This window comes from Salvelinus fontinalis, chromosome 19, assembly GCF_029448725.1.
Source record: "Salvelinus fontinalis isolate EN_2023a chromosome 19, ASM2944872v1, whole genome shotgun sequence".
In the NCBI taxonomy this organism is placed as follows: domain Eukaryota; kingdom Metazoa; phylum Chordata; class Actinopteri; order Salmoniformes; family Salmonidae; genus Salvelinus; species Salvelinus fontinalis.
Window position 1 is genome coordinate 15,147,518 of NC_074683.1, and position 121,896 is coordinate 15,269,413.

The 121,896-nt window shown below is 42.7% G+C and overlaps 1 protein-coding gene across 3 annotated transcripts; it reads right to left on the reverse strand.

Annotated features, from left to right (window-relative positions):
* Nucleotides 1–18,725: 18,725 nt before the first annotated feature.
* LOC129816431 (LIM domain only protein 7-like) lies at nucleotides 18,726–121,591 on the reverse strand. 3 transcript variants are annotated; one of them, XM_055870917.1, is made up of 29 exons: nucleotides 121,256–121,591; nucleotides 98,346–98,416; nucleotides 95,259–95,328; nucleotides 94,231–94,319; nucleotides 74,847–74,963; nucleotides 70,088–70,271; nucleotides 68,648–68,903; nucleotides 61,527–61,559; nucleotides 59,885–59,999; nucleotides 56,362–56,498; nucleotides 53,939–54,965; nucleotides 51,041–51,349; nucleotides 50,048–50,162; nucleotides 44,278–44,439; nucleotides 41,942–42,129; nucleotides 41,614–41,677; nucleotides 41,128–41,187; nucleotides 37,583–37,608; nucleotides 36,848–36,955; nucleotides 30,804–30,896; nucleotides 30,341–30,717; nucleotides 27,783–27,839; nucleotides 25,801–25,856; nucleotides 24,170–24,328; nucleotides 23,683–23,869; nucleotides 22,885–23,235; nucleotides 20,714–20,822; nucleotides 19,780–19,882; nucleotides 18,726–19,548 (listed from the first exon to the last, which is right to left on the reverse strand). In XM_055870917.1, exons 7-29 carry the CDS (start codon nucleotides 68,863–68,865, stop codon nucleotides 19,526–19,528), a joined length of 4,077 nt encoding a protein of 1,358 aa, XP_055726892.1. In that variant the 5' UTR covers nucleotides 68,866–68,903; nucleotides 70,088–70,271; nucleotides 74,847–74,963; nucleotides 94,231–94,319; nucleotides 95,259–95,328; nucleotides 98,346–98,416; nucleotides 121,256–121,591; the 3' UTR covers nucleotides 18,726–19,525. The 3 variants fall into 3 exon arrangements, with proteins under 3 accessions (XP_055726892.1, XP_055726893.1, XP_055726894.1); XM_055870918.1 differs by lacking the exon at nucleotides 24,170–24,328 and having other exon boundaries at nucleotides 121,256–121,590; XM_055870919.1 differs by lacking the exons at nucleotides 61,527–61,559; nucleotides 68,648–68,903; nucleotides 70,088–70,271; ... (3 more) ...; nucleotides 98,346–98,416; nucleotides 121,256–121,591 and adding an exon at nucleotides 61,129–61,231.
* Between the last annotated feature and the right edge of the window lie 305 nt (nucleotides 121,592–121,896).

Consider the following 121,896-nt stretch of genomic DNA (forward strand, 5'->3'; position numbering starts at 1 on the left):
TATGTCTTCCCTGTCAAAAAAAGGTTAAATATAGTCAAATACAAAACTCTCCCTCACCCTCCATTCGGAAAATCAGATTATTACTCTGTCTTCCTGATTCCTGCTTACAAACAACTCAAACATGAAGTACCAATGACGCGCTCAATACAGAAGTAATCCGATGAAGCGGATAATGCTATCCCTTGCGTCTCTATTTATTTAAAAAATATCTTACCAAGTTTTGTTGAACTTCCCATTGAGTGGTGTGAAATGATTTACTTATTTCCTTTCCTTTAGCATTTGTTTTTGCATGGATATTATTTTATTCCTTTACTTGACCATCTTGAGTCCTTGTATTTGGCCTTCCGGGCCCCGGCTCAACAGTGCCATCTGCTGACAGAATAATTGTCTTTAAACCCAAGATTCAGGAGAGACCTGCAGCAAAGGATTGGAGGATTGGAGCACAAAGGATTGAAGGACTTTTAAAACAGAACTGTTGTCTTTTTCATTCTTTGGATTTGTCAAATTGTGACATTTTAGACATTGTTAAAATAAAGATTAGCATCTGAAAATGTTTCTGTAATAGATATATATTTTCCAGTATTATATACTACAGTACCACAGGAGGCTGCTGAGGGGAGGACGGCTCATAATAATGTCTGGAACAGAGCTAATGGAATGGCATCAAACACACGGAAACGATGTGGTTGGTTAATTTGATGCCAATCCACCTATTCCGCCCCAGCCATTACCACAAGCCCGCCCTTCCCAATTAAGGTGCCATCCTGTGTACACAGGTTACAATTACACACATTTTGTTAGAAAATAAGGTGTCGTAATTATATGATGATATTGCTTCCACCTTTTGGTGACAGCTCTGGTTACTGCTATGTAGAACAAATACCTGTCACTTACATGTAGAATATGGAATCATGGTGGCTCTATTCGTGTCCTCTAATTGCAATGTTCGACAATGTTTGGCTTCTGACCTTGACCCTACTGTAGATAGATAGATGGATAGGTGGATAAATCAACTGATTCATTCATGGGTACGTTATTATTCGTATATTCTATGTAATTATGTCATCTAATTAAATGTGCAATACAAAGTATTGAAACCTTGACTGTAAATGTAGGCAGTAGATCGCTTCCACACTTAGATAAACCTTTTTTAAACGACAAGTTCACTTCCATATCCATAAACGCATCTCATGTGCAATTGTACTGTTGAGCAGCTCACATCAGCAGGAGTGAGGTCATTTTCATTTGGAAGGACATTTGCCGTTGATCGCTAAATTAGTGATTATGATCACACAAAAATGATGGGGACACCTATACATATGGCAGCCAAGCACTAGTTATCAGTGTAGCTTATTAGCGTCTAGAAATTAAGTTGAAATCTTGAACTACTGAACTACTGTGAATAGACATTGACCTTAACATGATACGTGATAATGTTACCTTAGCCAGCTAACCCCAAGCACAGGATTGGAGTCCTCCTAAAGGACTTTTTCAAACGGAACTATTATCTATTTAATTTCTTTGTACTGTCAAATTGGGACATTTTAGACATTGTTAAAATAAAGACTATTGTGTAACACCCTTTAGCCTTTGGTGTGTGTTTGGATGGTCTCTGCGGTCTGCTTCTCAATAGTCGTTGCTTAAGTCATCTGGGTTTTACTGTCCATAAACATGCCAAGGACACCAAACACTCCTCCACCTAAATACATATTTGTGTTTGTGCAAATATTTTTTTATATATTTTATTTCCAGTATTATATAGTACTGATGGACAGAGAGCTGAAATTGGTTTTGTTATATCACCAGCACACAGCACCCTCCAAAGGTAGTCATAAAGAGTGGGCCTCCTCCTTAATGCTCAGTAATGCTCAGTACGTCTCTGAAGGCCTTGCACACTAGGTTGTTAGGACCACCTTCATCAGAAAACCTTTTAAATCTGTTTTGTTGGAACTAAGGAATAAGGAATACATCATATGTTGGAACTGTGTTATTTAGAGTAGCTCAGACTTTGCACTTTGTTAGACACACTGGCTTTACTCAGAGCCAGTGGCAGGTCATTCAAGTTTAAAAAAGTAAGGGGCAGCTGCTCTGGGGAATGTCTGATTCTACCTGGATTATGTTGGAGAGGCTTCCATTAAAGAACACCCTCTGTGTTCTGTTAGACAGGTAACTCTTTATCCACATTATAGCAGGGGGGGGGGTGTAAATCCATAACAGATACGTTTCTCCAGCAGCATACTACGATTGATAATGTCAAAAGCTGAACTGGAATCGAACAAAACAGCTCTCACAATCTATTATCAATTTCTCTCAGCCATTCATCAGTCATGCTTAGCACGTGGTGAAAGACTGTTGTTACTTTATTTACTTAAAATAGAATAGTATCTGGTCAAACATCGTTGTTTTCAAAAGTTGGCTAATTGTTGGTAGCTCCGGTCCTGAGGGCACACACTTTTTTTATAAACTTAGATTGAAGAGATGTCAAATAGTAGTGGCAATATTGTCCGCTATTATACTGGGTAATTCTCCATCCAGGTTGTTAGACCCTGGTGGCGTGATAGCCAACAACAATTTTTTCACTTTTTCTTCTCTCACTTTCCCGAATTTCAAAATTATAACACTTGTCTTTCACAATTTGCTCAGTTATACTTGGATGTGTAGTTTCAGCATTTGTTTCTGGCATGTCATGCCTGAATTTGCTAATCTTGCTATTGAAAAATCATTAAAGTAGTTGTCAATGTCAGAGCATGTGATGAATGAGCCATCTGATTCAATTAATGATTGAGCTGAGTTTGCCTTTTTGGCTCATACCTCTCAACCACAACATTTTTCAATTCCTCATCAACCCACGGGAATTTAAACGTTATGACAGTCATTTTCTTAATGGGCGCATGTTTATTAGTAACTTGAGTAAGCAATTTTATAAATGTGTCAGGTGCAGTGTCTGTTTGCTCCTCTTTACACACCACAGACCAGCAAATATTCTTTACATCATCAATATAGGAATCATTACAAAACCTCGTGTAGGACCAGTTATACACAATTTTAGGTCCAGCCTTTGAAACTTTGGTTTCATATATATGGCTACAATATTGTGATCGCTACATCCAATTGTAACGATCTTCGTTGGGAGAAAGAGAGGAGGACCAAAGCGCAGCGTGGTAAGTGTTCATGACGAATTTTAATAGAACAAAACTGAACACTGAAAATACAAAACAATAAAGAGAACGAACTAAACCAAAACAGTTCCATGTGGAACACACAGACACGGAAGACAACCACCCACAAAACACAACAGAAAACAGGCTACCTAAATATGGTTCCCAATTAGAGACAATGACTAACACCTGCCTCTGATTGAGAACCATCTCAGGCCAAACAAAAAACCCAACATAGAAACACAAAACATAGATAACCCACCCAACTCATACACTGACCATACTAAAACAAAGAAAATACAAAAGAACTAAGGTCAGAACGTGACACCAATGGGTTTGGATACTGCTTTAAAGCAGATTTATGCAGCATTAGTAAAGATGTGATCGATACATGTGGATGGTTTGCTTGATAATATCTGCAGCTCCACAAAGAGACGTTCAACATTTGCAATGCTAACAAGGATTCTTCTTTTGCAGGTTATGGTAACATAAGCAAACAGACCCTTAAAATGGAATTCACTATAAAATCAACTCAAACCAACTACACGGGCCAGAATACATACATTATCCAGCAATTCACACATATTATCCAGATACTGACTGTTAGCACTTGGTGGTCTATAGCAGCTTCCAGCAAGAAGTGAACCTGTAGCCATATTACTACAACAGTGTTTGACCTGAGATCGTTTCTAAGCTTTACTGGAATGTGGCTCTGAATATTTATTTTATTTAACCTTTATTTAACTAGGCAAACCAATTAAGAACACATTTTTATTTACAATGATGACCTACACCAGCCAAACACGGATGACGCTGGGCCAATTGTGCGTCGCATTATGGGACTCCCAATCACGGCCGGATGTGATACAGCCTATTCAAACCAGGGACTGTAGTGACACCTCTTGCACTGAGATGCAGTGCCTTAGACCGCTGGGCCACTCGAAGGTCTAAAATATAGATGCAACATCACGCTCATTGGCATTTATATATTTTCTGTAGATGTTATAAAAAATAAAATAAAAATCGAATTAAAAAATACCGGTTGCTTCCCCTTGGTATGGCGTTATTCTCCGGCGCTCGACGTCGCCAGTTGTCTCTTCATTACGCCCACCTGCGCCTCATGACACTCACCTGGACTCCATCACCTTCCTGATTACCTCCTCTATATCTGTCACGCCCCTTGGTTCTTTCCTGAGGCGTTGTTGACTCTGTTTCTGTTTCTATGTTTCATGTCTGCACACTACTTGTGTTTCTTGTTTTGTTCCATGTTAGTTTATTTATTAAATTCACTCCCTGTACTTGCTTCCTGTTTATTAGCGTACACGTTATAGTATAACGCCTCACCAAAGGGAAGCAACCGGTATTTATTTTTTACACTGGTGACTTCGGTTCCAAGTGCCACTGCTGAAGCAACCGGGGATACCTCAGCTGGCTCGACATGTTCTCAAGCCTCGGTTGGCTCGTCAGTCTCCCATGCCTCAGCCGGCTCGTCAGTCTCCCATGCCTCAGCCGGCTCGTCAGTCTCCCATGCCTCAGCCGGCTCGTCAGGTTCCCGCACCTCAGCCGCTGGCCCTCAAGGTTCCCGCGCCTCAGCAGAAACGACCAGCCCGGACTCCATCACCTTCCTGATTACCTCCCCTATACAGTGGGACAAAAAAGTATTTAGTCAGCCACCAATTGTGCAAGTTCTCCCACTTAAAAAGAGGAGAGAGGCCTGTAATTTTCATCATAGGTACACTTCAACCATGACAGACAAAATGAGAAAAAATCTCCAGAAAATTACATTGTAGGATTTTTAATGAATTTATTTGCAGATTATGGTGGAAAATAGTTTATTTTTTTCTCATTTTGTCAGGAAAGATGGTAAATGTGATCTGCATAACATACCAATATCAGTTGACATATCTTTGTATGCCTCCTTGTCTGTATACTGTACCTGCAGACAGACACAAAAGTGAGCAGTTCAGTCATCTGCACGCAATACAGCTATCCTTCAACATATTCTTATAGTCTACATATTCGTACCTCTTTGTTGATTGATATCCATTGAATTGTGTCCATTTTCTGTTTTAGAAAGATTTGCACAAATGTGAAAAGATAGAGGGTATCATCGTAAAACAATGTCAATTTAGATCTGTCCTTTCAAATTCAAATCCAAAAGTTTCAGTTGGGTAGTTAGGGTCCTGCAAGAACCCCCACCAACTAAGGAGGTTCCTCGATGAACCCTACCTCCTAATGGGGTTCTTGGAAGAACCTTTTTGGGGCCATTTTCAGTGTCAAGAACCATAAGGTTCTTTGAAGATCTTTGAGGATCTTAGAAGAACCCTTGTTGAACCCATCATTTTTAGAGTGTACTGCATACCAAGGCATACCACATATATATACTGGAATATGATGCAACTTTTAAATGGGAAAGGGAAAGGGGGATACCTAGTTAGTTGTACAACTGAATGCCTTCAACTGAAATGTGTCTTCCACACCTCTCTGAAATGTATCAGAGAGGTGCGGGGGGTTGCCGTAATCGGCATCCACAAACAGTGGGTTAACTGGCTTGCTCAGGGGCAGAATGAGGAAGGACTGTATGGTATGGGGATCAAAATTCAAAAGTAAAACATTGTTTCCAAGGTCGAATATTAACCAAATGCCAGGTTTGAAGCAAGAGAAAATTTGTTAGCAAGCATCTGTGTTTTAGTACTAGATACCAAGAGTACGGTCTCAAGACCACACATTGAGTGTCTCGGTCTGGTGTTAGTGTTCAGATATATTTTTACTCAGTCTCGAGGTCTCAGACAATGAAGTCAGCTGGGCACATTTACGCTGACTTCGGTTTGCCAGCTGTGCGTGTTTCCTCTGACACATTGATGCCGCTGGCTTCCGGGTTAAACGAGCAGTGGGTCAAGAAGCAGTGCGGCTTGGCGGGGTCGTGTTTCGGCCAGTTATGCCTCTCACGAGTCCGTACAGCAGTTGCAGCGATGGGACAGGACTGTAACTACCAATTGGATATCATGGAATTGGGGAGAAAAAGGAGTGAAAAGTACCAAAAAGAATAAACATAAAGAAATTATATTTTAAAACTCATGTCTCTCCGCTGTATGGTGGCCCCCTAACCAAACCTCGCATTTGACTGAAAAGAGGTCATGTTTTCATGAGCTTGGGTCACAGGAAAACACAGAATTTCTCATTTGGGTCCCAGGCTGAAAAAGTTTGCCAACCCCTGAGCTAAAGAATACATCTGTTCTTCCGCAGTATGAACACGAAATACTGGACATTTTGAACTATTATTATGTTGGCAATTTGACACAATTACAATCATGGGCTTGAATTAGACTTGCATTTTTCTGGTCTCGGTCTTGACTTAGTCTCAAACCACTGTCCCACATCCCGGACTCGGTCTTGACCCACCCACCAGTGTTGCTATTGATTAGATCTTCCTATAAGTGGTCTCAAACACAACGTAGTGTGCATGACATGGAACACTGCTCGTCCAATCAAGCTGCTCGTCCAACCAATCAGACGAGCATTAATATTGAGCAGAAGTTTGAGCAGGGGAACTACAAGGCAGCGTGGCAGGGTATTAAAAACATGTCCGCTGGTAACACAGTCATAAAGGAGGCTTGTGAATCTGGAGGGATTCTGTGACCCAACGAGCTGAATAAGTTCTAAACTCACGCCGAGGGAACCGACGCAGTGGCACTCAAGCAGTGTTTCACGCCATGTGCCACTTTCACCCGTCAAGCAAAATATGTGATAAAACTGCTCAAATCTACACTAATCTTTTTCGATTGTTATCTATACAAGCACATCTTTCACATGCACAAGTTCACCACAAGGGTGTGGTCTTTCAACTCTTCTTTTTATTCTCTACACCAATGACTGTCAGACTCATTGAGTGTCCACAAATCGATATTGCAAACCTTTCATCGAGTTCTGTGCTTCTCCATAAAGGTTCATGTTTCTCTCTAACAAGAACAGGAACTGCCTCCGATTCATTGTGAACACCTGCTCTAATCCCCGGGGAGAAGTCTGACCTCTTTCTTCGAACTGCTTCCAATTGGACACCGCCTGCACTGTCTCAAGTGATCCACCAATAGTCGCAGGGCCTTGATTGGGCCCGAGGACATCCCCTGGTTAATAAGACCATTAACGAATACCTAGGGACTATTCTACAGATAATTTAGAACTGTGGCTACAATGAACTTGTAGTGTCTTAAGTTGTGCTATGCACCTTTAACTGATACTTAATAAGTGCTTATATTTAGTTATACTGTCAGTGTGTGTTTTTCCGGTTTGAAGCACTGTGTCAGTTCAGAACGAATCGCCACCTGGGGATCAACAAGTTATTGCATTGTAAAGCTTCATAGCATATGTCTCTCTGCATTTATATTGCTTATGCAAAAACTCCCTTACCTTAAAAACTTCTTAGGGATAAGGGGCAGTATTCAGAAGTTCGGATGACTGAGGTGCCCAAAGTAAACTGCCTTTTACTCAGGCCCAGAAGCTAGGATATGCATATAATTGGTAGTATTGGATAGAAAAATAAGCTAGAAGTTGTAGTTTTTCAAGGTGGCTCTCATTTTGACTGTAGTCTTGTGGCATGCGTGGATGAAGGAGCACACTTCGTTATTTATCTCCGGTATTGAACACACTATTCTCCATCTTACATTTTATCGTTTATTTACATATTAGGGTACCTGAGGATTGATTAGAAACGTTGTTTGACTTGTTTGGACGAAGTTTATTGGTAACTTTTAGAATTCCTTTGTATGCATTTTGAACGAGAGGAACAGGTGGATTACTGAATCAAGCGCGCCAAATAAACTGACTTTTTGGGGAAATAAAGAAGGACTTTATCGAACAAAATTACCATTTGTTATGTAGCTGGGACCCTTGGGAATGCAAACAGAGGAAGATCTTCAAAGGTAAGTGATTTATTTTATCGCTATTTCTGACTTTTGTGACGCATCTGCTGGTTTGGAAAATGTTTTTAATGCTTTTGTACGCGGGGCGCTGTCCTCAGATAATCGAATGGTATGCTTTCACCGTAAAACCTTTTTGAAATCTGACAAAGCGGCTGGATTATCAAGAAGTGAAGTTTTTAAATGATGTATGACACGTGTATTTTCATGAATGTTTAATATTATGATTTTTGTATTTTGAATTTCGCGCTCTGCAATTTTTTATCAATATTTCATTAAATCACACATGAAAGACACCAAATTAAAGCTACACTTGTTGTGAATCCAGCCAACGTGTCAGATTTCAAAAAGGCTTTACAGTGAAAGCAAACAATGCTGTTATCTGAGGACAGCACCCCAGCAAACAAACAAACATCATATTTCAACCCTCCAGGTGCGACACAAAACGCAGAAATAAAAATATAATTCATGCCTTACCTTTGACGAGCTTCTTCTGTTGGCACTCCAATATGTCCCATAAACATCACAAATGGTCCTTTTGTTCGATTAATTCCATCGATATATATCCAAAATGTCCATTTATTTGGCGCGTTTGATCCAGAAAACCCCCGGTTCCAACTCACGCAACATGACTATAAAAGTTACCTGTAAGCTTTGTCCAAACATTTCAAACTACTTCCTAAAACAACTTTAGGTATTTTTTTACGTAAATAATCGATAAAATTTAAGACGGGATATACTGTGTTCAGTACCGGAGGAAAACAATGTGCAGCAAGCCTCTTCTAACAAAGATTACACTTCCCTCTAGCCTCGTTCTGAACAGTGCTACTTCTTCATTTCTCAAAGGAAAACCCTCAACCAAATTCTAAAGACTGTTGACATCCAGTGGAAGCGATAGGAACTGCAAGAAAGTCGATTAGAAATCTGGATTCCCAATGAAATGAATCTTAGCTTCTGGGCCTGAGTAGCAGGCAGTTTAATTTGAGCACGCTTTTCATCCAAAATTACAAATGCTGCCCCCTATCGTCGAGAAGTTAAAGGGAATACAATTCTTTCACACTAAAGGTTTAACATCACATTACATCATTTCACAAATAGGTTCATATTTACTCATTCATTTTATACAAGAATTAGATGCAAACCCCATAATTGAGAAATAGTTATGTGTGTTTCCTGTCCTCTCTGAGGTCACCAAATGAAACACTCGTCATACCCGTCCCTTAAGTGTCCACGGACCATTCCCACCTTCTCACAAGTGGACATTTTGTATCAAATTCCCATTTAGGGGATTTAGGAGTTCACCATGTGAAATCCTTTGTTCTCTGTATCTCTCTTTCTGCATGGCCAGGGGGAGATAGTCTCCGCCAGGAATTTAAGACCTGAGATAACAGAACCTGGGTATAGGAGAGAGCGAGAGAGAGGAGAAATCCACTAGTTATACCTAAAAAGGGCCATATCATGACAGTCCCCCCTGGTGGTTTGTGTCTTGTGATTATCCTGCAAGTTACAAATCAACATAAAAATAATGACCACGTGATGTCCTGTATGTAGATCATTGTTGCAGTCCCCCTCTGGTGGTTGAACTTGGTAGGCTCTCTGAAAGTGGAGCAGACCACCACAAGGATGGGCAGTGGATGTCCGGTTGGTGATCGCAGTTGCGGTCCCCCTCTAGTGGTTTACCTTGGTAGGTTTCCTGGAAGCTGCAAAGTACAGGGGATGTCCTGGTTGGGGATCGCCGTTGCAGTCCCCCCCCCTCTGGTGATTTACATTGGTAGGCTCTCTGTGGGATGGTGTTCTTCGGCTTGCAAGCCTCCCCCTTTTTCCTCCAAACATAACTATAGACATTATGGCCAAACAGTTCTATTCAGACCAGAGGACATTTCTCCAAAAAGTACGATCTTTGTCCCCATGTGCAGTTTCAAAGCGTAGTCTGGCTTTTTTATGGCGTTTTTGGAGCAGTGGCTTCTTCCTTGCTGAGCAGCCTTTCAGGTTATGTCGATATTGGACTCGTTTTACTGTGGATATAGATACTTTGTATCTGTTTCCTCCAGCATCTTCACAAGGTCCTTTGCTGTTGTTCTGGGATTGATTTGCACTTTTTGCACCAAAGTACGTTCATCTTTAGGAGACAGAACGCATCTCCTTTCTGACGGGTATGACGGCTGCGTGGTCCCATGGTGTTTATACTTGCATACTACTGTTTGTACAGATGAACGTGGTACCTTCAGGCGTTTGGAAATTGCTCCCAAGGATGAACCAGACTTGTGGAGGTCTACAATTGTTTTTCTGAGGTCTTAGCTGATTTCTTTTGAATTTCCCATGAGTCAAGCAACGAGGCACTGAGTTTGAAGGTAGGCCTTGAAAAACATCCACAAGTACACCTCCAATTGACTCAAATGATGTCAATTAGCCTATCAGAAGCTTCTAAAGCCATGACATAATTTTCTGGAATTTTCCAAGCTGTTTAAAGGCACAGTCAACTTAGTGTATGTAAACTTCTGACCAACTAGAATTGTGATACAGTGAATTATAAGTGAAATAATCTGTCTGTAAACAATTGTTGGATAACTTACTTCATGCACACTTTGTGTCATGCACAAAGTAGATGTCCTAACCGACTTGCCAAAACTATAGTTAACATGAAATTTGTGAAGTGGTTGAAAAACTTGTTTTAATGACTCCAATCTAAGTGTATGTAAACTTCCGACTTCAACTGTACATATCGAATTTTGATTGACCAACATCATTTTCAGCGTTTATTCATTTAGTCTCTGCCTAAGGTGGCCTCCTTCCTCTTCTTTGGGGCTGCATTCCAGTCAGCGATGTTTTCTCTCGGTAGCTGTCCATGGTCCTGAAATCAAATCATCTGAGAGTGACAGAGAGAGATAGAGAGAGATAGAGAGAGACAGAGAGAGAGAGATAGAGAGAGAGAGAGAGATAGATAGAGAGATAGAGAGAGATAGAGAGAGACAGAGAGAGATAGAGAGAGATAGAGAGAGACAGAGAGAGTGAGACTAGGATGTAGTCTATTTAAACAAAACAAATACAAGTAAACAGCTGATAGATAATTGAGTAATCTTACAAATTAATGCAAGTGTTTGATCAACGCTTACCTTTTATTCAGACAAGTGGACTCACCTGGCCTTCCTGGCAGCAAAAGCATACACTGCTTCATGGAGGTTGATTTTGTAAGCCAACTCGTGCTCAATTGATATGGTGGCGAGTCCATTGAGTCTCTATTGACTCATAGTAGAGCGCAGGTAGTTTTTGATTGAGTTTGAGCTTGGAGAATGTGCGCTCTCCACTCGCCACTGTCACCAGGAGCGTGAGAAGAACTCTCAGGGCAACAAAGGCATTGGGATACAAGGAGGCCATTTGGTGCTTGGATATGTACTCCAGTGCGTCGAGTGGTTTTGCCTCACTGTCCAGTCTCCTGCTCAAGACTTTGAGCTCATGACACAGATCTTTTGCGTCGACGTCCTTGGAATCCTCGTATGTAACAGGCCCTCTCCAGTGTTGCGCAGTCCCTGGTATGTGCTGCGTTGTCCATGTCCTTGATGGTGCGGATGTTGTACAGGATGCTGAAAACTCTGCTGTGCTCCTCAAGCTGAGTAAAGCACTTGTTGATGAACTGGATAGCAGAATCAAGAATCTGATTAAAGAAATATACAAGGAATTTCTGCTGAGGGTCAGTCACAGGCTCATCCTCTCCCTCGCAGCCAAATAGACTATTTTCTTCCTGGGATGAACAGTGGGCTGCACTGGGAAACAGGGCACAATACCCGTCTCCTCTGCCAACATTTTTGCGCTTGCTAATGCGCCAGCGAAAGCTGCATCGGAGCGGTAGTCTTGGAGGAATACCCTGGTTGAGTTCAATTGAGCTAGTGAAAGGTTAAAACTCAATGCCTGCAAACTATGACAGGTGATGTTCACTTCAAACAAGATTTCATACCAAACTACCACTGTGCACACGAAGCCAAAGTTGTTCATCTTGGCAGCAATGCTGTTTGTCTCCAACCTTGTTTTAGCACCACAGCTGCCTGTGAGCTTGGTGTAGGTGGCGATCGACAACAGGGCATCATATATCTCCCCGGGTTGGTAACGCACGGGTTTCACAGCCCCACCCGGCTCTCCCATCTCGTGGCCCTGAGGGGTTTCATCTTTTACATGATCTTTCAGCACGTCCCAGCAGTGTGTAGATCCGGATAAAAATGTATAAATCTCTTGGATTTAAAAAACTCAGGTGCTAAAAAACTCAAAGAGCAAACCTCCAAGCAACACGATGCTGCATCAGAGAGAACCAGGTTCAGCGAGTGCGCGCTACATGGCACAAAAAGGCCCTCGTATTGATATCCTGCACTCTCTTTTAAACTTCGCTGTGCCTCCCCCCCATATTCGCCCTGTTGGCATATTCACCCTCTCATGTCCATGATGAGCAATGCCATGTTTCTGTAGTTTTGAGATGAGCAACTCAGTCATGCCTGCCCCATTGCGTCAAGCAGTTCACAACTCCAGGAAGTGCTCTCTCGTGAACACTGACCCATCATCCTCGGTTGAAACAAAATGCACCACCACGGTCATCTGCTCTGTTTTGCTCTTGTCTAGTGTGCAGTCCAAAATTATAGAAAAATATTTGCCTGCTTTTAGCTCACTACACACTGTCTGCTGGATCTCTTATGCCAACATATCAATGATTTAATTCTGGATTCTTTTACCGAGGTAGTGTACAAGTGTTTCTTTGGAATGCTGTCAGGTTTTGGCCAGGACTGTTCGGGTTTTTGTCACTAGATGTCCCCATTGCACCTTTTTTGAACCTTTTGTTTTTTCCTTGCTCTTTTATTGTTTGCACCTGTGTGTCGTTCCCTTGTTAGTATTTAAACCCTGTGTCTTCCTCAGTTCTTTGCTCAGTGTTTGTATGTTAGCACCCAGCCCAAGCCTTTTTGTGTGAAACATATAGTTCTCTTATTGGATTTTCCAGAGGTTCTCTGGTTTAGTTCTTGTGTATTTTTGAGTAGTCTTTTGAGGTTTGTTTTTCCCTGCTGTTTCTTTGTATTTTGGAGGATATCCATTTTGTGCCTCTTGGCTTTATTTTGGATGTGGTGGATTTATATTCTTTGCCTGAAGATCTTGTCCTTTTATTAACCTGTTGGGGATGGGGGCGCTGTTTAGACTATTTATGCTAATGTGGCTAATTTTTTAAACGGCTTCCCACAAAATCCTTGATCGTACAATATGCATATTATTATTATTATTGGATAGAAAACAGTCTATAGTTTCTATAGGAGTTGAAATTTTGTCTCTAAGTGGAACAGAGCCCATTCTACAGCAATTTCCCTGACATGGAGTCAGATTTGAGAAACGTTGGCCACTTTTCTGAAGTCATTTAAAAGAGCACTGTCGTTGCTATGACTATACGGACACTTCTTACGTCTTCCCCTGGATGCCTTTACGTGATGACGATTCCAACGGGCTCGATTGCTCGTTCACAGGCCCTACAAATGAAAAAAACCTTTAGCTAGCAAGTCTTTTCTTGCTGCGTAACGCGCGTGGAAGACACCGACCCTCTCCTGTTCCAAGCGTTAGTTTAGCCTGTTATATTTCTCCGGTCATCTTTTCACTCGTTATAGGAGTTACAAACATCACAAAGTAGCGGGAGCAGACGTGACAGAATGCACTCTCCTTACATGCTCCTTCATGATTCCATCAAAGATACCCAGCATTTCCACAAACTTCATAAAGTTCACATTATTTGGCTCGTTCAGCCTGTCGTTGGTCCAACGAAACGCAATGTTCTGGGTGGCCATTACGTATCAGGGCTATGAGCCTGGAGAGTCTCTCTGTCAATAGCCCATTGGGCTTGGGCATCGATAGTTTGCTTGGACACAAACCTGATCTCCAGCTCCATCTACCTCTGGAAACTATCTAGGTGGTCATGTGACTTCTCATTCGAGCTGAGAAGGTGGCACAGACTCTTCCAGGCCCTGGTTCCATCCCTGACCAGCGCAGATTTGCACTCATGTGAAAAAAGTTTGTGGAAAAAACAGAAGGCTGCATCGTTGTGATTGGAATAGACAAGCCATGGTCTCTCAGTTCTTTCCCTATCCGCCATCCTCGTTCACCTTTCTAATCGACCTGGCCGGGGTATCCTGGAATGACATTGACCTCCTCCCGTCAGTAGATGATACCTGGCTATTCTTTAAAAGTGCTTTCCTCACCATCTTAAATTAGCATGCCCCATTCAAAAAAATTAGAACTAGGAATAGATATAGTCCTTGGTTCACTCCAGACCTGTTTGCCCTTGACCAGCACAAAAACATCCTGTGGCGTTCTGCATTAGCATCGAATAGCCCCCGTGATATGCAACTTATCAGGGAAGTTAGGAACAAATATACACAGGCAGTTAGGAAAGCTAAGGCTAGCTTTTTCAAACAGAAATGTACATCCTGTAGTACTAACTCAAAAAAGTTCTGGGACACTGTAAAGTCCATGGAGAGTAAGAGCACCTCCTCCCAGCTGCCCACTGCTCTGAGGCTAGGAAACACTGTCACCACCGATAAATCCACTATAATTGAGAATTTCAATAAGCATTTCTCTACAGCTGGCCATGCTTTCCACCTGGCTACCCCTACCCCGGTCAACTGCCCGGCACCCTCCACAGCAACCCGCCAAAGCCCCCACCATTTCCATTTCCAAATCCAGATAGCTGATGTTCTGAAAGAGCTGCAAAAACTGAACCCCTACAAATCAGCCGGGCTAGACAATCTGGACCCTCTCTTTCTAAAATTATCTGCCGAAATTGTTGCAACCCCTATTACTAGCCTGTTCAACCTCTCTTTCGTATCATCTGAGATTCCCAAAGATTGGAAATATTAAAAGGGGGTGACACTCAAGACCCAAACTGCTACAGACCTACAGTGGGGAGAAGAAGTATTTGATACACTGCCGATTTTGCAGGTTTTCCTACTTACAAAGCATGTAGAGGTCTGTAATTTTTATCATAGGTACACTTCAACTGTGAGATGGAATCTAAAACAAAAATCCAGAAAATCAAATTGTATGATTTTTAAGTAATTAATTTGCATTTTATTGCATGACAAGTATTTTATCACCTACCAACCAGTAAGAATTCCAGCTCTCACAGACCTGTTAGTTTTTCTTTAAGAAGCCCTCCTGTTCTCCACTCATTACCTGTATTAACTGCACCTGTTTGAACTCGTTACCTGTATAAAAGACACCTGTCCACACACTCAATCAAACAGACTCCAACCTCTCCACAATGGCCAAGACCAGAGAGCTGTGTAAGGACATCAGGGATAAAATTGTAGACCTGCACAAGGCTGGGATGGGCTACAGGACAATAGGCAAGCCGCTTGGTGAGAAGGCAACAACTGTTGGCGCAATTGTTAAAGAATTGTCACGTTCCTGACCTATTTATGTTAGTTTGTTATGTGTGTTAGTTGGTCAGGACGTGAGGTTGGGTGGGCATTCTATGTTTTCTGTTTCTGTGTTGGTTTTGGGTTGCCTGGTATGGCTCTTAATTAGAGGCAGGTGTTTGGCGTTCCTCTAATTAAGAGTCATATTTAGGTAGGCGTTGTCACAGTGTTCGTTGTGGGTGATTGTCTTCCGTGTCTGTGTAATTGTTTGCACCATACGGGACTGTTACGGTTTGTTCGGTTTGTGTAGTCTATTGTCCTATTCGTGCGTTCTTCTTGTTTTATGTAAGTTCGTCGTATAGGTCTGTCTACACCGTTTTGTTGTTTTGTTAGTTTATACAAGTTCGTGTCTTTGTTAAATAAATATGTGTTCAAACTTCGCTGCGCCTTGGTTCCCTCAATACTCCTCCTCTTCCGAAGATGAAGAGGAGGAGGAATGCCGTTACAGAATCACCCACCAAATCTCCAGAACCAAGCAGTGGAGTAAACGGAGTAAGGGACAGGAAAAGAAGGAGGAATGGACTTGGGACGATATATTGGACGGGAAAGGTTGCTACACATGGGAGGAGATCCTGGCTGGTAGGGATCGCCTCCAATGGGAACAGCTGGAGGCACTGAGGAGAGCAGAGGCTACCGGAGAGAGGAACCGGAGTTATGAGGGAACGCGTCTTGCACGGAAGCCCAAAAAGCCCGTGAGTAACACCCAAAAATTTCTTGGGGGGGGGATAAGAGGTAGTGGGCCAAGGGCAGGTAGGAGACCTGCGCCCACTTCCCAGGCTTACCGTGGAGAGCGGGAGTACGGGCAGGCGCCGTGTTACGCAGTAGAGCGCACGGTGTCTCCTGTACGAGTGCATAGCCCAGTGCGGGTTATTCCACCTCCCCGCACTGGTAGGGCTAGATTGGGCATTGAGCCAGGTGTCATGAGGCCAGCTCAACGCGTCTGGTCTCCAGTGCGTCTCCTCGGGCCGGCATACATGGCATCTGCCTTACGCATGGTTTCCCCGGTTCGCCTACATAGCCTGGTGCGGGTTATTCCACCTCCCCGCACTGGTCGGGCAACCGGGAGCATTCAACCAGGTAAGGTTGGGCAGGCTCAATGCTCAAGAGAGCCAGTACGCCTCCACGGTCCGGTATTTCCGGCGCCACCTCCCCGCCCCAGCCTAGTACCTACAGTGCCTACACTACGCACTAGGCTACCAGTGCGTCTCCTGAGCCCTGTTCCTCCTCCACGCACTCTCCCTGTAGTGCGTGTATCCAGTTCGGTGCCTCCAGTTCCGGCACCACGCACTAAGCCTCCTGTGCGTATCCAGAGCCCTGTACACACTGTTTCTTCTCCCCCTACTAATCCTAATGTGCTTGTCCTCAGCCCGGTGTCACCAGTGCCGGTACCACGCACCAGGTATAGAGTGGGCTTTGAGAGTACAGTGTGCCCTGTCCCTGCTCCCCGCACTAGTATGAAGGTGCGTGTCCTTAGCCCGGTGCCTCCAGTTCCGGCACCACGCACCAGGTCTACAGTGCGCCTTATCCGGCCAGAGCCATCCGTCTCACCAGCGCCATCTGAGCCATCCGTCTCACCAGCGCCATCTGAGCCATCCGTCTCCCCAGCGCCATCTGAGCCATCCGTCTCCCCAGCGCCGTCTGAGCCATCCGTCTGCAATGAGCCTGCAAAGCCGCCCGTCTGCCATGAGCCTGCAAAGCCGCCCGTCTGCCATGAGCCTACAGAGCCGTCCGCCAGACAGGAGCCGCTAGAGCCGCCCGCCAGACAGGAGCCGCTAGAGCCGCCCGTCAGACAGGATCTGCCAGAGCCGCCAACCAGACAGGATCTGCCAGAGCCGCCAACCAGACAGGATCTGCCAGAGCCGCCAACTAGACAGGATCTGCCAGAGCCGCCAACTAGACAGGATCTGCCAGAGCCGCCAGCCAGCCATGAGCGTCGAGAGCCGTCAGCCTGCCATGAGCGTCGAGAGCCGTCAGCCAGCCATGAGCGTCGAGAGCCGTCAGCCTGCCATGAGCGTCGAGAGCCGTCAGCCTGCCATGAGCGTCCAGAGCCGTCAGCCTGCCATGAGCGTCGAGAGCCGTCAACCTGCCATGAGCGTCGAGAGCCGTCAGCCTGCCATGAGCGTCGAGAGCCGTCAGCCAGCCATGAGCGTCGAGAGCCGTCAGCCTGCCATGAGCGTCCAGATTCGTCAGTCAGCCAGGAGCTGCCCTTCAGCCAGAAATGGCTATATACCCAGAACTGCCCCTCAGTCCAGAGCTGTCTCTCTGTCCGGAGCTGCCTTTCAGTCCGGAGTTGCCCCTCTATTATGATCTCCCTCTCTATCTTGATCTACCTCTTTATTCTTATCTATCCCTCTGTCTTGATTTATTCCTCTGTCCCGGTGCTGTCCCTGTCATGGATGTTACAAGGAGGATTTTGTGGGATATGGGTGGACATTTTTAGGGGTAGATGGAGGTTGGGATTGACTATGGTGGGGTGGGGACCTCGCCCGGAGCCTGAGCCACCACCGTGGTTAGATGCCCACCCAGACCCTCCCCTAGATTTTGTGCTGGTGCGCCCAGAGTTCGCACCTTATGGGGGGGGTTATGTCACGTTCCTGACCTATTTATGTTAGTTTGTTATGTGTGTTAGTTGGTCAGGACGTGAGGTTGGGTGGGCATTCTATGTTTTCTGTTTCTGTGTTGGTTTTGGGTTGCCTGGTATGGCTCTTAATTAGAGGCAGGTGTTTGGCGTTCCTCTAATTAAGAGTCATATTTAGGTAGGCGTTGTCACAGTGTTCGTTGTGGGTGATTGTCTTCCGTGTCTGTGTAATTGTTTGCACCATACGGGACTGTTACGGTTTGTTCGGTTTGTGTAGTCTATTGTCCTATTCGTGCGTTCTTCTTGTTTTATGTAAGTTCGTCGTATAGGTCTGTCTACACCGTTTTGTTGTTTTGTTAGTTTATACAAGTTCGTGTCTTTGTTAAATAAATATGTGTTCAAACTTCGCTGCGCCTTGGTTCCCTCAATACTCCTCTTCTTCCGAAGATGAAGAGGAGGAGGAATGCCGTTACAAAAATGGAATGAGTTGTTTAAATGAGTTGTTTAAAAACATAAAAATAAATTACTTTTTGGATAATCACTCAGCACTAATAGACAGCAAGAGACTGTCATAATTATTATGGTACAAAATAGAATGACAAAATACAGTTACCTGCTATTAAAAAAGACGAAGTCCGAGTCTGGATCACAATTTTTATTTACAAATGTTATTGAACAACATTTGCCTCAATCCCATATATTATATATTTTTTCTCTGGCAAAAATTATCTTAACATCTCAAATGTATAAGATTCACTCTATTAATGAGAAAGAACAACAACTCCCCATTAATTGCTCACTCTCTCTAACCAACCATGCCCGTTTTTTAATATCTTTTGAATCCATTTAAATCTAAATAATCTTCCCACCATCACAAACAAAAAAGGCACAGGTGAAATGGAACCCCAAAGGAGAAGAAAATGCAGGCTTCCCTCAGCCTAGCACGAAACTCTTCCGTTTCTGAAATATGAAGTAATCAGGATCAATAACCTTATGGACAACACCAACATCAATTTCCAGTATTATTTCCAGCTAGGTTTGCAAAATTCCCCAAACCCTCCATCTGGGATTTCTGAAAAACCTGGGAACTTTTGGAAAGTTTTCAGAATTTTCCAACCCTATTTCCAGGTAAAACTCTCAAACCTGCAGGTGCATGCACATCCCTCAAAATGTGTACAAGCAATCGGCAATAATAATAATACTTTGAAAAAAACATGTTAACTTTTTTTTCTCAATCTCACCCTCTCATGGATACAGTAATACGAAATAATAAGATAGTAGTTCATTGAAGAAAAAGGGCTTTTTGCAGAATCATAATATACATTGAATACATCTAAAGTTGTCATCTAGCAAAGTGTTACGGCTTGTTGTCGTGATTGCAGTGTTCATGGGTTGTTGTCAAGAATGGTCTCTTCCTCAATCTGCTGTAGTACAGCGATGTCACATGGAGGTTGGCTGTCCAGCTAGAGGGGAAAGAATATAGAGGTTATAACACAATACCAAATGATACTATTCGATAACACAAACGCAGCATATCACTAAACGACACAACTAAACATAATATAACTGACACAACAGAACACATAGTAACAGGAACCTTGTTACTATTGGCAACACTGGTCAAATATGACTATGGAGTTTTACAATCTTGTTGCCGCACTTTTCAACTGGTACCCAGCTGAAGTCAAACTCACTTTTGAATCGCATGTAGCAGGAGTTACAGTAGAGCTGTCGGTTCCGTATTCTGACCTCAGCGCCGGCCTCTGATCCTCCCAGGTCGCACTTACAGTCAATGCACTGGAAGGTAGGGAGAGAGGGGAACGGTCAATGAGGGCTAGGCCAGATCCCTCACTCTCAGATGGGGAGTTGAGAGGACAGTTGCCCTCTGGAGGAAAGACGAGTTGCACAGACACAGAAGGAGCAGCCAATGGGAGAGCAGTAAGACATATACCCGCGGAGCCACAACCAGATAGACAGAGCCAATGAGAAACACCTGACACTTGACTGACAGCCAGACAGAGAAACCATTGAGATGAGTGAAACTGTGAGTTCAAGCCCAAGCATACATGTAGGGACTTTTGGAAGCTTGTTGTGATGTCAGAAGCCCCCGGATGAATTCATAAAAAATGAAGTGTGTTGGTGTTAGGAAATAGTAAGGTGAAGGATTGATTAGTGTGGTTTAGAACAAATGCAGTCAGATTTCATGACACATTCAGAAAACCATGAAAACAATGTGCCATTTCTGTAGCAATTTATATAGCTTAGGGAATTTGGAAGATAGTGTATTTTTCAATTAACTGAAAAGTTAGTGGAAACATTACTCCAGTCAATATCATTGGAAGTTACGATCCGCTTTGGACTTCTGTTTCCTTGGTTTTTTATGTGCCGTTATACAGGATCGGGCCAGGTTGTGATCCCTTCATGCGTTTTAGGTTAGTAAGACGTTGATCAGGGTCATGGTATCCATATTAGGACAGCCTCATTCTGTTGATCAGGTTAGTAGGACAGCCTCATTCTGTTGATCAGGTTAGTACTGAGATGACAAGGCAGGTTTAGTCTCTGTAATGGATCAATCACGACCTCAGTCTCCAGTTCAGGGAGGTCTGGTCTTGAAATTTGAACTCTCACCTTGAAACAGGTCAAATGATAACAGAGTCCCAGGGACTCGATGATCATGGCGGCTCCCTTGCCCAGCGCTGTCTCACAGAACGTACAGATTTTCTTGCCACTCACTGACCTGAGATTACAGATCACAGAACCATGACTAGACTGGAGAACCCAGAACACACACACAGACTGGATAACCGAGATTACATTTACATTTTAGTCATTTAGCAGACGCTCTTATCCACAGTATCATGTTGTGGGGGTGCTTTGCTGCAGGACGGACTGGTGCGCTTTACAAAATAGATAGCATCATGAGGCAGGAAAATTATGTGGATATATTGAAGCAACATCTCAAGAGTTCAGTCAGGAAGTTAAAGCTTGGTCGCAAATGGACAATGACCCCAAGCACACTTCCAAAGTTGTGGCAAAATGGCTTAAGGACAACAAAGTCAAGGTATTGGATTGGCCCTCACAAAGCCCTGACCTCAATCCTATAGAACATTTGTGGGCAGAACTGAAAAAGCATGTACGGGCAAGGAGGCATACAAACCTGACTCAGTTACACCATCTCTGTCAGGAGGAATGGGCCAAAATTCACCCAACTTATTGTGGGAAGCTTGTGGAAGGCTACCCAAAACATTTGACCCAAGTTAAACAATGTAAAGGCAATGCTACCAAATACCAGTTGAGTGTATGTAAACTTCTGACCCACTGGGAATGTGATGAAAGAAATAAAAGCTGAAATAAATCTGAAATAAATAAATTCTCTCTACTATTATTCTGACATTTCACATTCTTAAAATAAAGTGATGATCCTAACTGACCAAAGACAGGGAATTTTTCTTAGGATTAAATGTCAGGAATTGTGAAAAACTGAGTTTAAATGTATTTGGCTAAGGTGTATGTAAACTTCCAACTTCAACTGTATGTAAATGCAATATTTTATTTTTTATTTTTTGTTAAAACTGTCTAAAAAAACGTTTTTTTGCATTGTCATGATGGGTTATTGTGCATAGGTTGTTAGGGGAAAAAAACTATTTAATAAATCTTAGAATAAGGCTGTAACGTAACAAAATGTGGAAAATGTCAAGGAGTCTGAATACTTTCCGAATGCACTGTATAACATTATATTGGTCACAAAATGTTTTTTATTTTAATTTTAATTGAAAAACTAAGTCTTGAATCAGGTGTTTTGTGTATTAGTTCATAAACAATGTGACATGGAAGCGGTACATCGCACATCTATTCAACTATTTTGTAACCTGTATGGCACAGCTGTAATTTTTTTTGTCCTTAAAAGAAGTTGGCATAACTTTTTATTTATTACAATTTTCTTTAACCAATTTTGGTCTTTAATGCAGGGCCGACAGACAAGTTCCTTACCTTCTCCCCCTTACACTTGCCTCATCTCGTTTTGTGGTAATGCTGTAATCAGTTGGTTGTAATTTTGGATAGAGCAGACATTTGCATATATTTTTTCACGAATAGACATGTACTGTCCTTTCCATGGTAACTTTTTATAAAAATGTATTGTAGTGAGATCATTTATTTATTTCGGGATATGAATACCGAGTATGTCCAGTTCACAGTCAGACCATTTTATTGGTAAACTACACGATAATGTAAAAGTATGTCCAGTTCACAGTCAGACCATTTTATTGGTCAACTACACGATAATGTAAAAGTTGTATTTTTTAGCGATCCAACACGTAATCATTTGGTTGTAATCCAGAGGTTAGAAAAATGATCGAGATCCTCTATGAGGCTGTGCAGGGATCCAAATTGCAGATTTAAAAGAAAACAGGAATTGTCAAGGTGACACCTTTGTTTTTAAGCCCTGGATTTCTAAACCCTTGATATTATTGTTGGATCTGATTTTAACAGCTAACATTTCGATGGCCATAATAAATAGATATGCCGATAGTGGACAACCTTGTTTTACTCCTCCTGACAGTTTAATACTTTCTGAGAAGTAGTCATTATTTACTATTTTACACCTGGACTTACTTTCATAACTTTAAGCCATTGTATAAGAGATTCTCGAAAATTGGTGTTACCCGTTAACCCCAGATCTAGAATCAGACTTTTATTTCCAATATCTGACACTGTATCAGTGATTGATAGCAAATCTACCTACTCAGTTATTTTGGTAAGCAGTATTCTGCCATGTGATTGGACATTGGATGTTTTACCTGCTGCGTTGCTGCGAGGATTGGCGTGACTCGGGTTCGAGGCCAGGAGAAGGAGTGGGGGAGGAAGATGGCGATGGCGAGCATTGGGACCAGGAAGACGGGTTGCTCCCCCCGGCCCCTCTGAGGGAGCTCATGGAGAGGGAGGAGGGCAGGGTGGCTGAGCCGGGACGACCACCAACCCTGCTGCCGCTGTAGCCACCACCGCTGTAGCCACCATCACCGTAGAAGGATGTGGTGTTGAGGCCGGAAAGCTCTGAGTAAGGCCTGCTGTAGTTGGGGATGGACGAGGTTGACCACGATGAGTGCCAAGAAGAGCTGTGCGCAGTGTCCAGGTTGTCCAGAGACTCACCTCTGAAAAGTTGAACACATTAGTGGATGTTAGTGGGTTAGCGTAAGCACCCAAATATCCTGAATAGGACAGGCCAATATGTTTCTTACTTAGCCAACTATTTTGATATTGACTCCTCTGAAAACAGAAAACAGACTGGCATCCAAGGCTCGAGCCCAAAACTTTAAAGTAACTAAAAAAACTTTTACTCCATTTTTTATTGTCGGTTATATGGACACAGTTGGTACAAGTCACAAATCCATGGAAGATGTTTCAGAGTCATGTGGCGCTATCCTAATACGGACAGCGTACCATAGGCCAGCGGAGCCCCAGGAGAGCCCCTGCTAGAGTATACCTTCTGATGGGGCCAGTGAGGCTGGCTTAACCCTATCTATCATTCAACACACACAGTGTACTGTACTGATCCACCACCCCCACACCCCCAGGCCAGCGGAGCCACTGTCGAGCACCTGCTGATGAGGCTGGCAGTGGGGTCCTTGCTGGTGGTAGTGTGCTGGCGGATCCAGCTTTTGTCTGTGGTCAGTTGGGTCTTCTTCTTCATCTCCTGCAGGATCTGCTGCCTCTCTAACTCTGCCTGGGACAGGCTCTGCTGGCCATTCCTCCACGATGCCTCGTCCAGCCCACCGCTGCTAGTCACTGTGGACCAATGAGAGAGGAGAGGGAGTCAGTAAATAAAGATGAGAGCCAATGGGAGAGGAAGGAGTCAGGAGATGAGAGCTTATGATTTATCCATCGGTCAGGAATCAAACAATCAGGAAACAACAATACGACCAGTGATTCATGATCAAGACAGTTTGTAAAATCTGGAAGTGTCTGACTCTGCATGCCAAACTCGATTGATCGGCTGAACTGGGTTGCTTAATTGATTGGGTTCTGCATTGATTAGACAGGAGTGGTCAGGAGCGGTCGAGGAACGGCAAAGTCCGTGAACCACACCTCTTTCTGGTTCTCTGTATCGCATGGCATTCAGGATGTTTCTCCTCTCCAACTCCAGCTCGGACACGGCCTGAAGACTCTGGGCCTTTTTGTCTGCTTTACGTCTCAACTCCTCCTCCAGTAACTTCTGGGCCATGCCCCCCGAGCGGCTGTACCAGCCTGGGCACAGTGTGTTCACACTCACTTACACAGTGGCACAGACACAAACCACTAGCTTGGCTAAAAGTGTCTGGGTACAGCCTCTACAGATACAGATGACACTCACTGACTTCTATTCATAGAGTCGCACTGTTGCCTTTGTGATGAACATTCTACAGTCACTGCAGCCATATTGTAGGTTTGATGAAAACGTGCGATGCCAAATATGGTTCTTCATGTTCAGTGGGGTCTTTCTAACATATCATTAACATTACATCCAAAAAGTCAGATTTCGTAACCTAATACAATAATAAGCACAGAGCTCTGTTGAAAGTGCTTATGCCGCTTTCTCGCAGCGATTTTAAATGTCGTGGTGGTTGTCTGCAATGTTGTTTCCGCTGGTTGCAAAAAGCCAAATTAACACAAACTGAATACATTTAAAAAGCTTTGAAAATGAAAAGCTTGCGGTACGCTCAGTGGCGCAATCTTTGGAAAACAACAGGAATTTCACATTAAGCGTCCCCAGAACTATCTATATTACCTCTCTGGTTTTAAGACCTTCCGGATTCGATAAGAAAGATGACTAGTTAAAAGGTGAGCCTGTCAGTTAGCCTTAATTCTTGCACAGCATCCTGCCTAGCTGACACAATGCTATTTTCCAAAATATTAACAATTCTTTCCCCTCTGGCCTCCTTTAAATCACACTAATTTTGGCCATCCTACAAGGGTAAAAATTCCAATAACTTTTGAATGGATTATGATAGAGACATGAGGTTTGGACCATTGGTTTTCTGAGAGGAGTATCTGCACAATTATATTATTTACCAATTGTTCAAAAGATCTGTTTTTGATTGGACACCGTACATATTGGTGACCGACTGATGACTGATGCCCAGTCATTCTGAATGGAGGCTAATGACTGTTTCATCTAAATTATACTATAGTGGCATGGAAATATGATATTGCTAAAGTAGGCAAATAATTAGTAGGACAACTTTATTTTCTAATTTACTTTAGAGAGATGGCAATGTTGCCATTTGCTAGAACAGTTTTCAAAAATGCAGTGCTGTCCCCTCAATCTAAGCTAGCTAAAGTTATACTGCACCTAAAGTCAATCTGGTGATATAAAAAGAATGACAAGACGTTCCTACTAATTATTTTCCTCCTTTTGAAATGGCATTGTGTTTCCATAATGCACTTTAGATGAAATCTTCATCAGCACCCATTGAGAATGTTCAAGAGAACGAACGTTCAACACAATGAAAAAGTGCAACCCATGAATTGCCAAACGCACGCTAGTGCCACGGCAGGCGCACACACACACACACACACGACACCAGCTTCCCTTGCTAATGTGAGCAGCTAAATAATGTGTGGTTCAACTTCCACCGAAGGTGATCCATGCCTCCTGTCAATAAGGATGAATGAATATTGATGAAGACATAGATGAGGACATAAATAATAATACATTATTCTAATTAATCCCCACTGACTTTTAGTCTCTGGTTTCTCCACGTCGTCTAGCTCTGGAGCAGATTTGGACTTTGCCCTGCAAGACACAAAAAACACATCATTTGCAAATGATCAGTAATATTAATTATCTCTCAAATCAATGTACACTGGAAAACAGATTAATTTGTACAGATTAAATGGTACCCTATTCCCTACATACTGTAGTGCACTACATTTGACAGGGTCCATATGGCTCTGGTCAAAAGTAATGCACTATATTGGGAATAGGGTGCCATTTAAGACACGGCCCAGGTTAATGGGGACATGGTTAAGTATTGACTCTTAGAATATACTGTATTAGTTATAGGCTGACGCATGCCTTGTACTTGCTAGTAAGGGAACGCTCAACATTTTCAGAACTGGGACCCAGAGAAAAATGTGGGAAGGCCATGTTTTTTCAATTTTAGTCAGTCGGAGGGTTTAGTATTTATTTATTTTTGTCCAGGGGAGGGTGAAGTAATTTATAATCGATTACATTTCAATATTGGTCAATGTTGCCCTTCATCCCTGATTTTTTGCTGAACGCGCAATATCAGGTGCGCCTGTGGTCTCAATCAAATGATCCATAGCATACATGGGGCGGCAGGTAGCCTAGTGGTTAGAGAGTTGGGCCAGTAACCGAAAGGTTGCTAGATCGAATCCCTGAGCTGACAAAGTAAAAATCTGTCATTCTGCCCCTGAAAAAGGCAGTTAACCCACTGTTCCTAGGCTGTCATTGTAAATAAGAATTTGTTCTTAACTGACTTGCCTAGTTAAATAAAGGTTAAAAAAATTAATACTATAGGCTATAAGCCTGGACTATAAGAAATACATGCTCGAGAAGCACAGCGCAAAGTTACATTTTTAAGAAAATGTACTTCCTGCCCGAGTTTTTGCACTGCTGGTGTAAATAAAATGAGGCTACACTGCATGCACACTGTAGTGGATCGGCTATCCCAAACATGAGCTCTGGCTGGCCTGCTCTGGCTGATGTAAAACATGTTGTGCTGTGTAGCCTACGGTGGCACTTCAGGAGTAACAATCAATCGGAGATGGACAGCACACGTGTGCTGAAAGTAGGCTGAACTCCAGAAGGCCAAATTTAATTTAAACAATTTTCATTTTAATTTAACTAACAACAATAGGGCTTTGTGTTGGAGCCTATTAAGAAACAGGGAGGGAGGCCTACCTGTTTAACAGATGAAATGATAGGCTACTATACATGATTTGTCACCCAATTCCTTCTTGGTCGACTCATAACATCTCTGCGCATTACTAGTGGCGAGGTAGGCTAAATATGATAGGCTAAAGATGCCTAATAGGCCTAATTAAAAGGATGGTGATAAAGGAACCGAACTATGCTGGGTAGAGCATTCCCAGAGCTCATGCTTGAGCGGCACCAGAGTGAAATTGGAGATGGAAATTGGAGATGAATGAGATGGAGTGGGAAATGGGAGCCAACTTTTTTTGGAGTGTTGACCCACTGCGCCAAATGAAGCACGTGGGACGCCCCAATCCACTCAGCTCACATGCTCTGGTGTTGCACCAAAAAAATATTATGCTCGTCTCCAGTCATGTAAAATGACGTAGAATTGCACGAAATGTGTTCATAAAAGGCTAGATTTTATGGAAACAGTTAAGTTTAGTGGAATACCCACAGTCATACTGTGTGTTTGTCTGTTTGCGACGGAGGAAAAGCCATGGCCATTCTAATGCATGCACACATGCACAATAGGCCTGGGTTTCAAACACTTGAAAAATCCTATCAAAAACTTGATCTGCGCAGGTTTGAGCTTGACTGGCTTTAATACACCATTGGAACAGTCCAAAATCTGCAGACCCCGCCTATTTCCCATCTGGCTCTCAAGGCAGACTGAAGCAAACGCTCAAAGTATTTGAAAGGTTTTTCGAATATTCTCACCCTGGTCTGACTCACACACACACAACGGATGTCTAGGCTGGACCTTGGCATACACACACTGACCTGTCTGCCATTGATATCTCAGGCTGGACCTTGGCATAGCCACGGGAGTCCCTCACCCTGCCATCCAGCAGAGAAAGGGTTACGGGGTTACAGCAGTAGCAGAGAGAATATAGATACGGGATAGGGGATACAGACAGAAACGGAGAGAGGGGGTACAGAGACAGACAGACATGGACAGACGGACAAAGAGAGAGAACAAAACACAGGAAGACCATTAGTGGGAGTTTGAGGTTACTACTCAATGTAAAGTAGACAATAGTGCAGGCAAAAAAATGCAATGATGCAATGATAATGTTTACAATAAGACTTTGAAGATTAAAGCACAGATTTTACACACACAAATCTCAAAGCATTAAAAGCACTTTAAGATAATTGCTGTAATGACAAAAGTCAAGATCGACGGGCTAGAATAAAAAATATACACTATATATACAAAAGTATGTGGACACACCATCAAATTAGTACATTAAATTGGTCATGTAGTGTATAATAAATGTAAATAAAACCTTGGCTCTATAAGATGGTAACTAGCATAAGGCAGGCACTAGATCCTCAAACATTTGAAACTATGATTTACAAACAAAGAAGCCATTGAACAGAATCAAGTAAAAAAAATATATTTTGCAGTTGCTATAGTATACGGTATTGTTGATATCTTTGCCTTCATTTTTCTTATTTTTCTCTTTTTCTTTATTTTCTAATCCTTACATTTAGTTTAAAACTGTACATGTAAGACGATGGAAATGGTATTTTGTTTCTTTTGATATTTTTTATTTATTTATTTATTAGTGTACTTGCTTCAGCAAGACCACTGCTGTTATCTGGCATACTTCTCTTTATTAGTGTGCTTGCTGAAAGTACTTAACTCAGCTTGAACTCTAGATTTGCCAATTTCTCCTTCTTCCACTACCATAAAAATATATATACTGAACAAAAATAAAATGCAACATGTAAAGTGAGCTGAACAATTTGTTTACATTCCTGTTAGTGAGCATTTCTCCTTTGCTAAATTAATCCATCCACCTGACAGGTGTGGCATATCGATAAGCTGATTAAACAGCATGATCATTACACAAGTGCACCTTGTGCTGGGGACAACACCCCTCTAAAATGTGCAGTTTTGCTACACAACACAATGCCACAGATGTCTCAAATATTGAGGGAGCATGCACTTGGCATGCTGACCACACAAACTGTCAGAAACCGTCTCAGGGAAACTCATCTGGGTGTCTGTCGTACTCAGGGTCTTGACCTGACTGCAGTTTGCCGTTGTAACTGACTTCAGTGAGAAAAAGCTCACCTTCGACGGCCAATGGCACGCTGGAGAAGTGTGTTCTTCACAGATGAATCTCAGTTTCAACTGTACCGGGCAGATGGCAGACAGCGTGTATGGCGTCGTGTGGGTCAGCGGTTTGCTGATGTCATTGTTGTTGTGAACAGTGCCCTATAGTGTCGGTGGGTTTATGGTATGGGCATAAGTTAAGCACAAGTTAAGCACAACGAATACAATTGCATTTTATTGATGGCAATTTGAATGCACAGAGATACTGTGACATGATCCTGAGGCCCATTGTCGTGCCATTCATCCGCCGCCATTACCTCATGTTTCAGCATGATAATGCACGGCCCAATGTTGCAAAGATCGGTACTGAAAATTGGAAGCTGAAAATGGCCCAATTCTTCCATGGCCTGCATACTCAACAGACACGTACCCATTGAGCATGTTTGGATCGACAGCGTGTTCCAGTTCCCACCAATATCCAGCAACTTCACACAGCCATTGAAGAAGACTGGGACAACATTCCACAGGCCACAATCAACAGCCTGATTAACTCTATGCGAAGGAGCTGTGTCACGCTGCATGATGGTGGTCACACCAGAGACTGACTGGTTTTCTGATCCACGCCACCTACTTCATTATTTTTTTTAAGGTATTTGTGACCAACAGATGCATATCTGTATTCCCAGTCATGTAAAATCCATAGATTAGGGCCTAATTAATTTCTTTCAACTAACAGATTTTCTTATATGAACTGTAAGATCTTTGAAATGATTGTATGTTGCGTTTATATTTTTGTTCACTGTGTATTTGGACTGCACGCAAATATTCTTCAAGAAATTAACTGGGTGGGATGGGAAGGAGGAATTATGGAAAAGAAAAAATACGATATTATTGCAATTCTCTATCACTGTAAACATCTAAACAAAAAAATCTGGGTGAAAATAAAAATAATTCCTGTTATGTATACAGAAGATCAAAATAAAAATGCATTGAAATGGAAGGTGGACCATCATCTAAAAGTTGCTTTGTTTATCTACATAATCAATTTCAAATACTTTAGGATAATTTGGGCATGATGTACAATATAGGTCCCATGACATGCATTGGATTTGTGCCATAAATGCTAAAACGTTAGCATTTGAAAGCAGTGCCAGGGAAACTAAACCAAAGCATAGATTGATGTGATACCTTGTCTATAGACTGCTTAAGGAAACCAATATGTAATTTTGTAATTTGGGTGAAATTTCCCTTTGAAGAAAATATTATTATTATTAACCATTGCTTCTGTTCCTGCATTCTGGCATTCTCCATGTGTTGTTGATTAGCAGCCTCTTGGTGCCTCCTCTCCTCCTCCCTCTCTTCCTCCTTCCTCCTTTGCCATCTCAGCTCCTCCTCTTTCCTCTGTCTCCTCTCCTCCTCCTTTTGCTTCTCCCTCTTCCTCTCCTTCTGAAGATGCAGTAGATCTCGCTCCTCCGTTCTCATCCTCTCCTCCTGGCATCGCTGCTCTTCCTCCATTCTCCTCTTCTCTTCCTCCTGTCTTCGCTGTGCCTCCTCCTCTTCCCTCCTCCTCCTCCTCTCTTCCTCCTGGTCCTCCCAGGGCGGGATGGGCTGGCGGAGAGGGCAGAGTAGGCTGATACTCTTGCTGCTCGGCTCCTGAGGAATAGACAGTAAAGGGATAAAGCCAAAGTCAGAGTTTGTGCCTCAGTTTACTACCAGAAAATGATGTTTTGGTTCCTCACTTCTTGGTGGTGTCTGCCCCCGTCAGTCACAGCATCCTGCTGGGCCCGACGCCACTCCTCATCCAGTTTCTCCTGGTCACGACTGTATTTTTCCTGTTTACAAACACACACACACAGTTTCTCTGGAGCTTTGGTCACCCGCCCCCTGTACTTACTGACAACAACTTTTAATCACAATCAAACAACAGGTAGGCCTGATCACACACAGAGATGAGACAGCTTACAGGGAGGTGGTCAGAGACCTGGCAGTGTGGTGCCAGGACAACAACCTCTCTCTCAACATCAGTAAGACCAAGGGGCTTGTCGTAGACTACAGGAAGCAGGAAGAATAGAGCAGGGTCGAGAGCTTCAAGTTCCTTGTTGTCCACATCAGTAAGGACTTAACATGGTCCACACACACCCACACAGTTGTGAAGAGGACACGAAAGCGCCTCTTCCCCGTCAGGAGGTTGAAAAGATTGGGCATGGGCCGCAGATCTTCAAAAAGTTATACAGCTGCACCATTGAGAGAATGGCTGAATCACCACTTGGTATGGCAACTGCACCGCCCTCGACCGCAAAGTGCTACAGAGGGTGGTGCGGGCGGCCCATGCCATCCAGGACAGCCAAGCTCCATGCCATCCAGGACCTCTATACCATGCAGAAGGCCTGAAAAATTGCCAAAGACTTCAGCCACCCAAGCCATAGACTGTTCTCTCTGCCTCCGTCCGGCAAATGATACCGGAGCATTGGTTCTCGAACAAACAGGCTCCGAGACAGCTTCTACACCCAAACCATAAGACTGCTAAATAGTTAATCAAATGGTTATCCGGACTATCTGCAATGACCCTATCTTGCACGGACTCTATGCACACTCACAAGACTCTACCCACACACACTCTCACGCAAACCCCAACACACACACACACACACACACACACACACACACACACACAGTGTATAAAACATTAGGAACACCTTCCTAATATTGAGTTGCACCCCATTCTACCCTTAGAACGGGGCATGGACTCTACAAGGTGTCGAAAGCATTCCACAGGGATGCTGGCCTATGTTGACTCTAATGATTCCCACAGTTGTGTCAAGTTGGTTGGATGTCCTTTGGGTGTTGGACCATTCTTGATACACACGGGAAACGGTTGAGCGTGAAAAACCCAGCAGCATTGCAGTTCTTGACGCATTCAAACCGGTGTGCCTGCCACCTACAGTGGTTTTTCCTTTAAAAGCTTTGAGCTCATGCCGCGACCGTTAGTGGTAGATGGTGGCATTCTGTCATTGCACCACACTATCACAAGGGGGAGTCACAACGCTGATCTATCGTTAGTCTAAACTGTGGCACAAATTGACTATCTTTTTGTAAATTATTGGAGGTGTTTTTAGTCCGAGAGTCTCTCTTCACTGTCACTAGAGTCCTGCATCAGGCAACAACAACACAAATGTTGGCGGTGGCCCTGGAGTCGAGAGACCCGGGTAAATACAAAAGGGGGAATTACACTTGACATGTGGACTGATGATTTCGAAAAATAGGCACGGTTGGCTTTTTGTTTCTCTTCCTCTAAAAACAGAAATAAATCATTCTAAATAACAAACTGGATTTATTTACCAGTGTGAAAGATTTATAGTCCCTCGATATAAAGTGAGTTCTTCTTTGCTGTTGTGAAGAAGTCTTTAATAAAGAAATGTTTAATCTGCTCATGTGTGATCAATTATTTTTGACATTGTGGTTTCAATGAATAATGTAAACAAAATAAATCAAATAAATCCTATTCATAATGAATAGGATTTATTTGTTGCAAGCTTCATTATAATTTTTTTACTTACTATATTACGTATTGGATCACAAAAAATATAACTTTTACATTACCGTGTAGTTTACCAATAAAATGAACTGACAGGGATGTGGACATACTCGGTATACATATCCCGAAAGAAAGAAATGATCTCACTCCAACAATTTTTAATAGAAAGTTCGTAAAAAATAGTTATGATCTTGCTACCTGTCCATTTGTGGAAAAATCACCCTGAATAACTCTTTAGTCAAATCAAAGTTGACCTATTTGCTTATGTTTTTGCCTACACCTACTGATTCTGTGATTACCAAACATCATATAACCGCAAAATATTGGATAAAGCACTTACAGAAATCTGGCTGTTTTTTTAAATTTTGCTATTGGAGTGACTAAATGTCTTACAATTGAATTTGAATTAACTGAATGATGAGTATGAAGAAGAAGAGAGTGATTGAATTTAAAACAATAGTGTAAGAATTGCTCTTCCTCTGTCTCGCACACACAAAAACAAAAAAAAACTTTTCCCCCACGTTGTCAGAAGAAGCTATAACTGGACAATGTAACATGCATATAGACGCATATACGGTATTTGTTCATCAACATCTTTATGCGTTTTGTTGATAAAATGATAAAAAAAATACAAAATGCAGATGTTTATTTCAACTACATCATTTAAGGCAGACCAGCAGAAAGAGAAACATTCTCTGGAGGGCAGAGATACAGGCCACAGATCCAGAGCCACGCGGCATTGGCGCAAGGCGGAGAATGACGCGTTGAAGAGGGTGAAGAACGAAATGGAGTCAATCAATCCATGCCAGGCACACCTGTGAGCTCTGAAACTCCACCTCCGGCGGGCAGAGGCAACAAATGTGACGGGTTAGTCAGGTCATCGGTTCACCCTGACATCTCCATTCCTCTTCTGACAACGGAACTTGACAAACTGCTCACCAGGCACAGCAAGGGCCGTCTGGACCGGTCTGCTGTTCTGCTAATCCAAGCACGTGTAACCGAAGAGAGATACCATGAGTGGACACAGAATACCAACTGGGATGGATCCAGAGGCAAATGTGGCTTACCAGTGAATCTCTGAGTGTTTATCGTGAATACTGTCTCAGAGGTTTCTGTCCATGACTGATACAACCCGAAAAAGCATTAAAGACAGAGTTAATGAGTACTTGAGGTCACCGAGAAAGTCTGGATATGGCCTGCTCTCCCTTATGTAAGGAATTAGGCACTTTACTATGTTTACAGTTAACATCTCATTGTCCTGTTGTTTTTAGTCAGACTGCACAGTAGCCTAATAAACATATGCAATTTAAAATAGTTATTTTATCGAATTCAATAGTATATATAATATATAATACCACTGTAAAGGCTGTGTTTTTATTTTTAGTTCTCCTCTAGGGTTTTGCCTGTGCTTAAGCTCCATTCAGTTATTTTTTATCCTGTTAAACTCCCCAGTTCTTAATGATTACAAGCATACACATAACACGATGCAGCCACCACTATGGTTAAACATATGACGAGTGGTACAAAGTAATGTGTTGTATTGGATTTGTCCCAAACACAACACTTTGTATTCAGGACAAAAAGTGAATTGCTTAGCCACATTTTTTGCAGTATTACTTTAGTGCCTTGTTGCAAACAGGATGCATGTTTTGGAATATTTTTTATTCTGTACATGCTTCCTTCTTTTCACTATCAAATAGGTTAGCATTGTGGAGTAACTACAATGTTGTTGTTCCATCCTCAGTTTTCTCCTATCACAGTGGTTTTAAAGTAACCATTGGCCTCATGGTGAAATCCCTGAGTGGTTTCCTTCCTCTCCGGCAACCGAGTTAGGAAGGACGCCTGTATCTTTGTAGTGACTGGGTGTATTGATAAACCATCCAAAGTGTAAATAACTTCACCATGCTCAAAGGGATATTTAATGTATGCTTTCTTTATTTACCCATCTACGAATAGGTGCCCTTCTTTGCGAGGCATTGGAAAACCTCCCTGGTCTTTGTGGTTCAATCTGTGTTAGAAATTCACTGCATGTGTGGGGTGCAGAGAGTCTAATTCACTTAGTATGTGTCTTGTTAAGCACGTTATTACTCCTGGACTTTAGGTTTAACTTAACAAAGGGGTTGAATACTTATTGACTGAAGACAATTTAAATTTAATTTGTAGAAAAGAAAAAAAAACATAATTCCACTTTGACATTATGCGGTATTGTGTGTAGGCCAGTGACCAAAAATCTAAATGTAATCAATTTTAAATTCAGGCTGTAACATCAATAAATTATGGAAAAAATCAAGGGGTGTGAATACTTTCTGAAAGTCCAAATATCTCATACCCCTGCACATTTATGTATTACTGGTAAACAAGAATAGCTTTATTCTTGTTTATTAATTTTTTTTGTACTTTATTCCTCATGTTTTCTTTCTCATTTTCAACTGTAAATCACTGGGAAAGGGCTTGTAAGTAAGCATTTCAAGTCTACACGGGTTGTAATTGGCGCATGTGACAAATATCATTTGATTTGAGATATATACTGAACATAAATATAAATGCAACAATTTCAACGATTTTACTGAGTAACAGTTCCTATAAGGAAATCTGTCACCTGAAATAAATTCCTTAGGACCTAATCTATGGATTTCTCATGGCTGGGCAGGGGGACAGCCACGGGTGGGCCTGGGAGGGGCACTTCCAAGCCAGGCCCACCCACTGGGTAGCCAGATGAGAATGAGTTTCTCTCCACAAAAGTTTTTTTATTACAGACAGAAATACTCCACAGTTTCATCAGCTGTCTGGGTGGCTGATTTCAGATGATCCCGCAGGTGAAAAAGACGGATGTGGAGGTCCTGGGCTGGCATGGTTACACATGGTCTGCGGACCTACTGCCAAATTCTCTAAAATGACGTTGCAGGCGGCATATGGTAGAGAAAATAACAAATTCTCTGGCAACAGCTTTGGTGGACATTCCTGCAGTCAGCATGCCAATTGCGCACTCCCTCAAAACGTGAGACATCAGTGGCATTGTGCTATGTGAGAAAACTGCACATTTTAGAGTGGCCTTTTATTGTCCACAACACAAGGTACACCTGTGTAATGATGATGCTGTTTAATCCGCTTCTTGATATGACACACCTGTCAGGTGGATGGATTATCTTGGCAAAGGAGAAATGCTCACTAACAGGGGTGTTTTTTTTTTTTTTTTTTTTTTTTTTTTTACCGTTATTTTACCAGGTAAGTTGACTGAGAACACGTTCTCATTTGCAGCAATGACCTGGGGAGTAGTTACAGGGGAGAGGGGGATGAATGAGCCAATTGTAAACTGGGGATTATTAGGTGACCATGATGGTTTGAGGGCCAGATTGGGAATTTAGCCAGGACACCGGGGTTAACACCCCTACTCTTACGATAAGTGCCATGGGATCTTTAATGACCTCAGAGAGTCAGGACACCCGTTTAACATCCCATCCGAAAGACGGCACCCTACACAGGGCAGTGTCCCCAATCACTGCCCTGGGGCATTGAGATATTTTTTAGACCAGAGGAAGGAGTGCCTCCTACTGGCCCACTGTTAACAAATGTGTGCACCAAATTTGAGAGAAATAAGCTTTTTGTGTTTATACAACATTTCTGGGATCTTTTATTTCAGCTCATGAAACATAGGACCAACACTTTACATGTTGAGTTTATATTTTTGTTCAGTATAATTTCACAGTAGGTAAAGTGCCTTCGCTCATACAACAACTGACATCCCTGAAATCCTGACAAGGAAGAAATTACCATATTTTAGTCTACCAAAACCCAACAAAGGGCAATAGGAAGACAAGCTAGACGAATTACATAAGATCCATGACTAACAGGAGTCTACCTAACTCCTGATCATGAAAACATAAACAATCCCAGATGTTTCACCTCAAACCGCTCAGTTTGTTTTTACAAGCTGTATACTCCAGCTACGTCCCCCAAAGTAGGTGAACTTGGGTAGAAGCTTGGCAGAAAATCTATCCGTCTCACTAAGAAATTAGGCCGTTTGACCTGCGGGGAATATAGAGTGGAGGAACAACGAGCCTTGGCCTCTAGTCTACAGCTGCTCTGCAGGGGTCAGGTTGGACACCTTTTGAAGCAAGGTCTATGTAATGTAAAGTGGAACCAAATGTTCTACTGTGGACACAGATGCACATGAGCCCACACACATGATCCCACACACACACACACCTCAAAACAACCCCACCACCAACACACACTACAGTGTTTCACCTGTAGAAGTCTCTCCTGCTCTTTCTGCCATTTCTCCTGCCTCCGGCGCTCCTCCTCCAGGTCCCAGGACCAGTGGTTAGAGGAGGGAGCGATGGAGGGAACGGGCATCTGACGGAAGAGAGACATTGCCTTTATAGGTCAAACTTATCCTGCCATTACACTAATAACAACATTCTTTCCCCCTATCTGATGCTTGAATACAAGTAATTCAATCAACAAAACTACTTGAGTCTCCCCAACCCTTATACATATTTTCATGCATTTCACTAGTTTTTTATTTCATTGTTTATGTATTAACGTGCTACCCATGTACAGTATTTCAGTTTCTATGACTAAGATGAGAAGTACAAACTTGTACTTGAACTGTTCCACAGTAGGTTATTCCTTCCGTGAGCCTTTTCAAAGTGAGCCGCAGAGGACTCCGTCCACTCAAGTTATCATAATTATCATCCAGTTTCAAAGACTGTGCATTGTACAATACTCAACGACACAAAGGTTGGGGAATTTGGGCTAGTATTCTCTGCCCTGTAGTCAAGGTAACTGGGCAATCAAGGAGTTTAAGGGCGCAACGGATCCCGCCCCTCGGGTGGTAGTTAAATAACCCATAACTATTCCACACAGTAAAGATGTCACTCACAAAGAAGCGGTCATGCTCGAGAACACAGTTCAGAGCAAAAACCTCAACCACTTGTTTTAGAAGACAACATTTTGTACATTTTAAATAGTATTACTTACATCTGGTATCGCAGAATCTGATCCTCCTTGAAAGAATAACAAACATAATCAAATGGCTCTAATGTTTATAGTTATATCTCAGAGTGCTATACATCATTCAGTATGCTGCCAGGCCAAGTGCCCTGTTTTTATATTACAAAATACTATATTATTGCCACGTTTGTCAAGACAACTGAACGTTTGCTGAAGCGGACACAGACTGGCACCCAGGATAGATGTGATACATTTGTTTCAATGAAAACCTCAACTCTTGTCTGAGGTAGAGCTTGTGTTCAGATTTAAGTGTTTAAACTTCTAAAACTATTAAATGGTGTTAAAACTTTAACCAAACCCTCAGCTATAACTCGAGATGTTTTAAGATCAAGCCTGAAGCAAACAAAATGTATTTTTAAATTCACCTCCAGTGTTGCCAATAATGCCACAAGGATTCTACTTTTTGACAGAATACCAGTCTTGGATATTCTGTCAAATAGTAGGCACAAAAAGCACATCACACTAACTAGATTCAATGTATTAACATCTCATGAAAATCAAAATCATTTAAAAATAGATCACAACAAGCAAGCACAAGATGCAAACAGGAATAGGACACAAACATCCAAATAAGTCACCAACAATCATGTTGATATGTTGATGCATGCAGAAGCATTGGCTATTAGTAAAAACACAAGATCACCAGCATAACACAGCACAGCCTGCAAGGTTGAGTGGGAGGGCAGCCAATGTGTGACACCTGGACATCACACCGACATACCGTACCACACACCTGACTACACATGGCACCTGAGTTAGTATAACTTTTCAGGCTTAAGAGCCATAGATGCACGTACAGTGAGGTCCGGAAATTATTGACACCCGTGCTAAAGGAGTAAATATGACTGTATCAAATAAATATGCTAAATTGTATGCAAAAACAAAAAGGGGGGAATTACATTATTTGATACTTTCAGTACCATCCAAAAGTTTGGACACACCTACTCATTCAAGGGTTTTTATTTGATTTGATTTTTTACTATTGTCTACATTGTAGAATAATAGTGAAGACATCAAAACTGTGAAATAACGCACATGGAATCATGTAGTAACCAAAAAGTGTTAAACAAATCAAAATATAGTTTATATGTGAGATTCTTCAAAGTAGCCACCCTTTGCCTTGATGACAGCTTTGCACACTCTTGGCATTCTCTCAACCAGCTTCATGAGGTAGTCACCTGGAATGCATTTCAATTAACAGGTGTGCCTTGTTAAAAGTTAAATAGTGGAATTTCTTTCCTTCTTAATGTGTTTGAGCCAATCAGTTGTATTGTGATAAGATAATGGTGGTATACAGAAGATAGTCCTATTTGGTAAAAGACCAAGTCCATATTATGGAAAGAACAGCTCAAATAAGCAAATAGAAATGAAAGTCTACCATTACTTTAAGACATGAAGGTTACTCAATTTTGAAAATGTCAAGAACTTTGAAAGTTTCTTCAAGTGAAAACCATCAAGCGCTATGATGAAACTGGCTCTTATGAGGACAGACACAGGAAAGGAAGACCCAGAGTTACCTCTGCTGCAGAGGATAAGTTCATTAGTTACCAGCCTCAGAAATTACAGCCCAAATAAATGCTTCACAGAGTTCAAGTAACAGACACATCAACATCAACTGTTCAGAGGAGACTGCGTGAAATCAGGGCTTCATGGTCAAATTTCTGCAAAGAAACCACTACTAAAGGACACCAATAATAAGAAGAGACTTGCTTGGGCCAAGAAAACGAGCAATGGACAGTACACGGAACCCAAACCGGCTGCGCGCGTGTGCCATCGTGCATAAATAAATTTTGGCCCCCTACACCAAACGCGATCACGACACGCAGGTTAATACATAAAAACAAACTCTGAACCAATGGCATTAATTTGGGGACAGGTCGAAAAGCATCCTCTAATCCGACAATTAATCGACACATAAAACGGCCAACCGAATTGTTTCTAGTCATCTCTCCTCCTTCCAGGCTTTTTCATCTTTGAACTTATATGGTGATCGCATCTAAACTTTCATAGTTTTACCACGACTACCGGCAAAACAGTTGGTCTTTCAATCACCCACGTGGGTTTAACCAATGAGAAGATGGCACGTGGGTACCTGCTTCTATAAACCAATGAGGAGATGGGAGAGGCAGGACTTTCAGCGCGATATGCGTCAGAATTAGGAATGACTTCTATTTTAGCCCTTGGCAACGCAGACGCGCGTTGATTCGCGCGAGCAGTGTGGGTGCAATAATTGAATAACATGGATTTCTATATTTATTTTGCGACGCTCGCGCATGCAAAGTGTCCAGTCTGGTCAGCATGTTAGACCTGTGGAAATTTGTCCTTTGGTCTAATGAGTCCAAGATTTTTGGTTCCAACCGCTGCGTCTTTGTGAGACACAGAGTAGGTGAATGGATGATCTCTGCATGTGTGGTTCCCACCATAAAGCATGGCGGAGGAGGTGTGATGGTGCTTTGCTGGTGACACTGTCTGTGATTTATTTAGAATTCAAGGCACACTTGAAGGCATCCCATCTGGTTTGCTTAGTAGGACTATCATTTGATTTTCAACAGGACAATGACCCAACACACCTCCAGGCTGTGTACGGGCTATTTGACCAAGAAGGAGAGTGATGGAGTGCTGCATCAGATGACCTTGTCTCAACAATCCCCCGACCTCAACCCAATTGAGATGGTTTGGGATGAGTTGGACCGCAGAGTGAAGGAAAAGCAGCCATCAAGTGCTCAGCATATGTGGGAACTCCTTCAAGACTGTTGGAAAAGCATTCCAGGTGAAGCTGGTTGAGAGAATGCCAAGACTATGCAAAGCTGCCATCAAGGCAAACATGCAGTCTACCCTTTGGAGCTTTAAAGTGCTGTTGAAGACACTACTTTCTCATCAAGTGTTTCCCAACCCTCTCCTGAGGGATCCTCAGACAGTTCTCAATGTGGTTGTAGCCCTGAACTAGTACACCTGATTCAACTAATCAACGCAGCTCAGGGCTGCAGCAAAAATGTTGATGGATTGCTGGTCCCACAGGAGAGGGTTGGGAAACACTGATCTAAACTCACTGGGCTCAGACAGCATGCCAGTGTCTCAGGTGTGGCAATTGGAGGTGTGGAGAGAATCACTGCACACTCAACCCTGTTTACCACAGAGGTAGACTAGTGCACTGCCACTGGGCCCTGAGAAGCCTGGGGGGCGGGGGACGGAAAAAGGCAGTGGCTTCAAAGACTGAACCTAAAAACAAAAAAAGCAGCAGGCCGAACATGGAGCCCTGAGGAACTCCTGAGTATTCAACTTTTTTGTCTCAACCTTCCCGTAATCATCTAAATTGAAAAAAAACAATTGATCATAATGATTAGGTTAAGTCATAGTTGAGCCAAAAACGTTTATACCAGGTAGGTCCATAGGAGAACCACTGGGATAGAGGGAAAGAGAGAAGCCCAGAGCACCCAGCCTCCTGATAGTAACACAGACTACTGATAATAACCCGTCACCAAAACCAGAGCACAGTCAGGGCCTTTTTTTACCTTGTTCAAAAAACTCTGACCTCCGTTTTAAGTTTTTCAAAGATATGGGTTCTACAGACTCTACGTGAGAGATGGAGAAATCAGAACAGGAACACAGAGTGTAAGAGAGGAGCTGGGAGAGAAACATTGTAGTAATAGCTTCCACATTATCATGGTATGGGTAACTTCTATCAAAATCGACATTATCCCCCACTGATAACATAACCATTTCATTAGGATTAAGTCGTCACACTCAAAATCAAAAACCAAACTTAATGTAAGCTCAGGCCAGCTCTTTCCAAAGTGCTCACATAAACATATCCAACATTACAAGCAAACAGAACATCATAATATCATCAGTACATAATTGAGCAATGAGCATTTCACCACCAAAAAACACATACAGTCCCAATGTGAGAATGTTGTCATTGCTTTCTCAAGCTTATTCCTGTTAATAAAGGCGAGTCATAAACTCTCTGGTTAGCATCTCTGCTCTATGCTCTTTACCTTTGTTTCTCATGGTCACCGTCTTGTCACGGGAGCCTCCATTCAATCCAATGGATGCCACATCCTGCAACAAGATTAAGGAAAATCCTGTTGAGAACTGTTTGGGGTTTAACCAATACATGTTATTAAATGGGATCATGCGACTAACAAAAGTCGACCGTTTTTCAAAATGATGTCCTATATCAATGCCCTTAGCGACCGTTTCACAACATATTTGCAACTTCGTGATAATGCCATATCTTATCTGGGTATTGGTGAGACACATAAGAAAGCTAACAAGAAACACTTGAACCCTATCAACACCAGGAGGTCTTCGTGTAAAACTCACAATGATTTGTTGGATGGCGATTTCCTTGGCGGTTTCTATGGATCCCTGAGATGTGAAAGCCAAGCTGGTGGTTGAGTTAACAGAGGCTGTGTTGGGGGAACCTAGAAGTGTTGGATGACGATTCATACTGGTCAGATTGATGGTCTTATGGCTTTTACACGGCAGGGAAGGTAGGTCTCTGTCCCAGTCTGAACACCGCAGACACATGACAATTGCAAAGAATCAAAGGGGGGGGGTGTGTGTGAGAGAGAGTGAAAGATAGGATGTATGTGTATGTGTGTGTGAGAGAGTATGTGTGTGTGTGAGAGGGTGAAATATAGAATGTATGTGTGTGTGTGAGAGAGTGAAAGATAGAATGTATGTGTGTGTGTGAGAGAGTGAAAGATAGAATGTATGTGTGTGTGTGAGAGAGTGAAAGATAGAATGTATGTGTGTGTGTGAGAGAGTGAAAGATAGAATGTATGTGTGTGTGTGAGAGAGTGAAAGATAGAATGTATGTGTGTGTGTGAGAGAGTGAAAGATAGAATGTATGTGTGTGTGAGAGAGAGTGAAAGATAGAATGTATGTGTGTGTGTGAGAGAGTGAAAGATAGAATGTATGTGTGTGTGAGAGAGAGTGAAAGATAGAATGTATGTGTGTGTGTGAGAGAGTGAAAGATAGAATGTATGTGTGTGTGAGAGAGAGTGAAAGATAGAATGTATGTGTGTGTGTGAGAGAGTGAAAGATAGAATGTATGTGTGTGTTTGAGAGAGCATGTGTGTGTGTGTGTGTGTGTGTGTAAAAGCATAATATTAGGGAAGGGACTTTAAAAGTACTACTATACAACTATAGGACAAAGTACAGACGCTACAGCTTGGAAGGGAAAATAAGAATGTTTTGTTATTCTAAAGAACAGCGGGAGGATTTAGAAACCACCTTCCCAAGCCATGCACAATCTACAAACCCCTAGGATTTACCAACAGGCTTACACGCTCTCCTGCAAAAGTGTCTACTATAGAACTTAATAGACGGATTAATGTTTCGGTGGTGTAATCGTGTTATAATAGCATGTGTAAGCCTGTTGGGGAAAACATACTGTAAATATACCAAGTTTGGACCCGTCGGACCCTGTACCCGAGTTTGGGTTAATTCTCCATAAGGTAGGCACCACATAAGGAATGCACACAGGAGAACAGAGGGAAGACAGAAACAGACATAGATAAACATTCAGAAACACACACACACAGACAGACAGAGAAGGGAAGAAAGAAACAGAAGTACTGAAACACAGGCAGACGAAAAGTAAAACAGACAGACGGCCAAAACTAAAAGGTTATCCTTAAGGACCTCAGCCACCCAAGCCACGGTCTGTTCACTCTGCTACCATCTAGCAGACAGAGACGGTACAGGTGCATCAGAGCCAGGACTGAGAAACAGCTTCTATCACAAGGCCATCAGACTGTTGAACGGCCATCACTAACGGCTACCTGCCCGGTACTCTGTCCTGCACCTTGAGACTAATGCTCCATGTATATACTGTAGAGACATTGAAGACTGGTGACTTCATACACTGTTAATATACTGTTGTTTAATCACTGTGGGTGTATATACTGTAGAGACATTGAAGACTGGTGACTTCATACACTGTTAATATACTGTTGTTTAATCACTGTGGATGTATATACTGTATTCTTGACATAGCTCATTCTACTATACCTAATACTGGACCGCCTTTTCTTTTCCAAATGATATACTGTCTATACACACACCACATATTTATATTCTGGACTCTGACACTGCTCACTCTAATATATCTACTTTGAATTGTTAATAGGACTCGTTTTGACATTTCTTGATCAGATTTTTAGATTGTGTATTTTGTATTGTATTTGCTAGACATTCTGCTGTGCTATTGGAGCTAGTAACAAGCATTTTGCTGCACTTGCTAGAACACCTACAAATCGGTGTACGCGATCAATGCTTCTACACCCGCATTGCTTGCTGTTTGGGGTTTTAGGCTGGGTTTCTGTACAGCACTTTGATATATCAGCTGATGTAAGAAGGGCTTTATAAATCAATTTGATTTGAATAAACTTTGATTTGATTTTATCCCAGAATAGACTAGAAAACTATCGAGACACTGAAATTATAATTAAACTGCCATGAAATAATTGAGCAAAACAATTTACTGACCAATTCAATGTGTCACAATAGTTTACCAACACAACAAATGAACACAAACACTGACACTAAAAATACAAATTCTTCGACGTGCCTCAAACAAACCACCACCCACAGACATTTGCACGCACGCACACACACGCCCGCACACTCTCGCTCTCCAGTCGTCTACTCACTGTTCCTGCCGTGGCGACGTATGTCCATGGAGAGGCTGCCCTGCTGCAGGGCCTGCTCTGTGCTGCTCTTCCACTCGCGGTAGCTCATCTCTGCCACCCTGTGCCCGCTCACCGCCAGCACCTCGTCTCCCACCTGCAGTTGGCACAGCTCCGCTGGGCTGCCTGGGAGGGCACAGAGATGGGCAGAGAGGTCAGATAAACAGGGTTCTGATGTAGATCATGTAATGTGGCGGGCACAGGGGGTGAGATAGAGAGGACAGGTGTCAGAGTAGCAATGTAGAGTTCAAGATAAGGGTAAGATGTCACAATAGAAAGACATGCCCGAGAAAAATCATTTGCAGAAACTCGTTACTAAAGACAGAGTCATCTATGGTTCTCCGAATAATATTTTAAGGCAGATGTTCTCTTTTCCGTCTCTTCCTCTCCCACTGAAGGAAGATTATGGTAAGGAATTATTTCCAAATAATATAATAAATGGAAAATTAACAAATGTACAGAAAGATCCGTGCGAAGGCCAAATTACAGAGGAAGAACCTTTTGAGGCTATTAAATCCTTTCAGTCTGGAAAAACCTCAGGGCTTGATGGCATACCGGTAGAGGTATATCAAGTATTTTTTTATATACTAAAAGCTCCATTGCTAGATTGTTTTAACTACTCCTATAGAAATGGTAGTATGTCAGGTACTCAGCAGGAAGGTCTGATTTCTCTACTATTAAAACAAGACCCAGATGGCAAATATAAAGACCCAGTCTATCTAAAAAAACTGGAGGCCCCTTACACTTCAATGTTGTGATGCAAAAAGACTAGCGAAATGCACAGCACTCAGAATTAAAAGGGTTTTACCAGGTATTGTTCATCCTGATCAGACAGGTTTTTTACATGGACGATACATTGGAGATAATATACGACAACTAATAGAAATAATAGAACATCATGAAACATATAAGAAGCCCGAAATTGAATTTATAGCGGATTTTGAAAAGGCATTTGATAAAGTAAGACTGAATTTTACTTATAAATGCCTGGATTTTTTAAATTTCGGGAAATTCTCTTATAAAATGGGTAAAAATAATGTATAGCAACCCCACGTGTAAAATAGTAAATAACGGCTACTTCTCAGAGTTTTCAATTGTCAAGAGGAGTTAAACAAGGGTGTCCACTGCCACCATGTCTATTCGTTATGGCCATTGAAATGCTAGCTATTAAAATCAGATCCGATAACAACATTAGAGGATTAGAAACCCAAGGCTTAAAAACAAAGGTGTCCATGTATGCCGATGACTCAAGTTTGATATTAAGTCCGCAAGCTAGATCCCTGCAATGTCTCATTGAAGATCTAGATAACTTTTCTGGACTCTCTGGACTAAAACGTAATTATGATAAGTGTACAATATTACGTATTGGATCTTTAAAAAATACAACTTTTACATTTTTCTGCAGTTTACCTATAAAATGGGCTGATGGTGAAGTAGACATTTTCGGTATTCATATCACAAAATATATAAATAAGCTCTCCACAAAGAATTTCAATAGAAAACTTGTAAAAATAGACAAGATCCTGCAACCATGCGGAGGTAAATACCTGTCTATTTATGGAAAAATTGCCCTGATTAACTCCTTAGTCATATCTCAGTTTACTCAATTATTTATGGCGCTACCTACTCCTGATGATTCATTTCTCAAATCATATGAGCAAAAAATATTTAGCTTTATCTGGGACGCTACACCAGACAAAATAAAACGTGCCTATCTATATAATGAATATGATTTGGGTGGGTTGAGATTATTAAATAAAGAAGCACTAAACCTCTCTCTTAAAGCTTCACTCATTCAAAAGTTTTATTTGAACCCTAAATGGTTCTCAAGTAGATTACTAAGAAACGTTCATCCATTGTTTAAAAATGGCCTTTTTGCCTTTGTGCAGATTGCCATGTCTCATTTTCAATGAATTGAAAATTATACTTTTTTCAAAGTATCTCTCTTTTTCAAACAAGCATTGCAGAGCTCGCTACAATTTACATTTCTCCCCCCTGAAAAGATAGAACAAATATTACAACAAATATTATGGCTGAACTCAAATGTGCTGGTTGATAAAATACCTGTATATATGGAAAAGATGTTTGAAAAGGGTATTTTGTTCTTAAATTATATTGTAAATTACAATGGTAGAGTTATGTCCTTCATGGAGTTATCAGAATTGTACGGAAAGGTCTGCTCAATCCAAGAGTACAACCAATTGATTACAGCATTACGCCAAAAATGGAGGAGGCAGGTGGCAGCGGGAGGAGGTAGGGAACTGGTCTGTCTGCCCAATATAAAGGATCAAAACTGGCAGAGGAATAAAAATAGCATAAATAGGAAAGTATACCAGTCTGGGTCTCGAATGGTTGAGGGACAGCTATTGGGGAACTGTGGGAGGATCTTGGAGGGTTGGGGTTCACATTTTTAGGCCTGGTGGTAGATCGGTCAAAGTGCCCTTGAGCAGGGCGTTGACCCTGGATGTTTATTTGTGTCGCTCTGAATGGGAATCTGTTGTTGAGCGGCTTCACTGCAAGTATATTGTATGTTTAGAATATTCAATACATTCATTTACGTAATTTTTTTTTAATAAAAGACATGCCCGAGATAGGACAAGGCAGTGATTGCAATAAATCACCTCAATTATTTAAAGTGACTTCTGATTCTTGTCTCTTTCCCTCATCTGCACTGATGGGGTGGGATGACAACAGGTGACAGCTACTCCCATAGCAAATTAGGGCAAACCTAACCTACAGTATAAGCATGGATACGAACATCCCCGTTACCATAACTAGAAACAGCGATTCCACCATTTTGTGCACACAGTGGCATCAGTACCTTTTTCTTAACAGTGGTGCAGCGATAGCCAAGTCATTCCTTAGTACATATATATAGGCTAGAGAGAGACAGGGACAGCAGATCTGACCCAGATAGAGGCTGCCCTACATAAGGCCTGTCACATGCTCTGTTAGTGGGTCCCATCGGGTCCTACTAGCTCACGAACTGAAGAACACCAGCAGTGCCTGACTGAAATACAGGGCTCATCGTAATGGCTGGAATAGAATCAAATCAATGGTATCAAATCTGTCATGTAGAATAGAATAAAACTGTCCATCCAGGATGGACATTTTTATTTGGCATCACCTTACATTAAAAGGATCACATTCACATACATTCTCACATCACACACATTTAAACTAGTTAGCCCATCATACTGCATAGACTAAAAATAGAGGACATTGATACATTCACTCACAACTGACCTCTGCCCCAACTGCACTGGATAGATGAGTACATTTACCAATACAATTGACATTGTATTTAGTAGTCCAACAGCACAAGGAAAGAGTGAATGTTTGAACACGTTCTCCTTGGGCATTCTGAAGCACCGGCCAGAGGGAAGCCTCTCCAACTGAAGGTGTAGAGGGTGGGAGGGGTCACCAACGACAGCCAGGGCTTGGCCTTGGGCATTCTGAAGCACCGGCCAGAGGGAAGCCTCTCCAACTGAAGGTGTAGAGGGTGGGAGGGGTCACCAACGACAGCCAGGGCTTGGCCTTGGGCATTCTGAAGCACCGGCCAGAGGGAAGCCTCTCCAACTGAAGGTGTAGAGGGTGGGAGGGGTCGCCAACAACAGCCAGGGTTTGGCCATGGGCATTCTGAAGCACCGGCCAGAGGGAAGCCTCTCGAATTGAAGGTGGAGAGGGTGGGAGGGGTCGCCAGTCCAGTGCCTTCCTTTTGATCGCCTTGTGGAATCCTTGTGGAACCCCTTTAATATCCTATTAAAAACAGGTGCTGGCTTGCATTCTCTGTAAAGCTCAGCTTGTCATCAATTTCTGTGGGCGGTCAGTTAAAAAGTCCTTGATCCACCCTGTAAGGCTTCCATTGACATTCAGGTCCAGTCGTCGTTTCAGCAGTGTGTGTATTTGCATTGTATTGAAAGCTGAACACTGTTTCCCTCTCTCTTCCCATTATTCCATGCTGGTCTTGGAAAGCTTACTATATGGTGCTTACTATAGAATTGTGTAGTATACTGGAGAATTCTTATACTACACACTGTAGTATTACTCGATCACGTAGTGCTTATTTTAGATTTTTTTTGATAGATTTGATAGCTTTACTGCTAGCTTTGTCAATGCTGCTTTGATTTAAACATGCTGTCCCCGTGTCACAACTGTTGAATGTCGTGTTGTAAAATTACCCAGAATCTGAATAGTTACTTGCCTGATATTACTGTACATTCCTTCCGTTGTTGTAAGTGCCCTTTTTAATGTCGTAGACTTCCTCCATCCCCCCCCCCATGAAGATCCCCTGCCCCCCTGACCTCTTCCCTGTCTACTGTACTCATGTGAAAGAGGTAGGTTACTGAAAAATTGTCCCATGAAAATCCTAATCAATCCTGTATGTTAAAACGTCACATCACGTACTGTGCATACGCCTGTCATTGAGAAAGTTGACTAGCCTCGGTCCATAGGCTATACTGTACATTTTTATTTCAGAAATGTACATTGCATTCACCTTCTATTGTACTGTTATGTGAAACAAGATTATTGTTATATTCCCCGTCTACTGTACCCATGTGGAAGACGGGAGTTTGGTGTATAAGGGAATTTGCAGCATTTGTTCATGGACGTTTTTCCTGTTCTCATCAGAGAATAAAAAACCAACACCAATCCTGATCCTTTGGTCATATGTAAGATGATCGAAACACAACGGAGAGGCAATCTACACCGGTTACACTTGGGGAGCTCACGCCGGGGATTTTCTCTGAGGTTCCCCGTCGATCGTATATTGCTTACTATTGGCGACATGACTGTAATATGCTGTTGTATTCACTGTAGTGTTTTGGGGGATTTACGGGCTTTACTTGTAAGCCAACTAGGGTTACAACTACCAGACATAATGAACATCTTGAATATTGTCACACATGAATAAACTCACTGATGGTAAAACTCAACATATAACATTCAGAATCATTTGGAGAGGCTTTGCTGGTTTGAGGTCCAGGGAGTTTATTGGCAGCACCTGCCAATAAGATGACTGTCTTTAAGTAAAGAAATATGTATTTCTAAAATATCTATTGTTTATGCAAATACAGTGGTTAACTGTTCTTTATTTTCTACCCTCAGAAGTACAGTATTGTTTGTCACTGTTTTTGGTCATCTTGTGAACATGGTCAGCTGAATCTCTGAAAGCTTTCTGAAATACAACAGTGCTATCTCGTGTAACTTATCTAAGAAGTCATTTTGGTGTACTCGTTACTGCGTGTCATTTATCTGTCAAACAAGCAAACCTTATCCTTTAAGCTTTTTTAAACTTGGCTTGTTCTTTATATCTTTCTCTGTACCGTTTCCCTTTTATGGACCTATAACCTGTCTAATGTTACAATTGTAATAAAAAAAATGCATATGTTTGCTAAGGTGTTATCTGGTCCATTGCATTGCTCAGAACTGTTGACCCAACTCAATACGTGGTCTGTCATGAACCGGTGTCTTATGTTCTGGTTGAGGTGTTCCCCTCATTAAACAGTAACTGGCATAGTCTGCCATTTTAGCTAACCCTAGTCAGCAGGTGTTACTACAACACAATACAGTCATGTCCGCAAAACACTATAGTGAATTCTAAAGATACTTCAGTCATGTCTGCAAAAACACGACAGTAAATACTGTAGTATATAATGTGGAAGTTGTTACTTTGTGTTTACCATGCTCTCTCTCTGTCTGTCTGTGTGTGTGTGTGTGTGTTTACGTTTACCTGGTTGGATGGAGGTGACGTGAGCTCCAGTGGAGTCCCACTCTGTCTGGAAGCCAAAGTCTCGACTGCTGTTGGGCTTCTGGTTCAGACTGATCCGCATGTCAGCGTAGCTCTCCTACACGACACACATACACACACAAACACTCATTAAGAATGTTAGGCTGTGTTCGAAGCCAGGGAACGGATAACATTTGTTCTTCACTATGAATTATTAATTGCAGTCTGACAATGGCAAGCATCACTCCTACTGTCTCTCGCACTAGCTGCATAGGGGGGCTGGGAATTGCCAGAAACCTCACGATATTGCCAAAACAATACGATATATTGTCAAAAAGAATATCTTGATATGTAACTACCCCCCCCCCCATCACTACTACATGGTACAATATGCATGCAGTCTCCAGTGTAAATCGTAGTCACTCACTCCAGCGACTGTTACTTACATTTGTACTTTTCTGTAACAAATTGGTTCTCTTGTGATGCCCTTATTACTTTGTGTTCATTTTGGCTTCAACTCTGGAATACTGCAAGTTTGCTCTGAGAAATACTTATCTGCCTAATTAGGTTTTTTCCTGGCTAGTGGCGTGGCAATGTGCGCAGTCGGCGCGGCTGAGTTAGTTAGAACATTTTAGAGGCCCCCCATCTTGATGTTTAAAACATACAACTTTAAGCCAATTTACAGAAATTCTACATATTCCGCCATGTAGCTGAGAGAACATTTAGCAGTTTTAAAGATAATTTCCTACAAATCTATGCATTTTGCCATGGTTAATGCTGTGTTATTTTGCTCAAACTTAATTTAAAAAACAATTCTGTTAAATTCATTGTTTTTGGAATTTTTGATTCCCCATAACTGTTTAGCTATATTTTGGTGTTCTCAAAGATTATATAATAAAAAAACATATAGGCCATCATCTTTTCTACATACTTTATATTTGGCTTTAGTTGTTTAATGGGGGGGGGGGCTTGATAGTAACCAAAATCTAAGCCTACCTGGTTTGTGTCCTTTGCAGGTACAGGACTGACTGAGGCTGAGGAGGCCACTTTCGGGGGCTGGAGTGCAGTGAAAGGACTCCTGGCCTGAGGAGGGACAGGCGAGGGGGCCAGGGTAGGGACCAGTGTGGGGTTCACTCCCCTTACCCTCTCTCTCTTTTCTTCTTCTTCCTCCTCCTCTTCTTCTCCTCCACTGCTGTTGGCAGAGTTGGAGTGGGAACGTGCCTCGTCCTCGGAGCTCATGACCTGGCTATAGCGGCTGGGGGCCAACGACTTCTTGGTGACATCCATCTCGCTGTTCACACTTTTCTGAGGAGTCAATATTTATATGGTTAACAAGAGGCCTATATTTACAGATCCTTCAGACCTTCAACATTTTGTTGTGTTACAGCCTTTAAAAAATATATTACATTGACATTTTGTGTCACTGGCATACAATAACCCATAACGTCAAAGGAGAATTGTATTTTTAGAATTTTTTACAAATTAATTCAAAATGAAAAGTTGAAACGTCTTCAGTCAATAAGCATTCCATCCCTGTGTTATGGAACGCCTAAATACTGTAAGTTCAGGAGTAAAACATTGCTTAAGTCACATAAGTTGCATGGACTCACTCTGTGTGCAATAATAGTGTTTAACATGGTTTTTGAATGACTACTTCATCTCTGTACCCCACACATACATCATCTGTAAGGTCCCTCAGTTGAGCAGTGAATTGTAAACATAGACTCAACCACAAACACCAAGGTTTTCCAATGCCTCGCAAAGGAGGGCACAAATTGGTAAATGGGTAAAAAGAAAAAGCTGACATTGAATATCCCTTTGAGCATGGTGAAGTTACTAATTACACTTTGGATGGTGTATCAATACACCCAGTCACTACAAAGACACAGGCGTCCTTCCTAACTCAGTTGCCCGAGAGAAAGCAAACCACTCAAGTATTTCACCATGAGGCCATTGGTGACTGACAGTTACAGAGTTTAATGGCTGTGATAGGAGAAAACTGAGGATGGATCAACAACATTGTAGTTACTCCACAATACCAACCAAAATAGAGGGAAAAGAAGGAAGCCTGTAAAGAATACATGCACCCTGTTCGCAATAAGGCACTAAAAAGTAAAACTGCATAAAATGTGTCCTGAATTCAAAGCGTTGGGCAAATCCAACATCACTCTTCATGTTTTCAAGCATGGTGGTGGCTGCATCATACTATGGGTATGGTTGTCATCGGCAATGACTAGGGAGTTTTTTAGGTTAAACAGGAGTAGAGCACAGGTGGACACCAATCAAGTTGTAGAAACATCTCAAAGATGATCCAATGAAACAGGATGCACCTGAGCTCAACTTCGAATCTCATAGCAAAGGGTCTGAATACTTATGTAAATAAGGTTTATCTGTTTAGTATTTGTAATACATTTGCAAAAATGTCTAAAAACCTGTTTCGCTTTGTCATTATTGGGTATTGTGCGTAGATTAAGGCTGTAACGTAACAAAATGTGGAAAAAGTCAAGTGGTCTGAATACGTCCTGAAGGTTACCTTCAGACGAGTCCCGGGACACTTTTGGGTGAGGAAAAACACTATCGTGTTTATGAGAGTCTCCCATTTCCATAGAGTGGCCATAATAGTTTTTTAGGCCAAACCGTTCGGATGCTACACTCGTTTTTGCGTCCGATTTTTGGGATGTTTCATGGTCTCTAGCTCTGCCACCTTTCACCAGCCGACATTGGCAGATGCGGTGGATTGAGATGCATCCCTGCAAAAAAATGGATATCTCTAGCATAAACTGTCAGAGCGGCAGGTAGCCTAGCGGTTAGCGCGTTGGGCCAGTAACCGAAAGGTTTAGGTTCGGTTTCTAAGCAAATCTCGGGGTGATTATCAACTGGGCATGGCACCTTCCACTGTTGGGAGAAGGAGCGTAGCAGGCCCTACATTCGGGAGAAGGAGGGGCAATGAGGAAACCCATTCAAAAAATGACATGTCCTTCTATAATTGGTTATAACTCAAGTTCTATTTGTGATATTAAGATTCTAACAGCGGCAGTGTGTTATATAGACTTACTAACGAAAAGTCAAGGAAGGAGGAGAGCATGACTTAAATGGCAGAGTAATACTTTATTTTACATTCGCGAGCAGTCGAAATGACTGCTTTAGCGGTTGTAGAGTTCATGTGTTTTTTTTTATTCTATAATTTGTTTACAAGCATGATAGCTGTACGTTTAGTTTATGGTTGACACGGCTTGTTGGCCATTCATCAATCTGCTTTTCTCAACGAGTTCAAAAAACATGAATGCATCCAACTGGTATCTACAAATTCACAACTGGTCAATTCTCCCCTCCCACATGGTCATAAAAGCAGAATCAGAGTGGATTTGAGGCCCAACATAACAATCCGGTTGCAAAAGACAATGCAAGGAACATTGTGAGTGGGAGTTCATTTTAACGCTGTACCAAAACCGAACCGTGACCCCAAAACCGCAACACGTACCGAACCATGGGTTTGGAGAACTGTTGCTCCCCTAAGGTTAACAGATCAGGCTAGTTGGTGCGAGCAACTACTACATTAGAAATAGACCGCAATGCAACAAACAACACAACTTACAGTCTTAGGTCATGTTCATTATGCACCAAATGGAGGAAAACAGACAAACGGAGCGATTATCTGGACTCTAATAAGAAACTGACATCTTCGGTTTTTGTTGCAACATTTGTTTTATGTTGCGTGTCCTAATGAACATGACCCAGTACACAGCCATTGAAGTATATCACCCAAATCCTCTAGTCTAGATGTTCTAAAAAAAGCTATTTCTGCAGAGAGCAGTCCTGATGTAACAAACAACTAGACACACACAGACAAAACCTGGAAGGCGTAGTAATATTACAGTATACTACAGTACTCACGGTGTAGGTGCGGGGCAGCGATGCGACGCAGGTGGACTGGCTCCCGAAAGGCCGTGGCGTGACGACGGAGGTGAGGCGAGCACTATCCGATTTCATGTAGCTCCTGGGGAGAGAGGCAGAAACCCGAGACACACTGGGAGGCATAGGCTTTGGCTCCATCGCCACCGAGTTGTACAGTGGTTGTAGTTTGTACAGAGATCCACCAGCAGTGGAAGTGGTCACTTCTTCAGCCACCTTGCCCGCCCACGGGCGCCTGGGCTCGGGTAGTTTTGCGAGGAAGCTGGGGGTGGTGACGATGGTGGTGCTGGAGGTCTCCTCCATCTTGGCTGCGCTGGTGTACCTCAAGGCCGGGCTTGGGGCTCTCTCAGAGGGGGTCGGGGCTCTCTCAGAGGGGGTCGGGACTCTCTCAGAGGGGGTCGGGACTCTCTCCGAGGGGGTCGGGACTCTCTCCGAGGGGGTCGGGACTCTCTCCGAGGGGGTCGGGACTCTCTCCGAGGGGGTCGGGACTCTCTCCAATGGGGTCGGGACTCTCTCCAATGGGGTCGGGACTCTCTCCAATGGGGTCGGGACTCTCTCCAATGGGGTCGGGACTCTCTCCAATGGGGTCGGGACTCTCTCCGAGGGGGTCGGGGCTCTCTCCGAGGGGGTCGGGGCTCTCTCCGAGGGGGTCAGGGCTCTCTCCGAGGGGGCTGGAACATAGCGGTTGTAGTTGGAGGTACGACCGATGGTGGTAGTGTTGTTTGTGATGTCGCTACCTGAACCGGAGGGACGGTCACTACTGTTGCTCATGTCACCCCTGGAGGGTGAGTAGGCCCTGTTGGTTGCCGTGGTGGCAGTGGGGGCGGGGTCCTCCTCTCTCAGGTCGGGCACGGAGGGGGGTGTGGGACTGGGGCGGTCAACGGGGGTGTAGGGATAGTCGATGGTGTAGCTCCTGGGGGGGAGCGTACGGGTTTGGAGGACCGGAGCGGAGTCTTCAAACACGTCCTGGTCCAGGAAGGCGAGGGAGTTGAGACGACTGCCGATGGAGCTGTGGGAATGGAAGAGAGAGAGGGATGGAGGAAAAAGGGAGGACAGTGAAGGAGAGAGGGAAGAGAGGGAGGGAGAGAGAGAGAAGGAAGGGGAGAGAGGGGAAAGGGATTATGAGGTATAATGCGAGAGAGAGAGAGTGAGAGGGAAAGAGAGAAGAGAGGAAGCAAGGGAGGATGGGGAAAAAATTAGGGGAAAAGTTAAAGGTGGATGAAGTTTGAAAGGGACACAGGGCAAAATAAAACAAAGAGGGGGTAGAGGGGAGGCAGGATTAAAGCCACGATTATACTACACTTTCACACTTAGCAGAGAGACAATTACTGACTAACATTCTCCGGTCACTTTCTCTCAGGGCAAAAGTCTCCACAAAAGTCTGTGTACAATACAAAGATTTTTATGGCCCTGTATCTGTGCCTGCATTTTCATTGACACATGTTTGTTGTTGCAATCAGTACATATACAGTAAGAGGACAGTTTTGAGTGAGAGTGAAAACACGTCTCAAAACACTGATGAGAATTCTGATGACAAAATACTTTAAACGTAGTAAAACATCTACGACCAATAAACCATTATATGTTTCTAATTGTCTGTAAAAATGGAAGGACGTGTTCCTTGTAGGAGCATGGCTAGTCCAAATGTCATTTGGTATCTGTGTGTTAAAAGAATAAAGAGAGCATAGTAACTATAAACATGCAGGATTTGTCCTCGAGGGTGCCTACTCTAGCAGTAGTTTTTCAGTCATTGTGGGGCTAGATTCCTTCTTTAAGTCTTACATCCAGTCAATCTGCACCTTCCCATTTGTAGTGTGTGCCCTTTCCTCAGTATAGTAAACCTAATATGTACTGTACTAGAGCAGGGTCAAATACATGTCAAATCCTCGAAAGTATTCAAGTGATGCTTGATTTTGGCTTGGAGTTTGCAAACCAAAACTGCACCGTCAAGGACATATTTCATTAACACCTAGACGGCTTGAGGATTGTGAACCAGTGACTTTTCGGTTGCCGGCCCAACGCTCTTAACCACTAGTCTATCTGCCACCTTTAATTACATAGGTTATTGTTAGACGATTGCTAATCAACGCGGTGATTGGCATCACCTTGCCAGACAGTTTTGTCTCATTAACAATGTAGTTTTCTGCAGCACATGGATTTTAAAAAAGGAACTGTTTCATGTCCAGACCTGTATGTATTCAACCTAGGTGTGGTATCTACCTGTCCCCACTGTCATGTTCATAATGCACCAAATGGAAAAACAGCGAGGGACTACCTGGACATGGAGGGATCAACTCAACATGTCCAGTAAGAAACCCTCATCGGTTTCCCGAGATTTTTTTCATTGAGTGCCCTAATGAACGTATTGACCCTGGTGTCTACCTGTCCCCAGGTGTCACTCTTACCTCCGGTTGGACCTCAGGAAACCACCGCTCCCTCCTTCGCTGCTCTCTGTGGTCTGCTCAATCTGCTCCCTCTCCTCTTTCTTCTTCACAATATCAGAGTTGACGCTCTTGCGACGGTTCTTCCACTTGGTGAGGTCCTGCGGAGATGAAATGCACGCCAGAGACCAGCTTAGAAACGTCCATCTTGGAAAAGCCCATGTGATGCAGTTAAATCCCCTAACGGATGGCCAGGAAGGCTAATGTAAACGTGGTGAGCTGCAGATTAGAGAGCGAGCGCGAGAGAGAGCGAAAGTAAGAGAGAGAAAGGACAAAATTCTGAGAAGGTGTCCTATTTGTGTGAGTTTAGCTCCTCCCGCCTCTGGTCCCCTGTGTATTGGGGCCCGTGTGTGACCTAAATGCTGTGTTAAGACACCATGTTATCACGCCACTGATAGACATATACTACAGGTCAAAAGTTTTAGAAAACCTACTCATTCAAGGATTTCTCTTTATTTTTACTATTTTATATATTGTAGAATAATAGTGAAGACATCAAAACTATGAAATAACACACATATGGAATCATGTAGTAACCAAAAAAGTGTTTAACGAATCAAAAAATATTTTCTATTTCAGATTCTTCAAATAGCCACCCTTTGCCTTGACAGCTTTGCACACTCTTGGCATTCTCTCAACCAGCTTCACCTGGAATGCTTTTCCAACAGTCTTGAAGGAGTTTCCACATATGCTGAGCAGTTGTTGGCTGCTTTTCCTTCACCTCTACAGTCTGACTCATCCTAAATCATCTCAATTGAGTTGAGGTCGGGCGATTGTGGAGGCCAGGTCATCTGACGCAGCACTCCATCACTCTCCTTCTTTGAAAAATAGCCCTTACACAGCCTGGAGGTGTGTTGGATCATTGTTCTGTTGAAAAACAAGTGATAGTCCCACTAAGCGCAAACCAGATGGGATGGCGTATCGCTGCAAAATGCTGTGGTAGCCATTATGGTTAAGTGTGAATTCTAAATAAATCACAGACAGTGCCACAAGCAAAGCACCCCCACACCATAACACCTCCTCCTCCATGCTTTATGGTGGGAAATACATATGCGGAGATCATCCGTTAACCCACATCGCAACTCACAAAGACACGGCGGATGGAACCAAAAATCTCCATTTTGGACTCCAGACCAAAGGACAAATTTCCACGGGTCTAATGTCTATTGCTTATGTTGATTGGCCCAAGCAAGTCTCTTCTTCATATTGGTGTCATTTAGTAGTGTTTTCTTTGCAGCAATTCGACCATGAAGGCCTGATTCACACAGCCTCCTCTGAACAGTTGATGTTGAGATGTCTGTTACTTGAACTCTGTGAAGCATTTATTTGGGCTGCAATTTCTGAGGCTGGTAACTCTAATGAACTTGTCCTCTGCAGCAGAGGTAACTCTGAGTCTTCCTTTGCTCTGTCGATCCTCATGAGAGCCAGTTTGGTTTTTGTGACCACACTTGAAGAAACTTTCAAAGTTCTTGACATTTTCCGGATTGACTGACCTTCATGTCTTAAAGTAATGATGGACTGTCGTTTCTCGTTGCTTATTTGAGCTGTTCTTGCCATAATATGGACTTGGTATTTTGCCAAATAGGGCTATCTTTTGTATACCACTGCTAGCTTGTCACAACACAACTGATTGACTCAAATGCATTAAGAAGGAAAGAAGTTCTACAAATTTACTTAAGAATGCACACCTGTTAATTGAAATGCATTCCAGGTGACTACATCATGAAGCTGGTTGATAGAATGCCAAGAGTATGCAAAGCTTTCATCAAGGCAAATAGTGGCTATTTGAAGAATCTCAAATCTCAAATATATTTAATCCTTTTTTGTTCTTTTTTCTTCTTCTTTGGGGTGGATCAGCTTAAAATTGCGGAAAGAATGTTGCTTCCATCAATGTAATTGTCTGCATCCTTTCCAATCCTCCATAAATATATCCATATACATACATGCATGCATACATATATATATACACATATATACATACCTATATAGATATACATACTTTTTTTTAAATATACCTTTATTATCCCCAGCAAACCCTACCACCCTTCCCCCAATTGGAAACTAAACTAATAATCACTTAGGCTTCTACCTTCAGTTTATACTTCCTATACACATTTTTCAGACACAATCTATTTTACAATAGTTATATTTTGTTTGTTTTTCCTCCTTTCTCTATTTCTGATGTCCATCCAGTGTGATTTCTATTTGTAACTGTGCTATTTCACAAAAGTTCTGAACCTATATACATTTTACAGACCCCGTATGTTTTACATTGGCAAATGTTATTACTTTTTTGGTTACTACATGATTCCATATGTGTTATTTCATTGTTTTGATGTCTTCACTTTTATTCTACAATGTAGAAAATGGTAAAAATAAAGAAAAACCCTTGAATGAGTAGGTGTTCTAAAACTTTGAACTGGTACTGTATATCACTGTAACTGACTACAGTAACAGGTAAGAATGATGCCTTTACCAATAACACTCACTCATATACTGCATATTGCAGGAGTTTGTGGAATAATTACATGAATTTAGTTTGACACGGTGGAACATTCTGGAATGACCTTGAAAGATTGGTAATCTTTCCCAGAATATTGTCTTGGTGTTATAGGTGTTTAGTTGCCGCTGCAGGCCTGAGTGTATACTCAAATGAGGAAATATAGATCGAAAAGTAGGATGAGGTATTCTGTGGTGATCATTAATACACAATCTCAGCTGTGCCTCCTTAAATGAAGACATTTACACGAGGGCAGTGCTGTTTAAACAATTGTTTGTCTTCTCCTGAGCTCTCTCTCACTCTCTCCACCTTTACAAAACACATTCTCCTTTCACCACACTGGGCCAAAATAGCTGTTCTCTTCAGATTTCCATTCTCCCCATATCAAATACTAACTAGACTTATCTATCATATGTCGCCACTTGTAGACAGTTGGGATGGCTTTGAGTTGTGTACTAATTTCAGACAAGGATACAATAACCATGGCGTATATATTGACATGATCGAAGACACTACAATTGGTGATGATTAAACAGGTCTAGCTCATCAATTCGTTATGTCTTGATTATTATATTAGGGAGGGTTTAAGTCAAGTGTAACAGCAGTCTTTCGGGGTGAATGTGTGCGACCCCTGGTAAGTTGGGGACCCCTAGTGGTGAGCGGACATGTGGGGCATACAGGGTTTATTTGGCACCAAACCGAACCAAAGGGCTAACACAGGGAGGGACTAGCAGGGGTGTATTCATTAGTGTACACTGTCGAAAAACGCTTTGCAAGGGAAAACGAGAGTTTCTATTGGACAATGCAGGTAGGTCCCTCCCAGTTTCATCCTGTTTGCTCCTGTTTGGTTCCTAGTGAATACAGACCAGGACTTCCTAATCCAATAATAAACACACATTTCCATTTGGCATTACAAAACATGTTGTTACATTATGCATACTGAACACAGCCCAGGTGTGTGGTGGTTGCAGGTATATATACACTCACATCCTGCCACTGGTCGTCGTTCTCCTTGACCTCCTCTCTGATCTTCTGTAGTTCCTCGTAGCATACTTGCTTCAGGGCTGCCTGTTCCACTGCAAGGTCTGTCATTGATTTGCTCCTATACACCGCCAGGGAAGAGGATTTAAAGTTTTGGGTTCAGTGTCAACCCTGCTACAGGCATTGGACAACCAGTTCGGAGCATAAACCTACTGTGCACAAGACTGATGTTACAGTCATAAATTAGGCTATAAATGTATGCATCAAATTCACTCCAATCCCCGAATGCTGGGACACTTGCATTCCGTCACACTAACATGAGCTATAGTGAAATAAGGCCATGACCTGATGCTCACCAATAATTGTGCATCTGTCTACGTAACAGACTTCTGTGCAAATCATGCAATGATGTCAACAGGACATACCAATCAGAAAGGTGCTCAAAATGTGGAGCACAAATAGTTTGTTAAACTAAATCTCAATTAAATTCCCTGTGATTTTCAACTGCAACATACTTTTAAACAATGTTTTTTTATTGTAAGTACACAGTAAACAAGGTTCAACATTCATTAATAATAATAAAAGAAAAACATCTACATAACACTATTAAGACTAAAATGTATCACAAACAAAACATGTTCCCCTTTTTTCACATTTCTTAGTGAGGTATTAGTAAGCAAACATATAAGCAACAGTTGAGTTACAAAACACACGCTAACGCGGTTTTAGGCTAATGGGTTAGAAAACACACGCTAACGCGGTTTTAGGCTAATGGGTTAGAAAACACACGCTAACGCGGTTTTAGGCTAATGGGTTAGAAAACACAAGCTAATGCGGTTTTAGGCTAATGGGTTAGAAAACACAAGCTAACGCGGTTTTAGGCTTATGGGTTAGAAAACACAAGCTAATGCGGTTTTAGGCTAATGGGTTAGAAAACACAAGCTAACGCGGTTTTAGGCTTATGGGTTAGAAAACACAAGCTAATGCGGTTTTAGGCAAATGGATAGAAAACAAACGCTAATGCGGTTTTAGGCTAATGGGTTAGAAAACACAAGCTAATGCGGTTTTAGGCAAATGGATAGAAAACAAACGCTAATGCGGTTTTAGGCCAACGGGTTAGAAAACACAAGCTAATGCGGTTTTAGGCTAATGGGTTAGAAAACACAAGCTGTATATCTCAGCCATCCCTTTCATACAAAAAAAGCTTTCAAAGTTGACTTGGCCAAAAACATTCACTCTGTTTGACTTACCTGTAAACTTCTGAATCATACTGCTATAAATATATCTTTCTGTTACACAAAACCAACCTATTACGGTAGCCTACAACCTGTGCTTCAACAATTATAACTCTTAGCTGTACATAACACACAGTATGTTTGATTGGATGACAGCATATTGGTATTGTGTGTACAATCCGCTCACTCCACTTTGTTGCTTTGTCAATAGAGATTTGTGGAGCTTGCTGTGTCCCCCCCCCCCCCCCCCTGGCTTGGCCCTACACCACTCAGTCCCCAGCAATGTGTCAGTGTCAGCGTATAGCAGTCAGCCAGCGAGTGAGGGCGCTAGTAAACGAGAGCAGCAACACAAAGGCAAAAGCGGAGAGTAAGCGACCACGCCACATTCCTTGGAACAGACATAGTCAACTCACCCATCGTTAGCAACTGCGCGCTTTTGGAGCAGTCTAGGAGAACCAGAGAAGAGAACCACACAGAGAAAATGTCACATTTGGGCCAGACTTAGTAGAGGTAAAGTGATTCACTGTCTGGTGTTTTTCTCTCGCTCTAATGGTTAATGTTAGGATTGGTGGTAAAGTAACCTAATCCTAGATATGTGTTAAAGGATGGCTAGTGCCACTCTACTTTCTCCTGGGGTTTTGGTTTCCTTTTTACTGAAGGTGGCTTTGTATCACAGTTAAAGTCTCCCCTTCCTTTGACCTGCTAGGAAGGTGTGTGTATGTGTGTGTGTGTAACTGAACACTCTACAGGAGTTTAACATGTGAGGGGAACGCATCCAGATGCCTCAGACACATTTGAAATCTCTCCTTGTCCCAGTCAGTAATCCCAACATGTTTCAAGCTGACCACCATTGTCCCTGTTCCCATGAACTCCAAGGAAACCTGCCTGAAGAACTATCGCCCTGTGGCACTCACATCTGTAATTATGAAGTGCTTCGGAAGGCTGGTGATGACACACATTAACATCATCATCCTAGACAACCTGGACCCACTCCAATTCACATACCGCCCCAACAGATCCACAGATGACGCAATCTTAATTGCACTTCACACTGCCCTCTCCCACCTGGACAAGAGTAGAAATAACTACAGTGGAGATCCAAAAGTAGACAAAAAGACAGTGAAAATGTTGTTGTTTTGGCTCTGTACTCTAGCACTTTCAATTTGAAATGATGCAATGACTATGGGGTTAAAGTGCAGACTGTCAAGCTTCAATTTGAGGGTATTTTCATCCATATCAGCTGAACTGTTTAGAAATAACAGCACTTTTTGTACATAGTCCCTCCATTTTAGGGGACCACTGTTCCTAGGCAGTCATTGTAAATAAGAATTTGTTCTTAACTGACTTGCCTAGTTAAATAAAAGGTACAAAAAAAAAATAAACAAATCCTCACGCTGCACCTCCCCATTCACGGAACCTTCTCCCAGCCAATGGCAAAAGAGAATAAACAAGATACACACAAAGCAAACTTTTACATCAGCTAGCTATAAGTGAAACGTAATAATCTAGCTAGCCAGCTAGTTTACGAGGCAAAACTCCTACAGCCAATTCTTCATGGTTAGCTAACTAGCCAGACAGTTATCCCTATTGACTTACTAAGGGCTTGCAATCTATGCATACTACAGTAGGTATCGTAGGCAGGTAAACATGTCAAAATTAAGACAGTATGTGTTTATTAAGGTATCAAGATAAAATAATGTAGTCAGGCAATATGAGATGTGAATTGGCAACATTTCATTCCGAAGTCAGAGTTTATTTTCTCTCGCTTCAATAGCCGCCATTGATTTCAATACATTTTGCTTCATTTTTTATACATGGTACGTCATATTTCTGTGCATACTTTTCATTGAAGCTTGCGTCGATCGATGCATGTTTCAAAAATACGTACAAACGGAGTACATATCCGAAAAGTGCCCTCCGTTTTGCATACTTTGATTTTGACTCATGCGCCAACTCTCCCGTGCGCCATTTTGCATGCTCGGAGCACGGTAGGATGCATATTGAGAAACACCCACTGTGTTATTCAAATAGCGGTGCTAGGGTGATTTCATATTTAGCCATTTGCCAACCACCAGACCTGCGATGGATTCCATCATAACAGCTTTGACTGTTTTTGTCTTTTTATGAATCATGGGACAGCATCTTTTTAAATTCACAGTCAAAGTCAATTCATGAGCAGAAAAACAAAGATTGTGAGTCGGGTCTTGTGTTAGTTAAATCCGATGGACAACAGTATTCATGTGGTGGTGTCTTTAGCAATAGCACTTCAAAAAAGGTTAGCAGCAGTTTTACAGCATGTACAGAAAGGTCATTCACTTAGGGTGTTGCATTAGGAGCTTCAGAATCGTATAGCTTGTATGGTTTCAGAAAATACCACAACCTGGGTAAAAAAAGGTCATTTGTTTATCCTACAACCGAATCGATCAATCAGCTTTCTGAAAAGCTAAAGTTAAACATGTAAAACAACCAAGGTCCTTTTAAGCAGTGGTTATGTTGCTACATTTCCACCCCTGGGTTTATGTGTTCAAAATACAGTTACAGTCAAATAGTCTTTTATAAACGTTCCAGTTAGCATGTAAGGTTTAGGAGAGAATAGAGTAACCTAAATAACCCTTCTGCAAGCACCACTCGGTAACAAGGCATATCCACATGCTTAATAAAGTCACCTGACTAACCCTTCTGCAAGCACCACTCGGTAACAAGGCATATCCACATGTTTAATTAAGTTAACTGAAATTCCCTTCTATGAGGCAAGCACCACTTGGTAACAATTGCATATCCCCATGCCATTTAGGGCATGTCAACAACAGACAGAAAAGTGTTCTTAGAACTAAACAGCTCTCTCTCACACACACACACAAGGATCAAATGGGTGGGGAAAAATGTAAGAAGAAAACAACTGTACACAACCCAGAGATTTCAGTCTATCTCAAATGGCACCCTGTTCCCTATATAGTGCACTACTTCTGACTAGAGCCTTATACGGCAGTCCTATGTGGCTCTGGACAAAAGTAATGCCCTATATAGGGTTTGGAGTGCCATATGCGATTTTCCCTGAGAGAAACAGGCACTGAAGCGGAATTGTTGTTTCGACGGCCATTCTAGTTCCTAAGTGTTCAGAAAGGCTAACTTCTCGATCATCATCATACTCTTCTTGTATCTCAGCCGACTCGCCTCCCTAATCGCCACCATCTTCTGCAGGTTGCCCTCGCTACAGGTAGTGGGCACAGACCGACCATTGGATTGGCCGATGTCAAAGGTCCTATCTAGGTACTTTGGATACCCACTGCCCTCACCTCCACCCAGTGCGCCACCCCAAACTTCCTCAGCAGCATGTAGTCCGTTTTGGGGTGCCCGTACCCATCCCCTCTTTGCTCCCGGGTCTCCCCACCCTCAGCCTCTTGGGTCAAAGGTGAGGGGGCGCAGAGCAGCCGCGCCTGGAGCTTAGCGGGCAGGGCCCATGGCTCAGGTTGGACATCGGGTGGTAGCTGTCAGCTGCACCCAACAGTGGTCTTCCCCGCCGACCATCTTGGGGCGGATATACCTTCTGAAAGATGACGTTGTCCCGCTCGATGTCGGGGATGATGGTCTTGCCGTGCTAGACATGCTTCCACGGCTAGGTAACGATATTGAGCTGAGGGTCCGAGGCGTAGCGTTGGCCAGACGAGCGGTTTTTGCACACCCGGGACTTCAGTATAGCCAGTGGAAGGCCTGGGTGCGCCGGGCAAACATGTTGTCGTTCTCCAGGTCAGGGAGGATGCTCACCAGGGACTCGTCCAATGGGTCGGGGGGGGGTTCACGCCTCAGGAGGGAACGCTTCTTGCATTTGACCAGCCGGGGCACCAAGGTGCGGTCGTTCCTGGGGAGTACCACCGCGGAGCGCTCAAGGTACGGGATGTTGGTGGGTTTCAGTTTGGGGGGCTAGTAGGGGGCAGTGTGTGGTGGCTGAGTGTTGTAAGTACTGGAGAGAGGTAGGGGGGGGGGGGGGGGGGGGCAGTAGTAGAGAGAAGATAGATTGAAAGAAAAAGGAAGGTTATGTTGGATTTAAAACAGGGCTCCATCAAACAGGGGACCTTTTAACAGTATTCAGAAGCAGCTTATTCATATTGTACGTGTTTGGCAAACACAGTACTATGGCTGTGTCCGAACACCAATACTTCCCAGGTAGCTTTTTTGGTTCATTGGAAGTTGTGTGAACGTAACTATTTGGTTTACCATTGGTTCTGCGAACAAAGACATATGTTCCCTGACCATTAAAACCATTAAAAGTTAATTTAACGTTCTGAGAACAGAAGTGTACATTTCGCCTGTTCTGGGAACTTTACTTTTTAGGTTGCAGTGAGGTTCTGAGAACGTTTTACTATGGTTCCCTGAAAGTTTTCCTGGAAGGTTTTAACGTTCTGAGAACGAACATTATAGGTTATTTTAAAGTAACTAAATAACATTCTGAGAACATGTTTCAATAATACTTTTAGTTACACGGCTAGCTAGTTTGGATTAACTGAACACCAAGCACAGATAGGACACATGGAAATTAGGCATTAATCATGGAAACTGTCACGTTCCTGACCTGTTTTCTGTTAGTTTTTGTATGTGTTAGTTGGTCAGGACGTGAGTTTGGGTGGGCAGTCTATGTTTTCTGTTTCTATGTTGGTTAATGGGTACCTAATATGGCTCTCAATTAGAGGCAGGTGTGTGTCGTTTCCTCTGATTGAGAGTCATATTAAGGTAGGTGTTTTCACACTGTTTGTTGTGGGTGGTTGTCTCCTGTGTCAGTGTTTGTCGCACCATACGGGACTGTTCGGTTTGTTTGTACATCGTTCTTTTTTTGTGTAGTCTATTTTCCCTGTTCGTGCGTTCTTCGTGTTATATGTAAGTTCGTATAGTTCAGGTCTGTCTACGTTTTCGTTTCGTTATTTTGTTAATTATTCAAGTGTTTTCGTTTCGTGGTTTTTCCGTCTTGTTTAATTAAAATGTCATTTCACAACGCTGCGCCTTGGTTCAATCACTACTCCTCCTCTTCGGATGAAGAGGAGGAGGAACACCGTTACAGAAACACATTTATGTTTTATTGTGGCACAGCGTCAGTGAGATTTAAACCTATGATCTTCTCTTCTCTTTAAAACTATGATCTTCTCTATCCATGGAATTAGTCCACTTTGCCACCAGTATGGAGCTACAGTAGCATGCTATGTTTTTTTTACTCATACAAAGCTGTTCATTTTTGTCTATTCAAACCAACCCCATTTCAAAGGAAACAAGAACTCATAAAGATCAGGTGTGGCCAATTAGTGGGTGCGGCCAACACACCTGAACATAGTTCACAAGAAAGAGGTTAGAGAGAGTTTTGTTGATGCTGAGATTGGAATGTGTATGTTTTTAAATAACATTCTTAGAACGTTCTCTGAACGTTACTAACGCTTTCCTGTGGTTTCTATGGAAACGGTATGCTGAAGTTATGAAATTGCCACAGAAAAACGTTGTTTATCAACATATTCTGAACTATTTGTGAACATTCCCAATGTTCCTAGAACATTACCAAAATGTAAAATAATTGTAACCACGTTGAACTTTTAGTAAGTAATGAAATACCAAGACAGTTTTTTTTTTGTCAAGTTCCTTAAATGTGCTGACAATGTTCCAAAGCCAAGCAACTATCCTGCACCATTCTGAGAAAGTTGTAGGATGGTTTTATGCATAATAACCATAGGACAACCACACTCTCACAAAGCTCAAAGAAACATATGGTTTTCTGAACATTATGTGCAAACTGGGTTTACGTCCTCAGTATGGATGAGTAGTATGTTGATATTTGTTGCTTACTGAATATATTTTTTACTAAACAGTACGTTCTAAATAGAATGTAGTACGATTAGGACACCGTTTAAGTAAGTATTAGGCAGGCCATATTTCAGACACGGCCAGTATCTTAACATATGTACTGATGCAAATTGGACTAAACAGCAAGACATCACGCCCCCCCCCCCCCCCCTGTCAGTATGTCCACAGACCTGAAGCCCTGGATTTTCTTGTATCAGCGTCTCCTTTGTGACCCCAGTTCCATCTCCTGCACGTATGGGTCCTCCTCGGGTGTCCAGTACTTGGGCAGGAACCCGTCATATAACCCGTTGGCGGGTGGCTTGGGGGGAGCACCCACTTTGCGGGCGTATAGGTCGTCCTGAACAGGGTTGGCGTACCCCACATCACTGAGGGTGGGGGGATCGCATCAGGTGTCATTGGCCCACTGCTGCTCGAGAAAAAGACCAGCCAATCGGAGTGGAAAGGGCTTATGGTGTTATGGTGTTTGGAACATCCTTGATGTTAGCACTCAATCTCCTCAGACACGTGAGGAACAAAAACTTAGTTGTTTTCAAATCAATGAAATCTGATATTTCGGATGGCAAGTCAATCAGTCACAGCAAATACAAATGCAAGAGGAACGAGCAAATAAAACTAAAGAAAACGATAAAAGAAAACAAAAACAAATGTTATATCAAATCAAAATCGCTCGGCAAGTTAAGACCAAGGTGGTTCTAGGAAACCATGCAAACTGAAGATCTCTTTTGTTCTCTCATTCTTTCTTCCCCCCCACTCGTTCATTCGGCAGACGTAACAGAAGAAGCGCTCTCTCTTTCTCTCATTCTTGTCAGATAGGCAGAAAAGCTCTCTCTCTCTTGGTCAGACGGTTATCAGAGAGGCAGGTCACTGAGGCAGGTCACCGTCTTCTGCGGTGGGGTGTTCGTGTTCACTGTGACCATTGGCCAGGTCCCTCCTCTCACCAATGAAACTCCTCCTCCCCCTCCTCCTAACCCCACGGAATTCCCAGCCTCTACAGGGCTGATGGGTTGGGTGAAGTTGGCGGGCGGGGAGGGGCAAGGCCGTCCAGAACGAGGTCGGGGTCAGGCCACTCGGGGTCCGACTCGTCGTCACTGCAACTCTCGCACTTGTACGCCCACTGCAGGGAATTCTGGGATATGCATTCGTTGTTGGTTGGAATCGAGCCTGGTCTCACTGAGGTCAGTGTTCTGTGGTCAGCCGCGACAGGAGGATATGATGGTACAGTGTACATACACAACCATTGGACAATCATACACAACCATGGGAGAACTAACCAGCAGACAGACAGTGGGGATGATAGGAGAGGAGGAGTGTGTAAAGACAGGGCAAGGTTCAGGGTATGGATTACAGTAGATTTAAACCACAGACTTGTCATAGAGCCAGAACGCAGTCTCACGTGCAGTACTCACTATCCAATGCAAAGCAGCAGTTTTCTTCACGGTGAAAGAAGACAAGCTGGCGTATAAAGCCAGCTTAACGATCTAAGAAACTGGGTGGGATATTTTGGCTCGGTACCATTTCGATTTAACAATTCACCTGAATTTGACTGAAATAAAATGGAATTGAGCCCCATCCCTCTGGATAATTTAACCATTGAGAGATCTGAAAGGATTTGCTAGAGCAGCACCTGCGGTCAAAGATTAGAGGTAGCTGATTTCTGGTGTATAGGCTACAGATGTGTGTATGACTCTGCTACCTTGTGAAGGTGCCATCTTCCTCCGTGTACATGGGGCTGGCCCAGCTCCGGCGGTTGTCCTCGTGGCGCTCGGCCCGCTTCTTGCGGAGCGGCGCTGGCACATAGGCCGCTGGCTTGTCCTTGGTGGGCAGGAACTGGTTGAACTGCGTGGTCGTTTTAGGCTCGATGACCAGCGAGCGGCGGTAGTGCAGTGAATCCTTGTTACTGTCGGCCGCCATCCTGAAGACTGAGTCCGTCTCCGCGTCACTCCCAGAACCTGGGGGAGGAGAGGTGGGAGATGAGGAGATAGACAGAAGGAAAAGGGGTCAAATTGAGGTGCGAGGTGAGGGAAGAGGGGGGGGGGGGGGGCAGTGGAGATTAGAGGGGCAGGAAAGAGTAAGAGGGAGGGCTCTGAGAAAAGGGAGAGAAGAGGTGAATGACAGAATCGACAAGTGGAGACCAGAAAGGGAGGTGAGGGGAATGGAAGGTGGGAGGAGGGAGGAAAAGCCAGAAGAGAGCAGAGAATGGAAGAGGGTAGAGTTCAGAGGTCGATCCAGGGGGAATGACGAGGAGAGAAAGGGAAAAGGTCGGAAGAGTAGAAGTCTACTTAGTGTTGTTTGTGATATAATTGTCTGGCAGATAAGAGGGAATCTGGTCAGCTCTATACTTAAAGGGATACTTTGGGATTTTGGCAAATCTACGTCCTTAAAGTCAGATGAACTCATGCTAACATTGGCTCCCAAAACGTCCTATAACTTAATTCATACTGGACACTGAGACATAAAAACAATATCTACAAGTCCATCTGACTCTGAACCTTTCACCTCACTGAACACCTCACTAAAATTCTGAAACTTTCACCTCACTGAACACACCCCAGTACCAGGGTAGCGGGGGTGGGGCGCATTGCTTTGGGAACAGAGGCCTATTACCCCCTCCTTGCTTAATTTACAGGCTGGTGTGGAAGCATCTGGAATGTATCTCTGGCCTGTCTCTCACAGTGGGAGCCAAGTCTCTCTCTAATTACTGACTGAAACGCGAAACTAGTCCACCCACTGTCAAATGCCAACAAAGACCTGGTATCAGTCAAATCAACATGCTCAGTGTGAACTTCACAGATTATCTCAGATAGTCCAAAAGAAACAAATAGATACCCGCCCTTGAAATACCAATCACTACCACTCAAGATTTCAGACTAAGATATAGAGGCTAAAAGGTATACTGCTAAGAGCCTAAAACGTAGCATAAAAAGTCAAACCAAAACACACTCAAGTCCTGTCCGACTGGGGTGCGTGATAATTGAGATTGATGTGTGTGTGTGCGTATGCGCGTGTGTGTAGAAGCATAACAAAGTAGAACCAAACACACACACAACTCGAGTCCTGTCCGATTGAGATTGACGTGTGTGTGTCAGTCTGTGAGTGAGTGAGTGAATGAGAATGTGAGCGTGTTTGTCCATACCCTCACTGCTGCTTTGGGCGTGTTGTCAGGGATCTGCTGTGTGGTCTAGAACCCTGTATCCTCCTCCTCTCAGTATAGGTAATATATCCTCTCTCCCACTATACCAGCTGTCTCTGAAACCACTGTCTCTTTCTCGAAATGTTCTGCTGCTGCTGGTTCTCTGGCCGGATGATTCCTCAAGTGCCTGCAATACACACACACACGAACAAACACAATCGTGAGCTCACACCCTGAAAGAAAGAGCAATGTGTCTTTCAGTAAATTAACTCCTTAGGGTTATCCTCCCCAGGTACATGATAACACACACACACAAATAATTGATTCCCATTCAAAATCCTATTATCCCAAACCCTAAACCTATCCCTAACCATAACTCAAACCTTTACACCAACCCCCTAACTGTAATTCTGACCGTAATTCTAGCCCTAACCCCTAAACCTAAAATAGCCTTTTTCCTTGTGGGATCCGGCAAAATGTCCCCACTTGTCCCTGTTCTACTATCCTTGTGAGGACCTCTGGTCTCAACAAGGATAGTAAATCCCCCCCCCCCCACCCCCCCAAAAAAACACACCCATGACACAAACACTTACAGTATAGAGTTCGAGTTAGTTTCCTAAACCCCCTCTCCAGACCAGAGAATGCATTGAATATTGTCATGTCATTCATCCCAAGTCACAAGATTTCCCTAAATTACTGAACACACGCAAAACACACACAGCCATCTCACCCAACACACACTTCTGATGACCGGAACTCTGACCCCTAACTGTTTTCCACTCAGTCATGCAAGCACAGCCAATAAGCCATGCTCTATGTGATGATGACGACAATAATAACTGTTTAAAGATCTAAAGGGCTTAGCATAAGAACTCAAACAGGACCTGCCCAGCTAACAAAAAAACGTTCCCACAAATTTAGAGAACCTTCGCTTAAGAGTCTCATGAGGTCATTAACTAATGATTTCACAGGAATGTTCCCATGATGTGCACGGAATGTTTCCAAGAGACCATTCCCTTAATGTCAAGTAGATCTTACCCAGAACGTGGTAACCGTGCTCTAGGCACTTTCATGGGAACGTTGCAAGAACATTCATGTGTCCAGTTTTCTGTGGGTTAGGAAAATATTCCATCAACGTCCCACCAAACATACACAGAACATGGCTGCCATGTTCTCAGAATATAAGATATGAATGTTCTAGACAAGTTACAAGAACATTAATGTGTCTAGTTGTCTGTGGGCGAGGAGAATATTCCATCAACATTCCACGAAACAAACACAGAACAGGGTTGCCATGTTCTCCAAATTAAGATATGAATGTTCTAGACACGTTTCATGGGAATAACATTTCTGTGTGTCAGTTGTCAGGACGTCGCCTGATGGTCCCAAAGAAACGTTCTCCAAAACAAGTAGTTTAACACATCACGCATTGTTACTTTTGCCAAGCCCGTCAAGGCCCTAATCAGTGAACCACTGTTCCATTCATAGCTCTTTTTGTCTGTTGGCAAGGTTAGGAATACACACACACAATGTTTTTAACATAGTGTTTTCAACTTACATATTTGACACACGTTGACATGCAGTGCAATCAGAAAGTATTCACACACCTTTCCACAGACGGGTCATATTAGTGTGTAGCCCAAACTGTTCGGAGGCTACAGACAGAAGTTGGCAGATCGGCTGTACCGACTTCAGACGAGTCCCAAGATGCTTGTGGTGCAGAAGTGCGACATCGGCCGATGGATTGAGAAGCATCCCAATGCAACAAAACAGACATCTCTAGATTAAACAGACATTTAGCATTTGTATTATGCTAATTCGATTTTTGTGGGGGAGCAGACATCGACTCTAAGGTTAACCAAATAACTACCCGGACTATCTGCATTGACCCTTTTTGCACTATGCTGCTGCTACTGTTTATTATCTGTCACTTTAATTATTCACTGAGTGTACAAAACATTAGGAACATCTGCTCTTCCCATGACAGACTGACCAGGTGAAAGCTATGATCCCTTATTAATGTTACTTGTTAAATCCACTTCATATCAGTGAAGGGGAGGAGACACTTTAAAGAAGGATTTTTAAGCCTTAAGACAACTGAGACACGGACTGTGTATTTGTGCCAGTTAGAAGGTGAATGGGCAAGACAAAATATTTAAGTGCGTTTGAATGGGGTATGGTAGTAGGTGCCAGGCGCACCGGTTTGAGTGTGTCAAGAATTGCAATGCTTCTGGGTTTTTCCACGCACAACAGTTTTCTGTGTGTATCAAGAATGGTCCACCACCCAAAGGACATTCAGCCAACTTTTGTATTAGTATTTATTAAGGATCCCCATTCGCTGCTGCCAAGGTAGAAGCTACACTTCCTGGGGTCCAGCAACATTAAGGCAGTTATATACAATTTAAAATATTACATTACATTTCATAACACATTAAGTGTGTTTCCTCAGGCCGCTACTCTACTACCAAACAACTACAATACAAAATCCATATGTACTTGTGTCTGTGCCTGTGTGTGTGTCTGTTCACAGTCCCCACTATTCCATAAGGTGTATTTTTACCAGTTTTTTTATCTGATTCTACCGCTTGCATCAGTTACCTGATGTGGAATAGAGTTCCATGTAGTCATGGCTCTATGTAGTACTGTGCGCCTCCCATAATCTGTTATTTTAGTCTGTTTAGTCTGTTAGTCTGTTTGACAAACTCCAAGCGGGCTATCATGTGCCTTTTACTGAGGAGTGGCTTCCATCTGGCCACTTTCTGGAAGGTTCTCCCATCACCACAGAGGAACTCTGGAGCTCTGTCAGAGTGACTATCAGGACCATCGGCCTTTCTCCCGATTGCTCAGTTTGCCCGTGTGGCCAGCTTTAGGAAGAGTCTTAGTGGTTCCAAACCGCTTCCATTTAACAATGATGGAGGCAACTGTGTTCTTAGGGACCTTCAATGCTGCAGAAATGTTTTGGTACCATTTCTCAGATCTGTGCCTTGACACAATCCTGTCTCGGAGCTCTACGGACAATTCCTTCGACCTCATGGCTTGGTTTTTGCTCTGACATGCACTGATAACTGTGGGACCTTATATAGGCAGGTGTGTGCCTTTCCAAATCATGTCCAATCAATTGAATTTACCACAGGTGGACTCCAAATCAAGTTGTAGAAACATCTCAAGGATGATCAATGTAAACAGGATGCAGCTGAGCTCAATTTCGAGTCTCATAGCAAAGGGTCTGAATACTTATGTACATAAGGTTTTTAAGTTTTTATTAATTATTAATTAGCAAAAATGTCTAAACTGGTTTTCGCTTCGTCATATAAAAAAAAAAATCCATTTTAGAATAAGGTGTAACAAAATGTGGAAAAAGTCAAGGGGTCTGAATACTTTCCGAATGCCCCATCAACATTAGACAACTATACAGAACGCCCTTAAATTGTTGGAGTAAGTAAATCAAATCAATGATGAGAGAAGAGTTCAATTAACTCACAACTGACACAGACATCTGAATGCCGTGACCCAAGGACTTGTTGAATAAAAATTACTGTATAAAGGACCATGCACAATGTAGTTATGTAGGTCAAAGTGTCAGATATGTAAGTTGAAAACACTTTTTTGGGGTGGGGGGGGGGGGATTTCTTTGGGACCATCAGGCGATGTCCTGACAACTGATAACAATATTCGTGTTACGTTCCCATGAAACGTGTCTAGAACGTTAATATCTTACATTCTCTTACATTCAAAAACATTCTCTCTCTCCCTAGAATTGCTAGCTGAGTAACCATCACTATTGACTGTTGTTCATAATCGTAGGGGTTGAATATGCTTGGTAAATTTAACTGTAAACAAACCAAACTGTCAAATTCAACGTTGTGCCTTCCACCCCCTCTGTCGTGACAAACACAAGTCCATGAATGTGCGCAGACAGAGACACACACACTTCCATACATGTACCAAGTGACCTATGGACTCCTGAGGTAAAGAAGATTAAAATAGCTGAGTCAGGAGAATGGATCAGCTATGCTATGGTTTTAGTGCCGACTGTCAAGTTTTCTGAGACCCCTAAACCAATGGGCTGACTTCCTTAACACATAGCTAACATACCAGGAAGGATGTAGAGATGCTTTTAGTGCCGACTGTCAAGTATTCTGAGGCCTCTAAACCAATGGGCTGACTTCCTTAACACATAGCTAACATACCAGGAAGGATGAAGAGATGTGTTGGCCAGTGGGTCTAAAAGAGGATTTCATTCACACGATTCCTAGCTATGCTGATTACTCAAACCATTACATGGTAGCACACATAACATACAAACTGTAGGTTGAATAAAGAACAGGTACATCAGGTCAGCAGTCCATTCTAATTCAATCTCATGAACTGAAATTCCAATTAAAGTATTGAAAAATCCTCATTGAAACTTAAAGGCACCTTTCCATTCTTAATGTGAATTCTCTTCCGAATTGTCCGAATTGAAATGGATGGACCCCAAACTTGTCTAGACCACTGTAGTAGAGTGAGGCAGATTTACATGTAATAGTGCTAATACTGTACTTGGTCCTGGTCTTGCAAACTCCTATGGTTAAACACGTTAACAAGACAGTACAAACAGATCTGTGACCAGGCTATAAATACTGTAACCATAGAAACATAATTACTAGAAGGGACAAACAGAAATGGAATGGGTTATATAGAGTATAATAGAGTGGATGATTATAGAATAATAGAACGTTAACCTAGGCTAGCACAGCGTACAGTAAGGTTATTTATTTACCTTGGATAGTGCTGTTATGTTCAGTAGTCCTTCGAAGGCCTTGGGGTTTAAGTTAGGTCCATTATAGAAGGGCTCGCATTGTGCCTTCCTACCTAGCCAGCATATGGTGATCAGCACCTGGGAGAAAGAGGACATGGGTAAATACAAGGATCATAATTATAATGTACGGATAGTTTCTTTTAAAAGAGCAACGCCAATTCTCTAATATTTTTCTACAACAACAGAATAAAGAGCATATTACTAGGATAGTATTTGCTTCTTTTGAAATATGTTGTGTGTTTGATTGAGCCTCCCTGGAGAGCCAGTTGGGCGGGGTTTGAACTTGTTGTGGCTAAAGTATTTGAAAGAAAACATACAGTTTGAACGCAGGTAAACTGTTGAAAACAGTATGACGTTCAGTTCTATATTGAGAAGAACACACTTACAGTACATTCTAGCAGCACACTAAATAGCCTGTATATAGTCTGGACTGTTAGGATAGATCATGATTAGATTTCTGTATAGTAATGACCCAGCAGAGTTGTCCTAAGGTCATACTGGCCCCTGTGAACACTAGTGTCCAGCTCTTTGCTTTCCTGCCTCATCCAGAACTCTGATACACCACTGTCTGATACACCACTGTTTGTTTGTGTGCACTGACCGGACCTAAACCTCTTGTTAACATGTAGGGCTTTCAACTAATACAGTTGTATTAGTTGTATTGTACAGATGTGATGCTTGGCATTCAGGCCAAAGAGTTCAATCTTGGTTTCATCAGACCAGAGAATCTTGTTTCTCATGGTTTGAGAGTATTTAGGTGCCTTTTGGCAAACTCCAAGCAGGCTGTCATGTGCATTTTACTGAGGAGTGACTTCCATCTGGCCACATCAATAAAGGCCTGATTGGTGGAGTGCTGCAGAGATGGTTATCCTTCTGCAAGGTTCTCGCATCTTCCTAGAGGAACTCTGGAGCTCTGTCAGAGGGACCATCGGGTTCTTGATCACCTCCCTGACCAAGGCCCTTCTCCCCTGATTGCTCAGTTTGGCCAGGCGGCCAGCTCTAGGAAGAGTCTTGGTGCTTCCAAACTACTTCCATTTAAGAATGATGGAGGCCACTGTGTTCTTGGGGACCTTCAGTGCTGCAGACATTTTTTGGTACCCTTCCCCTGATCTGTGCCTCGACACAATCCTGTCTCAGAGCTCTACGGACAATTCCTTCGACTTCATGGCTTGGTTTTTGCTCTGACATGCACTGTCAACTGTGGGACTTTATATAGATATGTCCAATCAATTGAATTTACCACAAATGGACTCCAATAAAGTTGTAGAAACATCAAGGATGATCAAAGGAAACAGGATGCACCTGAGCTCAATTTCGAGTCTCATAGAAGAGAGTCTGAATACTTATGTACATAAGGTTTTTCAGTTCTTATTAATTATCAATTTGTAAAAATGTCAAAAAATGTGTTTTGCTTTGTCATTATGGGGTATTGTGTATAGGTTGATGTATAGGTCATTTTTTAAAATACATTTTGGAATAAGGCTGTAACTTATTTAGAAAAAGTGAAAAGGTCTGAAAACTTTCCGAATGCACTGTATGTATGACTACTAGGGCCAGGCAATGCAGTTATATCTCCCGCAACCCTTTACAGACATCGAACGCAGCTATTGTCATTAGCGACCAATGATGACTTTTCAGACCATTAAATAAAAGACGCAGCATCAGGTAGGTACGTTTTTTAGACAGTAGAATTCTCCTCCTGCGTAAAATGTTCTGTATTTTTCCCCCTGACAACAATAAACGTTGCTGATTGATGTGCTGCAGTGTTATTTTTTATGCAGTTTTTATGGTATGGTAGCTAGATGTGTTTCATTTCTACTAAATGTCAGGGTATTTAAATCAACTTTAAATGACTTTGTTAGGAAAGAGTGGTCTGCGCGTAGCCACCAGGCAAGCAGAAAGCGCGCAGCACCTCAAGATTATTTGATTGACTGTTCTGATTGCCTAGTGATGGACTTTAGTCCTGCTTCAGAAGTAAAATGTCAGTTCGTATCACCAGAGGTTTTGTGTCGGCATTTAAACAAAAAAAACTTAGTGTAGCCTACCCTACCAGACAAACAACATTCCTTAGCCGAGGCGCTTTCAACGGGGCCACATTCCATTATGTCTGAAAAGCTTAATCAATACAGGCTACCAGTAGCCTACTGTAGGACATCGGTTCCATGAATAGGATAGGATGTTTTACACTCAAGAGACCTAAAGCTGAACACACATCACTAGTGAAGAGACCGAGCAGGCAGAGCAGGCAGGCCAACGCGAGGGAGAAGTGTCAGGTGTGTGCTTACTGGTAGGGAAGTCAAGTGCAGGAGAGCTGTCAACAGGCGCACACTTTAATGAGGCAGGAGAAACCAACAGACAGACGCAACTGCGTCAAAACCTCCAGCCCATAGGCAAATGTGCAAAACGCGCAAAACAGTCACAATAAATTATGTTTAACAATAAACATCTTCGTAAACAACACGGTATAAGCAAAACCAGTCTGGCTCGTCAACAATAAACACGTAACACAAACAATTTCACACAAAGACATGGGAATAATAAACATAAACTAATAGAGGAATAAATACATGCAGTGTGATTGGGGAATGAAAACCAGGTGTGCAGGGAACAAGACAAAACAAATGGATCAATGAAAAATGGAGCAGCGATGACTAGAAAGCCGGTGACGTCGAACGCTAGCGCTTCGGCGGAAGTCGTGACAAGAAGAAGGCAGAAGCGTGATCATATGTTTTGGTAATCTGTATCTCACAATGTCTTGTCTTGCATGCCTTGCAAATTCACCATGTAGCATAAAGTTAGCCTCTTCCGCTCTGGTTTTATTTGAATTACACAACTCCCCAGGCCTTTATAGCCTTCCGGCTGTAATACGGAAAATAATGTTTTGCGATATCTGAACATTGATTTTAATTAAGTGGGAGAGAAAAAAAAAGTTTTTCAGTTAAGGATTTTTCTTAACGTTAAGGATTCCAACTTCGTTTAAAAGTTTTAACGTTCACATCCTTACTTACAACCTTGCTGAACTGGATAGCATTCATTTTGATGGTGTTGACAAATTGGGGACAAATCTTTGAGAATCCTTATAAACATGGCTAACCCCCCCCCCCCCTTGGCCCCCTCCTGTGAGTCACATCCTACAACCTCTTCTTAGTTATACAACTTTTCAAAACCTCCACACTCCGGGATAGATGAAGAGGTCTTCGACAAAACCAAATCAACCACGAGCCTGTCACGTCCTTCCTAGTTCGACGGCCAATGGGAATGGAATGAGGAAGTCAGACAGTCATTTCGTGTGTGGTTACGTCCGAGACACAACTGGAGCCCTCTGACAGAGGCCATACCTGCACCAGTATATACCATACAGGTTCACATTGGCTGTAAATCTACTAGGCTGATGGCTATGGGTTACAAGTAACAGAGCTGATCTTCCAGAAACATTGTGTACATGAATGTATGTGACTGTTTTGAATGCAACTGAGGCTCATTCAGTGGATGACTTCCGCACCGTGTTCTTAGCTCTTCACAGTCTCCTTTTGGCAAGATCCTTTAATGTGACTTAATTCCATTTCAATTCTAAAGACGTAGATACTCACACAAGCTAAGCACACACACATTTTGAATAGGTGTAAGACAAATTATGGCAAAAAACAACAACAAAAAGGATCTTGCAAAACATGGCCAACTCCTGCCATTGCGCCGTGCTTAACTACCTGTATACAATGGCCTTCTGTGTATGTCCATCAGCAACACTGTACCAGAGATGGAACTATAAAATCAGAACTAACACCCACCCAGGAGGAGCACCATCATGGCCACACCCATTAGATACCAATGACCCATTTGTCCACTCACCCATGACAAGCCCTGCAGTGCGTCAATGCCATCACGCACTGACAATGGATGGGTAGGTCTGCCATTCCTGATGAGTGATGCCTCAAAACTGAACACACTGACCCCACCTACCTAAACACCACGTTGTACTGAAAGTACACCATCCCAAAATAAAAATACCAAAGCCTTAAATGAATGGGTGTGCACCGCAGTGCAGTCAGCACAACAGCAAAAATAAAGATCACCCGTCTTTCTGCATGATTGATTGGTTGATTCAGCCAGGGCATGGAATGTTTTCTCTCTGCATTCTTCATCAATGAATAACCCACATTTATACGTACACATAACACCTTGTCACCCAGTATCGATGAAGTGTTATGAAAAATTAGAAGGAAATGTCAGATCAGTCTGGCATCAGCTTTTGGAGGTGACACACACATACATACATACATACATACATATATATATATGAGAAAGGAATTGTGTTACACTTAATCAGACACTACAGCCACTGTTGGTGAGTGAGAGGAGAAGCGGGGCGGGCAAACAGGGTGAGGCTGGCATTTCTCTCTCCAGCCAGGGAGCACAAATATAGCCCTTGTGTTGTGTTGCCCCGTTGACGTTTACAGCCAGTGCCGTAACCATGGAGAAGAGAGAGGACTTTATTGGCTGTTCACCATCACTCCTCGTTCCGTTTCACAATTTCTTCACAGTTCACACATGGCTGCATAGAGGACAGACAGTTTGAGCGGTTCTGTGATGAAACCAAACCAATACAGTGCGAGTTTGTCACACAGACACATCATTAATGCAAAAACAGATTTTTTTTTGTACTTTCTTTTTGCTTTACTGAGGAAAAGTGACATTTCCAGACTTGTCATTGTGGAGGTAAAACCACCAAACAAACTCTGTTTCTTTCCGCCTACCAGGGAAATGCTGAAATGTCAATTACACCATCTCATATTTGAGGAGGTCCTGTATAAGTGTATCTCAATGGGTTAAAGTAAACTTTAATATCCAGCCGTCAATCATTTGTGAGGATTGTGGTCTGACAAAAATGAACTCCACCCTGTAAATCAGACAGTTTGCTTGATCAACTGTGGCAGAGAGTATTACGTAATCATATGCTATCGTGCCACATTGCCACTCCTCTAGCTAACCGTCTGTTGACGGTCATTTAAATTCCTCAGGGGACAAAGATGTTTGTACTCTACCTCCCTCAGAATCCTCTGTGCAGTTCTGTTTTTGGGCTGTGACGTAAACTCCTCATGTCAATAATTTGCTAAACCAAAAGGCCAACAGCAGAGGGACTTTGGACCAGAAATGTAGTCTGTCTCTCAGACACAGAAAGGAAGCCGACAGGCCACAAAGTTAAACGTAAGCAGGGCTAAATACGCCATATTTAAGCTGCAGGTAGTATTTGGAGAATTTTTATTAAGTTCACTCCTCAGGAGCACCAGTGTGTCCTTGACACTGAATCCATGATGAATGTTACTGATTACTTAGAATGTGCACAGACCGAGGTAGTTTACACTAGGGCGAAACCATTTTCTACCTTAACTCCCAACAAATGAAAATGTTCAGTTAGAAAAAGGATCAGAAAACCAGTCAGTATCTGGTGTGACCACCATTTGCCTCATGCAGCGCGACATCTCCTTCGCATAGAGTTGATCAGGCTGTTGACTGTGGCCTGTGGAATGTTGTCCCACGCCAATGGCAAGTTGCTGGATATTGGCGGGAACTGGAACACGCTGTCGTACACGTCAATCCAGAGCATCCCAAACATGCTCAATGGGTGACATGTCTGAGTATGCAGGCCATGGAAGAACTGGGACATTTTCAGCTTCCAGGAATTGTGTACAGATCCTTGCGACATGGGGCTGTGCATTATGATGCTGAAACATGACTTGATGGCGGCGGACGAATGACACGGCAATGGGCCTCAGAATCTTGTCACGGTATCTCTGTGTATTCAAATTGCCAAATCGATAAAATGCAATTGTGTTCGTTGTCTGCCTGCCCATACTATAACCCCACCGCCACCATGGGGCGGTGGTTCACAACATTGATGCGGCTTATGGTAGTGAAATTAACATTTGATTCTGAATTTATATTTTTGTTTACTACAGAATATTTTCTAAATGTCACATGTAACCTCATGTTCTCATAAGGAATGTCTTATCAGTCCATATCCTCAACCCAACTGCTTTTTCATGACATATGGCAATTTTCTTCCAAGGTATGTGCACTTTTGACAGACTTATCAGACTTATCAGTGGTTAGGTTACGTAAGGCTGGGCTGGGTAAGAGAGACGTATACACTTTTTGAGGTCGGTTCAATAAAACAAATCGTCACGTTTTTTCGATTTTGGTTAAAAAAAAAATGGACATGAAATGCATTGTGAAATAATGCCATTCAAATTATTATAGCTTTTTAAATGGGAATTCCAAAGCCCAAAATAGTGAACATTCAATTGCACACACACACAATACCAAAGTGGAATCGTGTTTTTCGAAATGTTTACAAATTAATTAATAATGAAAAGCTGAAATGTCTTGGGTCAATAAGTATTCAGCCCCTTTGATATAGCAAGCCAAAATAAGTTCAGGAGTAAAAATAGATGGATTTTCAGAAAATCGTGCCGGGCCGAACAGCGCCATTTACCGGTTTATTTGGGTCCCCATTAGCTTTTGAAGAAGCAGCAGCTACTCTTCCTGGGTTCCACAAAAAAACAACACGTAACAAAATACATACGCTGATAGACAAGAACATTTACAAAAAAAAAAGAAAAAAGAAAAAGAAAGACAAATAAATAAACAATACAAAATAAACTTCCTCCACTTGGGGAACCCTGTTACAGTATGACCGGGAGAGGTAGGTGAGGCCAAATGTAAGATTAGAGCCATTATGATAGATGTGTGGCAGAAGCGGAGGGACAACGAGCCCAAGGGCCAACATTTAAAGGTCAGATTAGGAAGGAAGAGGTGGTGTTTGCTCTGTTGCGCCTATGACATCTGGTTGGCAAGCACGTGAATGGTTTGTGTATGGAATGTATGGTTGATGAAACAGTGAAGCATGTGTTGATGTACTGTTGTAAGTACCGGTATGTGGGAGAGGGATAATATTGATGTGTCGGGTTGCTGAGGTTGGACGGCGATGGGTGGGGGTTGGAAGGGATTTGGGTTATGGGTAGGGTTTGTTAGAAGTTAGTAGGGCTCTTTTATGTTCTTAGTAGTAAAGGATTAGGTAGGAGGGTTTCGTTTTTCTTTATCATTTAGTCGGTAAGCTGTACACTCCAGTACAGTAGGTGGCAGCATTCACCTCTAACGTTTGTTTGTGGCTGCCAAAATACCAGAAGAACAAGACGACCACCAGGAGAGGTTTTGCCATAGACATCAGAATAAATAGAACGGGCCTGGAAGCTCTAACACTGGTAATTGGCTCGTAAAGCCATTGGTACACTCCCAATGGTTGCCTGGTAGTGTGTGATGCAATAATTGCAATAATCAGCCCTTTGTGCTGTTGTCTGTGCCCAATAATGTGTGTACCATGTTTTGTGCTGCTATCATGTTGTGTTGCTACCATGTTGTTGTCATGGTGTGTTGCTACCATGCTGTGTTTTCATGTGTTGCTGCCATGCTATGTTGTTGTCTTAGGTCTTTCTTTATGTAGTGTTATGGTGTCTCTTGTCGTGATGTGTGTTTTGTCCTATATTTTATTTTGTATTTTTAATCCCAACCCCTGTCCCCGCAGGAGGCCTTTGGCCTTTTGGTAGGCTGTCATTGTAAATAAGAATTTGTTATAACCTGACTTGCCTAGTTAAATAAAGGTTAAATTAATAAAAAAGTGGGTTTTAGGGAGAAATTATGCACGTTCTAGAGTGCCCTTCAAGCCAATCAAAAACGACTATTCAACAATGCCATGGTATACATTTTTTTGGAATGTCAGTTGCGTTGACTCAACAAATCACAGCACAGATTGAAGGGTACACTTCCTGCTTATACTTCCTGGCATGGGTACACTTCCTGCTTCTACTTCCTGGCATGGGTACACTTCAAATGGCTGCCAATCCACCCATTATGTCATCATTGACTTAAACGGAGACGCCCTGTCTATTCATCCTTATTTCTATGGGTTTTGCATACGCGAGTGAATACCATACTGTAACGTTAGGATGGCCGGTTGGTTTGAGATTCCTGTTTAACAAGCTGTTGGACTGGTTCAAACCAGTAATGAGGATGTGGTTATGGAGAGAAGGTCGGAGCAGCAGTAGATGGACGCAATCATGGTGGAAGTAGGTTGATTCTGATGGAGAGTTGAGCAAGCTCGGCAAGAGAGTGGAAGACTGTCAACGAAAAATACAGCAAAAGTTGCTGTAAATTATAAAAATCAGTTTCTTGTTGGAGTGCGATTCATTAATAGTGATGTACTGTATACTTGTTGAGATCCATTAGGTCACAAAGATGATAAAGGATGCATTGGGAAAGGTAGAATCGGAGTTTGCTCCCCTGAATGAGACGTTACCTCCCATAAATGTAACAAAAGTCAAACTTTGGAGGGGGGTCTCTAAATAATGCTAATTTAACCACTCTCTTTGTTTTAAATGCAGTGGTAAATATGTTTTACAGTGGTAAATGTGAAACACCCCCACCTCCGTCATGGTTTAAACCATTTATTTCAATGTGGCGCTGCAGTCCACATTGAAAGAAATGGCCTCAGCTTAGCTCCTTTACGCACAGATTTTCCTTTGTACTTCCTCATTGTCGCCATTTGTTTGCATAGAGCTGATGGTCGACAATATCACTAGACAACTAGCCTACAGCTAGACACCAATGTGCATCCAATCCATTCAACAAGTAGCCTATAAGTTAATGACAGTAGACCTATAGTTTACTCTTTCGGTCAGAGGCGTTCGAATTTGGCATAGGCCTACATTGTTGGATTTGTGTGCCCATGAGAACTGAAGACGCCAAGCATTAACTCATGAATTATGGACAACTCATGAACTAGGGCGTAAAATATGTTTGGTTTTTTTCAACTCATGTATTACACTGAATGTAGGATACCAGTTGTGCATGTGTTCATGTGTGTAAAATTGCCTCGGCAAATAAATGCTGTTTTCCCACCCTTTTCATATATTTGTTTACCACTACATCACTGGCTACAGGTAGGCCTATGGGAAGTTCATGGTAATACACATTGTAGACTAGTCTAGTAAGTTGACCATGTATGTTAGGCTGACCATCACGTTTTTCCTGGGAATGTTTCAGTCCCATTTCAGGTGTCCCAACTTTTTAGGCTACAAAAAAGCTAAATTTGTCAGGAAGACGCATCAATTCATGTAGGCATAATCAATGGAAAATCGCTGAATGTCATTAGGCACATATTTTGGTGTTTTTTTAAACAGATGTCTATTTCCATTCATTAAATGGTGCGAGTTCGGGTGCTGGAATTATTTTGGAGTGGACGAACATGCACAGGTAGCCTACTTTGAAATAATTTGTTTGACAATCAGATGAAAATATCCTGACTGGTTGTGTTCATGCCACATTAAAGGGCAATTCATTTTTACCGTTTAAATTACATTTTTATTATTAGACCCATTAAAAAAAATGCACCCAAATGTCCTGGTGTAATTCGCACTCTGAGTATCGCTGGACATTTGTTCTTAAGACATAAAGCCTCAGACTCTAGTAGTGGTGGAAGCACGTTACCTGCACAGTGTAGTGGATGGAAAAAAGGAAAAAAATCAGTCCGTTTTAATGACGTTTGATGAAGAGTATCTGCCTACACATGTAAAGATAGGATATGAGATATGACATGTCTCAAGTGTGTGTCAATGAAATCAACATGTAGTTGAAGAACGGTGTTGCAATTGTGGTGGAAATCACATAGCCAAATTCCTGGAGTGCCCTGCAAGTCTGAAGTTGCAAGGAACCCGAAATATACAACAGGTCCCCTACAGAGAGGTGTGGGAAATAGTTGAAGGAGCAAATGAAGCTGTGGAAGCTATGGCAGTGGATGACCCACAACCGGATGCCACATAGACCTGATAGATGTAGTAAAATGTGTTGTTTTAACAGCTGAAGCAGGGAATACTGAACACAAGAAGGGGTTTGATTTGGATTGGACTGTGACCGAAGGAGCCTGTTGTTGTAATAAAATCAGCAATGGCCATGTCTTTTTTCTACAGTTTGCTACAGTAGGAACGGACATAGAATGTGGACATAGAACGCCATTATACCATAGAGGGTATAAAAGCTGCACAGCTATTTTCAGGTCTCTCCAGAGATGTTTGATCGGGTTCAAGCTCTGGCTGGGCCACTCAAGGACATTCCTGTGTTGTCTTGGCTGTGTGCTTGGGGTCGTTGTCCTGTTGGAAGGTGAACCTTCACGCCAGTCTGAGCACTCTGGAGCAGGTTTTCATCAAGGATCTCTCTGTACTTTGCTCCGATCCTGACTAGTCTCCCAGTACCTGCTGCTGAAAAATTCAATCTTGATTTCATCAGACCAGAGAATCTTGTTTCTTTAGGTGCCTTTTGGCAAACTCCAAGCGGGCTATCATGTGCCTTTTACTGAGGAGTGGCTTCCATCTGGCCACTCTACCATTAAGGCCTGATTGGTGTAGTGCTGAGGAGATGATTGTCCTTCTGGAAGGTTCTCCCATCTCTACTGAAGTACTCTGAAGCTCTGTCAGAGTGACCATCGGGTGCTTGGTCACCTCCTTGACCAAGGCCCTTCTCCCCCGATTGCTCAGTTTGGCCAGGCAGCCAGCTCTAGGAAGAGTCTTGGTGGTTCCAAACTTTTTCCATTTAAGAATAATGGAGGCCACTGTGTTCTTGGGGATCATCAATGCTGCAAACATTTTTTGGTACCCTTCCCCAGATCTGTGCCGAGACACAATCAGGTCTCGGAGCTCTTATGGAGAATTCCTTCGACCTCATGGCTTGGTTTTTGGTCGAACATGCACTGTCAACTGTGGGAGCTTGTATAGGCTGCAAATTATACATTTGCTAAAAAAATCAAATAAAAATTAGTTTTTGTTTTTGTCGTTATGGGGTATTGTGTGTAGATTGATGAGGAAAAAATATAATTTAATCAATTTTAGAATAAGGCTGTAACATAACAAAATGTGGAAAAAGGGAAGGGAATACTTTCCGAAAGCACTGTATATGCCGTTACCATTACACATGCCGCAATGATTTTCCATTGAACATGTTTATATACAAAAGCAAAAATAATTATGCAATGACTATTCAAATATAATTACAGTATAGGCTACATTTGAAGGATATTGAAATAAGTTTAATTTAGCTATTTGTATGCTACGGTGTGTAATTTTTGCACTCAGTGACCAGTTTATTAGGTACACCACCCCGTACACGAAATGGTTCGCTCCTGCACACAGTGAGTCACATGGCCGTGGCTTGCTATATAAATCAGGCAGACCGGCATCGAGGCATTCAGTGACTATTCGATTGAATGTAAGAATGGGCAAAACTAGTGACCTAGAAGAATGAGTGTGGTATGATTGTCGGAACCAGGCGTGCTAGTTCCAATATGTCAGAAACGGCTGGACTGCTGGGCTTTTCACGCACGACAGTGTCTCGGATTTACCGAGAATAGTGCGGAAAACAAAAATATCCAGTCAGCGGCAGTCCTCTGGGTGAAAACAGCTTGTTGATGAGAGGTCGAAGGAGGATGGCAAGAATCGCGCAAGCTAAGAGGTGTCCCACAAACGGGCAAATAACGGGGCAGTACAACAGTGGTGTGTAGAACAGCATCTCGGAACGCACAACTCGTCGGTCCTTGTCAAGGATGGGCTATTGCAGCAGACGACCGCACTGGGTTCAACTTCTATCAGCTAAAAACAAGAAGAAGCGGCTCCAGTGAGCACGTGATCACCAACACTCGACAATTGAGGAGTGAAAAAAACATTGCTTGATTCGACGAATCCCGGTTCCTGTTGCGTCACGCTGATGGTAAAGTCAGGATATGGCATAAACACCATGAGTCAATGGCCCCATCCTGCCTGGTGTCAACAGTACAGGCACATTAGGTCCCTTGATACCAATTAAGCAATGTTTGAATGCCACACCTTGTAGAATCCATGCCCCAAAGAATTCAAGCTATATAATGGCGCCGGAGGAGATGGCTGCCGTTTAACTGTCTCCTAACCAATTGTACTATTGTGTGTATTTTTGTGTTATTTGTTACTTATTTTGTACATTATGTTTCTGCCACCGTCTCTTATGACCGAAAAGAGCTCCTAGATGAATCAGAACAGCGATTACTCACCCCGTAATGGAAGAAGATTTTTTCTTTAACGAGTCAGACTCAAAGGATTTACTTCAAACACCCGACAAGGCCCAAATCCCTGTGATTCGCATAAGAAAGACACAGAGATATAGGGGACGTAGGTCGGGGTGCCTTGTAAAGATCCAACGACGAGTGGGTAATCTGCCTCAACCATCAGTACTATTAGCTAACGTACAATCATTGGATAACAAAATAGACAAACTACGATCACAAATATCCTACCAAAGGGACGCCTGAGTTAGAGTATCTCATGGTGAGCTGTATACCACACTATTTACTAAGAGAGTTTATCTATATTCTTCGTAACTATCTATTTACCACCACAAATCGATGTTTGCACAAATACCGCACCTGTCACGACCGTGTGTAGAAACGGACTAAGGCGCAGCGGATGTTGAGTTCCACATTATTTATCATAGTGAAACTTTGAACAAAACAAATAAAGAAACGTGACTAAGTGGTGCACGTGCACCAACACAAAACAATATCCCACAAACACAGGTGGGAAAAACAGCTACTTAAATATGATCCCCAATTAGAGACAACGATTACCAGCTGCCTCTAATTGGGAATCATACAAATCACCAACATAGAAATAATAACCTAGAACCCAACATAGAAATAATAAACTAGAATACCCCCCAGTCAAAGCTCTCACTCGTCCTCTATTTGGCAAATCTGACCATAACTCTATCATTCTGATTCCTGCTTACAAGCAAAAACTAAAGCAGAAAGCACCAGGGACTCAGTCAATAAAAAAGTGATCAGATGAAGCAGATGCTAAGCTACAGGACTGTTTTGCTAGCACAGACTGGAATATGCTACGGGATTCTTCCGATGGCATTGATGAGTACACCATATCAGTCACTGGCTTCATCAATAAGTGCATTGATGACGTCGTCCCCACAGTGACTGTACGTACATACCCCGACCAGAAGCCATGTTATACAGGCAACATCCGCACTGAGCTAAAGGGTAGCCCGGAAGCTAACCCGGAAGCTTATAAGAAATTAGTCTATGACCTCTGACGAACCATCAAACAGGCAAAGCGTCAATACAGGACTAAGATTGAATCGTACTACACCGGCTCCGACGCTCGTCGGATGTGGCAGGGCTTGCAAACTATTACAGACTACAAAGGTAAGCACAGCCATGAGCTGCCCAGTGACACGAGCTTACGGGACCAGCTAAATTACTTATATGGCAAGCAACACTGAAGCATGCATGAGAGCACCAGCTGTACTGGACGACTATATGATCACGCTCTACGTAGCCGACGTGAGTAAGACCTTTAAACAGGTCAAAATTCACAAGGCCGCAGGGCCAGACGGATTACCAGAACTGGCAAGTATCTTCACTGACATTTTAAACCTGTCCCTGACTGAGTCTGTGACACCAACATGTTGTTTCAAGCAGAGCACCATAGTCCCTGTGCCCAAGAACACTAAGGTAACCTGCCTAAATAACTACCGACCTGTGGCACTCACGTCTGTAGCCATGAATTGCTTTGAAAGGCTGGTCATGGCTCACTTGTACAACATTATCCCAGAAACCCTAGACAACACTCCAATTTGCATACCGCTTGAGGATGCTATTCATTGACTACAGCTTAGTGTTCAACACCATAGTGCCCACAAAGCTCATCACTAAGCTAAAGACCCTGGGACTAAACACCTCCCTCTGCAACTGAATCCTGGACTTCCTGACGGGCCTCCCCCAGGTGGTAAGGGTAGGTAACAACACATCCACCACGCTGATCCTCAACACGGGGGCCCCTCAGGGGTGTGTGCTCAGTCCCCTCCTGTACTCCCTGTTCACTCATGACTGCATGGCCAGGCACGACTCTAATACCATCATTAAGTTTGCCGACAACAACAGTGATAGGCCTGATCACCGACAACGATGAGACAACCTATAGGGAGGAGGCCAGAGACCTGGCTGTGTGATGCCAGAACAACAATCTTTCCCTCAAAGTGATCAAGACTAAGGAGATGATTGTGGACTACAGGAAAAGGAGGACCGAACACGCCCCCATTCTCATCGACGGGGCTGTATTGGAGCAGGTTGAGAGCTTCAGTTACTTGGTGTCAACGTCAGCAACAAACTATCCTGGTCCAAACACACCAAGACAGTCATGAAGAGGGCACGCCTGTTCCCCCTCAGGAGACTGAAAATATTTGGCATGGGTCATCAGATCCTCAAAAAGTTCTACAGCTGCACCTGTGCATGGTTGACTGGTTGCATCACTGCCTGGTATGGCAACTGCTCAGCATGTGACCGCAAGGCGCTACAGAGAGTAGTGTTTAAGGTCCCAATGCAGAGTGCCAATGCATCACACCTAAAAGTGAGAAAATAACTATTGCTCAACTGAAAAACGAATGAAAATAAAGTTGTGTGATGATTCATAAGGATTAATCGTATAAGCCATCGTAAGTGCATTTATAAATGGTTTATAACTGGAGGTAAATATTGTCTCATTATCTGGCTAACACTTGACCAGTTGTTGCACTATTATGACCAATGCAGTAACAGTTTATTAATGGATTTACAAATGATTAAATAATCGTTAATATCATTATAACCCCTTTATAAACCCTTTACAAATGCAACCTTATTGTAAAGTGTTACCCATATGGTAAACAATCCCTTGAAAATGTAGTTGTCAATGATTTTAGCGGAGCTGGGGTTTTCCTTGCCCCCCAGCAGCCAAATCTAACGTATTGTGACGTTTTATTGAAAACGATATATTCCGCCTGTGGCTGCGGTTGTGTGAAATATGTTAAAGGAGCATACTTCCTGTAGAATCTGCCCATTCATTATCCTCTCCTGCCTTATCTGTATCTCATATTCTGTCTGTGCCGACCGCGTTGCTAGGGTCCGGAGGGTGTGGTGTGGTTGGTTACCAACAGACAGAGTTGGCTTTGTTTGGTGTGTGTGTGTGTGTGTGTGTGTGTGTGTGTGTGTGTGTGTGTGTGTGTGTGTGTGTGTGTGTGTGTGTGTGTGTGTGTGTGTGTTACTGCGCACGTGCACACCTTTGACAGCGCCCTCAGAAGGACGGTTGACAGTCATTGTGAATCCTGGGAGAAATTAACCTGCTACTTGTGCGACCTTATCAAAGGAGTGGCTAATTTAAACCTGCATCATTAGACAATGCTGAATGACGCACTAAAGCACACACACAGAGAGAGAGAGAGAGAGAGAGAGAGAGAGAGAGAGAGAGAGAGAGAGAGAGAGAGAGAGAGAGAGAGAGAGAGAGAGAGAGAGAGAGAGAGAGAGAGAGAGAGAGAGAGAGAGAGAGAGAGAGAGAGAGAGAGAGAGAGAGAGAGAGAGAGAGAGAGAGAGAGAGAGAGAGAGAGAGAGAGAGAGAGAGAGAGAGAGAGAGAGATTCACTGGCATGTCAGGTCAGGTTCACTTCACAGTGGTTTCATGTTTTAAGACATTACTGGAACACACCTTTGTCTAATGAATCACTTCGTAAAAAGGGTACACTGTATAATACACTTCACCCATGAGAGTCAATAGACTACATCAGTAGTGTGGCACACCTCCTACACAGCGCATTTGTCATGAAAATCCCATTCGTCACAGAAACACTACATGACCAAAACCACGTGGACATCTGCTCGTCGAACATATCCTTCCAAAATCATGGGCATAAATATGGAGGTGGTCCCCCCTTTGCTGCTATAACAGCCTCCACTTTTCTGGGAAGGCTTTCCACTAGATGTTGGAACTTTGCTGTGGGGAATTGCTTCCATTCAGCCACAAGAGCATTAGTGAGGTCTATTAGGCCTGGCTCTATTAGGCCTGGCTCACATTCAGCGTTCCAATTCATCCCAAAAGGTGTTCGATGGGGTTGAGGTCAGGGCTCTGTGCAGGCCAGTCAAATTCTTCCACACCAATCTCGACAAACCATTTCTGTATGGACTTCGTTTTGTGAACAGGGGCATTGCCATGCTGAAACAGGAAAGGGCCTTCCAAGCTGTTGCCACAAAGTTGGAAGCACAGAATAATCTAGAATGTCATTGCAGGCTTAACATTAAGATTTCCCTTCACTGGAACTAAGGGGCCTAGAGCGAACCATGAAAAACAGTCCCAGACCATTATTCCTCCTCCACCAAACTTTACATCTGGCACTATGCATTGGGGCAGGTAGCATTCTCTTGGCATCCGCCAAACCCAGATTCGACCGTCGGACTGCCAGATGGTGAAGCGTGATTTTTTACTCCAGAGAACGCGTTTCCAATGCTACAGAGTCCAATGGTCGACAAGCTTTACACCACTCCAGCCGATGCTTGGCATTGCGCACGGTGATCTTAGGTTTGTGTGCTGCTCGGGCATGGAAACCCATGTCATGAAGCTCCCGACGAACAGTTCTTGTGCTGACGTTGCTTCCAGAGGCAGTTTGGAAATCAGAAGATTTCGTTGTTGCTCCTACATACTCCTAGTACACACTCCTAGCAACGTTGTTGCTCCTACACATTTCCAATTCACAATAACATCACTTACAGTTGACCGGGGCAGCTCTAGCAGAGCAGAAATTTGACAAACTGACTTGTTGGAAAGGTTGCATCTTATACGGGTGCTTTCAGTAAGGCCATTCTACTGCCAATGTGTCTATGGAGATTGCATGGCTGTGTGCTCGATTTTATACACCTGTCAACTACGGGTGTGCCTGAAATAGCAGAATCCACTCATTTTAAGGGGTGTCCACATACTTTTGCATATAGAGTGAATGTGTTTGTGTTTCTCCGTGCTACGTCTGCTGCCATGGGGAATGTGTTTACGCGGACGGTCTCTACCTCCCGTCACCTCGCCACCTCCCTGAGACACACCTGTGTGAAAACTGAACAGGTTGTTCGACATACCTCGTGCACCTCTGCCCAGTGCGCAGGTGAGAAGGAGAACAACACAGAAACTGTAAACATTACGCGCAAACACACCTTTTTTTTTTTATTGTATTTTCTATTACCTATATAATTAGTAACACTGCATTTTTAGGAGAGCTCTTAAGAAATGATTTCACTGTACTGTTTTACACGTTATCAAAATGTTTTGCATGTCGGCAATCAAGTTTTCAAAATGTATAACTTTCAAAATACAGAAACATCATATGATGGAAAATCTATTTCGAAAGTGATTTATTTTGAAAACTTGATTGCTGACATGCAAAACATTTTGGGACTTTATCAAATGGACTAATATGTCAACAATGGACTAATGACACAAATACCAAAAGATAGTTTTGGGGTGGAATTTCCCTTTAAGGCAGTGCAAGGCAGAACTGAGTCAGACTTGTGTCACATAATCTCTCTCTTTACAGAGACATAACTCATTCACTGTCAGCCCTGAGATAGATAGATCGATCGATTGATAGATAGATGATAGAAAGAGTTGAAGTCGGAAGTTTAAATATACTAAGGTTGGAGTCATTAAAACACGTTTTTCAACCACTCCACAAATGTATTGTTAACAAACTATAGTTTTGGAAAGTCAGATAGGACATATACTTTGAGCATGACACAAGTCATTTTTCCAACAATTGTTTACAGACAGATTATTTCACTTATAATTCACTGTATCACAATTCCAGTGGGTCACAAGTTTACATACACTAAGTTGACTGTGGCTTTCAACAGCTTGGAAAATTCCAGAAAATGATGTCATGGCTTTAATAGCTTCTGATTGGCAATTGACGTCATTTGAGTCAATTGGAGGTGTACCTGCGGATGTATTTCAAGGCCTACCTTCAAACTCAGTGCCTTGTTGCTTGACATCATGGGAAAATCAAAATAAATCAGCCAAGACCTCAGAAAGAAAATTGTAGACCCCCACAAGTCTGGTTCATCCTTGGGAGCAAGGTACCACGTTCATCTGTACAAACAATAGTCCGCAAGTATAAACACCATGGGACCACACAGCCATCATACCGCTCAGGAAGCAGACGTGTTCTGTCTCCTAGAGATTAACCTAATTTGCTGCGAAAAGTGCAAATCAATCTCAGAACAACAACAAAGGACCTTGTGAAGATGCTGGAGGAAACAGGTACAAAAGTATCTGTATCCACAGTAAAACGAGTCCTATATCGACATAACCTGAAAGGCCGCTTAGCAAGGAAGAAGCCACTGCTCCAAAACCGCCATAAAAAAGACAGACTACAGTTTGCAACTGCACATGGGGACAAAGGTCATACTTTTTGGAGAAATGTCCTCTGGTCTGATGAAACAAAAATAGAACTGTTTGGCCATAAGTGCCATTGTTATGTTTGGAGGAAAAAGGGGGAGGCTTGCAAGCCGAAAAGAACACCATCCCAACCGTGAAGCACGGGGTGGCAGCATCATGTTGTGGGGGTGGTTTGCTGCAGGAGGGCCTGGTGCACTTCACAAAATAGATGGCATCATGAGGTAGGAAAATGATGTGGATATTTTGAAGCAACATCTCAAGACATCAGTCAGGAAGTTAAAGCTTGGTCGCAAATGGGTCTTCCAAATGGACAATGACCCCAAGCACACTTCCAAAGTTGTGGCAAAATGGCAAAAAATAACTGAAAAACCGTGTGCGAGCAAGGAGGCCTACAAACCTGACTCAGTTACACCAGCTCTGTCAGGAGGAATGGGCCAAAATTCACCCAAGTTATTGTGGGAAGCTTGTGGAAGGCTACCTGAAACATTTGACCCAAGTTAAACAATTTAAAGGCAATGTTACCAAATACTAATTGAGTGTATGTTAACTTCTGACCCACTGGGAATGTGATGAAAGAAAAAGAAAGCTGAAATAAATCATTCTCTATACTATTATTCTGACATTTCACATTCTTAAAATAAAGTGGTGATCCTAACTGACCTAAGACAGGGAATTTTTACTAAGATTAAATGTCAGGAATTGTGAAAAACTGAGTTTAAATGTATTTGGCTAAGGTGTATGTAAACTTCCAACTTCAACTGTGCATAGATACACATTCACCCCAGTCACACACACACACACTTGCACACCCAAGGAAGTATCTATGCAAAGTCTAGTTAGGAGAAAGGCGAGTCTTTCACACTGTTCAAAGGTTAGTCTCATAACGATCCAGCCACAGATCAGTCATAGACAAAAAAAGGAATTTTCAATGGTCAATAGACAAAAATTGAAATATTATATTGTCATCGGTATGTAAATATGTGTAGTCTGTGTATCATATGTAGCAGCACTTACTTGACATCGACTCTAGTGGATGTGTCTTGGAGGTCTCCTGGGCGAAAGAGCTGTGCCTCTTTTAGTCTGAGGAAGACTATAACATTGTCCTGTAGAGAGACAGACAGCCAGGGACTGTGAGACTGATAGGTAGAGAGGTGTGTCCACCTTCCGTCACCGTCAATAATCACTCAGGAATTCTCTGGCAGATGTGACACGCAACAGTTCGACACTTCACTGCTGCATCCAAAGTTCATACCACCGGGAAGAACTGAGAAAGGGGCAGGTAGGAGCGTGTGTGCGTAGCAAATAGAGAGCGACCATGCAGAACACACAAACACAGGTAGGCAGGGGCTAGGCAGCAGCGAATTAACAGCTCCAAAACTACCTGTGGGAGTGTGTGGGCCAGTCAAAGGGGCAGGGTTTTTGGAACTAAGAAGAATGACATCAGAGCTACATACTAGTCCCACCCCCCACCAGCCCCAGTCATGCAAAGCAGAGCTGCCACCTAGTGAGTGTCGTCTACAACCTGTAACACACTTTCTCTCACACGTCTCTCCCTCTCCTCCCATGCTGTAGAATAGCTGTGGAATCTCAGGGGTGGAGGATTATTTTGGAAACATGTGGTTGCCATGTAACAAGAGGTCAGGTGACTGAAACGAACAGGCAAATAGGATGAAATGTTAGGAATTGGGAAAAACACGGAGTTTAAATGTATTTGGCTAAGGTGTATGTGAACTTCCGGCTTCAACTCTATATCTACTCAATCAATATTGGTGTAAGGCTGTAACGTAACAGAATGTGGACGAAGTCAAGGGGTCTGAATACTTTCCGAAGGCACTGTTTGTGACAAATATTTGAAGTATATTTTTTAAAGCTGTCAGTATTTTATGTTTTTGAAAGTATTTGAGCTTAACTTGATTTAGCTTGGAGTTTCGACTTCTGGGCCTATTCCATTGGCTTCAAACGAAATTAAGTGCTTGAAAGTATTAAAAATAGGTCTTTGACCCAGCTCTGCTTTGAATATGAAGGATGCGAATTGCACTCACCAGTCCAGCAATCGGTGTGGAGAGTCTGTCCACCCTCTTGATGATGTCTGGTTTGATCCTGTTGATCAGACTGGATGCAGAGAACGAGAGAGAGAGAAAGGAATAGTAAGAGAGTGTTCATCGGTTGCTTGCTTGGTTCTGATTAGCGGGGTTGAGGAACACAAACAGTCACAATTGTCTGTGTGTGCTGCGTGCGTTTTTACGATTTCCTTTCAAATTGTGGCCACCTGGCTCCAATTTACTAAATGGCCACGGCGCTACAAGGGAAACAGGCTGAGTTTGCGTCCCAAATGGCCCCTTATTCCCTATATATTGGCCTATAGGGCTCTGATCAAAATAAGTGCCCTATGTAGGAAATGGGATGCCATTTGAGAAACAGGCTGGGTCTCTAATGCAGAAAACCTGCAAACATGCCCAGCTCTCTTGAAACAACCCATTTCACTACAACACTTAGACTGGTCCCAGATCTATTTGTCCTGTAGCTAACTTCTATGGTCATTGCCAAGGCAATACAGCATCTGGGACCAGGATACCTTTCACTCTCGCTCTCCCTCTCTTCTAGAAAACAGTGTAAACTCCTATGGTGACATCATGGGGTATTACAGTGTAATCAGAGGCTTAACTTTTGGTAACTAAGGCCTGTTCACCCTTATATAATAAGCAGGTGTGGCCAGAGAGCAATGATCGTACAGTAGCAATAGGTTAGGACCACACCGAATGTGCTATGGCAGTTTCTTTTAACTCCTACTGAATTATTTGGGTATCAAGAGATGCCTTAATTCAAATGGAATAATGTAGTTGAACATAAGACAAAACATGAACAGCAACTGCACAATCAAATGGGCAGACAATGGTTTTGGCAAGTCGGTTAGAACATCTACTTTGTGCATGACACAAGTCAACATGGTGTAAGGGCACAGTGGGGAGGAAGTGATTAACACATTCCATCCCTTCCTGCAGATTACCGCCATGTATCCAGCTCCTTGGGTTGGACATGAGGGGAGAAGAGGAGAGGGAGAACAGAAGAGGGAGGCAGGGGGCTGAGAGGTAAGGTGGGGAGGGTAGAGAGGGAAGGGGAGGAGAGGGAAGAGGGGAGAGAAGAAAGGAGAGGAAATGCAGTTTTCAGAGTCAGAGTCATTTAACTTCCAGTCAATTCAGGAAGTACACTGAAATTACAATTACAATTCTCTTCAATGCTTTTCAATGTGGAACATTAGGAATTTGAATTTTATTTCCTTTCTACATTGAAATGGAATTGACCCCAAACCTGATTTGTTTTTTTATTTTATCTTTCTCACTTTCTCACTCACTTTTTTGTATGAAATGTGTAAACTTTATTTAAGAACAGAGGAGAGGAGCCGAGAGAAGAGAAAATCTGGCCGACACGGAGGTTCCAACTTTAATGTTAAGTTTTGCTCTTACTAATGATCTAGGAGAGTGTGAAACACTGACCTTTGTGATCAGGTCATTGTAAATGAGAAATTGAAACACGGAGAAACAATCCATCTAGGAAAATGGATGTTAAACACAGAAGTGTGATTGTGTAATGAGTTTGATAAGATGTATATGATCAAGTATCACCATTTTTGACGCCTTGTTGTGCCATTGCTGATTAAGCCAACAATGGTTTGATAGTTCACGGCTTCATCAGTCAGTAAACATAACTACTACACAATGCAGCTCTCACATAATACATGGGTTATTTTGGTTTGGAGTATAACACTGTAGCCCGGTCCCTGATGTGTTTGTGCTGTCTTGCCAACGCCTGAGGTTACTGTAATGCAAAACATGACAAGCAGCATAGGAGTTGACTATAAAGCACAATCAGATCTGGGACCAGGCTAATAGTACTGAAGACTACTTCCATAGAAATTGAGAAAACATTGAGAAGTGCCTGACTGACTATGGGTCTGCCATTCTCCTGAGGGTGGTCAAAAGTAGAGTCAGGTTGAGATCAGCAAGAATGAGGGTCTGTCTGCCTGTGCTTGAGAGTGAACCGCCCAAGTGGTCAGGGAGATTTAGTAACGGCCTGTGGTAATTACAGCCCTCTTCTGAGTCACTGAAACAACACCATGGTGTAAGGGCACAGCAATAGAAAACACACACACACCACACACACACACACACACACACACACACACACACACACACACACACACACACACACACACACACACACACACACACACACACACACACACACACACACACACACACACACACACACACAGAAGATGCACGCATGCACACAACCTTTTCATAACGTTACACTAACATCTCCTTCCACATGAATTAAGTGTTCTCAAATTCATCAAGGTTAAACCAGGACTGCTTTGCTTTCCACTGTGGTTTCAGCTACAGCGATCCCAATTACTCCACAGCCTATCACCCCACCCCTTTCATTAAAGAAAACAAGATGGCACCCAGCCCGCTCCATCCTAAACACATTTGTCTCACAGGCAAAACCATCCTCCTTTAAAATACATTACAAGACATCATAGCAAAACAAGACGGGACAGGGAACTAAATGATCTTTGTGGGGTTCTACTAGTAACATTCTGCTCTGGGAAATCTAAGTAACAAGACATCACAGCAAAACAAGACGGGACAGGGAACTAAATTATCTTTGTGGGGTTCAACTAGTAACATTCTGCTCTGGGAAATCTAAGTAACAAGACATCACAGCAAAACAAGACGGGACAGGGAACTAAATTATCTTTGTGGGGTTCTACTAGTAACATTCTGCTCTGGGAAATCTAAGTAACAAGACATCACAGCAAAACAAGACGGGACAGGGAACTAAATTATCTTTGTGGGGTTCTACTAGTAACATTCTGCTCTGGGAAATCTAAGTAACAAGACATCACAGCAAAACAAGACGGGACAGAGCAGAATATGACATTCAAACACTAACAATAGAACCTTTGGTTTGGTATCTTACATGTAAGTCAAAAGGTGGTTTAACACATTCTATAGTTAATTTGGCACTGGGAAATCTCAGTAGCACTACTTCACATGGAAGAAGTAGAGTTCTAGGGGAGGGGCAGAGAGGGAGGAGAGAGACCTGGGATAAGCAGGAGTACTTACTCACACAACCAAACTCCGTTTTCCAGTGCAGATCGGAAGTTGTCGCTCCAAAATGTTTTCCTGGTTACTCCCTGTAAATGGGATGAGAAGACGGATACAGAGTGAAAGGGAGAGAGAGACTTAGTTAACCTAGAGAAGAAAGTGAGGATGTAGACAACAGTAGGAGGAAGAAGGTCTGTGTGTTCTTTCCCTCTCAGTCTCCTCCACTAAATTCCTGCAGAGTGAAAGTTCAGTTCAGGGTCTGAGTCAGTGAGTAACTTAGTGTGTTTTCTCCTATAAAAAGGACCCCCGTAAACAGAAAAGGGGAGTGCTATAAACTGTTCTGGAGCCAGCCAGGCAGACCACAGGGACTACACGCTAGCATCTAGAGTGAAGAGGAACACACACACAATGTTACAGCCTCATGCCTTTCCCATGATCTCAAACCACTGCTGCAGGAACACAGAGCAAGAGAAACAGGCCATTGTTGTGGTCAAAACACACAGACTGGAACACACATAGGGTTGCACATTTTGGGGAATATTCAGAGGTGGAAACTTTCCGTGGGAATTAACGGAATATATGGGAAATAACGGAAATATATGCAAATCAATATTAGTACCATTTAAATGTAGATGTTTATTGCATTGGATATATTTACCATATCATATGGAGACAGACACATAAACCTTTTACCTTATCATAAGTAGACAGAATTGCAAATGATTAAATTAAAAATGAATTAATATTTAGTTACGAATTGAACTTTAATTAAATGAGTTGGGATGATTTCATTGAACATCAAAAGGGAATATTGAATGATCCCCAATGATCCATCGTATCTCCCAAAAACATTTTCGACATACATCCGTAAAAAGCTTTGGTTGTCTTCCTCTCAGGCTTCCATGTCTTCTCCCTGGACCTCCTCAATGTCCACCTCTTGAACATCACACTCTGAGGCCTCATCTTCACTGTCCCCTTTCAACCTTGTTGAGAATGGCTTGTTAGTCGGGCTCAAGAAACCTCAAATTTGCCCGGATAGACGCCACTTTTTCAACCCTTGTATTGGTCAGCCTGTTGCATGCTTTGGTGTGTGTTCCCAAACAAAGACCAGTTGGGCTCTGAGGCGGCTGATGTTGGTGGGATTTGGAAGATGATGGAGGCAACAGGGGAAAGAGCCTCAGATCCACAAAGTCCCTTCCACCAGGTGGCTGATGAGATATGTTGGCACGACTGCCATATTGCATTTCCTTCCCAAAGCCATTGCTTGGAAGTGTACTTTGCCAGACCGCCCAGACTGATCCTCTTGATGGGGCTGTCCATATCGGCAGACTGTGATATGGCCATTTCTTGGAGAGACTCCTTCCCCTCCAGGGGACTGTCAAACATGATGACAACACCACCCCAACGGGTGTTGCTGGGCAGCTTCAATGTGGTGCTCTTATTCTTCTCACTTTGCTTGGCGAGGTATATTGCTGCTATAACTTGATCACACTTCACATATCTAACCATTTTCTTGGCTCTCTTGTAGGATGTATCCATTGTTTTCAGTGCCATGATGTGCTTGAGGAATAGATTCAATGCATGAGCAGCACAGCCAATGGGTGTGATGTGAGGGTAGGACTCCTTCACTTTAGACCAAGCAGCCTTCAAGTTTGCAGAATTGTCTGTCACCAGAGCAAATACCTTCTGTGGTCCAAGGTCATTGATGACTGCCTTCAGCTCATCTGCAATGTAGAGACCGGTGTGTCTGTTGTCCGTTGTGTCTGTGCTCTTGTAGAATACTGGTTGAGAGGTGGAGATGTAGTTAATTATTCCTTGCCCACGAACATTCGACCACCCATCAGAGATGATTGCTATACAGTCTGCTTTCTCTATGATTTGCTTGACCTTCACTTAAACTCTCTTGAACTGCACCCAGCAAATTAGTAGATAAAACATGTCTGGTTGGAGGGGTGTATGATGGGTGAAGAACATTCAGAAATCTCTTCCAATACACATTGCCTGTGAGCATCAAAGGTGACCCAGTAGCATACACAGCTTGAGCAAGACATTCATCAGCATTTCTCTGACTACGTTCCTCCATTGAGTCAAAAAAACTTCATAATGAACGACGCAGAAGTTGTGTTCCACAACGCAATAGCATTGCATTCTTTTCCAGAGAATGCAGAGCCCAGAGTTGATTATGTGTTCATTTGCCAGTATAAATGTGTTCAACATCCACTGAAGTAGCTAGCAAGTTACCAAATAAACAGACTTGGTAGTTTAGCTAGCCAAACCATCAGTCCTAGCTTGCTATTATGAAAATCGAATTCAACAACGCCAATAATCTTTTCAATTCGACTTTTGCTTTCAAAAGCAGCTCGAGCATAGAACATGTGAGAATAACTATAGCCATTTAATTCTACCATGCGGATATACTGTGAGTTGTCGGGAAATAATGCACACTCTAGAATGCCCTTCAAGCCAATCAGATACGAGTATTCAACAATGCCATGGGCTGCACTCCAAACATGTAAAAGTCACACCCTCTCCCCTCAAATTAACCTGTCTGGGAACGGGGTTCCCTCGCCAACAGCCAATGAAATTGCAGGGCGCCAAATTCAATCAACAGAAATCTCAAAATTAAAATTTCTCAAACATACAAGTATTAGACACCATTTTAAAGATAACCTTCTCGTTAATCGAAACACAGTGTCCGATTTCAAAAAGGCTTTTCGGCGAAAGCAGAACATATCATTATTTTAGGTCAGCAACTAGTCACAGAAAGCATACAGCGATTTTCCAACCAGAGGGGAGTCATAAAAAGCAGAAATAGAGATAAAATGAATCACTAACCTTTGATATTCTTCATCAGATGACACTCCCGGGACAACATGTTACACAATACATGTATGTTTTGTTCGATCAAGTTTATATTTATATCCAAAAACCTCCTTTTCGTTCACGTGTTTAGCCCTGTAATCCAAATTCATTACAGTCCGTTACAGTCCATAGAAACATGTCAAACGAAGTATAGAATTAATATTTAGGATGTTTTTATCATAAATCATCAATAATGTTCCAACCAGAAAATTCCTTTGTCTTCAGAAATGCAATGGAACTCAAGCTAACTCTCACGTGAACGCGCATGGTCAGCTCATGTCACTCTGGGAGAGACCTTACTCAAACCCCTCTCCTTCGCCCCCACTTCACAGAAGAAGCATCAAACAAGGTTCTACAGACTGTTGACATCTAGTGGAAGCCTTAGGAAGTGCAATATTACCCCATAGACACTGTGTATTCGATAGGCCAAGAGTTGAAAAACTACAAACCTCAGATTTCCCACTTCCTAGTTGGATTTTTCTCAGGTTTTTGCCTGCCATATGAGTTCTGTTATACTCACAGACATCATTCAAACAGTTTTAGAAACTTCAGAGTGTTTTCTATCCAAATATACTAATAATATGCACATATTAGCAACTGGGACTGAGTAGCAGGCAGTTTACTCTGGGCACGCTTTTCATCCAAACGTGAAAATGCTGCCCCCTAGCCCAAACAGGTTTTAAGTGGACACTTCTGATGACGTATCATGACGTATGATGAGTTGACACTTGCAGGGCAACTGCAACATAGGGACCACTGGATGATCCACTGCGGTCAAGTTTCGGCTTCCTGGCAGAGGCAACCAGATTTTTGGATAAAATGTCCTGGTACTGGGTAAAGAGACCTTAACAAGGGCCCCAGAATCAGTGGAAGCAAAATATCCCCATAATATCAGAGATCCACCATATTTTACAGTAGATATGAGGTTCTTTTCTGCCTATGCATTCTCATTTCGACGCCAAACCCACCACTGGTGTGCGTGGCCAAAGAGCTTAATTTTCATGTCATCTGACCAAAGCAACGGTTCCAATCCTAGTGCCAATGCCGTTTAGCAAACTCCAGACGTTTATATTTGTTGGATGACATGACAGTAGAGTGGTCAAGAGAAAACACACACACAGACAAACAGACACACAGAGTTATGGTATCAGGAAGGTATGAACATAGCACCCAACCCTAGCACGCACACACACATAGGGCTGCACACATAGGGCTGGTACTAGAGGTCAACCGATTATGATTTTTCAACGCCGTTACCGATTATTTGAGGACCAAATAAAGCCGATACCGATTAATCGGCCGATTTTTATATCTATATTTGTAATAATGACAATTACAACAATACTGAATGAACACTTTTATTTTATTAACTTAATATAATACATAAATAAATCAAATCTATTTAGTCTCAAATAAATAATGAAACATGTTCAATTTGGTTTAAATATTACAAAAACACAGTGTTGGAGAAGAAAGTAAAAGTGCAATATGTGCCATGTAAAAAAGCTAACGTTTAAGTTCCTTGCTCAGAACATGAGAACATATGAAAGCTGGTGGTTCAATATTTCCAGTTCTTCAATATTCCCAGTTAAGAGGTTTTAGGTTGTAGTTATTATAGGAATTATGACGCGCCGACTAATTCTCTCTTTACCATTTGTATTTCATATACCTTTGACTATTGGATGTTCTTATAGGCACTTTATTATTGCCAGCCACATCTCGGGAATTGACAGGCTTAAAGTCATAAACAGAGCTGTGCTTCAAGCATTGCTGAAACCTGCTGGCAAAATGCAGTAAAGTGCTGTTTGAATGAATGGTTACGAGCCTGCTGCTGACTACCACCGCTCAGTCAAACTGCTCCATAAAATATCAAGCCATAGACTTAATTATAATAAACACACAGAAATACAAGCCTTTGGTCATTTATATGGTCAAATCCGGAAACTATCATTTCGAAAACAAAATGTTTATTCTTTCAGTGAAATACAGAACCGTTCAGTATTTTATCGAACAGGTGGCAACCCTAAGTTGCTCTAAATATTGCTGCTACATTGCACAACCTTCAATGTTATGTCATAATTATGTAACATTCCGGCTAATTAATTACAGTCTTCACACAGTTCGCAACAAGCCAGGCGGCCCAAACTATTGCATATACCCTGACTCTGCTTGCACTGAACGAAAGAGAAGTGACACAATTTCCCTTGTTAATATTGCCTGCTAACATGAATTTCTTTTAACTAAATATGCAGGTTTAAAACAATATACTTCTGTGCATTGATTTTAAGAAAGGCATTGATGTTTATGGTTAGGTACATTTGTAAAATGATTGTGCTTTTGTTAAATAAAATCACCCGTTTGGCGAAGTTGAAGTAGGCTGTGATTCGATGATAAATTAACAGGCAACGCATTGATTATACGCAATGCAGGACAAGCTAGTTAAGCTAGTAATATCATCAACCATGTGTAGTTAACTAGTGATTATGTGAAGATTGATTGTTTTTTATAAGATAAGTTTAATGCTAGCTAGCAACTTACTTTGGCTTCTTGCAGCCACAAGGTCATTTTGACACTGCACTCACGTAACAGGTGGTCAGCCTGCCACCAGTTTCCTTGTGGATTCCTCACAAGTCATGACCGCAGTCAAATTCCATGTGACCATTTAGTCACGGTAACTAGGCTTCTCCAACACTGCACTCTGATGCTGCTGATGGTCATTAGTAGCCTATCAGACTTGCTAACTGACTGTCGCTAATGGCCTGGTACTAAGCAATCTATTCTCTCTCTAATCACTCTGACAGCAATGCAAATGCAATCGAAAATCAAATCAAACACTTCATGAGAGCCCATGAACTCATATTGAGCAACATTTCTATAGGCTAATGCAATTCTGTGAGAAAATAAAGTTGAGATGGCCTCTAAAAATAGGTTAAATAAAGGTTAAATAAAATTGTTTAAATAGAAGGATCCCATCAGATCCCATAGGCTAGGCCTACTATACTTATTTCTCAACTTACCTAATATTAAGCACATTGCTTTGCTTTTCATGCCAGACTACCTGGCTGGCATGAAAATTAACCACTGGTAAAGCATCCTTCATACTTCGCTACTTAAGTGCATAGATGACATGTATTTTCTCCCCTGTTCCGACAGGTGCATGATAATGGTCCATTCTAAATTTAAAAAAACAAATTTCACACATATTTAGTATATGTAAAGACAAGATTAAATCAAGAATAGTCTGATGGGTGACAATAGTATCACTAGTGAATGATGCCCAGCATGTGCAGTAAGGCAAGAAACAGCACCTTTTTTTGCGACTTTTTCAAAATCAGTCACACACATGCAGCCTTACCCATAGGCCTATGTGTTATATGGTTTGCGTCAAAAATAAAATGGCCAAATAACTCCAAACGTAGCTTATAGGCTTAGGACCTATAGGAACACGGTTAGAGAGCACATAGCCTACAGAGCCAAGTGCAACGTGTGTTCTTATAAGCCCAGTCATTGGGAAAGCGTATGTGAAAACAGAGTTTTGACTGGCCACTATTTCAAAGAGGATCCCAGCTTTTTCGTGCTGTTATATTTATTGCTCAATTCTTCAAATTAAAGCACATTACACTGCTGTACAACCTGGCATGCAAAAGTGGCCCGTGAGTTTCAAGTTTGGGGAAGCTAATTTCCACCACACAAATGTACCCTTTCTAATAAAGCGTTCCATGCATCATTGCATTTGCTTTCCTAACGTTTTTCCTGCGGTTGTATTTTGAAATATTGTGATATGCCTGGCTTTTGCCAGTAATCTGCCCAATTTGTGCATGTTGCCTTTCCTTCCGACTGTAGGCAATACGATTTAAAACAATCCATCATTATTATTATTTTTAAAGAAGCTGGTGATCCCTGTGGCCAAATCATGCTTTAGTAGTCAATTTAGAATTATTTTATTTATTTCTGTATGGACAGGAGTAGGCTAATTAGGCAATATCATTTTGGCAATTCAATTTACTTTAAGAAAAGCTTAGCTTCCCCTACCCTTATGGACGAGCTGCCTATGCTTGCATATTAAAAACAACCGCATGTAACCTCCATTCACTATTCGAGTGCAGGCTATGGATTACTTTTTTTGTGTGTGCCATTCTAAATACAAAATAATTCCACCCATAGGCTATATGTAAAGACCAGATTAAATTAAGAATAGTCTGATGGGTGAAAATATTATCAAGTGCTTGTCCAATTGTGAATAAGAGACTGATGAAGTGTGTGCAGCTTGCGCAAAAAAAAGCAGAGCTCATGCCTTTCATGTAACTTTTTTCAAATCATTATTAGTCACATCATGCAACCTTAGAATGTATAAAAAATCGAAACATATAGCCTAACGTTTGTATCACAACTAAAGTTACATCAATAACTCTAAACTATGCATATAGGAGGACCTGTTTCTTTGTTAACTACTCAAAACAGAATAGTGTGCCCTCTCCCTCGGAAATCGATTGGAGAAAATATTATTTCGATTTTATTCAGCTATGTTCAATTATATTCTTCATATTATAAAATAATGCCACGAAATTCTAAACAAATCTTGCCTGCTAAATGAACTACAGTGGCAAGAAAAAGTATGTGAACCCTTTGGAATTACCTGGATTTCTGCATAAATTGGTTATCAAATTTGATCTGATCTAAGTCACAACAATAGACAAACATAGTGTGCTTAAACTAATAACACACAAAGTATTGCAGTTTTCTTGTCTATACTGAATACATAATTTAAATACATCATCTTGCAAAATGTCTTGATAAACTTCGGAATTCATTTTTCCATCAATGATACAAGCTGTCCGGGCCCTGAGGCAGCAAAGCAGCCCCAAACCATGACGCTCCCTCCACCATACTTTACAGTTGGGATGAGGTTTTGATGTTGGTGTGCTGTGCCTTTTTTTCTCCACACATAGTGCTGTGTGTTCCTTCCAAACAACTCAACTGTAGTTTCATCTGTTCACAGAATATTTTGCCAGTAGCGCTGTGGAACATCCAAGTGCACTTTTGCAAACTTCAGATGTGCATAAATGTTGTTTTTTTTGACAGCAGTGGCTTCTTCCGTGGTGTCCTCCCATGAACACCATTGTTGTTTAGTGTTTTCCGTAACGTAGACTCGTCAACAGGGATGTTAGCATGTTCCAGAGATTTCACTCTAGGATTCTTCTTAACCTCATTGAGCATTCTGCGCTGTGCTCTTGCAGTCATCTTTGCAGGACGGCCACTCCTAGGGAGAGTAGCAACAGTGCTGACCTTTCTCCTTTTATAGACAATTTGTCTTACCATGGACTGATGAACATCAAGGCTTTTGGAGATCATTTGTAACCCTTTCCAGCTTCATGTAAATCAACAATTCTTAATCTTAGGTCTTCTGAGATCTCTTTTGTCCGAGGCATGGTTCACATCAGGCAATGCTTCTTGTGAATAGTAAACTCGAACTTTGTGAGTGTTATTTTACAGGGCAAAGCAGCTCTAACCAACATCTCCAATCTCATCTCATTGATTGGACTCCAGGTTAGCTGACTCCTGACTCCAATTAGCCTAGAGAAGTCATTAGCCAGGGGTTAATGTACTTTTTGCACCTTGCACTGTGAATGTTTACACGGTGTGTTCAATAAAGACAAGAAAACGTATAATCGTTTGTGTGTTATTAGTTTAAGCAGACTGTGTTTTGTCTATTGTTGTGACCTAGATGAAGAGCAGATAACATGTTATGACCAATTTATGCAGAAATCCAGCTATTTCCAAAGGGTTCACATACTTTTTCTTGTCACTGTAGTTAAACCCACAGCTAAATGGCATAGCCAGATCAGGGCAACTCAGAATATGCTGTTCTGTTCTTCTTGAAATAGGCTACATTTTCTTCATATCATGTTTCTTTAGACTGGTCTAAAATTAATCATGGATTTAATGTGATGCTGGAGATTATATTAAATTGATTTATTACACTTTTTAAAATGTAGATTTTCCAAAGCTCAACATGAGTGGTTTGTAGGTTATGCCCGGAGATGCTAAAAGGTGTTTATGTTGATTAACGGTCAATTACTGTGAGACCGGCAGTTATTTGAATGACAATCTCCGGCTGACAAAATGTCATGACCACCATAGCCCAACACACACAGACACATTTACGTATCAACAGTTCCCACTGCATATTGAAAGATAAATGAACTAACAAGTGTGTGTGTTTGTACAATCTCTCACAGTTCCAGACCAAGCTCTTATGTAAGGTGTAACAACCCCCCCCAGCCTATAATATAGTACTTTTCCTCCACCCAAATGAACGCCCGCCCTGCCCTGCCATCCTCCTCCGTTGAACCTGCCGTGTCGGATTAGCTATAATCCCAAACATACCGCTGCTCTCACCAAACGGGGCTGGGGGAAAAGTGAACTATGACTGGAGTAAAAAGTTATAGAAGAAAATGCTTCCTCAGTCTCGGATATGGGTCCCTTCTTTCAAAGGGTTGATGTTATTTGGGCTGTTTCTGGAAATGGCCGGTGGTGGTGAAGAGAGACGTTTTGATTTGAAGTGCTTTCAAAATGTTCTTGAAACCACTGCGCTCAGAACTGGTCTGTTGACGCTGGCCTAACAGATGAAACGTTTGCCTTTTGCTTGTTGCCTCAAATAAAAAAAATAATTAAAAAAAATACTTTTTGGAGGGACAACCTACTACTTAAAAATTGTATTTGAAGTGCTGCCACTTCCACATCAGAGAAGTATGTGACTGAACGCCTAAAATGGCAGTATTACCAGTGTCTTATAAAAATAGAAGGAGAAACCTGGCTTGCTCACACTGCAATCCTCTAGCCTGTTCCTATAAACTTCTACATTACAAGAGCAGTATGTGAACTTCAAATGACTTTGGTCTGTGGCTCTCCATGTCGTCGGTCAGTCACAAGTGCAAATGGAAAAATAAGTTTACATACACTTAGGTTGGAGTCATTAAAACTCATTGTTCAACCACTCCACAAATTTCCTGTTAACAAACTATAGTTTTGGCAAGTTGGTTAGGGCATCTACTTTGTGCATGACACAAGTCATTTTTCCAACAATTGTTTACAGACAGATTATTTCACTGTATCACAATTCCAGTGGGTCAGAAGTTTACATACACTAAGTTGACTGTGCTTTTAAACAGCTTGGAAAATTCCAGAAAATGATGTTATGGCTTTAGAAGCTTCTGATAGGCTAACTGACATCATTTGAGTCAATTGGAGGTGTACCTGTGGATGTATTTCAAGGCCTACCTTCAAACTCAGTGCCTCTTCGCTTGACATCATGGGGAAATCAAAAGAAAGAAATCAAAAGAAATCAGACCTCCACAAGTCTGGTTCATCCTTGGGAGCAATTTCCAAATGCCTGAAGGTACCACGTTCATCTGTACAAACAATAGTACACAAGTATAAACACCATGGGACCACACAGCCTTCATACCGCTGAGGAAGGTTCTAGGTTCTGTCTCCTAGAGATGAATGTACTTTGGTGAGAAAAGTGCAAATCAATCCCAGAACAACAGCAAAGAACCTTGTGAAGATGCTGGAGGAAACGGGTACAAAAGTATCTATATCCACAGTAGAACGAGTCCTATATCGACATAACCTGAAAGGCCGCTTAGCAAGGAAGAAGCCACTGCTCCAAAACCGCCATAAAAAAGCCAGACTATGGTTTGCAACTGCACATGGGGACAAAGATCATACTTTTTGGAGAAATGTCCTCTGGTCTGATGAAACAAAAATAGAACTGTTCGGCCATAATGACCATTGTTATGTTTGGAGGGAAAAGGGGGAGGCTTGCAAGCCAAAGAACACCCTCCCAACCGTGAAGCACGGGGGTGGCAGCATCATGTTGTGGGGGTGCTTTGCTGCAGGAGGGACTGGTGCACTTCATAAAAATAGATTGCATCATGAGGTAGGAAAATGATGTGGATATATTGAAGCAAAATCTCTAGACATCAGTCAGGAAGTTAAAGCTTGGTCACAAATGGGTCTTCCAAATGGACAATGACCCCAAGCACACTTCCAAAGTTGTGGCAAAATGGCTTAAGGACAACAAAGTCAAGGTATTGGAGTGGCCATCACAAGGCCCTGACCTCAATCCCATAGAAAATATGTGGGCAGAACTGAAAAAGCGTGTGTGAGCAAGGAGGCCTACAAACCTGACTCAGTTAAACCAGCTCTGTCAGGAGGAATGGGCCAAAATTCACCCAACTTATTGTGGGAAGCTTGTGGAAGGCTAACCAAAACGTTTGACCCAAGTTAAACAATGTAAAGGCATGTAACAATTGAGTGCATGTAAACTTCTGACCCACTGGGAATGTGACGAAAGAAATAAAAGCTGAAATAAATCTCTCTACTATTATTCTAAAACCGGAGTTTAAATGTATTTGGCTAAGGTGTATGTAAATTGCCGACTTCACTGTATGCTTAGTTTAATACACTGAAAACAAAAAAGTTATCTAAAACAATTAAGTCCAATCAATGTTGCTAAATATCATGTGGCTGTCCATAGTACTGATTTCTGTCAGTGTTTTGACTCACCCTACTTGTAGACTAGTTGAACGCCAATGCCATCCTCCTCTCTTTCATGTTGGCAAAACGGTCTATGGCTCTGTCATACAGTATGTTTTTTGTTTTCATAGGCTACCTAGCTAAAATGCTTGCTAGCTTAACTTCCTCACATGGGCAACAATGAACCAGCTAAATTAGCTAGCTAGTTAACGGGAGCTACATATTTAACTTCAATAGTCTCAGGCCAGTGGCACAAGATATGAATTTATGGTTAGCTCAGAATCGCCATCATAATAATTTGCCGGTACATAGAATTAAGTCAAATTTCCATAATAAATGAAATATTACCACTACCTTTTTAAAACCGTGTCTATCTTTATTTCCCTAACACATTCACGTTGTCTTTTAATCATTTTAAGCAAGGGTTTAACTTTCTTTTTTTTTTTTACACTGGCTCTGGTATTACCTCATATCCCAGCGATAATGCCTTGCATTACGCCTGGGAAGAAAGCACTTACATTTGCTCAACTTGCCATGGCAATTGGCTCAACTCACCCTAAGGCAACCATTTTGACTACATTAGCCCACACAGCTACAAGGATGCACTTTCATGCTAGGTTAAGTTATATTAAAGCTTATAGAGATGCCCAAACTGATGTACAGTGAGCTCCAAAAGTATTGGGACAGTGACATTTGTTGTTTTGGTCTGTACTCCAGCACTTCGGATTTGAAATGATACAATGACTGAGGTTAAATAGTGCATACTGTCAACTTTAATTCGAGGGTATTTTCATCCATATCGGGTGAACAGTTTAGAAATTACAGCACTTTTTGTACATTAATGTCGATGCTACCATGATTACAGATAATCATGAATGAATAGTGATTATTATTATTAATAATAACAATGTGAGAAATTTAGAGGCATAAATACTATACCCCCCAAAAAATGCTAACCTCATGTTATTGTAATGGTGAGAAGTTAGAATTATGCAAGAAATGTCAGTTGAAAGACTTTTAAATGCAAATATTGATATAATAACCATCATATCGAAGTAACCTTGGAGTCACGCGTTAATGTGTGGTCTTCCCAATACCACTCGTCGGGTAAGCACGTAGTTTATTAGGCTATAGATTAAAGTTGCTTTCCACTTTTTCCATGTGGTTTCTTCCTTTACAGACTGAAATGACCTATTCCTAAATTTTTGTTTTCACTGGTTCATTTGTGTATGGTTTCCTAGAAACCATGGTTGGCTCAACTAACCCTTTAGCTCAACTTGCCTACTCCCCCCTGTGTCACTATGGCCACAGAACATTTATCGCTCTATTTCGATTTTTTGCCAGAATATGAACACACACACACACACACACACACACACACACACACACACACACACACACACACACACACACACACACACACACACACACACACACACACACACACACACACACTCACACTCACACACACACACACACAGAGAGAGTGAGAGAGATGCAGTGGATCATTCATGCACGGGAAATGAGGCATCCCATTATTCTGAGGTTTGTTTGACGGTCACACGAAATGCAGACCATCACTAATATTGTCAAAATGCTACACCAAAATTCAGTGGTACAGTAACCGCAAAAAGGTTAGGAACCACTGGGCTAAAAACAACACCACAGACCCCGCAGAGTTGTTAGAAAGGGGGTTCGAGGGCAATGGGCAGAGAACAAGAGAGCGGTATGGAACTGATGCATTGCAAAGTGTTGCAATAATGTGGACCAAGTTAAATATAGAAAAACATGCAGGGTCAAAATGTGATCGCTTTTGTCAGGTACAATCAATTAAAAAAGGCACAATGCAGTCAAAATGGTGATCTTACTTAAAAAAATATACTGTATATTTCCACACTATGATGCCCTTTGTGTAAGAGCTTTTTGAAAAAAAATGCCTGAAATTTCAGATTGTTCAAGTAGGATGCCGTTTTTGGCCTGCCGCAAAACGTACCAAGACGATCTGATTATAATAGACCAATGAACGTTCATCGTTTATTTGCATAAAGTTCCTTTAGAAAGTATTCATACTCCTTGACTGACTCCACGTTGTTGTTTCAGCCTGAATTCAAAATGGATTTGTTTGTTTCTCATTCATCGACAATACCCCATATACCCCTCATTCAATAACGATAATACCCCGTAATGACAAAGTGAACATATGTTTTAGAAGCAAAACTAAGGAGGCCACTCAGAAACACTCAATGTGTTTTAGGTTATTGTCCTGCTGATAGGCGAATTTGTCTCCCAGTGTCTGTTGGAAAGCAGACTGAACCAGATTTTTTTTGTTTTTTTTTTGCCTGTGCTTATTTCAATTCTGTTTCTTTTTATCCTTAAAACAACTCCCTAGTCCTTGCCGATGACAAGCATACCCATAACATGATGCAGCCACCACCTTGCTTGAAAATATGAAGGGCAGTACTCAGTGATGTGTTGGATTTGCCCAAAACAAAATGATATGTATTGAAGACAGTTCTTTTTTTTGACACATGTTTTGCAGTTTTACTTTAGTGCCTTATTGCAAACAGGATGCATGTTTGGGAATATATTTATTCTGTACGGGCGTCCTTCTTTTCACACTGTCATTTAGATTCGTATTGTGGAGTAACTACAATGTTGTTGATCCATCCTCAGTTTTCTCATCTCACATCAGTTTTAGTCACCATTGGCCTCATGGTGAAATCTCTGAGTGGTTTCCTTCCTCTTCGGCAACTGAGTTAAGAAGGACGCCTGTATATTTGTAGTGACTGGGTGTATTAATACACCATCCAAAATGTAATTAATAACTTCATCATGCTCGAAGGGATATTCAATGTGGGCTTTTTATTTTTATTTTATCTACCAATAGTTGGCATCGCGAGACATTGGAAAACCTCCCGGGTCTTTGTGGTTGAAATTCACTGCTTGATTAAGGGGTCTTATAGATAATTGTATATGTGGGGTACAGAGATGAGGTAGTCATTCAAAAATAATTTATAAGACTATTATTGCACATGGAGCGAGTCCATGCAACTTGTGACTTAAGCAACATTTTACTTATTTAGGCTCACCATTTCAAAGGGGTTGATGTAATTGATTTGTAATTTTGTATTTTTTTTTTAAACACTGACATGTGGTATTGTGTGTAGGCCAGTGACTAGTTCTGGTGATGGTCTCGCTCAAAAGCAAGAGAGATTGTGGAGTAGGCTGTCTTCCTGTCCGGTTTTACGCCCCCTCGGACTCGTGCGGTGGAGGAGATCTTCACGGATTATACTCAGCCTCGTCTCAGGGTTTATATCCCTCTACTGATGTGGGGGCTGTGCTTTGGCAAAGTGGGTGGATTTATATCCTGCCTGGTTGGCCCTGTCCGGGGGTATCGTCATACAGGGTCACAGTGTCCCCTTACCCACCCCCGTTTCAGTCTAGTATCTATGCTGCAATAGTCCATGTGCCCCGGGGGCTAGGATCAGTCTGTCTTATCTGGTGTCCTGTGTGAATTTAAGAATTCTTCCTCTAATTCGATCTCTCTCTCTCCCTCCCTCCCCTCCCAGAGGACGTGAGCCCTAGGATCATGCCTCAGGACTACCTGGCCTGATGACGCCTGGCTGTCCCCAGTCCACCTGGTCGTGCTGCTGCTCCAGTTTCAACTGTTCTGCCTGCGGCTAGGGAACCCTGACCTGTTCACTAGACGTGCTACCTTGTCCCGGACCTGATGTTTTAGACTCTCTCTCTACTGCACTTGCTGTCTTGACTTCTGAATTTTCAGATATGAAAAGCCAACTAACATTTAGTCCTGAGGTACTGACCTGTTGCACTCTCCAACCACTGATTATTATTTGACCCTACTGGTCATCTATGAACGTTTGTGCTTCAAGATGTTCAATCTGGCCTTAAATGGCCATGCACTCTTATAATCTCCACCCGGCACAGGCAGAAGAAGCCTGGTGGCCTTTCTTGGGAGTTTTTCCTAGCCACCGCGCTTCTACATCTGCATTGCTTGCTGTTTGGGGTTTTAGGTTGGGTTTCTGTATAGCACTTTGTGACATCTACTGATGTAAAAAAAGGCTTTCTAAATACATTTGATTGATTGATTCCATCTGAAAAATCATTTTGTCTGATTTGGCATTAATGTATTTTCCATAATCAAGAGTCTGAAGTTCAGTCCAAACCTCCGGATATGCACAGCACACTACGCATCAGACTGCATTGCAAATCAGGCGTGGATTTCCCAGCAGCTCCATCAAGGTTGTGTCGCATGGATCTTGAAACCGGCAGCAGCAGCAACCATTCAGGAAGTAAGTGTCCGTGGTCACCAACCTTTGAGTCAAGATCACTTTCGCAGTCAAAAAGCAAGCATAGATCTACCACTCAGATTTGTATTTAAACATGGCAACAAAAAACACAACCTTGAAAAAACTGTTATGTAGGAATGAGGTTTGTGCAGTAGGCCTAATACATTATCACAACATATGGGCTATATGCCTAGTCTGCCAATATTGTTCTTCTGAGACCCTATTTTATTTCAAAACTCAAGCTTTGATAACAAAATAGATCAGTTGGTGTAGCACTTGAGAGGCACAGCTGAGCATAAATTGAAATAATTAGCTTTTTATTTTACTGGACTGATGGTACCTGCATCTAATGGTCATGGTGGTTTCAAGACAACTGGGAACTCGGGGGAAAATGAGGTAAAATCATGACATCAGTGACCTTCAGGTCGGAAAGTCGGATCTCTAGACAGATACCAGAGTTTCCCACTTGGAATTCCTAGTTGGATGACTGTTCAAAAATATTTTTCCAAGTAAAATATATATTTTTTTCTTGAGTTCCCAGTTGTCTTGAACGCACTGAAGTCAAATAATTCCTAGTTCCCAGTTGTTTTGAACATGGCATTAGTCTCAGCGGAGGGAGAGAGAGCCTCTCACGGTCCCTGCTCTCTCCTTCCTTTCCTCCTGTGTGACTGACCAGAGAGGGGACACAGTCGATGGCAAAACTCGAGTCGCACCGCATCTGCCTCATGCACAAATTCACTATGTTCCTACGACCAGAGAAAGTGAAATATGCCTTGCTATTAAAAGTCACGACGAGCTGCTAATAATAATAATCAAAACACATGGCTATCGATACACTTGGCTACGCATACATTGCAGCACGAGTGGAAGTAGGGAAAAGCGCGTTTTATGTTTGGTATTATTATTGAACAAAAACTTAAACATGAACTCACTCAAAAACAGCAGCTCTTTGCTGTATTCTTTGACAGTCTCTCTCTGGTTATGGTTTATGTATGTATGAAATCAAACGTAGGCAAGAATCAAAAACGTTGCTGTCTTTTCATTTTAGTCATTTAGCTCTTATCCAGAGCGACTTACAGTTAGTGCATCTTAAGATAGCTAGGTGGGAGAACCACATATCACAGGCATATAAAGTACATTTCTCTCAAGGAGGAAGAGGATTATTTAAGATCGTTTGAAGAGGTAGGATTTAAGATGTTTTCGGAAGATGGGCAGGGACTCTGCGGTTCTAGCTTCAGGGGAAAAGCTGGTTCCACCATTGGGGTGTCAGGACAGAAAAGAGCTTGGACTGGGCTGAGCGGGAGCTGACTTCCCGTAATGGTGGGAGGGCCAAGAGACCTGAGGTGGCAGAACAGAGGGCTCGGGTTGGGATGTAGTGAGTTGCAGTAGTCCAGATGGGAGAGGACAAGTGCCTGGATTAGGACCTGCGCCGCTTCCTGTGTGAGGTAGGGTCGTACTCTTGGATATTGTAAAGCATGAACCTGCAGGAGTGGGTCACTGTTTGGATGTGTGCAGAAAACTAAGGGTGTTGTTCAGCATCACGCCAAGGTTCTTTGCACTCTGGGAATGTGGCACTGGGGAGTTGTCAACCGTGATGGACAAGTCTTTGACCGGGCAGGTCTTCCCCTGAAGGAAGGGCAGTTCCGTCTTATCGAGGTTCAGCTTGAGGTGGTGGGCCGAGATCCAAGTTGAGATATCTGCCAGGCACGCAGAGATGCTTGTCGCCACCTGGGTGTCAGAAGCGGGGGAAGGAGAAAAGTATTTGAGTGTCATCCGCATAGCAATGGTAGGAGAGACCATGTGAGGATATGACGGGGCTGAGTGACTTGGTGCATAGAGAGAAGAGGAGAGGGCCTGGAACTGAGCGCTGGGGAACACCAGTAGTGAGAGTACGTGGGGCAGACACAGATCCTCTCCACGTCACCTGGTAGGAGTGGCCTGCCATGTAGGATGCAATCCAAGAGTGTGCAGATCCTAAGGCATCCAGCCCTGAGAGGGTGGAGAGGAGGATCTGATGGTTCACAGTGTCAAAGGCAGCAGATAGATCTATGAGGATGAGAACAGCGAGTCAGCTTTGGCAGTGCGGAGAGCCTCCAAGACACAGAGAAAAGCAGTCTTGGTTGAGTGACCCATCTTGAAGCCTGACTGGTTAGGGTCAAGAAGATCGTTCTGAGAGAGATAACAAGAAAGTAGATCAGAGACAGCACGCTCAAGTGTTTTGGAAAGAAAAGAACAAAGGGATACAGGTCTGTAGTTTTTGACGTCAGATGAGTTAAGTATTGGCTTCTTGAGGAGGGGAGCACCTCAGGCCATTTTGAGGTCAGAGGGGATGCAGCAGTGGTCAGGGATGAGTTGATGAGGGAAGTGAGGAATAGTAGAAGGTCTTGAGATTTTGCTTCAATATATCCACATAATTGGCCTGCCTCATGATGCCATCTATTTTGTGAAGTGCACCAGTCCCTCCTGCAGCAAAGCACCCCCACAACATGATGCTGCCACCCCCGTTCTTCACAGTTGGGATGGTGTTCTTCGGCTTAAAAGCCTCCCCCTTTTTCCTCCAATCATTATGGCCAAACAGTTCTATTTTTGTTTCATCAGACCAGAGGACATTTCTCCAAAAAGTACGATCTTTGTCCCCATGTGCAGTTGCAAACCATAGTCTGGCTTTTTTATGGCGGTTTTGGAGCAGTGGCTTCTTCCTTTCTGAGCGGCCTTTCAGGTTCCGCCGATATAGGACTCGTTTTACTGTGGATATAGATACTTTTGTACCCGTTTCCTCCAGCATCTTCACAAGGTCCTTTGCTGTTGTTCTGGGATTGATTTGCACTTTTCGCACGAAAGTACGTTCATCTCTGGGAGACAGAACGCGTCTCCTTCGTGAGGGCTATGACGGCTGCGTGGTCCCATGGTGTTTATACTTGCGTACTATTGTTTGTACAGATGAACGTGGTACCTTCAGGCATTTGGAAATTACTCCCAAGGATGAACCAGACTTGTGGAGGTCAACTGTTTTTTTTCAGAGGTCTTGGCTGATTTCCCCATGATGTCAAGCAAAGAGGCACTGAGTTTGAAGGTAGGCCTTGAAATACATCCACAGGTACACCTCCAATTGACTCAAATTATGTCAATTAGCCTATCAGAAGCTTCTAAAGCCATGACATAATTTTCTGGTATTTTCCAAGCTGTTGAAAGGCACAGTCAACTTAGTGTATGTAAACTTCTGACCCACTGGAATTGTGATACAGTGACTTATAAGTGAAATAATCTGTCTGTAAACAGTTGTTGGAAAAATGACTTGTGTCATGCACAAAGTAGATGTCCTAACCGACTTGCCAAAACTATAGTTTGTTAAAAGGAAATTTGTGAAGTGCTTGAAAAATGAGTTTTAATGACTCCAACCTAAGTGTATGTAAACTTCCGACTTCAACTGTAGGAGGGCCAAGCACAGGAAGCAGCTCTTTTATTAGTTTAGTTGGAATACGGTCCAGTATGCAGCTTGAAGGTTAATATGCTATGACTATTTTCATCAATGTGTCAAGAGATTTAGTTTAAAAAAACTTGAGTGTCTCCCTTGATCCTAGGTCCTGGCAGTGTTGTGCAGACTCAGGACAAATGAGTTTAGGAGAAATACTCAGATTTAAAGACGAGTCCGTAATTTGCTTTCTAGTGATCCTTATATTTTCGTCAAAGAAGTTCAGGAATTTATCACTGCTGAAGTGAAAGACTTTTTTTTCTTTTTATGGGTGCGACTGCATCTAGGGTATTACGCAAGGTTACATTTAGTTCCTCAGTTTGGTGGTTAACCGATTTTTGTACTCAGACATCCATGGGTAGGTGGAGGGAGTCTGGAAGGGCATCTAGGAATCTTTGGGTTGTCCGGGAATATATAGCACGGTTTTTGAGGATCCTTGGTTGGGGTCTAAACAGATTATTTGTTGCGATTGCACACATAATAAATTGGTGGTCCGATAGTCCAGGATTATGAGGAAAAATATTAATTCCACAGGACAAAACTAGGTCCAGAGTATGACTGTAGCAGTGTGTAGGTCCGGAGACATGTTGGACAAAACCCACTGAGTCAATGATGGCTTCGAAAGCTTTTGGGAGTGGGTCTGTGGACTTTTCCATGTGAATATTAAAGTCACGAAAAATGTGAAGAATATTATCTGCCATGACTAAAGTCCGATAGGAATTCAGGGAACTCAGTGAGGAACGCTGTATATGGCCCAGGAGGCCTGTAAACAGTAGCTATAAAAAGTGATTGAGTAGGCTGCATAGATTTCATGAAAATCTCAAGACAAAAACGCAGTAATTTTCTTTTTGTAAATTGAAATTTGCTATCGTAAATGTTAGCAACACCTCCACCTAGTCAATGAACAGCATTCTCACATAGGTATTCCTCTTATCTAGGTGGGACAGCGTGGAGCGCAATTGAAATTGCGTCGTCTACGGATCTGTTGGGGCTGTATGCAAATTAGAATGGGGCTAGGGTGTCTGGGATGATGGAGTTGATGTGTGCCATAACTAGCCTTTCAAAGGCCCTCATCTCAGGATTATAAATGCGAGTGCTAGAAGGCGGTAGTCGTTGTGGCAGGAAGCCTTAGCGTTCTTTGTGAACAGGAACGATGGTAGTCATTTGGTTAGAATGCTGTTCTTCCACTAACCTCATTGCAACTCCCCTCCAAGTCTCCGACCACTACCTTGTATCCTTTTCCCTCTCGCTCTCATCCAACACTTCCCACACTGCCCCTACTCGGATGGTATCGCGCCGTCCCAACCTCCGCTCTCTCTCCCCCGCTACTCTCTCCTCTTTCATCCTATCATCTCTTCCCTCTGCCCAAACCTTCTCCAACCTATCTCCTGATTCTGCCTCCTCAACCCTCCTCTCCTCCCTTTCTGCATCCTTTGACTCTCTATGTCCCCTATCCTCCAGGCCGGCTCGGTCCTCCCCTCCCGCTCCGTGGCTCGACGACTCATTGCGAGCTCACAGAACAGGGCTCCGGGCAGCCGAGCGGAAATGGAGGAAAACTCGCCTCCCTGCGGACCTGGCATCCTTTCACTCCCTCCTCTCTACATTTTCCTCTTCTGTCTCTGCTGCTAAAGCCACTTTCTACCACTCTAAATTCCAAGCATCTGCCTCTAACCCTAGGAAGCTCTTTGCCACCTTCTCCTCCCTCCTGAATCCTCCTCCCCCTCCCCCCCCCCTCCTCCCTCTCTGCAGACGACTTCGTCAACCATTTTGAAAAGAAGGTCGACGACATCCGATCCTCGTTTGCTAAGTCAAACGACACCGCTGGTTCTGCTCACACTGCCCAACCCTGTGCTTTGACTTCTTTCTCCCCTCTCTCTCCAGATGAAATCTCGCGTCTTGTGACGGCCGGCCGCCCAACAACCTGCCCGCTTGACCCTATCCCCTCCTCTCTTCTCCAGACCATTTCCGGAGACCTTCTACCTTACCTCACCTCGCTCATCAACTCATCCTTGACCGCTGGCTACGTCCCTTCCGTCTTCAAGAGAGCGAGAGTTGCACCCCTTCTGAAAAAACCTACACTCGATCCCTCCGATGTCAACAACTACAGACCAGTATCCCTTCTTTCTTTTCTCTCCAAAACTCTTGAACGTGCCGTCCTTGGCCAGCTCTCCTGCTATCTCTCTCAGAATGACCTTCTTGATCCAAATCAGTCAGGTTTCAAGACTAGTCACTCAACTGAGACTGCTCTTCTCTGTATCACGGAGGCGCTCCGCACTGCTAAAGCTAACTCTCTCTCCTCTGCTCTCATCCTTCTAGACCTATCGGCTGCCTTCGATACTGTGAACCATCAGATCCTCCTCTCCACCCTCTCCGAGTTGGGCATCTCCGGCGCGGCCCACGCTTGGATTGCGTCCTACCTGACAGGTCGCTCCTACCAGGTGGCGTGGCGAGAATCTGTCTCCTCACCACGCGCTCTCACCACTGGTGTCCCCCAGGGCTCTGTTCTAGGCCCTCTCCTATTCTCGCTATACACCAAGTCACTTGGCTCTGTCATAACCTCACATGGTCTCTCCTATCATTGCTATGCAGACGACACACAATTAATCTTCTCCTTTCCCCCTTCTGATGACCAGGTGGCGAATCGCATCTCTGCATGTCTGGCAGACATATCAGTGTGGATGACGGATCACCACCTCAAGCTGAACCTCGGCAAGACGGAGCTGCTCTTCCTCCCGGGGAAGGACTGTCCGTTCCATGATCTCGCCATCACGGTTGACAACTCCATTGTGTCCTCCTCCCAGAGCGCTAAGAACCTTGGCGTGATCCTGGACAACACCCTGTCGTTCTCCACCAACATCAAGGCGGTGGCCCGTTCCTGTAGGTTCATGCTCTACAACATCCGCAGAGTACGACCCTGCCTCACACAGGAAGCGGCGCAGGTCCTAATCCAGGCACTTGTCATCTCCCGTCTGGATTACTGCAACTCGCTGTTGGCTGGGCTCCCTGCCTGTGCCATTAAACCCCTACAACTCATCCAGAACGCCGCAGCCCGTCTGGTGTTCAACCTTCCCAAGTTCTCTCACGTCACCCCGCTCCTCCGCTCTCTCCACTGGCTTCCAGTTGAAGCTCGCATCCGCTACAAGACCATGGTGCTTGCCTACGGAGCTGTGAGGGGAACGGCACCTCAGTACCTTCAGGCTCTGATCAGGCCCTACACCCAAACAAGGGCACTGCGTTCATCCACCTCTGGCCTGCTCGCCTCCCTACCACTGAGGAAGTACAGTTCCCGCTCAGCCCAGTCAAAACTGTTCGCTGCTCTGGCACCCCAATGGTGGAACAAACTCCCTCACGATGCCAGGACAGCGGAGTCAATCACCACCTTCCGGAGACACCTGAAACCCCACCTCTTCAAGGAATACCTAGGATAAAGCAATCCTTCTGCCCCCCCCCCCCCCCCCCCCCCCCCCCTTAAAAGATCTAGATGCACTATTGTAAAGTGGCTGTTCCACTGGATGTCATAAGGTGAATGCACCAATTTGTAAGTCGCTCTGGATAAGAGCGTCTGCTAAATGACTTAAATGTAAATGTAATTTTAAAACATATGGGACAGACTGGGATATGGAAAATGACAGTGAATATGCCTGCTAGTTGATCTGTGCATGCTCTGGGAACGCGCCATGGAATACCGTCCAGATTGAGTGTTGACCGTTGCGAGTGTTGACCTAATTAAAGACTATACTCACGTCGGCCTCTTACTCACCCAGTCCTCTGGGTCGGTGGGGGCCCTCACGCACGGCACGGTGTTGTTATTGTCGAATCGTGCATAAAATGCAATGAGTTCATCTGGAAGAGCGGCATCATTGGGCAGATCACGGCTGGGTCTTCCTTTGTAATCCGTAGTGGACTGTAGCCCCTGCCACATACGGCAGGCATCGGACCCTGTGTAAAATGATTACCCCTTGACCCTATATTGTTCTTTTGATCACTCTGCAGAGGTCGTAGCAGGACTTGTACTTGTTCCTGTCCTCAGACGTAGCCTCAGGGTTGTCTGTGATAGCCCTGTCCTTTTGGGTTTTTTTCTTTCTCACTTTTATTTGGGGGGGGGGGGGGGGGGGGGGGGGGGGGGGTCACCATTGAGACCAAGGTCAAATTTTTTCAAGGGAGCCCTGTGAACATGAACAGAATAACATCAAAACAATAAATTAATCAAGAACAAACAGCTATCACATACACTACATGACCAAAAGTATGTGGACAGCTGCTCGTCAAACATCTCAGTTCACTGGAACTAAGGGGACCGAACCATGAAAAACAGCCCCACACCATTATTCCTCCTCCACCAGACTTTACAGTTGGCACAATGCATTCGGACAGGTAGCATTCT

Excerpts from the sequence above, each read along its gene's own strand:
- LOC129816431 (XM_055870917.1), bottom strand. The coding sequence starts at position 68,865 with ATGGCGGCCGACAGTAACAAGGATTCACTGCACTACCGCCGCTCGCTG. Across the intron at positions 30,718-30,803 it reads GGGGCAGACACCACCAAGAA|GAGCCGAGCAGCAAGAGTAT; the intron begins GTGAGGAACCAA and ends TCTATTCCTCAG. Across the intron at positions 23,236-23,682 it reads ACTGCCAGCCTCATCAGCAG|AGGTGAGTCTCTGGACAACC; the intron begins GTGCTCGACAGT and ends TCAACTTTTCAG.